Genomic DNA, 123751 nt, shown 5'->3' with positions numbered 1-123751 from the left:
TTTAGTTATCAGCCCTGTGGGCTTCCTGTCTGTTTGTAGGAGTTTCATACACTGAAATTGTATCCGTTTATAAGTCCCGTAAATATCTGCAATTGCAGTGATTCCATCAGCTGATCTCGCAAAACAAGGGAGAATAATTCACACTGTAAGATTTGAACATCGTTCAGTTTCCATTTGAATACAGTTTACCGAGAACACATATGTTTTGCTCTTGCTATATTCTTCTTGCCTTAATTGTTCCTTTCTTTAAAATAATTTGTCATTTAATGCTGAAATGTATGAACAATTCCAAGGATTAGAGTCGTAAAAAATATCTAATGCAATAGGCGTTCATGCCAGGCATGCGCGAAACACTATCATTCGTCTGCGAATTCTTTGCAAATATACTAAACCATTCTGATACTGGTGACGTTTCCTAATGAGTATTGGTATTTAAAAAGTCTTAATAAAATTTCTTACAACGGGAGATCCTTTGCAGGGTCAATCGCAACCAAAGAAACATATTTCTTCACGCATATACAACATATGTGGACACGTTGAGTTAATGGTACGTGAATTCTCAAAAGAGCACAATGTTTGCGAATTTACAAAAGAACCAAGTACAATAATGTCCAAACATGTCATTTTTTACACTCTGAAAAACACATTTTAAAACACTTCGTACTTTGATCCATAGGGCGCTTGTCACGAAATATTGTGACCATATATATGATTGCAGCTGTCTCCAAAGGACGAGAACAATGGGACAAAAGAAAAAGTTCCTCACACAAAATATCATGTCAGATGCTGGCCTTCCTCATAGAGAACGGGGGCGGTGATGTAGCCAAGTGGTGAAAGCGTTCGCTTGACACGTCGAAGGTCCGCATTCGTTTACCCACATGGGTACAATGTGTGAAGCCTACTTCTGGTGACCCTCGCCGTGGTATTGTTGGAATATTGCTGAAAGCAGGGTAAAAGTAAACTCACTCACTCGAGAACATGTGTGGAGTATTTTGAGATATGACATTTAGGCAAGAAGTAAACATCCCATTGCTGAACCGTTTCTTTAATGTTGGATTCTGGAATTTCTATCCGATTGCACAAACGAACCAAGCAAATTCGACCAAGAAGTTTTACTAATACGTCGGGTACACCGTTGATCTGATGACGCTTCAACCACTTAAGATTTCGGGTATACTGTTGATCTGATGACGCTTCAACCACTTAGGATTTCGGGTATACTGTTGATCTGATGACGCTTTAACCACTTAACATTTCGGGTATATTGTTTATCTGATGACGCTTTAAACACTTAGATTTCGGGTATATTGTTGATCTGACGACGTTTTAAACACTTAGGATTTCGGGTATACTGTTGATTTGATGACGCTTCAACCACTTAAGATTTCGGGTATACTGTTGATCTGATGACGCTTCAACCACTTAGGATTTCGAGTATACTGTTGATCTGATGACGCTTCAACCACTTAAGATTTCGGGTATACTGTTGATCTGATGACGCTTTACCCACTTAGGATTTCGAGTATACTGTTGATCAGATGACGCTTCAACCACTTGAGATTTCGGGTATATTGTTGATCTGATGACGCTTTAACAACTAGGCTACCTCCACCGCCCCACGGGAGATAAGACAGTGTCCAGTCCATTGTGGTGCATGATTTGGTCGTTGTATTTCGGAATGCCTGGTTTGATTAAAGTAGGCAAATCAATGACGCTTGGTGAAAGAAGAATTATAGATAATGATGCGATACCTTACACCTACGTGTCATGGGGTGATTTTCGTCACACAAGGGAGGTGAGGTAGCCTAAAGTACTGTTGGAAACAAAAACAACAACAACGACGACGACGACAAACAAACAAACAAAAACAACTGTTCTTAGGCTGTTACTCTGTACTGGTAAAATTTATACAACTGTAAATGGGATATGTGGAAATAACTCACTTTGGCCTGACTGGGCATTCAGTGGGATGCGTAGGAGGATATGCAGAGAAGTATGTTTACTCGTAAAATGGGGGAAAACTTAAAAAATACGAGTAGCTGCTGAAAACAAGAAAGATGCAAAAGAGTATGATAACCACAGAAAAACTTCAATCTGCCATCGTTTTAAATGTCTCGAAATATATAGGTGGATTGACCACCCGAAGATCGATAGGACTAAATATTATTTGTAAATTGTTAAGACATACCGTGCATTCCCCCAGTTTAATTCCCATGAAAGGTTTATCATACCTTACCTGAAACCTCACTCCCCCACACTTCACCTTTCATTAATGTAACTCGCGAAAATATAACGCATGAGTATGTGATATTACTGCCGCTACATGTATAACCGTGCGAATGTGGTACGGACCTTGCCAGCGAACAGCGGTCAGCCTCTCGACTCGGGTACGTGCTGCTCGAAGAGAATATCACACTTTCATTTATGGCTTCTTGTGTTTACGTGACTTTGTGGAGTCTGTTGACTTGGTGCACATTATGTGCAATTTGTTTAAAAACAACATTGCTAGAACATATTTGACTGTGATGTAAGTGTTGCTATCGATGATAATTATTGAACTGCTGCACCGTGCTAAGGGACATAACTCAATGGTCACGATGTAGGTTTGACTGGACTCCTTCTCTTGAGAGGCGGTAGGTAGCACAGTACTTTAAGCGCTCAATCGCCACCCAGTAGGCCCGGGTCCGATTCACCAAGCGGGTACACAATACAATATGTGAAGCCCATATCTGGTGTCCACCGCCGTGATATCGCTGGATTACGGGTGAAAGCCGTGTAAAACCCAACTCATCCACTCAGCATTCCTCACATGGGTATACAATGTGTGAGGCCCATTTCTGGTGTCACCGACATGATATTGCTGGAACAACGCTAGGTACATGTGTCCATAGGGATAGACTGAATGATCGTAAAGTAGTTATATTTTCAAATTCCATGACTGGAATTAAGGCTGTAGATGTTGGTGCAGAAATATCCGGACAGTACAGTGTTGTTAAATATTAAAACTATACGCTTTTAAACAAGACGCATATTGAATGCGATAATGTAACCCGGGTGTTGTGTTAAAAGTGTTTTAAGAATAAATTTTTGGACTTATCACTTCAAGTCATGTTACGTTCATTAGTTACTACTTAGTTGTATGAGCTTGGATTAATTAGGAAAGTAGTTGTTTATTACCGGGAAGACATTTGTCATGTTTGTAACAACAAATAGGGACGGTCTATTCATGGTGAACAGGCTGTGTAATTCCTCCCCCAACACTCTACCTTATAACACAATAGTCATCAACTTCCTGTTTGGTTAATATTATGTAACTACGGCTTTCCTCCATAACATCTGCACGCTTTTCTAATCACACTGCTTGCAACTCTATATTGGACAAGCCATTCAGCCTAGCTCAGGTTAGATTTTATTTACCAAAATAGAATTCTAACCTCGTGTACGTGCTGCTTGAAGAGAATATCACACTTTCATTTATGGCTTCTTGTGTTTACGTGACTTTGTGGAGTCTGTTGACTTGGTGCAAATTAAGTGCAATTTGTTTAAAAACAACATTGCTAGAACATATTTGACTGTGATGTAAGTGTTGCTATCGATGATAATTATTGAACTGCTGCACCGCACTAAGGGACATAACTCAATGGTCACGATGTAGGTTTGACTGGACTCCTTCTCTTGAGAGGCGGTAGGTAGCACAGTAGTTTAAGCGCTCAATCGCCACCCAGTAATATCATGCAAACATGGAAATATCATTTAAAGTTAGAGTAACCTTATGTATGTCACAAAATAGTGCTTCCTTACTTGAATGCTATCATTTGCTATGTATTAAATAGGAACAGTAAAACTGATACCAAAGCATGTCAAGAAGAAGGTAATAGTTCACGTTTGTTTCATGCGGTACATATGTCACAGTGAATAAATGTTAAAATTGAACTATGTTCTTCATGCTACTTATATTTTGGGGTGGTGATTGTCCTCGGTGGGAATTGCCCTAGGTGGGAATTGTCCGGGTGTTGTTTGTCCGGGTGGGAATTGTCCTAGACCCGTTTTGAATGTATGTACGCGTGAAAGCATGATTTGACTGGTAATTCGTATGTAGTGTTGAGTAAGACGCTGTTTTTTTTATAATGGAATGTCGCGAAAACAGTGTTTTCTTTTTATTATTTGTTTTAGGAAAGTACTGCTCAACTACTTAAAATGCGTATATAGACATTTCCCGGTGCTACTCACAACTCATATACTCTTTGTTTTCTGTCATGTATTTAATTATCTACTTGTGATTTAACTATCGCACCTGTGACCGTTTAGGGTGATCATTTATATATTAAATTCAAACAACTACGTAGTGTAATATGTATTAGTAATTTTGATAATACACACGCAGCTTGTCAATTCTTATTGACTCACCCCTGCAACAATATTGCTTGCGTTCCACGTACAGAACATGCGGATAACACGTGCGTACGTGTTTTCTACTGACACAAACAACTATATATCGTTTCACTGAAAAGCTAGATGAACAATTATGAAATGCTTTAGGGATTCTTTGTGATGATAGAGAGAACTGGTTAGCATATTTGCCACAAGCTTTCGAGCTGCAATTCCGACAAGCAATCTTGAATATCAAACTAAAGGTATAATGTTAGATATTTAGAGTTACATCCCTTTGAAGTATTGATTTATAGATGGCGCTGTAAACTGTAATGGCGGCTTTTGGGATTGATCGCAGGATTAAACAATCTTAGTTTGTCTCTTTAGCTCGGACAACATACATTTTAGTTCATTTTAAGATGTCATTGGAAGCTGACACTCATGCCAGTTCACGGCGGAAGGCAGTAAAGGTTGCTGTGGCAGCGCTTTGTTACGAAGTTGGATTTGGAGAAGCTGAAGACATGGCTGTCGAAACTCTGCGAGAGATGTTACAGAGTTGTATGTGTTTTTGTTTGAATCAGGCTTTTTATTTACAGAGTAAATTAAAAACTCTGGTTTCACTGATCTCGTGAGCCTCTTGAAGTCCCATATTTTATGCATTTGCTTATCAGTGGTACCTCTCTTGTTAATAATGAAGAGAGTAGGTTGAGAATAAGTCCCCAGCAGCATATGCTATATCTGAAAGAGCAACGAAATCAGTAAGTGTTCCTTATAACTATAACCACTTCTTCTTAACTTGATGGCTTTGTCTTGTGACCACTTGTCATATGAATAACAGACGATGTACATGAATTAGTTATAATGCCTGTGTCATATATTTTCCTGATTATCAACATTAGCATGATTAGATAAACACCTTTCTTTTTCAAAGTTTTGACAGAGCTTGGGCGCAGTGCAAGAGGATACACAGAACTGGCTGGGAGAACTGAGTCGATGCTCAGTGATGTCGTCATGGCCTTGGTTGATATGGGTAATTCTTTCATTTTTGATGGATTCATACTGTGTTCATTAACTGTGAAATCAGAGTCTGAAGCATATGATATCACATAGATTACTATTATGTACTAATATTATCTTTTTGAATAAATACAGTGGATAATAAAAATTATATTTATTGATCATAATCAGCTTTAGATTCGCTTTGATGTCTTCAGGTGTGAAAGTAGATGCAATTCCTGCCCATGCCAAGAGGTTCAACAAATCTATCTTCATTCCACGTAAGTATTTTTTGTAATCAAATTCCTATGTTGATAGTAAGAGTCCAGGAGCCCGTTTCACGAAACTCTCGTAAGCCTAAGATCTCGTAACTTTTCTCGTAGCATCCATAGCTCCTGTGTTACAGTATAGGAGGTACAATGGCTACGAGAAAACTTACGAGACCTCATTCTTATGAGAGTTTTGTGAAACGGGTCCCTGGTGGCCAAGTAGTGTGTGTCTCACAGTCCTTGAACCACATTAATTTCCCTTCAACCCAGCCCTTTCTGTAAGGCAAAAGCCCCAAATGAGATAAAGCTATAGTTACCCCATGTTCAGGATCTGTTATCATCTGCAAGAAAACTACTTTACTTCAGGGGTCAGACATTCTCTTCCCACAGAGGTTACTTGTCATATCTTCCTACGAACCTCTGTTCTAAAATGGCAATATTTGTTGGTTCTCTTAAAATCCCCTAGTAGCAAATAATCGCAACTCAAAGTATCTCCCTTCTTTCTATCCAATCAGAACGCATGGTACATGGTACAGTTGGCGACTTGTGTTGATATGACACATAAGTTTAATAGCTAGCTTGTTTGTTGTCAACGAGGGCGATAGAGACGCCATTGAATCGCCATTTAATGGATGTGCTGTGTCTGGAATAAACATTTGCTCCTTGTGTTGGGGAAGAGGTTCTAGTTTTCCTGATGCATAAGGAAATTACCGAGGCCTTATGCATGATTACTTTTGAAAGAACGTTGCTGATTGCACAACTAAATCAGATGGCAATCAGTCACGCATCTTGAACACTCGCACCATGAAACAGCCGTATTAAAATGGAGGTTCGTAGGAAGATATGACAAGTAACCTCTGTGGGTAGAGAATGGAGGTCAGACTACAGAGTAAACATTTCTAACTGTCATGGCGAACTGTACCAGCATCTTGACCAGCAGTCAGGGTGCTCTGCCCAAACTTTAATGATTGTTGGTATGTCACCTCCTTATTAATGAGTTTCACCAGAGTGGAAATCATCCTTGATCTGCATCACTTAGGGTTTTCCTCCTTCTTGAAGCTGACAGTTAATGACTAAACTGAAATACATGTATTGATAAAGTAATTATAGACATGACTCATCACGCTGTTTTGTCTTTTCAGCCACACCAAGTACCCCTAGTCCTACATTACCCACTCTGCAGACGGGAGAAAAGAAGGCACATCCATCTCACATTCCAGACTTTCTGCCTCCATTTCCTGATCCGCACACATATATCCGAACTCTGGTAAACACTGGAGTGTTTTGATTTTTTATCATCCACAAATTGTATATGACATTTTCTATTGTATCTTTGATATCAAAATTTAAATGAATTTATTTTGTTTTCTCCACTTTATTTATTTATTGGTAGGATCTGCAGAATTAGTAAAATGCCATGATGTTTAGTTTCCATTTTGCATGGATCATGAGAAGAATGTCCCTTAACCAAAAGTTCCTATTTTAAAATTTCCAGACACACAAACAGCCAAGCAATGAATACCAGCTGATCAGAGAAAAAGCTGCATCACAGAAGCGAGACGTGGAGAGAGCACTCACACGGTTTATTGCCAAGACAGGAGAGACACAGAGCTTATTTTCAGATGATATGACAGCCTACCCATGTAAGTCAGTTTCAAGAAAATTCTTAAAGAGAACTTGCCTTTTTATTGTGAGGAAAGATAGCTGCTTTATTGTATCATTCAAGACATGCCTTAGTTTTTTGGTAACGGTTATGAGAATGATCGCAATACTGTTATGCTTTGTTTCCAATGCTGCAATAGTGTTGATCTTGTGATTTTGTATGCTGTGTGGCTTGTTAATATTTAAAGACTGTTTTCTGGGTTACACGATTCAGTTTTGTATTTTTGTAGATCAGTAAATAACCACCTGCATACAAAGAACAATGTGTTACGTTACCTGTCAATTGGGTTTTTTAAATGATTCCTGTGTCTGTCTGTATTCCAGTGATTGCAGTGAAACCATCCCCCCGGGCATATCTAAATGCTCTCCTTCCCAAGGATCAGGATTTGGATGCTCAGGAGCCAGTGGAGACGCAACAAGCTGTATCTAAACGCCAGAGAGAGGCTAGGGACGGTCAGTCTGGCCCTGACACACAGACAGACACGCCAGTAGATTCCACGTCCTTCTCACAGCTACTTTCACAAGATTCAGTTGACTCAGACACTATAGATAATCCTTACCTTCGTCCTGTGAAGTTTCCTAAGAAGAGGCGGCGATGACCTCACACAGACAGTGTCATGCTGAGTGTCAAGTTGTGAGAATAATGGCTGGGTCACAGATTCTAGATTAGTGAATGAAGTGACAAAGGGCGGATTGGAGATTGGTCTTCAAGATTCTTGATGTCTTATAATCTGATAAAATTTCCAATCAAAGGCCTTGAATGTTTAGGACGTTTTCACCTCTTGTGAAAAACCTCTGTTCTTTATTATGGGTGAAGAAAAGGCCCTTGGAACATGTTTGACAAAATACTGGAGGTGCGATGTGTTCCACTACCAGTGCACATGGCAGAGAAAGTAGTCATGCATCCCAGCTGTTTGTGGTGTACATTACTGGCCGAGACAGTCTGAGGCTAGTACTTTGTTTTCAGCCATCTGCATTGTATGTTAGTCCTTTTGTGTGTATATTCACTCATCATGTGCTCGTCAACTTTTGACCACCATGGATTATAATCAATGTGATGGTGGTTTGGGTAGCACAATTAGGCCTGGCCTTGAGATAATGCACTTAGCAATGTTCGTCTCCTAGGCATGCCAACCCGTGAAGGTCCTGGTGGTAGAATATGCCTTCAGCAACACATGCTTGCCATGAAAGTTGACTGCTTGTTGTAAGAGGAGACTAACGAGATCAGGTAGTCAGACTCCCTGACTTCGTTGACACATGTCATTGATTCCCAATTTTGCAGACCGATGCTCATGTTGTTGGTCACTGGATTGTCTGGTCCAGACTTGATTATTTACAGACCCCCGCCATATGGCTGGAATATTGCCAAGTGCGGCGAAAAATTAAACTCACTCACAAGGCATGCCAGAAACCAACGAATGTGGGTTCGAGTACATGAAGCTATGTCTCAGTGCCCATGGATTTCAGGAAACTTGTAAATATTCTTCTCATTGGACAGGGTACTTGTCTGATATGGAAAACCAAACCAAAGTAACAGGAAATATATATACTAAGATATTTAAAATATAATGAGGTAAGTTGAAAACCCAACAAAGGCATGGTATTACAAGTCTTATATTTTTTATTTACATGCAAATTGTTTATATACAAACAAGATATTTACATCAAGTGTACAAAACATTTTGTACATAGCACAAACAACATTGATGGTGAGCAAAATGCAGATTTCTGGAGCTGCCATTTAAATACAGTATGATATACAATATATGTGTATGATCATAAAGTTTTGAAAATATTGTTGCTGTGTTGTGTTGCAGACTCTAGATAGTACAATGTAAGATTTTAAGGCAAGTTAATAAATGAATTGACATTCATACACACTGAACTTTCTCACTAGTCTCTAAATCAGCGTGAGTCTTTATAGTTTTAAGTCACACTTAGCAATATTCCAGCTGCATGTTGGTCATCATTGTGAACAGTCAGGACCAGATAATCCAGGGATCAAAAGCATGGGCACCAATCGGTGCAACTTGGATATGATGACATATGTAAACCAAGTGAACGAGCCTAACCACCAGATCCTGTCAGTTGTGTCTTTTGACAAGCATGGATCAGTTCGAACCCAGATTTTCATGGCAAGGTAAATGCATACAGTTGATTGCATACTTTCCAAGTAATTGATAGTATTCTAAGGTACACGTAAATACTTTTGTCCTAAAGTTTGAGGTGTTCCACATGTAAAGAGCTTGTACATTGTATTGTCATGAGTTTTTGCTGTCTTTTACGCAATATTCCAGCAATATCACATCTGGGGACACCCAAAATGGGCTTCACACAGTGTACCCAGGTGGGTCAGTGTGACGAAAAGACTTTGATGACTGTATCACAGTAAATTTCTCACCACTGATTGGGGAATTGAACCTGGGTCCTCAGCGTGACGAAAAGACTTTGATGACTGTATCACAGTAAATTTCTCACCACTGATTGGGGAATTGAACCTGGGTCCTCAGCGTGACGAAAAGACTTTGATGACTGTATCACAGTAAATTTCTCACCACTGATTAACGTCTCGTCACTCAACCCTTCTGTTTCTTCTTCCGTTTCTCTTCCTAAAGTTAAGATGAAGATGTATATAAATCATGATGTTGATAAGGAGATTTTCATTTGTAACAAATTTCAATCATTAATGTGCATTTTTGATAAACCATACCATTCTGCAAATGAAATGAGGAACCCAGATTTTCAGCAATATTTGATGTTATTTCTATAAAGATTGTCTTTAAGTATGTTAAAGTATCCATCCAAGGAAAAATTACAACACTGAATTCTTTCACATCCGTTAAAACATCTAATTCTAAGCACCATTCTTACCATAAGAAGGTGTGGCAGTTTCTTCAGTGCCCCCTGGAATTGTTTCACCAAGGGAGATAACGCCTCCTTGTCTATCTCCATTTCCTTGATGTTGGTCTTCCCTGCTTCCTGCACCATCTTCTTGAAGTGATACACCTGCAGACACACATCGAACTTTCATCATACCAATAATATGTTACCAAAAGTTTCTTCCTGTTTACATTTAGATATACCATCATATGAAATCAGTTTTCATTTTGTTTCACTCAGAGATTGAAATTTGGAAGAAACAATTTTCATGACCAAGAAATGTTTAAGGTGTTTATTTTCTTAAAGCAGGTAAAATCATGTTCTGCTGGTACATTCCACTGAGGTATAGGGTAGCTGAATTATTGAGTGAATTTAGTTTTAAGTCGCTTTTAGCAATATCATGTTGGGGACACCAGAAATAGGCTTCACACACTGTACCCATGTGGGGAATTGAACCCTGGGATCTTTAGATTGATGAGCGAACGCTTTAACCACTAGGCTACCCCACCACCCCACTGAATTTTCAGATTCAATGTTGATGATTACTTTAGGTGCATCTGAGTCTGGCCCTCCCAAGCCAGTGACAAACAGCAAGTACAACAATCCACATGACGCAGTCATACCGTTTAATCCAGTTTGGCTGATGGTTATAAATAGCATAGATTATTAAGCAACAGGGCCTAGATTTTCGAAGCTCTCCTAGCGCTAAGATAGCCATAAGTACCATACATTATCATTAACGTAAGACTATCTTAGCGCTAAGTGAGCTTTGAAAATATAGACCCAAATCTACCCTTGTGCCCTAATTAAGCAGTTCTGACCTCTTACCTCCTTGTTCTCCAGGAAGGTCAAGGCGGTTCCCACTTTGCCGGCCCGAGCAGTGCGACCAACTCGGTGTATGTACGTCTTGATGTGTGTTGTTGTGTCGTATGAGATGACATACTTGACATTTTCTACATCCATTCCCCGAGCCATTGCATCAGAGCAGATCAGCCTATCGGACACAAACATTCTCACATTGGAGATAGACTCAGCAGAAGTCATGTTATTGTTACATCCATCCAGCTCATTAAGACGAAGAAAGTATTGATAGGTAAACAGATAACACATCAAAAGCTTGTTGTATTACTGACACAAACCAGATTCCTTGGAGTGTTGTCATGATGGTCACCATTGTCCCTATCTGATTTTAAGCCATATTATGGATGATCTCTGCTTAGACCCAGGATATACTAAGTATAAACCACAAGCCATTCGGAGGACCAAACTACCGTTGTCAGATTTTAGAAAGTAAAAAGCGATGTGCATTCTAGATGCCTTAAACTTCAGAGCACAGATGTAACTTGGGTTTCTCAACAAAGCCAAACATATGTAACGAATATTGTACTGATAAGTCAAAATACATCAGTACTTAAGAAACTTGCCATATTATCAAGCATCATTGGAGTGAGTGAGGATGGTTCTAGGCCTCCAGAAATGGGCCACCAGGTATTGGCTTCATACAATGTACCATGTGGGAACTGAATCTGGGTCTTCAGTGTGGTGAGTGAATGCTTTAACCACTCCCCCTGCTTCAAAGGAAAGCGGTTTCATCATTCTTATTACTTAAATACTGATTTAGTGGAAAACTACTCCTGGAACTGTGAACATAAGCAGGTCTGATGACAGTCTAAGTACACTTATCCTCAGTACTTTTCGTTACACTCCACTACTGAGTCTAACAAAACCTTATGGGAGGAGGTCGCGTCAGGTAACCGTTGAGACTGACCAATCAGAACACAGCTAACCAAATTGCGAAAGTGGACATTTGCACATACCTTCTGAACTTTTTATCTCGAAAAGGTTTGTATCTGAACGATTCTGATTGCTATTTAGTGTACGCTAGCTTCTGGGTGATGCATACGTACAACCATTACAACGGAGTGTACACATTAGCTGAAAATAGTGTTTTTGGCAATATTTAAGGATGTTATCTTGCGGAAATATTAGCTAATGGTAACCATGTCAACAGAAACCCCAACGCGTATATACTGCACGTCAAATAACTGTGTTATATGTAGACTTTTGTTTGTGGAGAGATCTGTGTCAGTGACTTGAATATTTTGAAAGTCCCTACAATCCCTAAATAGTGGCCGTTGTCTGATTGGTTAAATCTATTAAACTGTCCTGTGTTTAATTGGACGGCCATTTGTCGCTCAATGGTTACCTGAGGCGACCTTCTACTAGGTTTTGTTAGACTCAGTGGTGGAGTGTAACGAAATACACAGAGACTAAGTTTACTTAGACTGGTCTGATGATGACTTACAGGTCCACCTTATTGGCAGAGAAGTCGTTGATGATCCTGTTCCTTTTGTTGGCCGAGAGACTGGAGGAGTATTCTTGAACACATATGCCACCAAACTCCTTCACCAGCAGGTATAACCTGATAGACATGATGTAACCATTTTTAGGACAAGCACCAGTATTTTGGTTGTAATAATGTTTTATATTTGTAGTTGGGTATTTTTCCAATACATGTATGTCCAAGCAATCATACAGACTGTCATATGTTTGCACTTACTTTATTTTCTGGCTATGGCTTATGTTGTTAGTGTGGTTAGTGGTGAGTGACTTGCGCTTATTGGTGTATTCAACAATATTCCAGACATGTGGTGGTGTGTGGTCAAAAATGGTGTGTTGCCAGACGAATATAGTAAATTACTCCACCTAATTTCTCAAATGATGTCATGAAAAGGGACACCCGAATGGGTTTTACTCATTGTACCCATGTGGGGATTTGAACTTCAGCCTTACAATTGGATCCTTTTACCATTAGACTACCCCACTGCCCCCCAAATTACTTGTGCTGTGAAGTTCATAAAAGACTGACCTGTGTGTGGCTTCACGTGAGTTGGTGAAACACAGCACATGGCGGAACTTAAGCTGGTGCAGGAAGTGGAGGATTACAAGAGGCTTCTCTGCCCCGGACACACGCAGGTAGTACTCCTGTAACACAAGGTCAAGGTCAGCAGAAAGTGAGGCTGTAGGTCTTTTATTGTCAGGTAGAGGGTTGAAAGAAACATATGCCAATTTTAAGAAATGATGAAAACATTGACAAAAACATTTCCATGCAGAGAAAAGTAAATGGATGACACAACCATCTGATTACCTCATCAAAAAATGACTCTCCAGTCAGTTGACAGCACAACCCATTCATTAAGACAACGCATTGGCCAGCCCTTTTGATAAGCTAGTCTTGGGTTATGCTCCACAGACTGATAATAGTGCTGTGAAGGTCATAATTATGTTTCAAGTTTGTGAACTACAGGTGTCTTATGCTTTGACTGGTTTGTGGAATGACATCCTAGACTACCGTGTCAGCTGAGGGTAATCCATCAGCCACACAGACTGTATTAAACTTGGCCTACCCCATCACAAAAAATAAAGGGCCAGTCAAGGCTAACCTATCCACTCAGAAATACCCATCAAGACCACATTAAATAATCAACATCAACACTAAATAATCAACATCAGACAAACCAATAAACCCATGGTAACAAATCACCAGGGACTACTGTGACCAATCCCCCAGCACAACCCATGAACCTAGGGCCACGACTCCGGGTAAGACAACCTTTGACTTACTCATAGCATCACATCAATCCAAGACTAATGGACAAAAGACTAGTAATATGCCGAATGTGGACGCTGTACCAAATGAACAGAAATTTTAGAACAAGCATTGGCTTTCATCTATATATTCAGACACTGATGTGTGTAACAATCTTACTGTCAATCCTGTTGGAGTGGTGAACTTTCCAATAAACTCTCCTCGACTGTCTGCCATGTCAGATGTTTTTTTCTCATCTGTTGAAGTAAAAATATTGGAGAATCCGTATCTGACATATTTAGTACTTCATCACAACAATATACAACAAACTTTCGATAGAAAGGACAATATTGTTTAAAACACACACATGGGCAGTATACTTTTACATAAGTTGTACATAATATGTACATTTTACAGTACATGTATCTACTGAACCCTCAGACGTGTCCTTCTTGATCTGGTGTCTGTTACCTCTGTCCTGTTCTTCAACTCCTGTGAGAGCTCGACCAATCCTCTTTTCCTCATCCAGTGTTACCTTGACAACTGAGGTAAACAATCGAGGCTGGAACAGTTTTAAGTGCTGCAGTTTCTCTGGGTTCTGAGACAGCGTCGCCGAAAACAACAACTTCTGCAGCTGGAACATTGACAACAGAGGGCACTTCAACAAGAGATCCTATGTCCTGTACCCATTCTAAGGCCTAAATGCTGTCTAGATGTTGCCATTGTTTTTGATTGCTGTTCAGTCACTCTAGTGGTGTACCTTATGTTTATTATAGGTTTTTGTCTCACGTGCTAATTATATTGGCCTGACAGAAGCAAACATCTGTCCTGTTCTAGAGGTTTTTAATCAAGTTTGCTATGGCTGATAATTAGCTTAACCTTTTACTTTCCCCTCTACCATCTTAAGAACAACTACTACATCTTGGAAGAATTAGCACAATGAAGGAGACATAACATGACAGGTCCAGATTTTGCCAGATCGATTATACAAAGTAGTAGTAGATATAAATTAAATACATAAATGAAAAAAAAACATTCAAGACTTCTGACAAAATGTTGAACTAGCAATGCTGTTATGTACTTACAGGAATCTGCAGTCTTGAACAACTGAAAAGAAATCAGAATGAAATTACTTTTTCAACTGATAGGTAGAAAAGGAAGTAAATGGACAGATTGTACATTGCAGTAGGACAGAAAATTATTTATTTAACATCAGGGGTTCTTTTCGAAAAGCAAACTTTAACAAGGTTGACCTTAACTCCCACTCTTTAACACTGCAGTAAGTTTAGCTTACAGCTTTGTGAAAGGAAGCCCTGGTCACAAACATAACATCCTTTTTTTTTGGTATCTAGTCTGTCTTGGCCAGTATTCCATGAAACAATCTTAGGGTCAAGATGATGAAGAATCCCTGTTTCACAGACTTATGATCACTGCAGTACGATGCCTGCTTTTTGTAACAGGGCCTGCTTGTAAAGCCATCTTAGTGCTCTGTGTCTGGCTTTTTGAAGTTCTCTTAGCGTTAATACAGTCTTATGTGCCACATATTAACACTGAGTTATGACTGTCTAAGCATTGAGACAGCTTTGAAATAATCTAAGCCCTGACTCTCTTCAGTCTGAGTACCACTAGGACATCTCTGTGCAAAGGGGCCCTTTGACTCTATAATGCAATGGTACCACAACTGTTATAACTCCCATACTTGTCTTTAGCACAGGCTTATAACACTATCAAATATACCGATCATACTGATATAAGGGAATATATAGAGATCACGTGTGTTTTGTTCAGACTGCTGCTGTGTCAGTTTGCTCTTTCCTACCATTCTTTTCAAGATCAGCATAAACTGAAACCTTTACCCAGTAACATCCATTGTATTAACTCATCTTGACATCCTTACTTTGCAACTGTCAATGGTCCTGGGACTTCCCTCAAGATGGACCCTTGTTGGTGGCCAGTTTGGTTGTAGACTGCACCTTCCAGTATGCTTAACCAGTCCTGCTTTATTTCATCCATCATACGATCAGCTTCATCGATCACCTGTACATGAGACATGTTTTCAAAACTGATATCGATTTGAATATGATCTTGTCTGCCATTCAGTTAATCAATCACAGAATGTGATAAAAAGCATATTTTAACTACCGGTATGGGGGTGATGATTTTGATCTGTTTTGATCACATTTTGATCACATTTTGATCTAGGGAGGTAGCAATTTGGGGCTGTCATTCCCATTGTACATGCTTCTCCATAAACATCATCACAACAAATAACAATAGATAATGAACGATCCCTAGCCAAAGATGATAAAACTCCATGACATGGTTCAAATTGTCCAGTGTATTGAGCTATGTCTCAAACTGAGACATTGTGTCTCAATTGTTGTTTACTTGTAGTCTCTTCATGACTGATCTAAATCTAAATATTTTCTTTCACAGATAACTGCAGTAATGCCAAGTTTGGCAAATAAAGCATATTCAGGTATCTCCGTCACTTCTTAATCACTCTAATTCCCTTGAAATATCTAAAATATAGTTCCTGAAATAATGTATTTCTATTTCTGTTAATGTTGCTCCATACCTTAAACCACACATCAGTATCTACTAATCTGCCAATTATGAAATCCACGTACATCAAGTTCTAAGGCTTCAGGAACACAATTTGCAGACAATGATTGGTTTGGTTTTTAGAAATCCAACCTACCAAAAATCTCAACTGAGACAGATCAAAGCCTTCCGTGTTTGTGATGTGGTCCACTAGTCGTCCAGGTGTTGCCACGACGATATCCACTAAGCTGATGTGACCACGCAATCTGGATGATAAAGCTGCATGTTATTGTGAGACACAAACATCTCTTCTGAACAAAACTCAGCCATGTAATGGCAGATCAATGGCATCTCCTTCCCCATCATTGACAATGGACAAGGTAGCCATTAAATGTCTTGTGTGTCACATCAACTAATTATGGCCTCGCATTAGTTTGCATAAGTCAAGTTGGATCTACGCTGATGTAACATGTGTTCTTGCTGGATAGAAAGAATTTGTACTGCTATTTTCTCACTAGGGGAGAAGCAGGAAATATGGGCACATTAGAACAGAGGTTCGTAGGAAGATACGACAGGTAAGCTCTGTGGGAAGTGAAAGGCCGATCGGTTGCTCATCAGAGAATACAATATACGAAGGGATACCCACTTTGTGATGTGGTCCACCACTTCTTCAACGAGAAACACAAAGCATTCTTTAAAAAAAATCAGAAACTAGGACACAACATGACTATGTATGCTGTGTTGGCATGTTTCATATATAATTACTCATGGATGTTGTGCTAATAACTTTGCCATCACTGTACTTACTTTTTCATGACAAGAGTCTGTTGTTCACTGACCAGAGTCTTCTGACCAACAGCCAGCCCCACCTGTCACAAACAACATGTAAATAAGCTGAAGGCTCAGATGTCATGCTTTAGATGGTTCAGGATGTAAGCATATCTGGAGTGTACATCTGAGCAATTACCAATGGATTCATCCACACCCTCCTTATGTCTTAGTGAGTGAATAAGTATGGGTTTACGCTGCCTTCAGCAATATTTCATCAACATGGTCCTGGTGGAGGACACACATTGTAGCCATGAGGGGAAACGAACCCGGGCCTTCAGCAGGACACACCAACGCTTGAACCATGGGGCTTACACACTTACCCATTTACAATCCACCAACAATCATTCAGTTGTTTTGGTATATCCCTCCATGTTTTGTACAGACTGCACCAATTATGGCCAACACTCTGTCTCTACAGCCTACCTTGAGATCTGTGCCTTGGACATAGGACTGGAACACCTTGTAAACCTGGACAGCCAGATCCTTGACTGGCAGCACCACCACAGCCCGTACTCTACGGACCACTCTTGGTTTCAGGGCCTTGGTAAAGTATTAATGATTGGAAGTTCAGTACTGGCACATTGGCCCAAGGGTCTCATGACATGTCTATCAACAATAATTAATTTGTATTGATACACAATTGACAATGATTGACAATGCAACATTCACAGTCAGTGAACTCTCTTGCCTTTGAAAGATGGACAATATGGGGGCCCTGTAAATCTGTTTGAAGAAACATTACAGACACCATAATCTGCAAGAGAATATTGGCTGAGGTCAGAGGGTTTTTTTTGACTTGAAGCATATCTACCCTCAAAGAATACAGATAAACAGTCCACAAAAGAGCACCATTTGTACATCATGTATATTGCTGAAGCATAACACAGCACCTACCTGAATAATAGGGAGCACAAAGGCCAGTGTCTTCCCGCTACCTGTTGGTGCTGACACACAGATGTCATTTGGTCTGTATCCACCTGACCCCACTAGCCAGCCATGTTTGATGACCTCAAGGACTTGCGGAATGACCTGCATCTGCACTGAGATACCAGAATAATTCTATAGTTAGTTAATGGACATTTACGGATTTAATCACTGCATTATGAGTAAGTGAGATTAGTTTTACGTTGCATTCAGTAATATTCCAGTCTGCAAATAACTGAGTCTGGACCAAATAATAATGTGATCAACAGTATGAGCATTGAAAAAATATATGAATATAGAAAATATAGAAAGTGTTGTTATGTCTCAGTTACCTGGGAAGAAATGTGATATTTTGTTCTCAGCTAGCCTCTCAACCAGGTGTGGATCAAGGCCATCCATCTCGTTGATTGGAAGACGCTTGTGTCGCAAGTCTGCACTAATGACATCAGGACTAGCCAGCCAGTCAGGCAATACTCTCAGTACCTGCAACCATTTTTAACAGATATGATATGTGTAACAAAACAAGCATGATCTTCAGCCATCTGTATCAATGCATGGCTAGACTAGAGGTGGAGACAGAGAACACTGTAGGTGTATGATGAATTTTCAACTTCTTATTGATGTTTAATACAGTGGAAGCTCTCTAAACTGGCACTCGTCGAAAATGAAGAAATAATCCAGTCTAGACAATGTGCCTGATTGTAGAGCTGATAATAAATGTACAAGCCACAAAAGGGACTGAGATTTTATGCTGGTATTGACAACTTGCCAGATTGGGCAGATGCTGGTTTAGACAGCTTCAACTGTATATGGTCATACTCATAATGCTTAAGGACTTCGTCTGACTTTGACCAGGATCTCAGTCTAACCAACCCACCCCAAATGAACCTACTTGTTCTTTCTGTTTCTTCTTGAAATCTCCAAGTACAGTGAATCCTCCAATTTCTTGCCCTCCTTCACCCAATGTTACCATGGTAACAGAATCAGCTTCTTTTGTCTCCTGTTTGTCCTCTTCACCATCTGTATCCTCATCCTGGTCTGTAGTCTTGTCCTTCTTTGTTACCATGGTCACAGCCTCCAGTTTACTCACTGACACATCAGAATCACTATCATTTTCTTCCTTACTCAATCTTTTCTTTTTCTTTTTGTGTTTCTTTGTTATTGTCAGCTTATTATCATCTTCCTCGTCAGATAATTCTTTCACTTTATTTTTCTTCTTTTTCTTTTTATGTTTTGTAACTGAGTCTGTTTCATCTACATCACTCTCAGAATTTTTCCTGACTTTGTCCTTTTTCTTCTTCTTCTTTTTCGTTACCACGTTGTCTTCTTCTTGTGTTTCACTAACTTTATGTTTCCGCTTTCCCTTTGCACTAACATCTTCATTCTCCAAGGTTTTACTCCTTCGTCTTGCCTCGGCCTGAGCCTGTAGTCGAGCTAGAATGTCCTGGGCTTTGCCTGAAGTCTCCTGGTATTCTTCATCTTCATCATCTCCCATAAACCTGAAACACCCAGCAAAGTAAAATAATAAAATTGTTGAATTAAAAGTGTTAAGCTGATATGACTTTGTTTTTATTATTAGATCTAATGGAAAATATAAAGTACAATTAAAATAAGGGGAAATGTAGCCGAGTTTTTGCGTGCCATGGCACAGTAAATATTAAAATACTGCTTTGGGCAAGGGTAGGTTTCTTTTTGCAGCAATGTACCTGGGCTGAGGTAAGGGGCATCCTATAGTACCCGTACTGACAACGATCGACCCATTCAGCGTAATTAAAACCGCAAAACGACAAGGGGCTCTGAAATCTTACCGATTGACAGCGAAGAGAGACATGGCGTGGCTTCTTATTTTGAGTATAAATTCACTCTAAACTCGAAATACGGATTGTAACGTGGCCAGTTGTCCTCTAGTTTTCTTGTTTTCTTGTTTTCCAATATTCCGCATGCCCTCATGGGCGCAGACATGTTGCATGACGGATTGTGGGAAATTGTCGTCCAATCATATTTCGACAAATTTCTTGGGAAGATCTAAAACTAAGATACGTATTTGGCATATTTCTTTTTTACTTTGTTCTCTAAATAAGTGATCTAATTCCTTTTTGCAAATAATATATATGGATACCTAAAGATGATATGAGGGTTGAAAATCATAGTATGCATACGCAAAAAATAATAATAAGAATTAAGTATATTTCATTTCCGTGGCTTTGTGCGATTGAGTCTTTTAGTGGCTGCTTGACGTATTGAATCACTTCCGGTTTCAACATGGCAGAATGGCTGTCAAGTTGCGCCGAGAAACAATTTTCCACCCATTATAAACATCTGAAGAAGATGTACTCATCTGGACTAATGTCAAAAACGTTTATTATATTTCTTCTACTGTCCGGAGTTGGTGTCGCTTACTTTGTGACAAATATACCCCGTCTGATGACGATCTTCGTTCTCATTAAAAACCAGCTGTCAACTTCTCAGATGCGATCACCCTCTATCTCCTTTATGCCACCTGAAACATCACTAGTTCTACGGCCGAAAAACAAACTGCCGATTAGCCCAGGTAACTTAGATGTGTTTTGATTGATCGGTTGATATTTGAAAGTGAAATTCCTTTTGTCATATATAAAGTGAAAGTAAAACGAGTTTCCAACGTTTGTATTTGTACCTGCGGTTGGCATGAAACAAGGGGATATTGGCAATGATAATTAATGATAGTTAGTCAGCTAACACTTGGCCATGTTTACAAGGGAAATGTTATCACAGTTACCGAGTATTGGTGTTGTATTATCTGCCGACAACGATATTAACATCAAACGCAACATACAACTTCATGAACACCAACTTCTTGTTTTTTGCCTAGGGGATGTCTGCCCGATCCTGTTAGTCGGCTCTTATGGCAAGCAGAGTCGCCTTTTATGCATGTATGAGTTGCTGAAGGCCTATTCCACCCCAACCTTTGCGGGTCTTATTGTCTGTAGAACTATGGCTCAGTTTTAAAGTGAATTTTGACTTAAATTCATATGTCTTTTTTCCAGAGGTTGAAAAAGAGGCTGTGGCAGCATTGACAGTAGCCTTGGATCTTCAGTCTCAAGGGAAAACTGAGAAGGCCATAAAAGTCTTCCAACATGCTCTAGCTCTTGACCCATTACACGCTGACATCCTAACGGCCTATGGTGAATTTGTGGAAAAGCATGAACATGACGTAGTCAAAGCTGACCATCTTTACAGAAAAGCTCTCCATGCTCATCCAGAACATGAAAAAGCACTGGAAAACAGACGCAGAACACAACCAGTTGTAGAAGAAATTGATCAAAGAACTTTCAACAGAATTGATCAGAAACGGGATAAACTATATCGTGTGCCTCCAAATCATCCTGGTTTAAGACGAGCTAAAAAAGAGTCCTATTTCTATCATATATATCATTCTAATGCTATAGAAGGAAATACTCTCACATTAGCACAGACTAGGTCAATTGTAGAGACCCGAATAGCTGTAGGAGGAAAGAGCTTGGCAGAGCAAAACGAGGTCTTGGGTCTTGATGCTGCTCTAAGTTTCATAAACAGTACTCTACTTGGTCGTGTAGGACAATTATGTTTAGAGGATATATTAGACATTCATCGTCGTGTCCTTGGATATGTTGATCCTACAGAAGCAGGGAGAATCCGAAAAACTCAAGTGTTTGTGGGAGATTTTCAACCCCCTTCACCCAAAGATGTGCCAATGTTAATGAACCAATTTGTAGATTGGTTGAATTCAGAGGATGCATTAGAGCTCCATCCAATAGAATTTGCCGCTCTTGCTCATTACAAACTTGTGATAATTCACCCTTTTTATGATGGCAATGGGAGGACTTCAAGGTTGTTGATGAATCTGATTCTGATGCAGGCAGGATTTCCGCCTGTGACAGTGAGGGTAGAGGACCGTCTGCGGTATTATGAGACAATTCAGATGGGGAACGAGGGTGATATTCATCCGTTTATTCGTTTTATGGCTGAAAGCACTGAGAGAACTTTGGATGAGTTTATCTTATCTGCAATAGAGAATCCTGTATATCATTCTCATCAAATAAATCAGACCAGCAATAAAGGTCGTGTCATTGACATGGATGAAGACGATGATGAAGATGATGACTATGATGATGATGAAGATAATGGAAATGATGGGCAGGACATGGAGGAGGAAAGTGAAGAGTGAAGATTACCAAGATATTTATTAGATTATGATGAGATGATGATTATTGTTATTGTTTGAAAAATGCCATATGTAAATCTGCAGTAAAAGTGATGTAAGACTATTAAGAGGAGAACAGTTAAAGTAGAGTGATTGTTTTCAGTTTTGATATTCAAATGTTTCAATATGGTGTGAGTAAACATCAGGAATATTTTTGGGATTTCACTAAGTGTTGTACAAATCATCCATGTCATTTGCACATCGCTGCAAATTTGAGTGACCGTAGTCAGGTTAACCTTTTTCATGGCAGTGGAATATTTTCAGTTTATTAATATTTACTCTAATGTTAGCTTGTTCTGCATGTGATAATACTTCAGCATTTTAGTGATCTGGTTAATGCATGAAGGGGTATTTGTCAAAATCCTAATATCAAAATCAAATGACAAATGACTCCTTGTGTTCAGTTAGTTGTACTGTAGAAGATTAAATTTCTAAATTTCCCAGTGTACACCATCATATTATATCTGTGACATGAAGGCTTGGTGTATTTTGTCTTTGTGAAAGTACCATGTTGAAAATTAAATTGTCTCAAGGCACATTTCCATGGAGGTCAACAATAATTAACATGGTTGCCGGTAAACATGAATTGACATAGCTGTCAACTTACATACAGCTGTGATGTTCTTCTTCCATTAATCTCTCATCAGAAAACCTATGCTTGTATTAAAAATATAAGGTTTGGTATACTTATCTGCTAGAAGTGGTACCATGCTTATCCAAAACTGAAATATTTAGTGTACTTTCCATCAGTCTTCTTATCTGCATGTTTTTGTACAGTAGTTTGGAAACATGATAGTTTCTACACTTGTTTTGACAAATGTGGGAAATGTTTTGTTGAAAACTTAGCATGATACAGTTTGTTGTCTTTGTGATATATATCAGAAGTAATGATATTGACACTATTTATGTATTTATCTGTCTTCAACAAGTGCTATTGTCCATTTGTGTGTCATGCTCCTCACTGAAATGTGGAAAGATTAGGATCATGATGAATGTGTGGTGGAACTTTGTAGGCATGATGTGATGCATCCATGCCTTCAGTAAATAACGGGATGAGGGGTCTAGTTTGCTTTCCTGGTTGACACAGTTTATTGATCCTAACGGCAGGTAATATAAAAGTCAACACTCAATCTTTTTGTCAGACAGTAATGTAGTCAATGGTCACTGTCAAGTAATTATTTTATCTGCTTTTAGCAATATTCCAGCAAAATCACTGAAGGGGAGACCAGAGATGGACTTCACGTATTTTACCTTGTAGAGAAATGAATCTAGGTCTTTAGCATGATCGGCAAATGCTGTAACCTCAAGACTACTCCATTGTCCTAGAAATGATAGCAATCTGGCATATTTGAAAACAACACAGTAACACATACTGGAACTAATGGAAGCTCATGCTTGTAATTGTGTTCCAGAACTTGCTGGCTGTCAGTAAGCATCTGGAAGAACTGAAGGTTTTTAAGAATATATTTTCTTCCAAATGCTGCCAGTAGAAAAACTAAACATGGTGAAGAAAATTATTTAGTAATTAGTTTTACCATATTTATAATAATAATAATCAAAATATGTCAAAGCTTGTGTATTTGACATGTATAGTGGCACAACTGTTTACTTCTGTGGTAGAATCTTTCACTGGTCCAATATCAGTTGTTTATAACCAATGATTGGGCCAAATGACTTTGCGAAAATGATATGTATTTTTGCCAGTCTGATTGAAATTACATGGCATGATTCACACCCCTGCAAGTTATTATTATTTTGTGTATGAAGAATGTGATGTTGAGGTTATTTGATGTGTGAACAAGGTTAACAATGAGTTGTTTAGTTGTCAAACATTATCAAACCAAACTTTTGTACATGTGCATATAAGGTAAAGGGTAGATCTGACATAGACATTTGGCTTTAGAATTTTAATGGTTACAATTGCTTAAAATATCTTTTTGCTTGGTTTTTGGTATTTGGAATGAACTATAGGAGCAAGATGTAGTGTGAGTGTTACTCTGCTTCCTGTTGTAATTTGTTTTCACATCATTGAAATGTCATTCAAAGGCCATGTTTACATTTTCAGATTTCTAAGATAAAATTCTTCTAGAGTATGTTTCACATGTTATTAATTCAGCTCTTTGTTCTTCAGCCACAGTGACTGTTTTGAGTCAGAATTCACTGTGCTGAGTTGCCTCCCTTAGATGTGTAAGGATCCAGTGATTGTATGTTTGAATTAAAATTCCTCGATTTCATCTATACTTTTTTGGCTCCACTGCACTCCTTATGTGACAGAAATGGCACTCACCCAGCAGTCGTATATGGTATAGCAGTTGGGGATAATTCACTGTTTTCTTTCAGACAGGTTGTGTTATTACCATGGTAAATGAAACATTGTTAAGACAGCTTATTTACATTGTTTATCGTGAGTATTGTTGCCACCCATGTAACGTGAACCTAAAATAATAATTCACTCTAATATGTCCAGATCCAATATGTGCCCAGGCTTGCCATGACTAACAGGATCAGGTGATCAGACTCCCTGACTTGGTTGACATGTGCCATCGTATCAGAGTTATGTTGATCCATGCTCATGCTTTTGATCACTGGATTGTCTGGTCATTACTGGTTTACTTACAAACTGCCATCACACAACTGGAAAATAGCTAAGTGATGTGTTAAACAACAAATTGTCAAAGAATTCAGATATGTCTCTATACTGATTCGAACAAGTTACATTCTCATGTTGCATTAGTTTCATGAATGACAGCATCTGACAGAATATTGGTGGCTGAACTGAGACCTTATGCTTGTGAACAGGGCCTATTGTGACTGTAGTATGGAATGTGTGCACGGTATGGTGTCTTATTTCTCAGTTTACGGTTCAAATGTCTATGTTGAATGATTGTAATGTTCCAACTGGAAATATATTACAAATAACTGACAGCTAAAACCAATCAGCAGCCAGTTACATCTATATACAAACAAATGTATGAAATCAATGTATCCATCATTTTGGAAATCCACAAAATCCAGTGCCATGTTTACGTTTGAAGAGATGTCATTTGCATATGTAAATGGGTTATTCTAATGATGTCTGATATGTGTTCTGATGGACGCTCATGTCTTACACAGAACTGGTTGTATGTGTAACATGATGAATATGTGTAATACAAGTGTACAGTGTAATACAAGAGTACAATTCAAGAATAATAAGACTCTTGTAAGATTATCGTCCCTGCCTGGACAACATGAGTGTTTCATCAGGCAAGACAACATGTGCTTGTGCTTTCCACTATCCCAACACTTTCGTTGCTTTCTAAACATTTGATCATGCCAGTGACTAGTTGTCAAGGAAACGGCATCCCTTCAAGAAATGCTAAATGAATACCTGTGAACAGAACAGCATTCACTTGCACAGCTGAGTGTGTTCAGTGCTTGTTTTAAGACATCCGGATATTTGTTTATCTGTCATATTAGTTTATCTGTCTCATCAGCTGGTATATCAGAGTATCTTGTTTACTCATGTGTCAATAAGGACACATTGAGTAGAAAGCTGCTGAAACATTAACAATTCAGGGTTCTTTTTGTTAACAGTAAATATAGTAGGATACATAGTAGGGCTGTAATACATCAAACTATCGATGCATTGTAATGATTGAGGCACCAACAGGAATTAATTGATTGTAGAAATGAAAAACTATTGATGCATTGATAGCGTGTGTTACTATTGATTGTTTAATAATTGACTCCCATTGATAAATGTGCAGTTCAAAATTCCAGATACGGTCACTTTGATTTAGGGTTTTCCGTCCCTGTTGCCTTTTAAAGAAACATTATCTAGGTTTCAAGTTTGTTTTCATTTACCAGAAGTGACTGAAACTACTTCAGTTTCTTTTAATTTTGTAGGAACTATACATTTGGGAAATGACATGAGATGAGACAACTGGAGGAGAAGAAATCGAAAAAATATTTGGCCACAATAGAATGTCTCAGTAGCATGTTGCAATAGGTTGCTATTTACAGGTGTTACCACTGCATATTAAATGTAATCATGTTTCTCTAGAACGATCTTGTTATCAGTCACCTCATATCTTTGTGGCTAAAACATGAAGTTTTCATTTGAAGTGAAAGTTAATGTATTTGTTTCTTGTAAGTGTTACCTTTTCAGTTATTTATTTCCCTTGAGATAAAACTTTTAAAAAGATAATTCAAAGTTACTTTACAAATTTTGTGTAGCAGAATGTGTTATTTTTCTTATTGTCCAAGTGTTTTCAAACTTCAGAAAGATATTTTTAAACATACAAAAAAAAAACTCAATAATTTGGCAGATGACAGCTGTATCTTTGCCTTGAGCGGTGGTATGTGGTACTACTTCTGAATACCTCTGTGAGGTATGTGTGTGTGTGTGTGTGTGTGTGTGTGTGTGTGTGTGTGTGTGTGTACAGTGTCTGTGATGAATGGATTGTGACTGCACACTGCTGCAGTTGGTCTGATATTCTGTGATCTACAAATGTTATTTATTTAATAAATATATTTTGTGGTTTACTTCTTCTTGTTGTTTGTGATTTCCCATGAGGATTTACCGACGGAATTAGTTCCTGGTTGATAAGAGCGGATTAGAATGAATAAGTATGTTTTATGTTCAGCTTGTCAGTATTACCCTGATGTGTGCAAGAAATGAGATTCATACATTTTACCCATTCTGGGAACTGAACCTGGATTTCCAGCATGACAAGCTAATGCTGTAACAATCAGGCTACTCTACCGTCCTGAATTTAGCTCAGCACCACAATTGGATGCTCATCATTTCAGTTACTGGATTTTACAGTTTGATTCTCAGTGGTTGTTGATGCTTGTCATATTTCCACTGTAAAGGTAGATGCTTATGATGTCAACCACAAGATTGTTGTGTCAGACAGAGAACTTGTTGATGCTTGTCAAATCTGAACTGCTCAGGTTGATGCTCATGTGAATTACTAGATTGTCATGTCAGACTGAGTTGGTTGAAGCATGTCAAATATCAGCTGCGCCTATCAATGCTCATGATATCATCCACTAGACTGTCATGTCAGAACAAAACCTGTTGTGTACAGGTTTAATCACTGTATTTTCTTGCCATGGGAGCAGTGTGATTAGATAATTGTTGTTTTTTTTCATTTTTTATCCCATTACACCTTTCACTGTTGTCATCAACCACTGACATGTCTGAAAAGATGATGAATTGCCAGCCACAATAAACCGGGAAACCGGGACATAAAACAAGATGCGCTCACTCACTGTATAGTCCAGATTCAATAAGACACATTATCCTCTAATTTCTACACATTATATAATTCACCCTCAAACAGTCTTACCTAGCTCCGTCTTAGCTGCCAAGGTGAATACACTTCTGTAAGCTCTTCAAGGCCGTGAAAGTGTACGTCCAGGAGTACACAGTAAGTTGACTGAGTGTCAACTGTGGTACTCACACTGACCATCTATTTTCAAGATCACATCTGGTGCCACTCTGGTCGATGCAGGGCCCTTACTCTCGAAACGTTCGTGGCCCTACGAATTCTTAACTTTGACCGTAGCCAATGTGTTAAGAATGGGCTAAGAAGTTCATTGGTCTAGGAATGCTTCGAGAATAGCTAACCAGGTATTTTACTGTGGAATGTCCCAAAATGTATCCATTATCCAAATTGCACAAAATAAATGTGGCATTTTTTATTTCATCTTCTGTAAGAAATGTATACATTTGAAATATATTTGTATGAAAAATGTGTACAAAAATAAATATTTATACATAGTGGACAAATATCACAGTCTAAAATTGCAGCAGGACAAAGAGACGATACACGTTACTGTGAAGTAAATCGACTGAAGAGTCGTAAAATCACACACAAGGCGACGACAAACGCGGACTGGCCACATAGTGAAGGGGTGGCTGTGAGGGAGGTGAGATTAGAAAACATGATCCCCACTAATCCCTCAAACAAGCTTAAAACACATGAATTCTGTTGTTGAGACATCATATGATTACAGTGGAAACGTCCCATTGAATCGACGGTCATAATATTACACGTTTCTTATGTCCTGTGGAAAATGAGCCTATGTCTCAGTATCAGGCCCCAATGTCTCGACACAAACTTAAGTCTGACTTTTGACTCAAGTTAGAGATTCTGATCAAGCAGAAACATGCGTTTTCCTGAAATCGATGTTTAACTCAGACATAGCCGACAATTTGAGTTTGGTGGATAGAATACTTAAGTTGTATTGTTGTTGTTTTTAAAAATGCAGTTGAGTTAAAAATCCCTTGTTTCAAATTAACAGACGCTGATTATGTAAAAACGTAAGTTTGTTTCGAGAAGTCTGGGCCAGAAGTTAGTCTCTGCATCTCTCCAGATCCACTGAACCTAAAGGCAGGGTAATTTCAGGAGAGCAATCCAGTTTTGAGCTATGCTACTGAACTATTTTTTTAAACAAAATGAATCACAATTTGTATATTATGCTTCTGGGACATGTTATTCGGTGTCTGATCCGTAAATGTCAAACCTTGTAACAGCAACGGTCACAGGTGCTCAAAACAGAGCACCCTTGTTTCCATGTGAACGCTGTTTGTGTCAACATATCTGTCACTTGTCACAAAGACGTCTTTGCTTGTCACAATAATGCCAAAATGATAAAATAGAAAACTGGGACAACTAATATACTCATCCTCCCAACCCTATCTTGTTAAAAAAATATGTTTTAAATTGAGACCATTAAAAAGCATTATTAACCGAAACACAACTAACAAACAAGTCTGTCAGAGATAATGTGCAGGCTTAGAAGCACGCGAGTTCGGCTGTGACGTTGCCGCACCATATATGCCGATTGTGAGACGTAGTACACCATGTTTCTCTACTCCTCTTGCAGTGGAGCTGACGTTTCCGACCCTGGAGGCCATTCCCCTAGAGGAGTTCCTCTCTGTAACAGAAAGCATATCTGCTGCAAAGCCAAAGAAAAAAATTGTTGCACAAAGACAGGTTAACAGTATATCATCAAACGGACAAGTGTCCGAATATTGCTAAAGGACGCATGTTATTACTCAAAACTAACAACAATCAAACATACACACGTCTATGATCCTGTGAATATCATAGACGGATCTAGAGGTTTGGGGGTTGGGGTGCAGTGTGCGCCCCCATTTCTCAAATATAGTATTTTTAGTGATAAAATGGCAGTCCTGTTAATGTTGATTCATTTCTCCATGACACCTCTCTTTTGTTTGTTTGTTTGCTAGTTAGTTAGTTAGTTAGTTAGTTTCCTTTCAAAATGCAATAACAGGTCCGTCAAGCACAAATGTTGCCATAATATGACCGTTGAAATGTTGCTATAATATGACCGTTCAAAATACATGTGTTAATGTATGGACCTAGTTGTTTATATGGACTTATGGACACCTTATTTGTTACAGCTTTTTAGCTTACTCCATGATGTCATTACCAAAGTCCTGTGGTGAAAAGTTTATAATCTACCGACCATATATGCATGTCAGCAATGTAACTTGTACCGCTAATAAGGGTGATGAATGGAAGTGGATTTCGGGTTCGCTAATTAGCATAATTAACGTTTTCAAATTAAAGCGGACACCTAATTTCCATGGGCATTTGCAGATATAGCCGAGAGCCGCGAAGCGGTCCTGAACAGTCACGACGCGACCCTGCCTATTCTGTTGAAGAGTGTGAGGGTACCGCTCAGTTATAACCGCACCAGTGGCATTTGCTACAGCGTCTTGAAGAGACTAACAATAGACTCCAGGCCATGAAGTATGCGGTCTGTGTGCATGCCAGCAAACTGACCTGTCCGTGAGCATCAAGCGTTCTGGCGTCGTAGAGTATCCATCTGATTTCCTCAGTGTCTCGCAGGTTCTTGTAGTCTACAGGGAACCTCCCATCCTGGAACACACGTCACGCAAGGTATTAACAGCACTCGTGGTATAACTGTCTTATTAGCCACCGCTCGGCCCCTTCCGCAACTACTTCTTTACGGAGTCTCCCGAGGGTCTCCGGAACGCCAGACTATGGATTTTGACTTTTCAGCTTGTTTACTAGTTATATAAATTAGAACAGGCTCCGGCACCCAAAAGAGTGTCGTAAGATTGGATTAGTTGGCCAGACTCAATGGCTAAGTTTATAACGTGTACACCGAATACGATACTAATATGAGTGCGCATGGGTCGTTCTTTCTCAACTCCCCGGGGAGTTCCGTGACAAGGTAAAGTGAGAGTGATACGATAGAAAGTTAACAGTCACTTTCAGGTACTCGTTTGCCTCGCCCGAACCTGAATATACACGTCACCCGAAAATAAATGTAATGATGGGTCAACGCTTCCACTCAACTACCAACTCTTAGCAAATATTGAGCATTATATATGTACCAATTTTTGCATATGTATTCAAGGACTTGCAGCGAATCTCTCTATTTTCATTATTTATCTGTCTTACCTTGTCAACCCGACATTCAATTTCCTCAGGATTTCTGTCCAACAAGATCCGTGCGAAGGTCATCAACTGGTCATCTGGCAGAGCGAATGCGTAGTGGAGCGGATACCGGTTACACTGGAAACAGGGTAAGTACAAGCTCACATCCAGCAACCAAAGTATCATCTTCATCATACGTGAAAAAGGTGCACAGGCCCGTGATACAGTGCATACTGACTTCATTCCATCAAATACCAGATTACCCTTAACACCTAAAGTACCCGTGAAGAGTCGGGCTAGAGTTGGTCTTCATCAACCTATTCTTGTCGTAATAGGCGACTAACGGGTGTCGTGTGCTTCCTTGACACACGTCAATGTGTCCCATCTGCGTAGATCGATGCTCATCGATCACTGTCTTGTCTGGTCCAGACTCTCTTTACAGATCGTCGCCATATGTACTATCCAAAAATTGAAACGCATAGAGGGAAAATCTGTTGTGAAAATGTTGTATTTTCAAACGTATAGCTTGTCCACCAACAGACTTTAGTACATGAAATTTTACACCAGTTTGAAGAAGGATATGTCTGTGGAACCAAGTGGATACTTTTAATAAGGGAAATGGTGAGCGCGATAGTGATGACGTAGCACGAAACGCCAGGTTTCCTGCAGCTGGCTCCCAAATCAGTCTCTTTCAGTCTGTTCCGCACAGTTATACCGGATATCCTCCGAAGTCCACGCACCCTGGCTGCTCTCAACCGTGGCAGTACGATCATGCAACCGTAGTACCCGGATGTACCGATCTTGGCCTGCAGTGGTAACTCGAGGTCTGCCTGTACGGGGATGGTCATTTGCTATACCTGTTTGGTTGCAACGAGCTGCAGGCCATGATATCTTGCTCAGACTAACATTCAGACGCCTGGAAACAGAAGATCTCGAGCATGCATTCTTTGAATGGTGATGTCAAGACTCAAGAGTCAAGACGTGAGGTAGTGATTTGACCTTGAAGCGCCTTCAAAACGAATGCCAATTTCTGAAAGTAAAGGATTTTTATTGCCAGACAACGAATGCTCTTTGCTGCACAATTTCAAGCGGAAGGTGATTTCTCTTTCGTTGTGGCGATGCCTTTCTAATCCTTGTAAGAAATCTCATAAAAATCAACATTTTCAGGTACAATCACTTGTCCAATTGTGTAAAATCATGTTATGCACATATTTTGACGATTGTTGGAACATAATAGGTTATTAATCGATTTTCAGAAATACAAATCACCTATGCGTTTCTTTTTTTGGGTAGTATATCTGGAATGTTGCTGAGTGCGGCGTAACACTTAAAGACAACGTAAAGATCCGGTCCTGTCTTCACGACGCACAGGCTTAAACTAGTTATTACAATGTCTACAAATAGACCACTTTTTACTACATCTATACCTTCTCTGGTTATCACTATGTCTGGGCCCAGAATAGTTTAACAACATCTAGACCTACACATGTAATCACGATGTCTGGAACGAAACTGGTTACCACATCGTGCAGTCCTGAATTGGTCTTAAAAAAGTGTTGATCTAAATCTCCCCTTATCAGCCGACAGTGAAATGCTATTTGTGATACATGCACGACCTCAGATTTGAAGGTTGTGGTTTACAGTGTTCGTTACAATGTCTTGTATTTCCTTCCAGTCTGAATTACTTCTAACATTGCATAGCATGGGATTTCAACTCATAGATTGTTCTTCTTCCATCACGAACACAATGTTTGCAGCATGTAAATCACAATCAAAACAATTTTCAACCGACAATTTCCGTTTTCCTAGAATGATTTAAAAGCTTTTGTACTTTAGTGTATATTATCGGAAGGTAATACAGTGCACATGTTTTGAAGAAAACAGGGTTGTAGGGGGTAGTCTACTGGATAAAGCGTTCGAACGTTCCGGGTTCGATTCCCCATATGATTACAACGTGTAATGTGTTTGGTGTCCCCGACCGTGATATTGCTAAAAACGGCGGCCCACACCATTCACTCACTTCAAGAAAACAAGAGATCTCACTAACATACGAAACAACTTTTCCAATCGAGGTAATGTCTGTGCAGATAACGAGTCAGTTTTCTTAAATATATGCGCCGTGAGTATTGCTTGGGACGGATGACCATTTATCTCTGATCAAGAGTACGACAGTACTGGCGCTGATACCCGATCGTTAAGGGTCATTTCCAAGCTAGGTCGAGACTGGAAATTAGTATTTGGTATTTCTGGCACAACATTGAGACAATATAATTAATGTAATCGTGTTTTAGCATAATAAAACCTGAGCAAGCAGACAGATTAACTGGCATTGGAATGACCGTGGAATTAAACTCGCAAGGATTGCAAATGGGCTCGAGACCATTCGCTCTTGAATCACAACTCTAAACTAGACAGCAGAACGCGCAGGAGACAGTTTTACCTCGCGTAAAGGGCACTTAGTTACACTGGATGAGTCTATTTCCTTCGAATGTACTGCAGTAGCTGAAAAATGCTGGAATGGAACCACTCACGTTGTCTGCAATACATTTTAGTTCCGGTCTGGAAGTGCAGAGATATTTCGTCACTTCCGGTTGGGCGAACACTATTGCTCTTGTTAATGCCGTGAAGCCATTCTGAAAACAAACGAAGAAAGATATTCATTTAAAAGGGGCGTCTGTATCCGTGTCACGTCTGTTCATTACGACATGTATTTCTATTTAATGTCTGTGGATACTGCATACCTTATGGAAACGCGTCAATGGAACAACTGCTGAGAAATGCAAGAGTGCTTCGAGTTGGCATGTTTGTCTGCAAGCTTAATGAAAGTCACTTATCAATGTATTCTCCTCAACGTTCTTCACGCATTAACTCCGGAGAGGTAGTGTAATAGTACGGAAGTGCTTTGCTCCATTGTCATCGGCAAGTTCGGCACAGTTCATGTAAAGGAAAGATTGAAAGGCATACGATGAACATAGAACATTTCACTTCAATACTAATTATCTTGAACTTTCAAGATACTATGTTGAATTTTCAAGGTACTAAGTTAAATGTTCAATATTCCTACTTGAAAATTCAACAAAGATAGGTTGAATTTTCAAGATGCTAAGATGAATCTTCAAGATACAGAGCTGAATATTCAAGATATCTACTTGAATTTTCAAGTTTTCATTATACTAATTTGAATTTTCAAGATAGTAAGTTGAACCTTCAAGCTACTGAGTTGAATATTTAAGATATTTTCTTGAATATTCAACAAAATTAAGTTGAATTTTCAAAATACTATTATGAATTTTCAAAATACTATGTTGAATTTTTAAGATATCAAATTGAATTTTCAAGATACAAGATGCCGAATAATAGCGAAGCGTGGCCCTAATAGGTTTCCGCAGAAAATAAGATAAGTAAAGAGATATCCTATCTGTCAGTAAAGAATGTCCCTTAAGATAACAGTTAGAAACTCCAAGAGAGCTATGAAGTCTCAAAGAAAGCATTCTTTTAACTCTTACCTTATCTTGATAATTAGCTTCATTAAGGTTTTGAACTTGTGCGAGGTCACCCCTGGCAACAGCTTCGAACATTGCTAACCCGCGGGCCTGTCAAGAGATAAAAAAGTTAGCATCTGTGATGGTATCCTTTAGTCCAAAAATGATTTTTAAATATTCAGTCTCTTTTGAAGGTGAAGTGGACCACCTGACCCATTTCAGGTTAATGCACGGCATCTACGACTATCTTAGCTACGAGAGCTTCGAAAATCTACTGATGATTCTGACGTGGTGCTGAAAAGTTCACATCAAAGGAAAAAAATATCACATCCATAACGTGAATATATATTGGTTTGATTGTTGTTTAACACCACACTAAGCAATATTCTAGCCAAATGGATGCTTTCTGTAAATTATCGAGTCTGGAACAGAAAATCCAGTGATCAACATCATGACCATCAATCTACACAAATGGGATACAATGACGAATGTCCACCAAGCCTGACCACCCTATCCCGTTAGTCGCCTTTACCAAGCATTGGCTGCTGAAAACCAATGCTAACCGGCATCTTCATTGGTCATCACATCTTTGAAAATTCGCTATGTCGAACAACATCTAGTTCAATCTGTCGATGTAGTTACCTCAACACTTTGAATGGCGTGTCTAATTCCGTTCTCTCCCGCTTCACATGCGAACTTACTGCTCTGCAAATATAGAAGATACCCAGTTCACTAACACAATAGGTGGGAAGGTAAATATTGATAAACCAGTCAACCCAGTCTCTCGTCGCTACACAAGGGCATGGGTTGCTGTATTCAGGAGTCGCTCTTCGAAGATGCACCTCGAGTCCAGGTCATGTCATCATGCCCGTGCTCGTACATACCACCAAAGTCGTTACAGTCTCTGGTTTACTTCGTGATTTCCTCCCAGGTCAAACAGACCGAAAGCTATAACCAAAATACTGTTCCAAGCGGCTTCAGACCAATTTCATTCTCATCGGTTACATTTACGCTTTGTCTGTTGTTTACTCAGTTGATGACGCTAATCTGTAATAATCCAATTTGGGGCAAACAAACCAGTGATTGACATCGCGAGCATCGATGCTCAACTGGGACACGTGGTCATGCATCAACCATGTGAGCCAGCTTGACCATCCGATCACTGGCCAATACGACAGGCATAGGTTATTGAAAACCAATTCTAACCAAGATCTTCAAGAACTGTATCATGTAGAATGCCATCAGGACACACTGCGTCGTCACAGAGAGACGCCCTTCTGCCAAGCATGTGTAAGCGATAATTCCTTGAAGCGTCTCAAAAATATTCTTTTCAAGATACATGTAGTACCAAAAAGTCTAAAGAAGTGAGGTGAAATGGGGATTATGGTCACGTACACGATTCTTTTTATACTTGTATCAGTCAGCTGTAGGAGCTGTGTCAGTCTTTGTCCAGGGGCTGTTGACTGAGTGAGGGAGATTAATTTTAGCAACATTCCAGCAATATGACGGCGAGGGGACAACAGAAGACTGGGACTGGGTTTCGCGTAATGCAGTGCGGTGGTTTAGATCCATTTTTGAAGTCAATCGTTGAAAGCATGAAATTTTGTAAAATGCTGGGTAATAGCATCGATATAACATACAGCATAGCCCGGGAGGACTGCAAGTCATCGGTCCGTCTTTGAGCCAATCGCATTATAGTGATCTTGGTTTTTGTTACAAAAGGCCTAGATCCGAGCCGTTTGGGAATTGACCGATCCTTGTTCGAGGCGGGTGCAGTTTCACTGGTAGTTGTTGCTATGCTTTAAATGATTGACCTACCAGTTGCGTTATATTGAGGTTGTCCTCGCCGTAGAAATGGACGGGCAGGAAAAGGAGGGAGAACCTCATACTCTGCTGCTCAACGAACTGAAACAGTAACAGAATCAGTGAGTGAATATTGTTTTATGCCACTATTGTCGATAGTGTTATATATATATATAGCTACGATGGCACAAAATTTGCTTCATTTGAAAATATGGTCCGCTGCAGCGTCTACAGTAGAACTGAATAAGACAGTTTATCACTGTGTCATGTGGTGGAAGTGCAGGCCTTTTAAAGAGGCGATAGAGTAGCCCATTATTAAAGTATTCGCTTTTCAAGCCTAAGGTCCGGGTTCGATTCCTCACGCCTTGCTGGAATATTGCAAAACGCAGCACTCAATCAGGCGTTTAAAATTTTGTATGAAACCCACGGGTATGTTGAAACGTAATCGGATCTGGCAGAGATTCGAACTCACGATTAAAGGTTTCTGGTTTGGCTAAAGAACTATACAAAACGATTTGGATGAATGTCTCGCTCGGCCTCTAAATACAGAGAGGCCTTATTATTTTCTGACAAGCATTGGGGTTTGAAGATCAATAGTGATGCTATCTCTCTTCGTTTCGATGACGCAACGTTTGACATTAGTAGGAATGATTCTTCCATGGCCAACTGGAGAGGAGCCTGTGTGAGTGAGTTTTGTTTTAACATTCCAGCTACATTGGAGAGAAGCATGACTACTTAAGGCATTAATGAGTCAATTAATCTGAGTCATGTCAATTGCCCAATTAAGACATTACACTGCATGAAGCCCTTATACTTGGCATTATAACCGGGGGAAAATATTCGAAAAAAGACCCTACATTGACAAATGGCATTATATTGAGTTTGGCATTATAACCATGGTACATTAATGGCAGGAATTCCGTTCTGGCAAAACATGGCGTTATATCCAGGGGGGCATTATACCGAGGGTGCACTGTGTTCGACCAGACAAACTAGTGACAGGCAACATGGACCCGGTGCACGGTGAGATCAATCAGAAACGTCACAGACACTGGCGATCAGATGAAATACTCGACGTTTAGCAGTCGGCCTAACCAAACCCAGTTATACACCGTGACGTTCGAACGTTCTGAGTGGACGTACCTTGTCTATCGTATACACGACATCAGTCCTCCCCTTCTGTGCGGCCAGCTCCCGGGGCGTCACTCCGTGCTGTAACAAACACACGTCCATATTGTACAACGGATCCTCTGGTCGCTTCATGGCCTAGAGTTTCGGGTTGTTTGGGTCTTGGGCTAAGATGGTTGTAAGTGCCATACATTAACATTAACTTACGACTAACACAGCGCTAAGAGAGCTTCGAAAATCTAGGCCCAGGGGGTTATTGTTTATCTGTCTTTGGCTATTCAAAGACTGTTATGGCACTGTGATTAATTATAGGTAGGCCGTTGCGTACTGTTGAGACTGGTACTCTTGTTATTTCTGGCCATTTTGCAGCCGCTTGACTTGACCCATGACTATTCCAAGGTTATTACGTAGCCTGGTCAATGGTACCGTTGTTATTGTTGCTTATTGTGTAGCCTTGAGACTGGTACCATAGCGACTTATAGGCCATTTAAGTTCCCATTGACAGGATCGGTATAAGTTTAGTTATGTGATTGGTACAGTGGTCGTTCCAAAGCAATTGTGTAGTCTTTGTTGCTGGTACCGTTACTATTTTGAACCTTATGTCCATCTTTAACTAAATTTAGTACCGCGCGTCTATGACATTTTGCAGCTAAAGGTAACCAACATTTCAAGACTGTCTCTTGCAGTATTTACTTTAATGATTATCGATCATGGGATTCCCCTTAGTGAAATTTCTGGAGTAAATGTTGCACAGGCAGGTCTAATTCTCCCCTCCATGCTAATCTGTTTATCACGCACATAAATCGGACTTTCTGCGTGGAATGGCAAAATCAAAACACGGATCTGGCCATGAAGTTTAAATTAAAGACGACGGATGACTTCATCTTTTGAATAATTAACGTTGCCTTCGCGTGGATCGATATTTCAGCAGCTCTATTATTTGCATTTCGCTATCTTTGTATAATTTAAGCATTCTCGTCTGTGTGGACTTTGGTGGTGAGGTTGTGTTGAGGTTAAAGCGTTAGCTTGTCTTGAAGTCCTGGGTTCGATTCCCCATACGGGTTCAATGTGTGAAGTCCATTTCTCTTGTCCCCGCCTTGATATTGACGGAATATTGCTAAAAGCAGCATAAAAGCCAACCCACTTACTGGCTTTAAACAGATCTCCAAACGACTCTCGCTTTGTATGATTAAATTTACAAGATTCTTATCCTTCATAAGTTTTTAACATCAAAAGTAGGCATGTGGGGACAATTTTCTTATTTGGTGTATCTCGAAAATTAAACATGTCGGAAGCAGTTGACTACTTTGACTACCAGCGTAGATTCCCGTATTTGACATAGCTCACCTGGTTCCTATGCATGAGACAGGTTCCTTCATGTGCCACTATCAGCCAGTGTATCAGGCTCTCCGATAGCCCCTTCTCTATTGCCTGGAGCAATGCAGTGTTACCATGCTGGAAAACAGAATCGAACATCTTTAATACAGCAAACAACGGCCATAAGGAACTCACAGGGACCACTAATTTCAGTTCGGTACAACCGTCTTTTTGAAAACATGTTCAGAAGACATAAAGTACCGGTATAAATCAACAGTTCGCAATAGCCGACATTTCGTTATAAGCGGGGTCGTTATGAGTGTAGTTAATTATCAGTTTTAACACTTGAGTTACAATGCTAATACATAACTTTAATCAGCATCGGGGGCTAAGGTTGTAGAACAAGACCCGGGATAATACATATGTAAATATCTTAACAAACATCGTCTCGCTTACTGTACCTCATAAGTAGGTGTGTATGTTTCGTTGTGGGTTTTGCGACATAAGGCTCACTTTGTGCAGCAAGTGGACAGGCGCAAACTAAAAGTCATCTTCATTCATTATTTAACGCAAAATACCATTTCAGACCTTTCATAAATATATACTAGTATTATCCAACCGACATGTCAATACCCAGTGTAGATACCATTAGAGCAAGAATTCTCCAGAGCACGCAGTGTGTGGCAGTAATACACGTAAAAAATAATTCATGTTTTGTTTCGTAAAATGGCATCGTGAGGAAAAATACTGATGTTTTCTTTTTGGCAGAACTTTGGTCCTTTTGGTTGACTCACACTATCTTTCTCCGTCCTTTCCGCATAATCTTGTACAGCAAAGATATACTTGGCCATTTCCGGACTGACACCATTCTGCAGAGCTTTATGGAACAATGGCACCGTTGTAGACACCTGGAAGACAGTATGGTAGCAGTCAGGGGCAGCAAAACAAAAAATCATAATATCTTTGTTGACACTTAAAAGGTGGTATGATGGACAAGTACTTTTGGATTAACACCGCTAGATTGAGGATGACGCGCAGATACTGTTACATGTTAGTATTCATCAGAGTGATCAAATTTAGTAAGTTTGTTGTTTAACGCAGCACTCAGCATGGCGGAATCATAAATAAATAAATAAATAAATAAATAAATAAATAAATAAATAAATAAATAGCGTCAGAATCGAAAAGATAAACATGAACTTGAGTTGGAAAAACATACGTTTTCGGTGTTACTGAGAAATAAACCGGTCTCTCTGTAGCGGGTATAGTCGGTATAAAATCGATCAGTCGAAGAACGACTTTGCAGAGAGAGGAGGCCCGTTTTTCTTTCTCTCACAGTAAGATGGGACGTCTTAAAAAGATTTGATGCGTTAATTTGAAAAACTCACAAACTTGGCATCGTGACTATGCGTTAAAATGGCAGGAGGACGTCACAGGGGGTCCTTCAGCCTTACTAATACCCATACTCTTATATCTCAAGTTGCAAGAAACGCAGGTTTTACATTAATCCACGAGTGCCCTAGCTGCATCACAAACAATTTGCTGATTATGTCTCAGTTGAAGAAATACCGGGAAAATAACCTTGATCTATTCAAGGTTATTGTTCCCGCACAACACCACTATAACGGAAAAGAAAGGATAGTCTTTGTACTGGGAGGTCACGGTTAGCCTCCGAGTTTCATGCCCCTAACGCACACGTACACGCACATGAACCAGCACTCACAAAGATGAAATCAGCAAACCTTCAAGATTTGTAATTGGTATCAGGAACCCATGCTTGTTGAAAGCATTTACTGCGATTCAACCTGGATTTCAACAACCCAGTCGTGCATTTTACCACAAGACTCACATGTGGCCTAATTGACATGTTGACGCATTTCATCGCTTTTAAAAAGCGTATTGCTGAGTGCGACGTTGAAAAACAAACAAACAAACAAACAAACAAACAAACAAACACTTCAGCAACTCACTGTGTCATGTTCTCGGAGTCGAACCCGGTTGACTCTGCTACCCGCTTCAACCAGCAACCGTGCTATTTCGAGATTACTACTCTCTACAGCGTGAGACAGAAGGCTTGGTCCGAGGCGATCCTGTCGAGAAAGACTAACATCGGTCATACATACCACTGCCATGATCGACCGTTGAACTCAATGTTATTTCAGCAATGTGTCTGCTGTTCAGTGGAAACATGTAGACATATTTGATTTATTCTCCGATTTTACTTACAATATCATCAGACGTGACGAGCAATATCCTTAAATGCTTACTCATGACATGACATACTGCTCCTCAAAGTGACGTACGATATTCCCAGTAGAATTGTCCCGTCCTTCATCAGTGACGTACTATCTTCCCAACAGAATTGTCCCGTCCTTCACCCATTACGTATTATATTCCCAGTAGAATTGTCCCGCCCTTCATCAGTGACGTACTATCTTCCCAGTTGAATTGTCCCGTCCTTCACCCATGACGTATTATATTCCCAGTAGAATTGTCTCGCCCTTCAATGAAGTACTATGTTCCGAATAGAATTGTCCCGCCTCTCTCCGTATCCATGACGTACCCTCCATCGTATGTTGACGGAACATCCTTTTCTTGTCGATAGCATCTCCCTTAAGAGGTCTACGTCCTCGCTCAATACCGCGTGGATCAGGTCCTGTGTGAGGTTCAGAAAGGAAACTAGACATAACTAAATACAAAAACATACCACGTTTCAGCCGTTCGACCCGAAACATTCCACGATTTTTTGAGCGAAGAACACCCAAGCACAAATCAGTATGATTTCACTCTAGAAAGCCTCCCATCCCTGTCCTCGCCTCAATGAGACGAGTAGATAAGCATTTCCGGTTAAATGATGTCACTTCCTGTATGAACACTGACGAGGACCTTATCTCCCTCGACTCCTAACCTTAGCCTCAAGCTGCTTCTAATACTTTAAAGAAATTGCCAAGAAGTACATAAGTGTTCGTTTTATAAACATGCAGGAATTCAACGAATACATTCATTTTATGACAAACTGTGCAAAATCGTATCATTTTCTTGACTGTCAATCAGTTCTCAACTAATAAATGTTATTGATTCTCCTCTATCTGGGCGCTGTGGGCGCAGCCACAGGTGTAATTTTGTGTCATTTGCAATTTTTCTTTGTCGTATGATTGTTTACCACCTGCCAGACATTCATCTCCGCCCATTGTGCTGTCTGGACGACATGTGATAGATTACCTGCTTTCTGACATATGGCAGCCTTTAAGTAAAGTCGGTACGAGCAGATCATAAGTAAAATGAAAGATTAAGACTAAAATTGCTGAACATTTGTGACAACCCCTTTAGAGGTAATGTAACTGTAGAAAATTACAGCACCGTGTATTTGCATATTTGTAACAGTCATTTAATACACTTTCAGGACAAAAGAGGAGTGCTCACCTCTACAAACACACACCTACTCTAGTGGACCGCCGCTGACACTCAGTCTCTGTAACACACACACACACGCACGCATGCACGCGCTCACACACACACACACGCACACACACGTCTATGCTGGATCGCCGATGCCACTCAGTCTCTCTAACACGTACGCAGGCACGCGCACGCACACATATACGTACGCGCCACTTTATAACTTACACTGGTAGGCTTGTATTCGTGCAGGATTCTACAACAGTTGATGGCCCTGGGATCGATCTCGGCTCGCGACATCGCCAGTTGTAGCAGAGTCTTGCCTTCCTGGTGACAACAAACCTTTCACAGTTATAATCTATGAGATCATACATAATATGGCCCTCTCTGTAAGCTAGATAGGCCCTCTCCTGTTTATATAGAACAATATACAGAAAACCTAACAGCCACCCTCTACAGAATCTATTTGGTTTACAATGAAACATAGGCGTGAACATAATAATAACATTAATAATAAATATTTAGGTAAAATCCATCCAGGAGATGCACTGTACATAGCGCTGAACAGGAGTGAGGGTTACTGACAGGCTTGTAGAAAGAGACACATTTTCTAAGGAATCCCAGAAGGGACTTGTCGCGTTGTCGCATTGTTCTGCTTTAAGGGGGATACCAGATTGTAAAGGTTCCATACAAAAATGCTCTTAAGTTTTCTGGTTTTCGTCGACGACAACAGCAGCAGCTGATGTCTACATTCTTAGATCGTGGAGACAATCACTGAACTCTCTTTGTGGGTCTTAGACATACCTGCTCCAGCAAATAGGAAGAATGTATTACAGTAAATCTTAGCCCAAAGCGCCAACACTCAAACTGTGTATATTAGGTTTCCGCATCCACTTGTCCTGGGTTCGAATCCTAGGGCCTTCCAGAACCTGCCAGTTCTGGTGATTGAAATACAGTTAAACTAGACTAAACACATACAGCCCCTCACAGATGCCAATTACTGGTGTTTTCTCAAATACATCTAGACGTATCGTGAATCAGCTCAAGTACAATAATTTAAACACACAAAAATCCTTGTCAAACATACAGCGACCATACAATTCTCCCAAGGAACGTGTTAGATACACAAGTCGCAGACATTCGGGTAAATACGGTATTGTAGAAAATCGAATTGGCACATGTCAGGACTGATGGAACGTGCGAGTACTCTAATTTTCCTGGGTGCCGTTTCTTTAGGCCCGGTTTCACCCAGCAAGCTATTCATGATCGACCGAAGAAACTCACTTAGCCTCAGCCAAAATAGGAACCTTATTTGGTAAGGTACACATACATCTTGGTTTAAATCCTGTTTACAAAATTACCTGATTTCTACACAATCGTCTTATTTTGAAAAAGGAACCCAGTTAGTTCAATCAAGAAGGGAAAAAAATGGCCGAGTCTTTTACGATTAAATTCTGTGTCTCAAGAGTCATAAAGAAACTGCCGGGTAATATTAAGGAACCCTCCTATGTATGTCGGTTGTTACTAGAGAAACAATGAAGAAATGGTCATTTGAATTGGAGATATTTGATATGGGTGTCACGGGTGTATCTCAGACCTTAATTTGCAGTGTTCTGGAGAGTCTTCAGCTTAGCAAGGTTGTAATTGTTTGGTGAAACTGTGTACCTTTTTGTCCAGTAGCTAAGGATCTGCGGAGAGGGAATTCTGTGGGAAGTGCTTTGCAGGAAGTCAGATTTTTTTATAATTGAACCCGTATGTGCAAATATTACTTTCTGAAATGTATTTCATCTATCCCAAACTTTTATTCACGTTAAGTTAAAAATACAACAGTGTTAGAAACCTTCATCACTTGAAGAATATGCTAACTTGAAACAGACAGGGATGCGAGGGTTTCGACTAGTAACATGTTGATTCAGTGGCTGGATGTCCATGATGTCAACCATTGGTTTGATTGTTTGAGATTTGATTACTCACAGACTCCTGGAGGGAATGCCAACATGTTGCATTAGTATCAATTAAAACGCAACCATTAGGACGTATTACGTTACCTTGACAACTGAACACGTTACCTTGACGACAGCTCCAACGCTGCACCACGTGTGTTTGCAGAGGCGATCTAGAGTCTGGGATTTCCCCTGCACCACTGCCTGGACAACACCTCCCTGTACATCAGTAATCATCACTACAATTTTCAGATTCGTGGTAGATTTTCAGATTCTCACACGTAGTAAAAACGCAACAAAGGGCAAAGAAATGTTGTCTTACATTTATATTATTATTGTTTTCAAAGTTCTCCTATCTATCTATCTGTCTACAGACAGTCTGTGTTTGTCACGTTTTTAAATAGAAGACATAAACATGAACGTCTTCTCTTAAGGTATTTCATTTTTAGAAACTTGCGTTTCTTTTGCTGTTCAGCATATATCAAATGGTGCCTGAAACTTCGAGTAAACGCTGTCTTAGTATCATTATTTAGCACATTCCATAAGGAATGAAACCACATGACCGCCATTAGCAGCATTCAGACAACACACAGACACACACACACAGACACACAGACACACAGACACACACACCACCCTCGAGCACCATTCTCAACTATAATCGCCTCTGCAAAAGAATAGATCAAGTTCTTGCTACTTGTGAACAAAAGTATGAGACATGCAATTACAGATCATGTTGCGAACTGTGGAAACAAAAAGTCGTTATTACCCAATCAGAAAGCAACTTTCTCGAGCTTCACGGTGTTACTTTCAAACTGTCGACTTCCATTCCAAACTAAGACGTTGAGAAATATCGATTCAAATTTGGAAAATAAACTACAGGATATTCTGGAATGTCAGATGGCTGAGACCACAATACAGTGATTACCATATGCTGTCTCCTCCGACTCAAATGTTTAATTTGGTGAAGCAAGAGATGGGCGATGCTTGCGACGGAATAATTCGTACCGCTCATAAGTGTCGTTCAGAATACACTGTGTTATCTTTTTCGGGGCTGCGCGATTAGAAACGCATTTGGGCTGTCAATTCTCCAATCTGTTAACCATGGCTGTTGTTGGTCTGATCGTTCTGACGTGAACGGTAATGGGATGTCAACGGATATCTGTTTTGCGGTAGCAAGAGCTTTGATCCGACTTTAATGAGATTGGTCGACAGTAGATTTCAGCATGGCCTTTGACTTTCGGAGAAATAATTGTGTAAGTTTTCCAAGAAATACTGAAAATAATGAACGTAACTGGCCAACTTCGCATCTTCAGTGAAAACCTCTAAAACACATGGAAGCTGATAACGACCATATTTATTTAGAAATCTGCAAAATATCGATCCTTCATAGTCCACCCAGATTGTTGAACACAAGCGCTCACCCACATTTCGCCATGTTCGTGACAACTCGCCATTTTTGTCACGTCTGTGGACCTTTAAAGCAAGACGTTCGATGGCCTATACACACGGCCAAGCACACAGGTATTTGACGGCGTGAATTCCAGAATTGGGGTTCACAATGGTAAATCCAGAAAGCAATTTATAATGTAATCTCAGCATAGAATATGGAGGAGTTGTTCACGAACCTGACTGAAGCAAGTATAGGCCTATAACATTCACAAACGTTTGCAGAGATTTACGACAATCGTAGCCAGCGCTGCGATCCCTTGATGGTTGCGCCCACTCCCGTTATGATTGTGGCCTTCTGTATCACTCGTTGCTATTGTCGGTTTTTTTTGTTTTCTTCATCTACTATCTCTGATTTACTGTCACATGGGCGGTTGGGCAGGGTTAAAGCGTTCTCTCGTCACGCCGAAAACCCGGGTTTGATTCCCCACATGGGTATAATGTGTGAAGCCCATTTCTGGTGTCCCCCACAGTGATAGTGTTGGAATGTTGCTGAAAGCGTACTCACTCCAGCAGCAGGTTTCGATATCAAATTAAAGTGGATACATTGAATTTTGAAGTATAGTATACAATAGTTGAAAACGGTGGGGACAAAGTCAATGGAATACATGGCAAAGCAAGGAACGTTTATTCTCATGACGTAAGAGAGTTAAATGTATGTTGTTTGCGCAATGGTCCACCAATATCATGACGCCCTTTACACGGGTGACTGATATGATCGGGTGGCTGAGGATGGATCGATGCATCCCAATAACGTGGATTCAAACCGAAAGTTGTTCTACAGTTATCAGACCACATCGCGTTGTATCTAACAGATGATAAAGTTATGGGATTCACAGGATACAGACTGAATAAGACTTGTATGTGCATCTCTCACAAGCAAAACTCCTATGTACAATCAAGCAGTTTAAAACGATCGTTAAACACGCGAAAGTCCGGGTTTGATTCCCAACATGGGTAAAATATTTGAAGCATATTCCTGGAGTCCTCCGTCGTGATATTGCTGGACTATTGGTCAAAACGGCGTAAAGCTCTTTTCACTCACTCACTAAACAATGGATGAATGTTGCGGTCATTACCTCTACCCGAAAGCAAAATATTTATAATATGCGAAAACGCCAGAAGGCATGAACGCGATAAATATCGATATTGGCAGATCTGTCACTTTTTGTAATGTGACTGGCTCGTCAAATTAGATCAAATCTAGGTCTAAATGACACAAAACCGTGGGACGTTGACATATATGGGTCACAGAATAGCTTAAGCGCTTACCTGGTATCTTAGCAACAGGTCTCTGATGGGCCCTTCTGCAATTTCCAGTGGTGTTTGACCCAGCTACAAAGACAAAGTCAAACGTTGTGGTCAGGTCAGTCAAATATCTGAATATGTACAGTAGGCACCGAGGGCCCGTTCCTCAAAACGATCGTAGCGCTACAAGAGTCGTAACTCTGCGTTAAAGAATGGAAGTTACGATCATCTGACCGCTGCGATGGCTTTGTGGAACGGGACACTTAACTTTATGTTGACTAAGAAATTTGAATATTTATTTCAGTTTCGAAATAATAAAAAAAACATTTGCTCAGATTTAATCAGTTTGAGCTTTACCGTTTTTTTCGTACACTGAATTCAAGTGTCATGTGACCTAATGTTTACCAAGAATACATTGAAATTGTTGCCAATGTAATAAAGCGTACGCAAAGTTAGACATTAGGAATGCACAAGTGAAGAAGCAAGGATATACCTGGGACGTTTATATGATTCTAAATTATTTGTATTATATTCTTCAGTATTATGACAAAAAGAGTAGTAGTGAAGTCATATTGTAGCTCACCTTATTTCTGCTTCCCAGATCAGCGCTGCACTGTAACAATGCTTGGGTCATGGCGTAGTTACCTGCCCTTACGGATATGTGTAATGCACTATCGCCATCCTGAAATTTTCAGTAGATGATGCTTACAGTAAGCCTACGTGTAAAGTGAGTAATTTTACGCCGTACGCAACAATATTTCAGCTACGAGACTGTTATCTATAAATAATGGAGTCTGGACCAGATAATCCAGAGATCAACGGCATGAACATCGATTTGCGCATTTGGGAACCGATGACATGTGGCAACGAAGTGGTGACCACCCAATTTTCATGGGTGACAGGGTATATGACGGCGATATGTAAATACATGCACTCGAGTGTGGCTATAATCCAGTGATCAACAGCAAACAATCCAATCAACAGCATGAGCATCTATGTCGGGTTACGGTGACATTTGTCAACCAAGACAGCGAGCTTGACCACCTGATCCCTTTAGTCGCCTCTTACGTCATGCAATAGCTGCTGAAGACCAGCTCTAACCCGGTTCTTCAAGGGTACGTTAAGTGTTAAAGGTAATCTCGTATTTGAAGGAATGAAATCAATGGGCAATGTACCACTGGCCTGTACACCTGTTTTTATGATGTAGATACTAACCCGGATTTTCACTGGTTTACCCCTTATATGCCCTAAATAGGGTTGATTGAATTCCAGGTCTCTGTAAGCCTCATGTTTGACGGACCAAGTATTGCTTGATTCAGTTAGTCAATTAAGATGTTATTCCGTTATTCGCAGCACGCAAAATCATTCGCTAATACGCCAATCAACTCAAAAGCAATGTTCTATGCAAAAACACGATGTTTCGTACACGTTAAATCATGAACTTTGGTGCACGGTTTGTCATATAAAATCAAAGTCACACGAACAAAAACTTGATTTGGTCGCCATGTGTCAATACTCCTCCTACTTTTATACCCAACCGAAAAATTAGAATATGCTATTACGCCATCCCACGTGCTTATACAACGTGTTAACAGCATTTCACACAGAACACTTTACATGCTACGAAGACAAACATCAACCAATGTCGTTTTCGTCAAAACGAGTGGATTTTATAGCACTCAACTTCACCTGAGACCAACTAAACAATCTCCCAAATGGTTACCCTTTTTATGAGGCGGGCAGTAAAATCTTTCAAGCACTTAAAATTCTGAAAAGCATTACGCAAGGCCGTTCAATCATTTAAGATTCAGCCTAAGTTTTCAACAAATTGAGCCGTCAATGTCACGAGGTAGCCAAATCTTTGTGTCACTGTATTTACCACTGAAACGAGAATGGCTTCCGTGTTGACGGTCCATGAAGCGCCGTTTGGCAATAATGGATTTAAACATTTCACAGCGCTACTGGCTTATGGATGAGGAGAGATCATTTTTATTGATTTGGGCATGCGCAGTGAAGTTACAAAAATGAAATATCGTTTTCGGGGTTTCATGAAATCAGAGTCAGGGAATAATTCGTTTCGAGCAACTGTCGAAAGCGATACAAAATATTGAAAGGAGTGTAAATTATATGAATGGGATGGATGAATAAGTGGACACAGTGAAGCCCATTTCTGGTGTCCCCAGAACCATACTCACACATGTGTGTCCTCAATGGTCAGTTTTTGTGTGACGTCTCACCTTTGGTCACCACTGTTTGACGTACACTTCTATTTATGTCTAATTTCTGTATTGACCAAACGTTATGGATAAAACTTCTTACATTTCGTGAGCTATCCATGAAGTTTGTTCAATATTGTACGTCCCAACGTCTAGAATGCCACGCAAAGACGGTATGTCTAATTTTGTCAAAGCACCTGTTTGTTGGTTATGGATTTCTTTGAAACATGTATCCAATCATATCGTTTCGTTTGAGACCAAAATAGAAGCAGCCAAAAGAAATTAGTACAAAAAAATAAATGCCAGACGTTGCTATGGTTCTCGGAACCAATTTACCGTTCCGATAAAACCATGGCGAAAACGTCACAACGTCTTAAGCTATAGACAAGAGAAATCTTAGATGTCTCTTTTCTAACATGAAACATGATACTGGTCTGTGCCCCTTGAAGAAAAACATTTAGTGAAATATCGAATAAATGTCTCGTTAAAATGAAAAACGTACATACTGACTAAAAGAGAAGCAGTTAGTTCCAACAAAATGCCATTTTGCAATCGATGGCTCTATAACGAGATGGCAGTGACTGAAACTAGCTACATGTTTTAAGCCATGATCAAACAGAATCCATCGTTATGAGCGGATTACAGTTTGCAAGTGCGTGAGGACCTGCGTAAGCAAATACCTCTGTTTTCCGAAGATGATATCTGTGCTTACTCACACTGTTCTGAACGTTGACAGGAACGCCGCCCCGAACCAACACGTATACGTATACCACAGGTCGGCTTAAACAGTGGTGGAGGAGAGTGGCTCCATTCTGTTGTGAAATAAAATAGAGCAATTTTAATAAAATACATTTTTTAGGAAAATATATCGCATTTAAGATTAGTGATTATAACAGTAATGGGTATGTTTTAATGCAGCAGGGGGGTAGTGAGGTAGCATACTGGTTAAAGCGTCCGCTCATCTCGCCGAAGATCCGGGTTCGATTTCCCGCATGGGTACAGTGTGTGAGGCCCATTTCTGGTCCATTAAAGTGGACACAGTGAATCATACTATACAATGAATGGACGTTATACACACGTACTCCTATGCAACTACACATAGCGACCTGTGGAGGTCCGGGCTAGAATAGGCCTTCAGCAACCTATGCTTGCCATAAAAGGCGGATATGTTTGTCGTAAGAGGTGACTAACGGGATCGGGTAGTCAGGCTCGCTGACTTGGTTGACACATGTCATCGGTTCCCAATTGCGCAGATCGATGCTCATGTTGTTGATCACTGGCTTGTCTGGTCCAGACTCGATTATTTACAGACCGCCTCCCTATAGCTGGAATGTTGCCGAGTGCGGTATTATGTAAACTCATGTACACAGTTGTCATAGAAAGATGCCGAATATGCTATAACCAAACCATACAACCGTTCAGTATTCATTAAGTTCACTGGCCATTACACGACTAACCTCCGTGGGTATATTGTCCACATAAATCAGCTATAAAGGGTTCGATGAAGAATTTATGCATTAACGTTCATTACGTATCGTAACATTAACGTTCTGGGTACGCAGACAGCTGCCAGACAACACTCCAATCCAGTAAATCTTGATGTATCACCCTGGATAGAAAAACCATTTCCATAATAATAAGGAATCGCTACTCAAAGAAGACCCAATGTACGATTCCGACGTAATAACCATGTGTTTACGACCAAAAACTGATGACAATGGGACTGCATCCTGAGTCATAGGTGAGGCCGTTACGAGCAAGAAATATTGTGTCGGTCATTCGTAATATTATCTGACTATGTTATCAATTTATCAATATACTTCACGAACTACCCAAATGGTATGGTTATATTTCGGAAATAGTGTCAGCCAAGCGAAACGTTCATACATTTTCAAACTATTCCATCCCGGGGAGGATAAAATTTAGATTTGTGAACTGAGAGTTGGAATAATTTGAAAGTGAGTAAGTGAGTTTAGTTTTACGCCGCAGTCAGCAATATTTCAGCTATAGGACGCCGTCTGTAAATAACCGAGTCTGGACCAGACTATCCAGTGATCAACAACATGAGCATCGATCTACGCAACTGGGAACTGATGACATATGTGAACCAAGTGAGCGAGCCTGACCACCCGATCCCATTAGTCGCCTGTTATAAGCAGCATTGGTTACTGACGATCAGTTGTAACCTGGTCCTGCAAGTGTCAGTCTGAAAGTAGATGAATCGGCGGAAAACGGCTAAAAAAGAGCCACACCATATATTTATAACGTCAAGGTTTGTGGAATCGGGTTATAAGATTGACAGGCGTGCATCACATCTTCCCTGTGGCGAAAACGAACCTTATAAAAGAACCTGGGTCCAAGCTTTTGAAGAAGTCTCCGCGCATGCTCAGCTCCACTACGTCGCTGCACGGGGATCATTTCCGGTGACTGAAATGAGACCCAAGGGTGTTACGAACGACTGAAACAAACATAAACCTCACAACTGCAGCATTGTTGGCTTCACAATAAATGATCTACAAGGAATCTTGAAGGACAACAAAACCTGGCACAACTGTCGATAGTTCTACATCGGAAAGGAACAGGAAGTTGTACGTTTCTGTTAACTTTCAGTCAGTCATGCTGAAACAAAATAGATCTTACTCTGCAGCTAAAGTGAAAAATGTGTAAACTGTATTCATTATATGTTAGACAGTGTCTGACCTTAACCCTCAAAAGATGCAGGACCCAGAATCATGAAAGTGTGCTTTGGGCCTGCTTTCACGAAGCAACCCTTACTAAGGTTAATCTTAACTCCCATTCTTTAACACTGCGCTAAGGTTACCTTAGTAACTTAGGATCACCTTAGTTGTTTGTAAAAGAAAGCCCTGATCAGAATTTGTAGGTCCTGTATTTCAGCTACAATACAGGTAATTCCCAGCAAACATGAAATGTGACAACTAGACAATTGAGTTAAAAAGTTCAGTTAAACTCTAGTGAATGACTTGTGCTCATCTGAAACTAGAAATTACCGAATGATATTTTCTGAAAGATAATAGTAAGTTATTGGGTATGAAATAGCTGTGGATCACAAGGACCTATAGAAAACGAAAGCTGTGGGTCGGAGTGACTTTCAATCGGCTTCGGTTTAATTTCGAATGCTGGAGTTAGGCATAATGCATTACTTACCTTACTCATTGAATGAATCAATCAATTTTAGGTCCACAAATATGGACTATAGAATAGAATATAGCAGTGCACTTTGAGCCCCCAAGAATTCAATATGGTAATAAAGGTATAAAGTAATATTTCATCTTGAGTCTTCATTTAAGTAACTTTTAGTCAAACACACTCAAGCAAAATGTTTACATAAATATTAGTGATCTTCTTTAGAAACTGATTCCGCATAGTGTCAGGGACAAGATTGCTGTGAAAATTATATGACTGGATTCCTGCAAAAAAGTCTCATGGTAATGATTAACTGCGAAATCGATGCTACGTAGTGTCCAACTTTTTCTGTTCACGTATTGTAATTACGATTATCTCGACAGTCCGAGCTTAATTTTCATCTAGTTTCAAAGCCATTCAATGTTTACCACAAACGTTTTGCTTGAGAAAAAGACAAATGTTTTGAATTGAAAACACCACGCCACTGACACGTTCGCTGTGTTTTAAAAAAGTAGTCGCACCAAATCAAAGTTCTGCTCAGAATTCTCTCAGAAACTGTCTGAAATCGATGATATTTCATCACTGATATGTCAACGGTTACTGCACAGTTAATTTCCATCGTCGAAAATATCACACACATTGAATACAATATCTAATGAAACATTTCGTCCTCAATAAAAAAATATGCTTCGGTAAATGTAGTTGAAAATGAGAATAATTAATTTTCTATGACCTTACTGCCATTTTCGTGATTATTATTACTGTTATCATCAACTTGCTGTCGACGATAATATAAGTGTATCCCCCCGTATCCCTGAATCTTTCGTGGATGTGACAGTAACAATAGTAACAATACTAGGCTACAATATTGCCCCAGCGCTCGTTATAATGATGATGATGATGATGATGATGATACTTACAGCATCCTGTGTTTGATGTTGAGACGGTGCTCCTCTGTCAACATTTTGAGTGATGTCTATGTTATTGTCCATACTGAGCGTTGTTGTAGTCGTCAAGGACGTCCACGGCGATGCCGATGGCACATAGACCTGTCCGCTCCTCGAGGCTTGACCTTTACCTGTAAAGGTGGGAGTAAATAGGGTTTGACGCCGTGGTCAAAGTCGCACATATACGGCGACATAATTGTTTATACTAACTGACTGAGACTAACCCCAATATGTGAACTGACCCATCGCCCCCAAGTAGATTTTGAATACCCCACTACAACATTCATGGTCTTCGCTTGTCCTAAGAGGCGACTAACGGGATCGGGTGGTCAGGCTGGCTGACGTGGTTGACACATGTCATCGGTTCCCGACTGCGCAGTTTGATGCTCATGCTGTTGATCACAGAATTGTCTGGTTCAGACTCGATTATCTACAGACCGCCGCCATATAGCTGGAATACTGCTGAGTGCGGCGTAAAACTAAACTCACTCACACCAAAGTCTTCCAGTCCATGTCTTATTCCGTTAATACAGACCCCCGGTCAAGAAGTGCCGTATTTAACGTCGTGGTATTTGGACCACAAACCGTCACAGGTACAGGTTTAGTCCATATCTGAACTGATTACACAATGCAATGTAGAAAGTGGTAGGGAAAATGTGTGAAAACTAAATTGTAACCAACAAAGGTGGAAAACTGTCACTTACTCCTTTGTGAAAACGGAGACCTAAGTTTACTCAGTCTTCCTTCCTCCGAGATGTCTTGTTGCAAGCCTAGCCCAAAGTATTGGTGGAAGCAAGTCATTATGATAAACGATGGGATGTTGGACACACATCTCTCTCCCTCTCTCTCTCCCTCCTCCCTTCCTCCCCCCCTCTCTCTCCCTCCCCCCTCCCTCTCTCTCCGTCTCTCATTCTCTGTTCATAATACCACAGAAGTGATACAACAAGGTGTCGTGAGTAAAGATAAATTTAAATGGGAGCTTCAACGTGCGGACAATCTGGAATATTTGTCCTCAGGGACATGCATTTGGGCATTTTAAAACAGGGAATGATAAGGGTTTGCGTGGGAATGACGGTAGTTTCTTTTCTGAAAAGCGTCGTGGGGTAGCCCAGTGGTTAAAGCGTTCGCTTGTGACGATTCCCTGCATAGGTATAGTGTGTCAAACCCATTTCTGGTGTCTCCCGCCGTGATACTGCTGCAGTATTGGAACAGCGGCGTAAAACCGAACTCACTGACTGTTTTCAGTTGTATATTTTGTTCCGGAAACACAACAAAAAAACAATTGTCTTCAGGTTTGACTGATTATCTGGTCGACTGACATATTTGATGACCAGAGGAAAGTGATAAGGAAAGATTTCTTGTTAGTAAACATTAGGTGTAGTTAACTGAGTATTGTTGTACGCCACTTTTTGCAATATTCCAAACATATAGAGGCGGGAAACACAAACAATGGGTTCCATACGATGTATCAATGTTGGGAATCGAACATGGGTCACTGGTGTGTTAGCTGGGCTACCTACACGCCATTAGGGTTTCAATATACAGAAGAAAAGATACACTTACGTGCACGTTTGCTTCATCCATAACGCACATTTAATATAATAATATCTGTTTAACCAGACAAATTGTTTTAACATATTGCATAAAATTTGCCACGGCTACCGTTTTTCTCGAACAAAATGTGTCTTCAACACGCATCAGTTGTATATTTTCGACTGGAACCGTCTTGTAAGCAAGACCTCCCCTAAGCAATGCTCATTTTAAGCGATATTGATCCACATTGCTCATACACTATTTAGTTGTTTAGCTACAACCTTTCGGGTAATTTCCAACGGGTTCGGGTGCACTATGTGCAATGCTTGATAAGAACGTGTTCGGTTTATGAGGAGCCTAAACTTGAACATAGCGTCTTGCTTTGATTGTTTTTTAACATCACGCAGAGAAATATTATCGTATTCCAGCCAAATGATGTCGGTCTTAAGATGAGTGAGTGAGTTTAGTTTTACTCAGCAATATTCCAGCTGTCCGGCGGTCTGTTTACAATCGAGTCTGGACCAGACAATACAGTGATCAACAACATGAGCATCGATCTACGCAACTGGGATACGATGACATGTGTCAACCAAGTCGGCGAGTCTGACCACTCCATACCGTTAGGCGCTTCTTACGAATCTGGACAGGACAATCCAGGGACTCATATCAGGAGCGGTGATCTAGCCGTTTTGAATACGTATTTGCCATGTAATCTATAAACAAACGGTATGAATAACAACTTCTTATATTCGTGAGAGCGACGTTTCGGTAGAGATTCCTGAACATGAGGAGGAGAGTTGATATATATATATATATGCTGAATGTAACAATACAACAAAGAAAACAACATAATAACATAAATGGTTAGGCAGTAAGCTAATGAGGCCATTGAGTTCCCATGACACCTGGTGTCTTGTTTGATAGCTTGTCAGCTAATCCCAGCGTTGTTCGCTACTGATAATATCAGTCACTGGATCAACTGGTCCACCCTGGATTTCATATAGGCCGATGTTCATGCAACAAGGAATGTTTGATGAGTACAGTATATTACAAAACGAAATGTGCAGTATGAACCCCGGTGAAGAATGTCTTTGCCCGACAACAGCAACAGCTAAAATAACCGTGTCTTATGATCGACTAATAACCAAACACCGATCGACAGTCTCTTAGAAACTGTATTCTATGCTCGCTTACAGCAAGTATGTTGCCTAAACAGTTAACAGCTTTACGATGTCGCAAGGCAGCCACGTTGCCCCTCATAAAACCGATTCCAGAATTCGTGCACTGAAAAGTTAGAAGTGGTAGAAAGTTAGAAGTGTGCACTCAAGTGTGCAAGACTGGTGGCGATCAATGAGGGCGTGAACGCAGTAAACCGGGCTCAGTCTTTTCATGTTACAATGTGAAGGTGAGAACGTGCCAGCCTAAGTAAACTTAGTCTCTGTACTTTTCGTTACAATCCACTACTGAGTCTAACAAACCCTAGTAAGAGGTCGCGTCAGGTAACCTTTGAGATGGCCCAATCATAACACAGCTTACCAAATCGTTAAAGTGGACATTCGCACATACCTTTTCAACTTTAACATCGAAAAGCTTTGTACCCGAAAGATCCCGAATGCTTTTTCCATACGATCTCTACTGGGTAATGCACATGAAACACACTACAATACTGTCAACAGTGAGTAAACAGTCGCTGAAAATAGCGGTTTTTATTCAATATTCAAGGATGTCAGCTTGCGGAAACAATATTAGCTAATGGTGACTATGTCATCAGAAAGCCCTAAGTACATATACTGCAGGTCAAATACCTGTGTTTTATGCGGATTTTCGTTTACTGGGGGATCAGTGTCAGTGACGAGCGATTTTTTAAAGTCCCGCCAAAACCTAAACAGGAGCCGTTGTCTGATTGGTTAACTCCGTTCGGCTTTCTCGCGTTTGACTGGACGGTCATAGGTTGGGCCAAAGAATACCTGACACGACCTCCTACGAGGTTTTGTTAGACTCAGTAGTGAAGTGTGACGAAAAGTACTGAGACTAAGTTTACTTAGACTAAGAACGTTCGGAACAAGTTTATTATTATTACTAGACTGATTCCACTGCTGGTTCGCGCAGAAAGCACAAGAAGTTTAGCACTCCTATAGGATCAGGTCGACAGGGGTCTATTCAACAACAACAGGAGTTGACGGAACTGGTCTCATGAGACGTGTCTGTTTCTTTACGAGCAGTGATTGAACTGAGCGACCCGGAAACATCTTGAGGAACTTGACAAGAGGAAAGCTTAACAGCTTTATCGGCTGTGCTGATAGATTACTGAGATCCCCGTTAACATGAAGTCAAGGGGCTGCTCGTTGTCACGATTGATGTGGTACCGCACTGAACCAGAAGTGGCGACGTGAGGTTAGATGGGGTTTACCCGGCTTCGTGTTTTAGATTACTGAGACGTGGATACATACTTAGGTGGTAGTAGCTACATACCCCATGTCGGTTTGGGGAGATCTGATAGGTCTGTTGTTAAGTGTTCTTTCGTCACACTGAAGACCCGGTTCGATTCCATACGTGGCTATATTGCGTGAAGCCCATTTCAGGTGCTATTTGACGGTGTAATTGTCTGCAAGAACACTAGTGTAACAGTAGTATGTTGTTTCTGTTATTTGTCAATAACATGGTTTGATAACATGGTGTTCCTACAAATATTAGTTGCTAGGAAACTAAACCTATCTAATGCGGGTACTGGAGGTCACCATATTTAGATGCTTAGGAGTTCTGCGTAGCTGCTGCTGTGCATTTGGGAATATTCGATAACAGACCTAGCCATTCTAGTAAAATTATAGGAGTAGTAGTGAGTAAATATGGTAAATACATTGCTTGAATATATCTGAAAGCGGCGTAAAACCATACTTACTCTAGTGTTATTTGTTTACACTGTCGTTGTAATTGTATTGCCATTGAACCTTGTCCCTATGCTATACTACCATTGTATTTCCTGTAATTTGTATTGATGTGGAATTTATTAGTTCATTGTATATTAGAATAGTTAATTGTATTAATCTTTATTGTTTCAACTTAGAAATGGTGGAGATATACGCAGATCGAAGGTATCGATGAATACAATATCAGAAAGTGTCTTACCTGTAATTAACACTGCGACGATTGTTTCCAATTCACGACCGAGGACAATAAACACCCATGTGACACCAACGCAGCCGGGGTCCGTATTTCAATAGCAGTGATCGATCTTCAACGTGAACGTTATTGACAAGGACCCGTGATCGCGAGGTGTAACAAAATAGGTGATTTGATTAAGCTTGACATTCAAATCACAGGCGAGAGCCGTGAGGTTATTGAGAATGACATATGCGTAGCGAAGCTAACAGCCCAGGGGCCGAGAGACTGAAGCAGAAAATGAGATTAAAGACCCCGCACTATCTAGCATGTGTGAGGGTTCACACCAAATTAGGCTTTCATTGACATACTTGAAATAAGAATCAATGCCGGGTTATCGACTGGTATTGACTATCAGTCAATCACTGGTGGCGAGCAGTGATTACAAGTCAGAGACAACGTTAAGCTTGCTGTTATTAAACTCATAGCTGTACCTCTCGATAAACTATATCCGGGCTCTTTGAACAAACGTATCAAAGGAGCGAGGTGCCATTTTATTGCACGGGGTATTAACGTTGATATTGCCTTGTTGCTGAATATGGTAAATAGTGTTGAATGTTGTAGGACACGAGTGCCTTTCCCGATAACACATTTATTGTACCGCCTTTCAGTCTTGAGCTTCCATGAGCGACAACAATCAGGTAACTAAACACTGTTATAAACGAGTAATCTTTAAACTCGTAGCAATAACATGACTGGTTGTATATATGTTTGAACAAGGACTGAAACGTTTGTCATATTTCACTACACTCAACCGCCTGGAGTGTGGAGCTACGTCGGCAAAGGTTCTGCAACTCGCGATGAAGAGTTACGCCCCCTGCATGTACCATAATCCACTGATCGTCTTTGAATCTAGACTTAGTGACGTGTTTACAATATTCCAGCAGTATCTCGGCTTGGGACACGGAAGGGTTTCATACATTGTACCCAGTGGGAATCGAACCAGGGTCAGTGTGACGAGCGAAAGCTTTCACCACTTGGCTAACCCAATTTACAATTTTTGTCACTGGTGATTTAAACGTAAATTATCACTCACGTGACTACCTTAACATGCTGCGGAAGCTTTACAGCAAGACGAGCATTGAACAATGGCCTCAAGACTGTCCTTCAAATCTTCGTAGAAACAACATGATCGATGTGCCACATGAGTTGTGAAACGTTCACAGTAGAAAACTGGGCTGCTGGAATATTGCTCAACATAATGGGTAACGTGACCACTTCAAAGGCGAAGGAATCTCTCATGTCCTGTTAGGTCATATTCTGCGGGAATATGTACATGCGAGTTAGACCGCGCCTGCCGATTCTGTGACCTGCATGGTATGTGTTTTTTTTAATGTTACGTTCTTGTTTGTTTCATGCCCCGCTTTGGGCGATATTAAATATATACAAAGGGTATCTGTAAGTAAAGGAGCCTAGACAAATCCAGGAATTGTACATACATGTACAATAGTCACTTGTACATACATGTCGAACGCTAGGACATCAATACAGACTTCGTCACTTGTACATACATGTCGAACGCTAGGGCATCAATACAGACTTCGTCACTTGTACATACATGTCAAACGCTAGGGCTCATCAATACAGACTTCGTCACTTGTACATACATATCGAACGCTAGGGCATCAATACAGACTTCGTCACTTGTACATACATGTCGAACGCTAGGACATTAATACAGACTTAGTCACTTGTACATACATGTCGAACACTAGGGCATCAACACAGATTTAGTCTCCCAGTTTATTTTTTAAAGAACAAAACTGATCCAGTTTTCTCTTAGAATATTGCTCTTCGGTTGTATTTTAAAGTATTCGAGATATGCACACGATACCTCTTCATTCCCCTACCCCCTCCTCTCCAGCACATAAAAGCATTTCGTCTTTTTTGAAAAAAAAATCAAGTCGCAATCGATCGATCTTCAACTCTTCATCGTGCGCAAAACTATTACGCGCAGTGTTCTGGTGTACGACTTGGTCTAACCTTTGACCGGTCCTCTGGAACGAGATTCCGACGTGACATGAGAGATCTTATCAAGATTCTACGTTAACAATGATCGTTTTGTTCCTTCTGCAACTGTAATCATCGATCCTAAGAACGCTTCATTCCATAGCTCTGACCACTGTGGTCACGCACACCGAGGTATTGTTCTCGCGCGTTGAAAACCTATTGGTTACATTCCATCAGAGACTTACAAAGCAATCTAAGGAATCAAATAAATGGTTTTCATATACTATATCATAAACCATGATTGGATACTAACCTGGCGCACTGAGCAAATTGGTTTTAAAGACGATGGACGGCGAGAGTCTCAGTGGGCAGTAATTTGTGCATTTAAATTCAATTGAATGGTTGGACCTCAATCCTAGATATGCTACAGGTTAACCTCTGCAGAACGGTGTGTTGTTTCGGAAAGGAATTTGGGAGATAGGTTTCACAGACTCTGGGGAGTTCAATGTGGTCAGATAGGCAATGTCGGATAGAATGGTGGGATGTGTTTATAATAGATTGTTTGTAGCGATGGTTTCCAAGAAAGATAACCGAATCCTGTTAGACGACACCCTCTGTATCCGTTGTCAGTTTTTCCGCACTTTTGTCAGAAAGGACTGGAGAGGGCCAAATTAGTTAAAATTCACGTCGGTTGTTTTTCAATCACAGTGTTACTTGAACCTTTGATAACTTCACATGATACATAAACATTTTACCACAGGACAGCAAACAAGCAGATGCACGTCACTGAAGTGTAATTTAAAGCCGGCTTTCATGGATTAGAACGTCTGTCCGGAGAGCGGAACGTCAATTGTCCAATCATGTACCGTGTGATACCACATACGCGTATCCAGAGGTGTGTGTGTGTGTCTGTGTGTGAGTGCGTGCGTGCGTGCGTGCGTGTGTGTGTGTGTGTGTGTGTGAAAATGGAGTGTGCAATCCTTCCCCCCCCCCCACAAAAAAAAACAAAACAAAAAAAAACTGTGCACCCCTCTTTCTGAAAAGCTGAATCCACCTCTGTACCATAAGGACGTTTGTAATATATTGTATCAGTTGTTATTTCTCGTCTTGACGCTGGATATAAAGAGGATATAAAGAGGAGAGAAAGAAACAAGTCTGAATATGGTTTCCTTGATCAGCTGCAGTGTGGCACATCCAACGTCACTGATCTCATTCCCAACATGCGCAGTGTTAGACACCCATTCGTTTCGAGCACAGCTTTCAACAAAATGTTGCAGGTGTGAGAAGTCCTGCCTTTTGCTATGTGAAGAGTTTTTGCAGTTGTATATTTCTCCGTTTAAATGGTAACGATTTGGAGGTACGAACCCTTCGTAAAGCAGATCTGCCGAGTGCCATATTGATGTCATGTTGTTCATCTAATTCTTTCTAATGACCTTAATGCCCTAACATAAACGTTTCGTAACCGACACCTTGGTGTCCGGCTGATATTCGTCTTGTAGCGGATAACAGGGATTAAAGTCAGATGGTTGTGTGGGCGTTGGTTTAGTCCACCGTAGCGGGTTTAGGCACCCCGCATGTACGCTTGTAACTTCATAAAGGAAACAGCATACTGAAGTTAGTTCTCATCAAACTTACACCAACAGAAATCTCTCAGAAATATCCCAACTACTTAGCGACTGTTTGAAAATTACAAAGAGTGAGTGAGTACAGTTTTACGCCGCACTCAGAAATATTCCAGTCATGTTGCGGCGGTCTGTACATAATTAAGTCTGGACCAGGCAATCCAGTGATCAACAATATGAGCATCGATCTACCCTAGAGTAAATTATTTACAGACCTCGGCCATATAACTGGAATATTGCTCAGTGCGGGGTTGAACATACCTCTGTCACTCAACTGTTAGTTCCAATCAGAGTTGTTATTTGTCTTTGCCCATTACATGTCAGTGCTTGATCGTCCAACATGGCTGTTTACGCCAGGATCCATCCCTAGCTTGTATTTGTTCAATACCACCACAATCAGAGCCAATTAACTCGTGGCTTCCCCTGTTAAGTGCCCGTCAATGTTATCTTACCGCTGTTGTTTCACATGTGCTCTCAGATAATGTTCCTCATTATGGTACAAGCGGGCCCATCACCCTTCTCCACAGAAACTAAGGTGTCCATTAATGGATTCCGCATGCAGGACACGTCAAACCCTTAAGAATAGCCTCTCTTTGAAATCTCCAATCAGTCCTAAAGCATTAGACGATCACGGCATGAGAAATGCCAATGGTTCAACAAGGTGCGAGAGTTGACAAGTGCTTCGGTATTTTTAGCACACATTGAAACCTGTATCAGACGCTTCGGTCACAGGGGTGAAATGAAATCTTTGATAGGTGGTCGTAAAGATTTCGCATAAATACTTAAATACAGAACTTTTCACCTGACAGTCTCACAGAGTACTTGGATTTGACATGAACATAATTTAGGGTAGCACTGAAGCCGATTTTGCAGACGAAGGGCGATTTTTGCGAAGGACAATATGCATGGGGTGAGTGGGTAAGTTTTACGTCTCTTTAAGCAACATTCGAGCAATATCACAGCTGGGGACACCAGAAATTGATTTCACACAGTGTACACATGTGGGGAATCGAACCTTGTCTTTATCACGAGTGGACGCTTTGGCCTCAAGGCTACCCACTCCCCCAACACGCACGGCGTTCATCATGTATATGCTGCAACAAATATATAAGCATTCATCCATTAATACATGAGAATGCTTCATTAGCGTTCAAAACGTCAGAACAAAATCCTCTGAGACGAAATAAGACTATTGTAGCGTATAAGGCTTCCCCAAACCGAGCTGTAGTACCCTGGATAATAAAAACATGGATCTTGACCAATCAGGATGACGTCATACAGTTACTATCCCTCCTCCGCTCTATTTCAAAATATTCTGGAGGAAGATATTTTTAAGAATTTTATACAACTGATACAGATCCTGACCATACAAAACTACACTCGACTGAACAAAACTTTGACGGGGTAAATATCTTTGGCTTCAGTGTGAAGTGTTTCTCTGCTCTTTTTATCATATAAAGAACGGTGTAACCAAAAGGATCTTAAAATATGCGCATTGAGGAGGCTCGTTTATCTAATGTCCCTCAAATTACAGATATAAATTGCAATCAGTTGTCTTTCTTCGTCTCTTCAGAGTTCAGAAAATGACTCTAGGCCTCTTATCCCGGGACCCCCCAAATCTCAAATTTGCAGTTAGTCTTCACGTTCTAATCCCAATGAGTTGGCAAAGAAACACAGGCTTCGATCTTCCTAAGGGGAAATGGACTGTTCCATACATGGATTCCGTCCCTGGATTACCAGTTTTAAAGCGAGCTCTGGGTCGAAATTTCAACTCAGCATCATCTATCAGCTTATCATACGGTGTTTGGTTAAAGCCCCTTCACGAATACATGGCCTGCTGATTCTTTAAAGTTGGTTTTCATCGAGCTAACAATCTAACCTAATAATTGATTTCGTTCGCAAGAGAAAACCTTTGCAATCTACAAAGATACTTGTTAATTTCAAGAGCAACTGAATACATCGGGCAATTGAACGTCTATAACACTTAAAGGGATGTCCAAACAGACTCAACAGCGATATCAGAACAATCCGGCTTTAAATTCAAAATGTCAGCGGTGGAGAACAATAGAACAATGCGCCACGATCGACATTGGGGTTGACGGTGTGTGGCCGATTTCCATTTTGAGTCAAGAGTTAGGGACCTATCATTTATCCAAAGTCAAGGACGACCCAAGGTCAAGGCCGTGAATTTCTCTTCTGAGGTCATGAATCAAGGTGACCCTGCAGCATGTTAACTACAACGTGTGATCGTCATCACATTCATTCTATCCATGGCCCCCATGGCCCTCAACCGCAAGCATGAAGGATTGACGGATTGACAATGATAGAATCACAATAATCATGTGACGGAGTTTAGTTTTACGCCGAACTCAGCAATTTTCCAGCTATATGGCGGCGGTGTGTCGATAATCGAGTCTGGACCAGACAATCCGGTGATTAATAACATAAGCACCGATCTACACAACTGGGAAGCGACATGTGGCAACCAAGTCAGCATGCCTGATCATCCCATCCCGTTAGTCGTCTCTTACGACTAGCAAAGGACCTTCAACCACCAGCCATGAAGACTGGAACAACAGAAACGAACTTCAAAACTGTATACATGCCAAAGATGGGATTCGAACCCGTGACTGTGTTTGACGAGGAAACACTTTCACTAAAACACCATTCACACGTCCTTGACGGGACTAAAACGTCGAAGAAACAAAGCATGTTAGTTGAGCTTAGTATAAATTTCATGATGAACAGGGAAATTGACTTTAATACATCTTCTAAAATACCCTTCGCATCCTGCTATCTCCAGATAAAAGGAGGTAGGGTTGGCTTCCTCCAAAAGAAACCACACCTATGTACTCTGGTATTCGCCTCACGTGAATCTTACTGTATTGAACAGGTAATCTCTCTATGAATAAAGTATTAACCCAGATTTGACTATTCAGTTTGATATACTGTGGAAATCAATACACCAGTAGATTTTTAAGCCGAAGTTTACACATCAACACAGCGTTATGTGAAACACGAAGAACGGAATGGTCATTACTATTGAATGTCCACACACCGTATATGTCTGGGTGCTACGTAATCTAACTACCGAACACACACTGCTCTTGTTGAAGGGCATAAATCGATAATTCAAATGGTTTTAATCAATGTTTACAACTCGCGACGTAGTCCTGGTCCCATAGAAATAAGAAAGGACAGGAAGGGATTACAAGGAGCTTACACAGAGCAGAGGACGTCAGGCTGACTTAATTATACACGTATCATACGTATTATGTGCAAGCTGTGGCGCATATCTGCAATGTACTTTATGTCAACAGAAAATAGCATTTTGAAAAGGGGCACTTGCAGAAGATTTGTAGAAAGGCAAATGTCTATTATTCATTCAATTCATGACTGACGTACGTGTATATACTTGATTCTACTCCATAAACTATTCAGTTTTTCACCTTTAGAAAGGTTGCAAGGTCATAACAGGGTCTGTGGTTCGACTATCGGACGCGTCAGACATAACTCGTAAAAGGTTGCATTTGTTGTTACACCGCCTTAAAAACGGCTCGTCGATGTGGCACCTCTCTTTCTTTCTCTCTCTCTCTCCCCATCTCTCTCTCTCTCTCTCTCTCTCTCACACACACACACTAATACACGCACGCATGCACATACACTGACCACATCTCCCCCACCCTCAGCCACACTTTTCATACCATTTATACTGACATTTATAGTGTGCACAAATTAGGGACGATTCAATATACGTTTTCTAAACACATTAGTAACCTAGCTGTAATAAAATATAATTTTCCCCTGCCTAATCATTTAAAAAAATAATAATACTTTCTTAAATATACACAATTAAGTTTTCAAGATATTTGTTGTCTAATGAAAGAAAACGAATGAGACTATCCAGTAACAGGTCTTGGGCTAAGTCAGGGTGACTCGCCTAGACTCCCCTTTATTGCAAATCCCCAACACTCCGTCATGAATAATAAATAACGGCTTTGTGTGCCGTTATACCTGACACATATATGGTAATAGCAGTCAAATGGAAGGTCATCAAGACGGGCAAATTCGACACCACTTGAATGGATGCATTATTAACAGGGTTGTAAAACATCCATTGTCGCGAGGGACCTAGCCCTGACTACCGTTAGATACCGACTTTAAGCTTTATTTGTTTGCTGTTATTTGATAAGTGGCATTTGTTCCAATAAATCATATCTGCTTTGATTTAATATCGACAGACCGAAATGCGAGCTGTCTTTGCTCTACGTTATTTGACAAGCAACGTAAGCTCGTATAAATCGTATCTATGTTTCCGGAACATGTTGTGTTAGAACCCAATTCAGTACAAGCATTATGGAAACATTTAAAAAAACCCATAGAACCATTTTCTCTTAATCATGCATATGTCAGTTGTCAGCTGTACCTCACAGGTAGAACTGTCAAAGGTCGCGGAAGATGTGATATTCAGCAACTTTGGACGTGGTGCTCAGTCTCGCACTAGTTGATACATGTATCGTATCCCATTTGCGTGCATCGATGTTCATGATATCAATCGCTTGTTTGTCTGTTCCAGACTCGATTAAATAAGATCGTTAAAGTATTGCTGAAAGCAGTGTTAAAGAACTACCAGCGAATGTGACTGAATGGGTTTAGTTTTAAGCTGCAGTCTGTAAGTCATTGAGTATGGGCCAGTGATCAACAGCATGAGCATCGATCTATGCAACTGGGACACGATGACATGAGTTGGGTTTCTGAAGATGAACTGTAACCTGAATATTCACAGGCGAAACAACTAGCAAACACACGCATCGGGTAATGGGCCGAGGATCTTGGTCTGAGCGAAGTAAAGTTTGTTAACTTCAGTTTGAAAAAGCCAAAGTAAAAACACCTTAGCTTTCAAAACTTTGAACACGTCTGTCATGTGAAGTTATGACAAAAGCCATCAAGAAAGACAAGAGCTGCAGGAAAATTGGATTCTCTGTGCCATCCATGATGAAATGTCAAGAAAAAGGCCATGAATTCATTATCTCGTAATGGACCCCGTAGAACTCACTTTCCATTATCGAGTCTTGTTGGGCCACGGAAATCAATAACACAAGAATGTCGTTCCTGACAAAGTGGTTTGTTCTTCCACAAAAAATGTGGTGACATGCAAACTGTTTGCGTTTTTCATCCTCTATCGGGATTCCGGTCGAAAACTGATGTAAACTTCAACCGGTAGTTAGCGTCGTTAAGCTCACACCAAACAAAAAATATTCAAAAGAATTTGTCAATTCATCACTGGCTTGTAAAGGTCATAAAAAGGCTTTGTTCAGAGAAGATGGCTTGCTGAGGTAGTTATGGTTTGGAGATCTCAGTGAGTGACACATACCTAAAACCTTAGTGAGCAATAATGAATTCCCTTTTGGTATGCTAATACTATGCGCTGTTCGTGGCATTATGAACGCCCCATTGCACTGCTCTGAGTGCCAGGGCATGTTGGTCTGATAAGAGGATGCCCCCATTCTAACTTTCAAATTTGTCCATAAAACATAGTGTTTCTGTTTTGATCCACTTTCAAATGTCTCCTACGGCAAAGTTACAGATGCACTGTGGTGTAGCTTAGTGGTTAAAGGGTTCGCTCGTCACGCCAAGGCTCCGGGTTCTATTGCCTACATGTGTACAATGTGTGAAACCCATAACTGGTGTCCCCCGTTGTGATATTACTGGAATATTGCTAGACGCGACATATAACAAAACTCAGTCACCAACCCAAAGTTAAATTAGGTCTAAACGTTGTCATGGCAGTTATGTATTGAGTACATCAAACACTTTTCAGTGCAGACTCAATGAATAATACACACAGCAAATCAACACACCGTGGGTTTTAGGTGCTCTACAAATTACTCGGGTGAGTCCAGACGGATTGTAACGTTGAGGAAATGGTCCGTGGTCAAAGCAATGATCAATTTTAGCAACTGTTTCTTCTCAACGAAATTCTCCCTTAAACTAGAAAATAACCTTCTGGATAAAACAAAGTGAGGTAAAGTAGGGTGCAACGTCGTACTTAAGAATATTTCTCTCATGTGACGACGTGCATGCGTGTACATGACTTAAGCTGGTTTCATATTGCCAGTTCCACTGAGATACGAGTAACATGCTGCAGTTAAGCATGAATGCCCCACTAAGACATATTATACTGACTTTGAGCCAGTACAGTCCCCGTTGTACTGGATAAAACAAAGAGTAGACCTTTTTTGATGATAGACAGAAATAAAACAAAGTGAATCTACCCGATGGCCATGTATTGGATGTAGAATCATAGTTTGCTTTGCATCTCAAGCTTGCAGCCGGTTGGCGTTCTCAGGCTAGCATCGATTGTAATTGTTTGAAAAAATCCAGTTTTCATGTGAACATCTTTTGCCCGTCCGTTTCGGATAATTATCCTTTGAGGATGATGTTGTTTTTCCAGTCCTTGTTCTTGTACATAAGGCTCTTCAGAACCACACCAGCACCTGTCTGGTTGCCAGGTGACCACTGATGCCGAGCGGAATATGCCTGACCTCCAATAATCTTGTGGTCATGTTTGGTTACTTTGTTAACTGTGTGTCAGAGTGTAACAGTTTACCCATCACTGGATTGCCTGGCTTAGATTAAATTTCCGCCGTAAGTTAATATATAGCTAGTGGCATGAAAATAATAGCGACATAAAACAACACCCAAACATTACACCGAGCAACCATATCTTGCCAAGCTGACTCTCGCTCTGCTTATCTCAAAACAGTCACGGCATATGCGTCCGTTATATTGTTTAGCCTTCTCAATCCAGACAGTGAGTGATGATGCTTCGACGTCTCTTTTCGCTATATTCAAACAATATCACGGAGGGGATCATCAGTGTTGGGAATGGAACCCGGCATTAAGCGTGACGAGCTTTAAACTTCAGACTATCCGAATTCCAGTATAAATGGCAGTTATGCCAAAAAACAATATGACCGAGGGGCCCTGCTTCCAGTGTTAAAGTCCAGATAACTGGGGTTTCGCTTTATGGGATCATATAGTAAATACCAGCTTCTAAACCAGGAAATCTGTAGTATTAATGTTCCATGATTCGTATTAACTTTACTCCGAGGTAGCGAATGATCCTGAAATATGACTTATGGTTCTAGTGAAACACAAAGTACTTGTTTCTAAGCATTGGTTTCCAAAACTCATTTAAAATGGGTTAGATTGCATGATGTCTTCATTAGGAGTGGGGTCCACCAAAAAATCGATTTCGGTATTTGAATTTTTAACTCGTTTGTCAGAAGAGGGACCACGCTCTAAGCTGGATGGCGTTGCCAGTTGGCGCAGGGCAATCCTGTCTGATCACAGACCTCTCCAATATCAAACCGGAGATTACGCTTTGGCGAGAAAATTATTTTTGCGAAAATGAGATTTTTTTATCAGGCTCAGTCATGAATACCAGAAACGGGAAACTGCATTATGGTCGATGGCGCTGAAAACATTTGGACCATTCATCATAGGAAATAAAGCATCTACTTGGACCATTAACACCGTAGGTCCTTGGCCGCGCACACTTCCTTGGCTCCATAAATGTGAAGAAATAGTTCTGGAAGTCCTGGGGAGATAAACCTCAAACGTCGCCTTAAATCACGGGCTATCCATCAGTGATATAACCGTGCGGGTCATAGAATGTTAGTACTGTTAAGATTTTGAGTAACTTGCGTTGTCTTAATGTTTGAGGTATTGATTTTTGGTTTTATTAAGTTTGCGCGTTTATTCATGTGGGTGTTAGTTTTCATTCTCGTAATGAAATTGAGACATGACATATTTTGTTGAAGTGACAAGGGCAGAGGTGTAAGCGAAGGTCATTGTTGTAGATGTGTGTGGAGCCACGTGGCGAAGCTGGACGAAACCATGCAGTGAAGCTGGACGAAACCATGCAGTGACGCTCTATGGAGCCATTTGGTGAAGTTCGATGAAGCCATGTGGTGAAGCTCTATGGAGTCAAATAGTAAAGTTCTATGGAGCCATGTGGTGAAGCTCTATGGAACCATGTGGTGAAGCTCCATGAAGCCATGTGGTGAAGCTCTATTGAGTCAAATAGTAAAGTTCTATGGAGCCATGTGGTGAAGCTCTATGGAACCATGTGGTGAAGCTCCATGAAGCCATGTGGTGAAGCTCTATGGAGTCAAATGGTAAAGATCTATGGCACTATGTGGTGAAGCACTATGGCACTACGAGGTGAAGTTCTATGGAGCCATGTGGTGAAACTCGATGAAGCCATGTGGTGAAGCTCTATGGAGTCAAATGGCAAAGCTCTATAGAGCCATGTGGTGAAGTTCTAAGGAGTCAAATGGTAAAGATCTATGGAGCTATGTGGTGAAGCACTATGACACCATGAGGTGAAGTTCTATGGAGCCATGTGGTGAAGCTCTATGGAACGATGTGGTGAAGTTCTATGTAGCTATGTGGTGAAGCACTGTGGAGCCATGTGGTGAAGCTCTATGGAACCGCGAGGTGAAGTTCTATGTTCTATGCTACTACTACTAATGCTATTACTACTACTTCTACTACTACTACTACTACCCCTTTTGTTGCTACTACTACTTCTACTAATGCTGCTGCCAGCACATATGTATCGTGTCTGCTGTTTCAACTAATTCTACCCTTACCCTTACTTTTCTACACTCCTGCCACTGAAACGAGGACCTCATAAGAGCCAGATACCAAGACATGCTTGTACGCATTACGTCATCATGAAGGGACAATGAAAATAAAAATAATCAGCTCTCGTACACGTAAAGACCGTGTCTATCAGATCCTAAACACGTCTTCCTGTAGACCTCGTAAAGGACGTTGTCCACCTGACTGTGAACTATCTATAGGTCACTGCTCTTCCTGTAAACCTCCTAAAGGACGTTGCCCATTTGACCGTGAACTCTTTAATTGAGATCCATGTTCTCCCCAAAGACCTCGAAAAGGACGTTATCCGCCTGGTCACCTGGACCTCCTGAAGGACATCTTAGTTATACTATAGAGACAAGCGTTCGTACCAAGTCGCATGCCTATAAATAAACGTAGCGTTTGTGACAAATCTCCATGTGGAACCGGTAAGGGATTACGTAATGGATTCAAATAACACTTCAGTAAACCCAGTCAGATAAAATATCTAAGATTACAAAACCCCCAAAACATTCGAAATTTCGTTGCTACTACTACTATACAAGAATAATGTGTTGCATGTTGCAATGTTGCATATCACAATTTGTGATGTGCTTCAATACACAAAGTCAGTACACATAGCGACCCATCAAACAATAGCTCTTGTGAGGGTTCACGGTCAGGCGGTCAGAATTCCACATACATATATACATGAAAATCTGTTCGAGAATGTCATCCTCTATCTACCTGTAGGCAAAAGAAAATACATGCAAGGAATGTCCAAAGTGTTTAATGCCTGAAAGTGACTAAGTGGGGGTTTTCGTCTCACCATTCGTGGGAAAATAAGAACTGTACCCATGTGGGGAATCGAACCTTAGTCTTCAGCGCGACCAACAAACGCATTAACCACTAAGCTACAGCTTATGTAAAACATTGTTGAAGTTTCCGGAAGTGGTCCAGGAATATTTCATGTCACGACGGGGGGCACAAGAAGTGTGCCAATGTGTGTGATCGAACCTTGGTCTTCTACGCGTCGAGTGAACTATTTAACCACTAGGCCACTCCCAAGCTCGGCGGCGCGTAAGTACAAACATTGTTGAAGTCAATTTCCAGGACAGTTCCAAGAATATTCCGGAACCTGTTCTAATGCATGTTGTGTCACCGTGAACCTGGCTTAAGTACATATCCGCATGACCACCCCGTCGTGCTGTGCATTATGGTATTTACTTAACACAGAAATCGCTTTATCATTGAGGTTTTCTAATGCGCTGGAGACCGGCCATTGCTAGTTCCGTAATATGTTCGGTCAACACACCGGGCGATCGACGTTGTTTGTTCTATAAAACATACGTGTCTCATTGCGAAGTTATCGTCTTACGCCTGCTCTGTCAGTGTGTGAGCAGGACTCGCAGCGAGCTGGGCTGTCATGTAAAGCCGTGTACATGAATACGTCAGGTAGAGATATAATGGCTTGTTGTCAATAATGGTCTGGGTGACCGGTAGCTTGGCATGTGGGGTCATCGTGTAGGCTGACCGACACAGACGGGCTGATGGAGGGAGAGAGAGAGAGAGAGAGAGAGAGAGAGAGAGAGGGGGGGGGGGGGGGTAAGAGGAGTTAGAATTAAAGAAAAGGAGAGGACGGGAATAAATAGGAAAGTAGAGGGGAGAAAGTTGTGGAGGGTAAGATAGAGGGAGAGAATGGGGTGAGAGAGAGATAAGTAGGAGGAATGTGACGGCGGACAGCTATAATGGCAAACAAAGACTGATAGCAAGATTGACAGGCAGATTTGAAACCAGTGGGAGAGATACCCTGGCATGGTCAAACACTGTAATCAGGGTATAGATATGGAGATCACAGCACAGCCAGATATGCAGATATGCGTGTGAGCGCAGCCAGACAAGGATACATGATAACATATATGCACACACACACGCACGCACGCACGCGCACACACACGCACACAGAGAGAGTAGAAAGTACAACGAATGTGAAAATAGGTGAATCTGGAGAGTCGCAGAGAAATTATAGACATGACTGAAGTAACTGACATTTTAGAGCCAGGTTGACAACCATACAACTATTCACACAAACTGAACCGTACTGACCACCCGATTGTTTTACATTACACAGGGAATCTGTCAGACCAGTATGAAAAAACCGATTGCGATATGAAATAACTGGGTTGCGCTTAACTTCATTTGAGTAACATAAACTATGCACCCAAATAAACATTACCCAGGCGCAAATAAATATTAGCTGTGCATTCCGCTGTTAGACTTCAACCAACAGGTGCTGGATACATGATACCGTTGTAATATGAAAACATGATTGACTGCCATCGACGACAGTTATCTACACGACAGGGCGATATATCTTACCTGAACAGCGACATAACGGTAATTGGGTTGACTTGACGACTTTGCAGGTGAGATAATCCACGAGTTCTTCCGACTGACCAGTCTGTACCAGGGCAGACTATACAATGACTGTAATCATTGGAAGATATACACCCGGTACGAACGCTCGGTTACATTGCCATAGCGCGATGTAAACAAACCACTGACCTCGATATACCGCTGCGCTGGGGGGACATCAACTATTGTATTGAGAATAATTATCTGTTGTGGAAGGCATTATCAAATAACTTATCGCTCTGAGGATCGCTTGGCGTGGGGCAAAGCACGTGCTCCCTACAGGGTTGAGCCTGTTGATCCTAACAGGAAATGTAGCGTCATTTCAGTGTGATTTATATCATTCATAACGTTTATATCTCGATGTATGCAGAAAATGAATGGTTGGTCACACTGAAAGCGTGTAGAAATGGATATCTCAAAGTCTGTACATTTCAACCACTCGAGTTGAAACGTATACGAGATATGTCAAACATTTTAACTTTGTAATCATATGAAGCAGACCGTTTTGTTGTAATGGTTAAAGCGCCCGCTCGCCACACTGAAGGCCTGCGTGCGATTCCCTTCAAGAGCACGATGGGTGAAGTCAAATTCTGGTGTCCTCCGCCGTGATATTGCTTGACTGAACTGACATATCCATCATCGTTGTGCATCAGAGAGAGAGAGAGAGAGAGAGAGAGATAGAGGGAGAAGAGAGGGAGAGAGAGAGGGAGGGAGAAGAGAGAGGGAGAGGGAGAGAGGGAGAGGAGAGAGGGAGAGGCAGAGAGGGAGAGAGGGAGAGAGGAGAGAGAGAGGAGAGAGAGGGGAGAGAAAGAGAGAGGGGAAAGAGTGTGTGCGTATGTGTGTGAGAGAGAGAGAGGGAGAGAGAGAGGAGAGAGAGGGAGAGAGAGGGGAGAGAAAGAGAGAGGGGAAAGAGTGTGTGCGTATGTGTGTGTGAGAGAGAGGGGGAGAGAAAGAGAGAGAGGGAGAGAGAGAGAAAGAGAGAGGGGAGAGAAAGAGGGGAGAGAGAGTGTGTACGTATGTGTGTGAGAGAGAGGGAGAGAAAGAGAGAGGGAGAGAGAGTGTGTGCGTATGTGTGTGTGTGAGAGAGAGAGGGAGAGAGAGAGAGGGAGAGAGAAAGACCCAAACAAACAAATACTAGTACGTCCCCATGCATATGTACCTGTATATACACACTGGACCTTCATGATAAAATGGTCAAACTAACCAACCGACTCTCAAGCCTGTGTGGAAGGAAACCATACGACTGAGTCAAGCTCAGTCAACCGACTTGTTGTGTTTCTAAGAACAGACTTCTCTGTGTGCAGTTCTTTGTAGTTACTTTAACCAAAGAAAGAGTTCACCCTGATACAATCGAAACCCTTCTGATTTCTACAGATTGTAGAAAGAAGTGTTTTCTTCCCATGCAGTACACATAAATCAAAAACGGGCATGTTTTGCGTCGGCAATACGAGATTGATATGCTTTTTCAATTCCATGACTACATTTGAATGGAACTGTATTTTATCTCTCACAACCATTCCGACAGACGAAATAATCATATTACTCATGAAATATGATAATCAATAGAGACGGAAAACCATGATCGATGTGTTGTTGTTCCATTTGAATTCTAAGTAGTTTTGGGATTGATTCCTCTTGCAAGTCTCTCGAGCACGTCATTTTTAGTTTTAAAACGTAATATAATACTTTACTTTAAATTTGATAATTATATTGGATAATACAGGGTCGACAGCAGGCTTATTGTATTTCAGTCAAATTTCCGTAATTTTCGACTCAGTCGCGATACTAAACCCTCGGGAAGTTCGGAAGCAATTATTTCATGAGCTGAAATGATTCAGATCTTTCCTATTGGTTGTATTCGGCTATTCGGTTATTCCTTTGGGTGTCAGTGTCACGTGCGAGTTGGAATTGGTCTGCAGCAGCCCATGCTTATTGTAAAATCGGCTGACGGGATCTACGTGGCGAGACTGCTAACTTGGACGATTGAGGTCATCGTGTCGCAGTTGGTAGACTGACGCTTGTGATGTCATGTGGCTGGAATATTGTTAACCAGTAAATAAGCAAAGATAATCATTGCCAGTAAAACTTCGTTAAAGTGATACCCATGAAACCATGGGAAATATGCTGAACAGCAAAAGAAACGCACATTTCGAAAAAATGAAGTCTCATAAAAGTAAGCGTTCATGTTTATGTTTTCTATTTAAAACACTTGACAAAAATCCAGAGTCGCGTTTCTTTTGCTGTTCAGTATATATCATTTTATCCGTAGTTCGGGACAGGCGGAGGGTCTGTATAGACACCAAAGTACCCACCAAAGATATTTTGGGGTTTTATTTTATCTATGTTAAACACACCCCTTTTGGTTAATTTTGCAAATGTGGGAACGGACTGATGTTGTCATTATCAATATTCAGGCAATATCAAGGCAAAGTGGAATGGGCTACTATTCGTGAAGATCCGGGGTAGAATAGGTCTTCTGCAACCCGTACTTGCCACGAAAGACGACAACGCTTGTAAGCGGCGACTAATGGGTTCGGGTGGTCAGGCTCGCCGTTTTGGTTGCCACGTGTCATCGTTCCCTATTGAGCAGACCGATGCTCATGCTATTGATCATTGGATTATCTGGTCCAGACTCGATTATTTACAGACCGCCGCCACAGTGCTGAGTAAACCTAAATTCACTTACTCACAGAATGGGCGACACTGATTAGAATCGGCTAGTTTGTCTTTGTTTATGGATTTAAGAAATATTTATTTCAGTCACAGTGTGCTATAAATTTCGTGCAAGCGTTGGTTACGATGTGCACATGGTCGTGGCAAATTTCTAAATTTTCGGTGAAACGAGTATGTATGTTCCTGTAGCGTAGACTCAATGAGCGTTTCCATGTGGTAACTGTAGACAGAACGGGGAAAATTTTGGGGGTGGCTCAGTCATGATGTTGGCTGCGATCACGGTGACTGTCAGAACTTCTTAACATGCTATACATGGACGTGTCACTGGGCAGTACTACCGTGACAACACGTAAACGGCATGGGCATCGTTTGTGAGTTGAATACTCCCCAGGGAGTTGAGTTGGTTAAAAAGAATGCTAGAAAAAAGACATCCGTTCGTCAAAGGAGCACTCAAGCGCCTTGAGCATGTACTTATTGCATGGACATGTGGGCTATATCTCCCATCATTATTGTCATTTCAGGAGAACAAAGCAAGAGGACACAGGGCTCGAACTGTTACTGAACGCCTCCAACAGAAGAACATAGCCACCTTCCCGTGGCCAGCACTCAGTCCAGACTTGTCACCCTTGTCGAATATGTCTAGAGTATTCTTGACCGGCGTACGTCACCGTCAACAAACACTCCGTCGACGAACTTGGCAATGCCCTGCGTGAAGAACTGGATGGAAACAACTGAGTTGACACTGGGGCTTTGATGAGGGGTATGCCTCGTCGACTCGGGAATTATCTTTAGAGCAGGGGCGGATTCACGCGATATCAGTTGCCATTTCATAGCAAATGACTTGATGGACTGTAGGGACCATTTGGTCAATCATATACAAATATCTGACGATTTGACAGTCAACGACTGATTCAAATCTCAGTCAATCAGATGTAGCATTAACGATATAAAATATCAATTATTTATTGAAGATCTCCAACCTTTTTGAATGATAATACAGAATGTATTCTTATGACCTTTCTTTTGACAAATGTATTGCCGTTCTATGTACATGCGTACGCATGTTTCATGTCACCTCACTTCTTTGGGTTGGGTTCCTTAACTGATACCAACTCCGCACATCGCTAGTACGAATCCTATGTTTACTTTGCCAGTGTTTATATGTTTTACCTAAATGACCGGAATTTACTTTGCCAGTGTTTATATGTTTTACCTAAATGACCGGAATGTGTGACATGCACAGTCCGACATTAATCAAAGAAGCCGTGATGCAGCTGAAATATTGTCCAGAATGGCCGTAAAGAACATTCCCACTCAGTTCAAGAAATGAGAGAACGCCTCATCGCCCATGACAGCTGTAGCCAAAACTAAATGGGCGGGTGGTCATTCTCAACTTTGAACTCACTAACTGCATATTCCCTGTTCTCATTCGTCGTTAGTAGAAAGAAAGCGTCAGTGGACGCGAGGTTAACACATGACTGAGCTAAAACAGGCACAAAGCACACACTTAATTATTTATGTCCATTTGAAGGCTGAAGAATGTTGTCCGTAAAGAGAAAAAGGAGCACGAATGTATTCGTTCAACTAGTTGTCTCTGGAAGAGGAAGGCGTCGTATAGGTACCACCGTGTAGCCATGTTACCGTTCACCACAGACCCTTGTTATTATCCCCTGTAGAACCTTGTTATCGTTCACCACAGACCCTTGTTATTATCCCCTGTAGAACCTTGTTATTGTTCACCACAGACCCTTGTTATTATCCCCTGTAGAACCTTGTTATCGTTCACCACAGACCCTTGTTATTGTCCCCTGTAGAACCTTGTTATCGTTCACCACAGACCCTTGTTATTGTCCCCTGTAGAACCTTGTTATCGTTCACCACAGACCCTTGTTATTGTCCCCTGTAGAACCTTGTTATCGTTCACCACAGACCCTTGTTATTATCCCCTGTAGAACCTTGTTATTGTTCACCACAGACCCTTGTTATTGTCCCCTGTAGAACCTTGTTATTGTTCACCACAGACCCTTGTTATTATCCCCTGTAGAACCTTGTTATTGTTCACCACAGACCCTTGTTATTATCCCCTGTAGAACCTTGTTATCGTTCACCACAGACCCTTGTTATTGTCCCCTGTAGAACCTTGTTATGGTTCACCACAGACCCTTGTTACTGTCCCATGTAGAACCTTGTTATTGTTCACCACAGACCCTTGTTATTGTCCCCTGTAGAACCTTGTTATCGTTCACCACAGACCCTTGTTATTATCCCCTGTAGAACCTTGTTATCGTTCACCACAGACCCTTGTTATTATCCCCTGTAGAACCTTGTTATCGTTCACCACAGACCCTTGTTATTATCCCCTGTAGAACCTTGTTATCGTTCACCACAGACCCTTGTTATTGTCCCCTGTAGAACCTTGTTATTGTTCACCACAGACCCTTGTTATTGTCCCCTGTAGAACCTTGTTATCGTTCACCACAGACCCTTGTTATTGTCCCCTGTAGAACCTTGTTATCGTTCACCACAGACCCTTGTTATTGTCCCCTGTAGAACCTTGTTATCGTTCACCACAGACCCTTGTTATTGTCCCCTGTAGAACCTTGTTATCGTTCACCACAGACCCTTGTTATTATCCCCCGTAGAACCTTGTTATTGTTCACCACAGACCCTTGTTATTGTCCCCTGTAGAACCTTGTTATTGTTCACCACAGACCCTTGTTATTATCCCCTGTAGAACCTTGTTATTGTTCACCACAGACCCTTGTTATTGTCCCCTGTAGAACCTTGTTATCGTTCACCACAGACCCTTGTTATTGTCCCCTGTAGAACCTTGTTATTGTTCACCACAGACCCTTGTTATTGTCCCCTGTAGAACCTTGTTATCGTTCACCACAGACCCTTGTTATTGTCCCCTGTAGAACCTTGTTATCGTTCACCACAGACCCTTGTTATTATCCCCTGTAGAACCTTGTTATCGTTCACCACAGACCCTTGTTATTATCCCCTGTAGAACCTTGTTATCGTTCACCACAGACCCTTGTTATTATCCCCTGTAGAACCTTGTTATCGTTCACCACAGACCCTTGTTATTGTCCCCTGTAGAACCTTGTTATTGTTCACCACAGACCCTTGTTATTATCCCCTGTAGAACCTTGTTATCGTTCACCACAGACCCTTGTTATTATCCCCTGTAGAACTTTGTTATCGTTCACCACAGACCCTTGTTATTATCCCCTGTAGAACCTTGTTATCGTTCACCACAGACCCTTGTTATTATCCCCTGTAGAACCTTGTTATCGTTCACCACAGACCCTTGTTATTATCCCCTGTAGAACCTTGTTATCGTTCACCACAGACCCTTGTTATTGTCCCCTGTAGAACCTTGTTATCGTTCACCACAGACCCTTGTTATTATCCCCTGTAGAACCTTGTTATCGTTCACCACAGACCCTTGTTATTATCCCCTGTAGAACTTTGTTATCGTTCACCACAGACCCTTGTTATTATCCCCTGTAGAACCTTGTTATCGTTCACCACAGACCCTTGTTATTATCCCCTGTAGAACCTTGTTATCGTTCACCACAGACCCTTGTTATTATCCCCTGTAGAACCTTGTTATCGTTCACCACAGACCCTTGTTATTGTCCCCTGTAGAACCTTGTTATCGTTCACCACAGACCCTTGTTATTGTCCCCTGTAGAACCTTGTTATTGTTCACCACAGACCCTTGTTATTATCCCCTGTAGAACCTTGTTATCGTTCACCACAGACCCTTGTTATTATCCCCTGTAGAACCTTGTTATCGTTCACCACAGACCCTTGCTATTGTCCCCTGTAGAACCTTGTTATCGTTCACCACAGACCCTTGTTATTATCCCCTGTAGAACCTTGTTATCGTTCACCACAGACCCTTGTTATTGTCCCCTGTAGAACCTTGTTATCGTTCACCACAGACCCTTGTTATTGTCCCCTGTAGAACCTTGTTATTGTTCACCACAGACCCTTGTTATTATCCCCTGTAGAACCTTGTTATTGTTCACCACAGACCCTTGTTATTATCCCCTGTAGAACCTTGTTATTGTTCACCACAGACCCTTGTTATTATCCCCTGTAGAACCTTGTTATTGTTCACCACAGACCCTTGTTATTGTCCCCTGTAGAACCTTGTTATCGTTCACCACAGACCCTTGTTATTATCCCCTGTAGAACCTTGTTATTGTTCACCACAGACCCTTGTTATTGTCCCCTGTAGAACCTTGTTATCGTTCACCACAGACCCTTGTTATTATCCCCTGTAGAACCTTGTCATCGTTCACCACAGACCCTTGTTATTGTCCCCTGTAGAACCTTGTTATTGTTCACCACAGACCCTTGTTACTATCCCCTGTAGAACCTTGTTATTGTTCACCACAGACCCTTGTTATTATCCCCTGTAGAACCTTGTTATCGTTCACCACAGACCCTTGTTATTTTCCCCTGTAGAACCTTGTTATCGTTCACCACAGACCCTTGTTATTGTCCCCTGTAGAACCTTGTTATTGTTCACCACAGACCCTTGTTATTATCCCCTGTAGAACCTTGTTATCGTTCACCACAGATCCTTGTTATTATCCCCTGTAGAACCTTGTTATCGTTCACCACAGACCCTTGTTATTATCCCCTGTAGAACCTTGTTATCGTTCACCACAGACCCTTGTTATTATCCCCTGTAGAACCTTGTTATTGTTCACCACAGACCCTTGTTATTATCCCCTGTAGAACCTTGTTATCGTTCACCACAGACCCTTGTTATTGTCCCCTGTAGAACCTTGTTGTCGTTCACCACAGACCCTTGTTATTGTCCCCTGTAGAACCTTGTTATCGTTCACCACAGACCCTTGTTATTATCCCCTGTAGAACCTTGTTATCGTTCACCACAGACCCTTGTTATTATCCCCTGTAGAACCTTGTTATCGTTCACCACAGACCCTTGTTATTATCCCCTGTAGAACCTTGTTATTGTTCACCACAGACCCTTGTTATTATCCCCTGTAGAACCTTGTTATTGTTCACCACAGACCCTTGTTATTATCCCCTGTAGAACCTTGTTATCGTTCACCACAGACCCTTGTTATTATCCCCTGTAGAGCCTTGTTATCGTTCACCACAGACCCTTGTTATTATCCCCTGTAGAACCTTGTTATCGTTCACCACAGACCCTTGTTATTGTCCCCTGTAGAACCTTGTTATTGTTCACCACAGACCCTTGTTATTATCCCCTGTAGAACCTTGTTATTGTTCACCACAGACCCTTGTTATTATCCCCTGTAGAACCTTGTTATTGTTCACCACAGACCCTTGTTATTGTCCCCTGTAGAACCTTGTTATTGTTCACCACAGACCCTTGTTATTGTCCCCTGTAGAACCTTGTTATCGTTCACCACAGACCCTTGTTATTATCCCCTGTAGAACCTTGTTATCGTTCACCACAGACCCTTGTTATTATCCCCTGTAGAACCTTGTTATTGTTCACCACAGACCCTTGTTATTATCCCCTGTAGAACCTTGTTATCGTTCACCACAGACCCTTGTTATTATCCCCTGTAGAACCTTGTTATCGTTCACCACAGACCCTTGTTATTGTCCCCTGTAGAACCTTGTTATCGTTCACCACAGACCCTTGTTATTGTCCCCTGTAGAACCTTGTTATTGTTCACCACAGACCCTTGTTATTGTCCCCTGTAGAACCTTGTTATCGTTCACCACAGACCCTTGTTATTGTCCCCTGTAGAACCTTGTTATTGTTCACCACAGACCCTTGTTATTATCCCCTGTAGAACCTTGTTATTGTTCACCACAGACCCTTGTTATTGTCCCCTGTAGAACCTTGTTATCGTTCACCACAGACCCTTGTTATTGTCCCCTGTAGAACCTTGTTATTGTTCACCACAGACCCTTGTTATTGTCCCCTGTAGAACCTTGTTATTGTTCACCACAGACCCTTGTTATTGTCCCCTGTAGAACCTTGTTATCGTTCACCACAGACCCTTGTTATTGTCCCCTGTAGAACCTTGTTATCGTTCACCACAGACCCTTGTTATTATCCCCTGTAGAACCTTGTTATCGTTCACCACAGACCCTTGTTATTATCCCCTGTAGAACCTTGTTATCGTTCACCACAGACCCTTGTTATTATCCCCTGTAGAACCTTGTTATCGTTCACCACAGACCCTTGTTATTATCCCCTGTAGAACCTTGTTATTGTTCACCACAGACCCTTGTTATTATCCCCTGTAGAACCTTGTTATTGTTCACCACAGACCCTTGTTGTTATCCCCCGTAGAACCTTGTTATTGTTCACCACAGACCCTTGTTATTGTCCCTGTAGACCCTTGTTATTGTCCCTGTAGAACCTTGTTATGGTTCACCACAGACCCTTGTTATTGTCCCCTGTAGAACCTTGTTATCGTTCACCACAGACCCTTGTTATTATCCCCTGTAGAACCTTGTTATCGTTCACCACAGACCCTTGTTATTATCCCCTGTAGAACCTTGTTATTGTTCACCACAGACCCTTGTTATTGTCCCCTGTAGAACCTTGTTATCGTTCACCACAGACCCTTGTTATTATCCCCTGTAGAACCTTGTTATTGTTCACCACAGACCCTTGTTATTGTCCCCTGTAGAACCTTGTTATTGTTCACCACAGACCCTTGTTATTGTCCCCTGTAGAACCTTGTTATCGTTCACCACAGACCCTTGTTATTATCCCCTGTAGAACCTTGTTATCGTTCACCACAGACCCTTGTTATTATCCCCTGTAGAACCTTGTTATTGTTCACCACAGACCCTTGTTATTGTCCCCTGTAGAACCTTGTTATCGTTCACCACAGACCCTTGTTATTGTCCCCTGTAGAACCTTGTTATCGTTCACCACAGACCCTTGTTATTGTCCCCTGTAGAACCTTGTTATCGTTCACCACAGACCCTTGTTATTATCCCCTGTAGAACCTTGTTATTGTTCACCACAGACCCTTGTTATTATCCCCTGTAGAACCTTGTTATCGTTCACCACAGACCCTTGTTATTGTCCCCTGTAGAACCTTGTTATTGTTCACCACAGACCCTTGTTATTATCCCCTGTAGAACCTTGTTGTTGTTCACCACAGACCCTTGTTATTATCCCCTGTAGAACCTTGTTATTGTTCACCACAGACCCTTGTTATTGTCCCTTGTAGAACCTTGTTATCGTTCACCACAGACCCTTGTTGTTGTCCCCTGTTGAACCTTGTTATCGTTCACCACAGACCCTTGTTATTATCCCCTGTAGAACCTTGTTATCGTTCACCACAGACCCTTGTTATTGTCCCCTGTAGAACCTTGTTATTGTTCACCACAGACCCTTGTTATTATCCCCTGTAGAACCTTGTTATCGTTCACCACAGACCCTTGTTATTGTCCCCTGTAGAACCTTGATATTGTTCACCACAGACCCTTGTTATTATCCCCTGTAGAACCTTGTTATTGTTCACCACAGACCCTTGGTATTGTCCCCTGTAGAACCTTGTTATCGTTCACCACAGACCCTTGTTATTTTCCCCTGTAGAACCTTGTTATCGCTCACCGTAGACTCTTGCTATTTCCCACAGTGGAGCCATGCTATCGTTTACTGTAGAGACTTGTTATGGTTCACTGTAGAGCCTTGTTATGTCTCACTCTAGAGCCTTGTTATCGTTCTCTGTAGAACCTTATTATCGCCCACTGTAGACCCATGTTATTTACACTATAGAGCCTTGTTATCGCCCATTGTAGAGCCTTGTTCTAGCCCACTGAAAAGGCTTTCTATCGTTTATTGTGGAACCGTTATTCTTCATCCTTGCTACGCACCGGTCGCCTATCCCGTCATTGTGCTTAGGTATTATGTGCATCCCCTTCTTAAAACTTCACCATCCGCTTATGACGCCTTATTTTATTTCTGAAATCTTATTTGTATCTAAGTCTTATGTAAACTTTATCTATGGCACACTGTAAGGGACATTCTCTAAACTGAACTACTCAGATCGGTAGCAGCGACAGCGATACTGATAAAGTATTAATTATACACAGTATACATACACAAAAACAACATCAGAGGATTGTTGACATCCTTTCCGAGTAGTCGGGTCAGGTAGGTACATAACACTTGTTAACAGCATATCAACTTCATCGTGATTCATTTCCATAAAATTTTGATCTTCCTAAACCCTGGTTAGTAAAATATATATTTGATTAAAAAATTTAATGTAATCGTGTTGTGGTTAATATGATAACGCGAGTGAGTTGTTCCCTGTTTCAAAACATCCTTTCATTTACCCATACCACGTACCTGATAAAGTGGAAAATTTAATGGGCGTAGCCATGTGGTTAAGGCGTTCTCACGTCGAAGACACTTTTTCGATTCCCCACATGGGTACAGTAAGTGAAGTCCATTTTTGGTGCCCCCGTCGTGACATTGCTGGAATATTGCTAAAAGCGGCTCAAACCTATACACAGTTAAAGGCAATTTGAGGTGATAAATAGTGATTTGATGTTCGGAACTTGTGTGTCTAAAAAATTGTTATTTTTGTATGAGTATGAATGATACAAAAATATTGACTATTGATGTTACCAGCGAGCTATTTTATGATATCGAATGTGTCATGAAAAGATGGCGTGGGTCACAGCGGCTGAACTTTTCAACAGCGGTAGTGGGTTAGATCCAGACACATTTGCAGAAAATTTGATTATAGATAAGAAAGAAAATACGTGGAAACTCGGAATTACATTTCAGTTTTTCTGTTTCTCACTCAGAATCTATGGCTTTAATTCCCCTGGGAAAGATAAACCACAATTCCTCGTAGCTCGATAGTTATTCTGCGGGTGCCAAGTATGGTCGCAGACATTGTCAGAACATTCTCGTTTTTATGTATATATCCAATTATAAGTACTTTAACTTCGGAAGCAGAACACTGTCTAAATCAGGTCCTGGTTGGTTGGCGAGACCTTTCGCTTCTGTTGAGTTAGTGCACATTACATTGATATATATATATATATATATATATATATATATATATATATATATATATATATATATATATATATATATATATATATATATATATATATATATATATATATATATATATAGTTCGAATTGTATAGATCAGCGTTGTGAGACGTGCAATGTCTAGACATAGCGGCTCTCTCACTGCAGGTTCACCTTGCGGAGATCTGGCCATCAAGTATAGATCTGTAGTGAGAGGGTCACTATGCATAGATGTGCAGTGAGAGGGCTACCATGGATAGATCTGCAGTGAGAGGGCTACCATGGATAGATCTGCAGTGAGAAGGCCACCACATACAGATCTGTTGTGAGATGGTCAACGCGTATAGATTGCAGTGAGAGGGCCAACATGTATAGATCTGCAGTGAGATGGCCACCATACATAGATCTGTAGTGAGATGGTCAACGTGTATTGATCTGTAGAGAGAGGGCCACACTGTATATCCTGGCGTAATGGGTTTTCGATCGGATAGCGATAAAATATTTCGTGAACGAAAAACAAATACAATCTTTTAATGTCGTACGGTCTACCTTCTGACAAGATGAAGTTTATTTCATAAACTGCTATATTTACATATACATACAGTGAGAGGACCACCGTATATAGACCTGCAGTGAGAGGACCACATTGTATACATCTGCAGTGAGAGGGCCACTATATATAGATCTGCAGAGATAGGGCCACCATGCATGGTTCTGCAGTGACAGGGCCACTATATATAGATCTGCAGAGAGAGGACCACACTGTATAGTTCTGCAGTGAGAGGACCACACTGTATAGATCTGCAGTGAGAATACCACCCTGCAGAGATCTGCAGTGAGAAGGCCACCATGTAAAGATCTGCAGTGAGAGGTCCACTATTTATAGACCTGCAGTGAGAGAGCCATACTCTGTAGATCTGCAGTGAGAGGACCACACTTTATATTTCTGCAGTGAGAGGGCAACCATGTATAGATCTGCAGTGAGAGGGCCACCATATATAGATCTGCAGTAAAAAGGCCACCATATATAGGTGTGCAGTGAGAGGACCACACTGTATAATTCTGCAGTGAGAATACCACCCTGTACAGACCTGCAGTGAGAGGTCCACGTTGTATACATCTGCAGTGAGAGGGCCACTATATATAGATCTGCAGAGATATGGCCACCATGTATAGTTCTGCAGTGACAGGGCCACTATATATAGATCTGCAAAGAGAGGACCACACTGTATAGTTCTGTAGTGAGAATACCACCCTGTACAGATCTGCAGTGAGAGGGCCACCATGTATAAATCTGCAGTGAGAGGGCCACTGTATGTAGATCTGCATTGACAGGGCCACACTGTATAGATCTGCAGTGAGAGGACCACACTGTATAGATCTGCAGTGAGAGGGCCACCATGTATAGATCTGCAGTGAGAGGGCCACTGTATGTAGATCTGCATTGACAGGGCCACATTGTATAGATCTGCAGTGAGAGAACCACCGTGTATAGATCTGCAGTGAGAGGGCTACTGTATGTAGATCTGCAGTGAGAGGACCACACTGTATAGTTCTGCAGTGAGAATACCACTCTGTACAGATCTGCAGTGAGAGGGCCACAGTGTATAGACCTGCAGTGAGAGGACCACATTGTATACATCTGCAGTGAGTGGGCCACACCCTATAGATCTGCAGTGAGAGGACCACATTGTATACATCTGCAGTGAGAGAGCCACACTCTATAGATCTGCAGTGAGAGGGCCACACTGTATAGTTCTGCAGTGAGAGGTCCACTATGTATAGATCTGCAGTGAAAGGAGCAACATGTATAGATCTCCAGTGAGAGAGCCTCTATGTATCTTTCTGCAGTGAACGCGAAATCATGTATAGATCTGTAGTGAGAGAGCCACCATGTATGGTTGTGCAGTGACAGGGCCACTATATATAGATCTGCAGAGAGAGGGCCACACTGTATAGTTCTGCAGTGAGAGGACCACCATATACAGACCTGCAGTGAGAGGACCACATTGTATACATCTGCAGTGAGAGGGCCACTATATATAGATCTGCAGAGATAGGGCCACCATGCATGGTTCTGCAGTGACAGGGCCACTATATATAGATCTGCAGAGAGAGGACCACACTGTATAGTTCTGCAGTGAGAGGACCACCCTGCAGAGATCTGCAGTGAGAGGGCCACCATGTAAGGATCTGCAGTGAGAGGTCCACTATTTATAGACCTGCAATGAGAGAGCCACACTCTATAGATCTGCAGTGAGAGGGCCACCGTGTATAGAACTGCAGTGAGAGGGCCACTGTATGTAGATCTGCATTGACTGGGCCACACTGTATAGATCTGCAGTGAGAGGACCACACTGTATAGTTCTGCAGTTAGAGGGCCACCATGTATAGATCTGCAGTGAGAGGACCACACTGTATAGTTCTGCAGTGGGAGGGACACAATGTATAGATCTGCAGTGAGCGATGTAACTATTTTGTAGCTAAGCAGCATGAAGTTCGTCGTTGAAAATCCTCACATAACGACATCAGCAACACATAAAACGCTGATTAATCCCTATCTTCTGACTTATTGCGAGGCCATTATGTAGAAACCTCTGGAGAAGCGGGCCGAAGTATGCTCCACCTCTGCTTCCTGCCATCCTCGTCAGAAGTATCAATATTCACCGAGCCCCTGGTGATATTACCCTGTCTCCTAAACACCATGCCTTCAAGAGCGCGAGAAATATCACATTCTGCCAAATGCATCTGTAGGGTCGTATAAGCACTCAAGTAAACCGAATTAACATTTCACAGAATTCCAAACTCCATATATTTGTCTGGCTCAAGACATTCGCCCGAGGCGGACACTACATCAAGTGGTCGCATCATAACCCAGCCGTATAAACTCATCTCCCGGGATCATATCACCGGTCTTGAGTGATGAGTGTTCTCTCACAGCGTCTAGAAGCCTAGTATTGGAGATCACTGGTGATTTCGCGTTCCTCCATATCATATTAAAATCTTACATACAAATGCGTCTTTTCTAACGTCAGTGATTCAACAGTTCGGAAACTTGTTTCCCCAGACCTTGACTGTGCTATACAAAATTTCAAATATGTAATGTTACACCTCAAATCATTCTTCAATAATTGAAATCTCTGGTTTAACTAATCCTATACCGTGCCATATACATGAAGGGTGTTTTTTGGCCTGTCATACAATAAACATTTGAATTTGAATATCTCATAAGGTGATCGGTTGGTAAAAATGAAGTTGGTAGCACTTAAATTGTGGAAGAAAATATTCTTAGATCGGAAGAGCAAGGCAAATAAAACTCAATGTTTATTATTTGATTTTTTGGTTAAGTACGAATAACGTACATGTAAAACATTTTCTGTTCAACTGACGGTTACACATTCAAACTGCATAAAATGTTTGACATAAGAAGAATATTTCCGAAACCACCAGTGTTCAAAAGACTTTCTGTCTTTCTGACTTCTCTTATTTGGACAAAATGTCTTTGAAGAGTCTTAAGCAAAACCAACGTCAGAGCTTAGACCACGAACGAAAACCCCGTCATCAAAATCCGGGCAGTAGGAACCCACATAAGATTGCAATTGTATCTTGTCAACAGGCTACGTTAGCTTAAAAAATGTACGAAGGAAATGTTTAAATGATTCGCAAATTCTCGAAATTTCCGTACACAAGTCTCCAATGATGAGCTCTCTTCTGTTACTTTCAATGTACCCTGCTTAGAAGTAATATTTTCTATGTTACCGGCTGGGAATACCGAAATGTGGGAATTCATGTTACTATGATTAGTACTTCTTATCTCGAATAAATGAGTCACGGATGTTGTACGAAAGTTACCGATGTTTTGAGAATGCAAATCGATGGAAGGGAGATAACTCTAAGTTTGCTTTTCTTATTTGCACGGTTCTACGCCATGTGAAAATCTAGCATTGGGTAATTGCCTAATTCTGGAACTGCTTATCATGATCCTATGTCCGTGCTTCAAACAGCTCAAAATTAACACCGAGGTGTTCGGTAAGAAAATTACGTTGTTCATTGGTCCATCGTGACTCATGGGTTGGTGCACCCACTATGTTTGTACATGAGAAGTAAATCAATCCATGTGCCCCTCAGTGAACAACTCATAATGTCTCTAAGAATTATATCCTGTGTAGCTGGCCACAGTATGAGAGGTCCCCTGTGTCAGATTCGGACACGCATCAGAAACACAACGTTGTAAATAATATGAAGAAACTTTAATTTCAGTAGGGATACTTGGCAGCCTCGGCAATCCCACATCTGTTGACCCCTCGTTGGATGTTAACGTACCCCTCCATACCCCAGTCCAGACCTACAACAAAACAATCAGTCAGTACCATCCATGTTTCTCACCAAGTATTCATCTGAATCACGTGAAGTTACAACTATTTTCATAAGCACTTTAATTCAGCCAGAATGTATATTTCATAATTTGCCGGTTCTCTCTCCCATACAACTTTCGAAAACAGAGGACCTCTTAGCTCCATTTTTAACGAATACAGCCAAATGTGATCTTGCGTGATCTTGCGTGATCTTGCGAGGATATAATACAAGGGAAGAAACTCTGTCTCGGAACGCATCGTAAAACAATACTCACTTACGGATCGGTATATATGTTTGATATTCTAGTATTCCTTTATTGGTAAATACACCATTTTTTTAAAGGCATAGTATCAGTCTCCCGAGCCGCTTACTGGGTTCTACATCAGAGCGGCAAATCATTTTTTCAGGCCCAAAGCGCCCAAGATATCGAGGTCGGCCTTCCTAACCGTACGTTGATAAGGACTATATTTCATATTTTGACTAGAAGTGAAACGTTGCTTGTGCAAATACGCCACAACTCATGTGGTCGGGACATGCATGACTTTCTATCGTGAAAGGCGTTGGAGTTGCCGAGTGGTCAAAGCAGTCGCTCGTCACGAAGAAGACCCGAGTTCGATTGCCAACGAGGGTACAATGTGTGCAGCTCATTTCAGGTGTCCCCCGAAACTGATATTGCTGGAATATTGCTAAAACCGTCGTAAAACCAAACTCACTCACTCACTCACTCACTCACTCACATTAATAATAATTTACTTTTTGAAAATAGATTATGAAAAAGGTCGGGATAATGAGCAATTTGGGATATTGTTTATAGTGAATAACTTGAACATTCATAAATAAAAATATTTTTAGAAAATTAAAAAGAATCATCCGCATATTTTGCTCGCTGTACGTGCAACAGATGTCCAAAGCTACCCCATACGCTGCTGCACTCACCCCAGCTGTTCTTGCAGATCCAGTAGGCGTTACCCTCCTCATCTGTGCCGTACCCCACAAGCTGCAACACGTGGTCCAGGTTGCGACCAGTGCATTGTGGGTCCGAGTATACTCCAGACTTATACAAGAGGAAGGACTGGGGACTGGCGTTGACCGTTACAAACACCGGGACTTTCAAGAGGGCTTCAAGAAGAGCTCCCTCATCGTTCTTGGGGACATACTTGGTACCCTGCGTCTGAAGAAAAATAGCATCATGTATTTCTACCACTCAGAGCAGTTTAACCCAATATCACTTGGAAGATTGGCTGAACAATAAGTCAACGTATTTGAAGGTGAAGGTGAGAGATCTGTGACCTTGTTACCTCCACTGGGTGAACATGGTATAAATTGTTGCGAGATCGAATCGCCGACAAGCGAAGCCGCACTGTCAGCAAGGTCATAGAGGTCAAGGTCCATATGGCTCGGTTTTCAGTCGCTGCGCTCATGCATTACTGAATCCTAGAAATGACGTTATTGTCGCATGTGGCGTTCCGATTAATTTTGACACTTTTAGTTCATTTTGATAAGGGAGAGAAAACGACGGTGTCCCTTCTAGGCCCCCATAATGCATGCTTACGCACATGCTGTATTAATACATGGGCAACAAAATATCAATATAGCAGAAGCTTTCACGTACTTCAGCGGCCCTAAAATGAGATTACGTCAGATTCACAGGATCCCTACGTCAGAGCATATGTGGACCCAGTAAATTAAAAAAAGATAAAATAATACTAGCAATCAATACAATGTTGTCTTCGTTGACTTCTCGATGTAATTATAATCATCTTCGCAACAGTCATAAGTCAGCTCATAACCTGAAAGTTGAAATATATATGAAATATTAGGGCGTGTGGTGTGTGGTGTTTGTCGTTAGACAGACTGACAATCCAGTGATTCACATCATGAACATCTAAAGTCCATTTGGCTCAAAAGCGGACCGATGAATAGCGATGTAACTCGAAAACGAATAAGCATAACATACTCAATGAAACGCTGATCATAATCAAAACATCCTAGCGACTCTGTGAGGTTTTTGCTGAATTTTTGTCCTGATAATATAAATAAGTTTTTTTAAACAAACTATCATTAAAATATCGACACAGTTCACAGCCAAGTGTTCGAGAAGCACGGACACAATTGCCGAGAAAGTTATTTATTCATTAACCTGTGCTGTGCTGTTTCCACGCTTTCTCACACACCTGGCTGTCTATTTCTCTGCACTCCTCCCTTGTAAGAAATAGTGAACTCTGTCAGTATTTTAAGGTTTAGTTTGTTAAACAGCATTGTTTATTTCAAAGAAAAATATTCTGCAAAAACCTGACAGAGTTGGTATGATGTTCTGATTATGATCAAAGTTTCATTGCGAATGTTATGCTTATTCGTTTTCAAATCCGCATCGGTCCGCTTTTGAGCCTAAAGGACTATACACATGTATTAATGCAGTGAGTGAGTGAGTTTAGTTTTACGCCGCACTCTGCAATATTCCAGCTATATGGCGGCGGTCTGTAAATAATCGAGTCTGGACCAGGCAATCCAATGATCAACAACATGAGCATCGATCTACGCAATTGGGAACCGATGACATGTGTCAACCTAGTAAGCCTTCACGGGTCCATGTATTTATGCAGACGGGATACAATGACGCATAAATCAATTCAAAGAAACTTCTGATCCCATCGTCGCCTCTTACGAAAACATGTTACTGAAGATTGATTGAATACGAGCCCGGGTTTAAACATATGAATAGTACATGTGAATGAACACTATTTAACGTCAAAGTGTTTCTATTTTACAGGATGGGTCAGACAAACTCGTAACTTCAGACATGACGAATGATTAATGAAATCAGTGAAAGACAGACATAATGATGGGGTCACTTTACTCTGTGAATTCTTACAGACCATAGAGTGAGTGCGTTTTACGCCGCTTTAAGCAATATTTCGGCGGGGACATCAGAAATGGGCTTCAAACATTGTACCCATGTTGGGAATCGAACCCGGGCCTTCAGCGTGTCTAGCGAAGACTTTAACCACTAGGCTATCCCACCCCCAGACTATAGAGATTTACAGTAAACTGTAGTTTTAACGAACTCAAAGTAGTCCATATGAGCATTGCGACTAATTAATACAAGAGGTTATAAACGTACTGTTGTAGTTGTAACTTAAACAGCCAGGACAAATAGCATGTCATGTATTATTATCACAGGACGGGGCTGGGCCATCAGGATTTGTGGTCGATAATGAACCCATCAATCAACGCTATCAGGAAACGAAATCGGCCATGTGAGAAGATGATTTCCTATTGTTGACTTAACGTTCCCGTTGACACCGCTTCTCCATTTGGATGGTCCCTAGGGACATGCATGTGTAACTTAGAACCAAACCTGTCTGTCCGATTAAACATGACAGGGAGCGTGGATGTATGTGGCCACTACTTACTTGTGCGACTGGTAAGCATGAGGCATTTGCACATTTGGATGATGGTATGTATGTAGCCACTGTGCAGAGGCCCCCAATTTTGTGGATGCATCCAAACACGTCATTCTCGATAGGCAGCTGCAGAAATTCCCTACAGCAAGCTTCAACTTCCTGTGCGCTGAGGTCAAACAACTCCCCTGCCTGGATAGCGTGTAGACTTTCTACACATTCTGCAAAACATGATATGGAAATATGATGTTAGGCGATTGAACCCTGGTCTACGGTGCGACGAGCGAACGCTTTAACCACTAGGCTACCCTGACATTTACGTACAGCATAGTGGAAAGAGTAAATGATAGATAAATGGATTTATGGATAGATGGTTGATTGGTGTTGGGTATTGGGTCATTGCAGTTAGGTAGGTGTACTTGTTTGCTGGTTGGTTGGGTAGCTGGTATGTTGGTTGACTGGGTATCTTGCGGGGTTTCTGGCTTGTTGGTTGGCGTGATGACCGATTGCTTGGTAGGCTGGTTAGTTGGCTCGTTGGTTGGTAGCATGACTGAATGGACAGACGTATAGAATGGATAGGTTGGTGTGCTTGCATGCTGGTTCCTGGCTTGTTGGTTGGCTAGATGGCTGATTGCTTCGTTGGCTGGTTGGTTGATATGACTGAATGGATAGATGGATGGGGTGATGGAAAACGCGATGAATAAATACACGAATGAAGAAGTAAATAAAGGAAGAGGCGAAGGACAGAAATATGAGAAACCCGGACCAGACAACCCAGTCGCCGATTAAACCTGTGACTGTGAGATTATAACGATAATCACAAAGCTTGAAATGATGCAGATCTCCGGCTCTGGCCACTCCAGTGGAGCTCATGACTCATGGAACATCCAAAACTAGAAACTTTTCCGGGAGACTAACTCTAAATCATTGGCTCTTGATTTGCAGGAACTCAGCACAACTAAAGCGATGCTTGAACCCTTAATGTTTGAAACCAAACTCGAAATCATTTGTCATTAAGTACAACATTACTGGACAGAATTGTAAAGAATTTTACAAAGACCCTGGTGGTAGGGTGTGATTACATGCCAGCAGCAACAAACGCCTCCGCATATCCAATCTGTCCCTGGTTTTTGACAGCGCCGACCACGCCCTTCTTCCTCCAGTCGAATGCTTTAGGGGCGGATTTATCGTTCACCACAATCTCCTCATGGACCTCCTCATGATCTGGGTATGAGATGGCTGGCGACAACTGCAGACAGAAACGTGGGCGTGTGAATACGCCTGCAGCATGGACGCAGTTAACGAGTATAAGATACAGATATTTATGTAGACTAAGAGGTCTGAGGTAATTGTGTGCGGTAATTTATTCCTCCACAACTTTCCACTTATGCCCAAGCATTAACATAATATATCCTTTTCTACTATCTCAAACTTATCAGTTTGTTAATTGTTTAACGCCTAACAACATTCCAGCTGTATGGCGGCAGTCTGTAAATAACCGGGTGCGGATCAGACAATCCAGTGATCAACACCATCGTTACGCGAAGTTATCAGTATCAGCATTTCGTTCTGTGATTGCGATGCTTCTAGTAACTTCTTCCTCAACTGTACGTGAACAATGACTGTCCACGAGCGGTAACACCGCAACCAGTCTTACCTCGTCGGCGAATTTATTGAGTTCCATCTTGTAGGTGACGTCGTTGCGGGCGTTGTGAGCAGTCACGTAGTCGTAGTTCTCCAGCCACACGTTCCGCCTGTCTTCATCCTCCTCATCCGTGGGGTAGCTCTTCCCATACCTTGCTTTCCATTCCTGCCATTCTTCCTCTTCAGTCGCGGGGTTAATACCGAGGGAGGACCTCAGGACGGCCAAAGTGACGCACAGTATCAACAGCTTCATTGTCCGTTGACTGTGTCGTATAAGATGTTGACTTTACCTCGGCAGTAAATAATTGATACCTTGTGCAATGAGCCACCGATCACGTGATAGAACACAATCACACCTGTCACCGACCGAAGATTAAAGGAACTTACGTTTCACAATGCTAATGAGACGTAGGTGCGTTCTTCGTATGGTTAAGTAGGTGTGAAGTATGGTACTGACAGGAACAAAACGATTGTATACAGTGTATATAACTGTACGTGTCTTTGTGACCCTGCTGACAAGCAGATACGACGTGGTGATATCATACAATCAGGAGATATCACGGATAACGCAGATGTCATTGTTGTTATCTCTGTGACAAACAGAGGTACTGAGGTGCATAGTTCACTAAATTCTCGTGGTTGGTGTGACATTTGGCGTGTGATGTGGATTTACCTACTTTTCTCGTGCCGCGATCCGCTTATCGTGGGTTTGTATTCAGGATCCCCGGTATCATGATCGCTGGTATGTCAGGACCATACTAGAGCCGATGCGCTTGTTTCAATAACATGAAACACAGATCTAAGGGGCTGTGGGGTAGACTAGCGGTTAAAGCGTTCGCTCGTCACGCCCAGAGACCTGGGTTCCATTCCCCACATGGGTACAATATGTGAACATGGGTACAATATGTGAACATGGGAACAATATGTGAACGTGGGTACAATATGTGAACGTGGGTACAATAGGCGACATCGCTGGAATACAGATAAAAACCACAATCGTTCACGCCATAGATCTGATACTGAGGCTGTTCCGTGGTTATGGTTTACGGGTCTTTATTCAACCAGTTATATCGATATTGTTACGTTTATTCCAAAGTTGAACCTAATACAACCGAAACTAATGCAGTAGAGAACTAACAACAAAGCAATGGGATATAATTAATAATTGTGTTATCAGAATAACTAAGTTTACAAATTAATTCAAATGACTTTAAAAGTATTACATCTGTAAAGCTAAGGGCAGTAGTCTTGGGTGAATCGGAAAGTATTTAGACGGTGTGGCATCTCCAAAGTACAAAGCAGAGCGGCAGAGTATTATTCAAAAGCAGTGACTGTAGCACTGTAGTTAACTCCCCTTACATACCTAAAAACGACTCAAAACGATTGTCGGAACTCCGAATATTGTATTTACACCCATAGAACTGTTGTACTCTGAAGTACAGTCCAGAACTGTCCAGATGTAGCACAAGTCTAAATAACAGCATGGCGTTAGTCAAAACTCCCCGGAGAAGATAGCAGAAGGGTTGAATTGGTAAGGGCCACTTGGTTGAGCGGGTGTCATCGTACCACAACAGGGACAGACTTTGCACTCTTAATCAATCAACCACTGGTCTGTCTAGTTATGGCTTGAATATTGGCAAGCCACCTCAAATCAGTTGCAACATTTATTTTGTTTACCAAGCCCCTTGTTTCGTGGTAAGTTTCAGTTATGTGTTGTATGTTACAATGAGTCTAAATTGGAGTTGTCTCCCTTGAATCAGCCGTAATAGCGTCTTTTTGTGTTTGAGCAAATCCTGGCTAACCGTATCCTGTTAACACATAAAAGTTTCCTCAAATCGAAAATAATTAGGCCACTACTGTTACTTGTTTGTGGACCAAACCACTTGTTTTTTCGTTAAATTACTGTTAACTGCTTTCAGTTATCCACTCAGCCGGTATGTTACAACGAGTTTATAAAGGAGTTGTCTCCCTGGAATCAGCCGTAATTGCGTCTTTTTGTGTTTGAGCTAACCCTGACTAAACGTGTCCTGTTAAAACATAACAGTTTCCTCAAACCGAAAATAACTAGGTCACAACTGTTACGTGAGTGGTTAATATAAACATGGACTGTGTTTTCTGTGTTGCATTATTGCTCTGAGCGATGTTCCGTATCGCTGTTTATTGTTATTAAATAAGCGGTCTTTGAAGTTATTGTCGTAGGGGTATTTATTTACGAGAATTGACTTCAGCGTTTTGGGCCTTTTAATAGAGTCATAAACTCAAAAATCGATCCGCGCGTTTTGCGTCAATCTGATACGCATATCGATTTTCACGTTTATAACTCCACACACGTAAAAACAGTATCAAGTCGTTTTTTAGAATGTCCCATGGGTTGTATGACGGACGGTTGGGTTATAAAATATTGGCGAGAAAACCAAAAATAGAAGACAACGATACTGGTTAAATGCAGTGTACCAAGGGTTAATCGTAAAGCATGAAATACAGGTTGCAGAATTTCAAAATGGAAACCACTGCAAATGTGTTTCCTAAGAAAATACGTAAAGCTTTTTCAAAATGACATTTTTACAAAGAGCTGTATATTAATAGGTAACTGGAGGTTTCCCGTGTATAAACAGCACAAAGACTTCACTGAAGATGTTTATGTGATAATTTTAGAAACAACCAGGACTACTGTCCTTTCCTTATAAGATGTAAATTTCCTCTTGAGAGTTGAAGTCAGTGACCAGAGGCCCAGGGTCCCGCTTTTCACAGCGATCTCATCGCTACGACTGTCGAAAATCTGGACCAAGTATAAAAGGTACGATAGGCGTAGTGCTGCGATAGTTTTGTGAAGATGCCCTAGAGACATGACTGTTGTTACGAGAGTGTATTTTCTGTAAGCTGTATCATTAATTAATCAATAATTATTATTGGGTCACAACGTTTAGTGTTTAAAGTGATAATTATTATGGGTCACATTTCGTATCATAAATGTTCACTAAGTTTAGTATTTTGGCAGCAGGCTTTCAGGAAGTGCTGTTGAGTTACTTCCTCTTGACTATGTTTTGATTAACTTTTGACTTCAGGGAGGCTGGTCGAGAAGATTCTACGTTAGTGGCGATGGTCGGAAGTGCTCGAAAGTTCTTGAATCAATGATAAGGCTATTATTATAAAGGCTAGTTGTCGTGTTGTCGACACGGATACAGATTAAATGGAGTATATATATCTCCCTGCCTCCGTCAACGTTTGACCTTCATAACTGTTGCTCACTCTCACATCAAGACTTCGGTGAGTTGACATTATATTGGGACACATTACTTTAGAATTGACTCAGTTGTATTGTACATGAAACCTTTATTGTGAATCTCTGTATTTTGCTTGTATCTTACCTTTGCTTTTGTGGAGTACAAAAATATTGAAAATCTTCGACTTGTCAGTGTATTTTTTTGCTGGTTCTGTGGGGATTTCTTACACCTTTTGTCACGGCAAAATGTTAACCGTAACACTTTATCAGTTTACACCCCATGTGGAGTTAGCTTTAGTCGTTAACATATGGTGTCCCGGTGTCGTCAGCAACCCGTAAATTAGACCAGTGAAAAGGTTCAAATTAATTTTTAAATTCTGTTATGATGCACGTCGGGGTTTTGTCGCCTCTGTTTGCTAGAGACCACTGCTAGCCCGCATCTTCACATGGCTTTAGTTGTGTACACAGCTGTGGTCGATTTATCAATGAATCAGGCAATTTATGTCGCCTGTATGTTTTCTTTATCTTTATTTATTGTCATAATAAATCAATTGCTTGTAACAGTGCTATTACCGAAACGTCTGTCCTCAATAAGTGATGACGATGTTAGTTAAATTGATGGAGAATGGAATATATTTTTGGGTAATCAAACCTAATGTGCAAAAACACCTGATCCACCGCGGTGTTTATGGAAAATTGAAAGGATGTGATGGCTGAAGACTTAATTGCTGAAACAAAGACAAGACTTGGAAGTACTAAAGATATCAAGATGGAAAATAAGACGGTCGATTCCAGGCTCACCTATCATCATTAATTCAAATGCTCATGATATAGTCACAATTGGTCAGTGGACACCTTATTTCTGATAAGCTCAATATGACTATGGGTTTAGAGCTTACACATCATGGTATTTACCGATCGCAGACATTGATTGGTCCATTCTTTAAGCTCGGTCAAAAAACTATTTACTCACTCATTCATCTTAAACCGTGTCAAGTTATGAAGGCTCAGCAAATGGCTTTCAAAAGAGACATTCAGTGATGACTGAGCGCCACTTGCCACTGAAGTTTTCAATAAAAAGAAGAAAGATTAGCTTAATGGTTTCTGCGTATGATCAGCCTGTGAGCTCATGTTCGCCATATTGGCGCTTTTATCCTTGTCAATTTGTAGGCTTTGAAGCCATGTCAACAGACAAATCTTTTATGTCATGGACGCTTCAGACGGATTAACGCTTTCTTCACAAGTGTAAAAGTCCCCATACATTGCCTTGAAACTGTCTCTGTATGGCAGGGAGCTTGAGTGCTGCTTTGAACGGTAAGTCCGTTATGTCATGGAGAATCTGCCTGGAGCTGGAGGAAACTGACGTGATACTTGCCAACAAACGTTTCTTAGCTAGATGAAGGTAGCCAGTATCGCATGATCTATTCCCGTAGGGAATCTGGGCACAATGGATTCCGAGTGTCTGCCCCTATTGGTCCTCTATCATTCTCTCTATGTGACGCGGGTATCCGACACCAGTCTCCATTTGGGTATTCCCGGAGAAAAACCTTTCATGTAGTATACCTGGGCATTGGAGAAGCCTGTTATACGCATCTCTCTGTGAGGGTGTCCCAAGATGCAACTAAACCACGGTACCTTATGATTCTTTCCACGTGGGTATCCCTGGACAGAAGAGATCCCAGGCATCCGATGTCTCTCTCTATGAGGGTATCCAAAGATAGAACAAAACCATGGTACCGTATGACACTTTCCATATGGGTATCACTGGGCATAAGTGAACCCTTCTACCTGATGCCTCTATTATGTGTATGCCAGGAACGAGCAGATTCCTGGTACCCTATGACTGGGAGATTATAGACAGAAGACGTTGGGGATCGATAGACTACAGAATAGGACAAGTGACCTATTCTGCACACAGACCATAAAGAAAATAACTGCATATATTCACTGGTTCTGGTTGATCCTCGTGTGGTTTGGTGTGAATGTGGTCGAAAATATTCAAGAGGCGGGCTGTGAGCAAAGAGCAAGTTGCTTCCATTATTTCTCATCCTCAGCCAAATTTCGCCTGGCATTCAGAAAATCAACACAGCAGACATACCGGTACCCACATTTTACTCAATAAAGTTTGATCCCAACAGACGATGTTCTAGAGCCCTCCTATCAACCCGACTCCCCAGCTTCTTTTCCTCTTCGTTCTTTGTTCTCCAGACACCTATTTCATTCCTGAAGTCTCCATTTTTATACTTTGATGTTTTCACCATTCCCCAATTGAGTTACCAAACTTTCTAAATCAATGGGATTGATTCTTATCTTTCTTGGTTCTCAACTTCCAAAACTAGTCCTTTCTTTCCACATTGCTGCTTATGTCTTGAACAGTTATTCTCCATCGACTGGTGACTGGCTTATTTCTCGGTCTTACTTTAGTCCGTATGAATTACTGTGTGGGAAGGTTTGGGACTCGTATATCTGCATTATAGCCTAATGAATTTCAAAATGGCAAATAGAATGCACCTAAGCAAACGAAATATATTGGAAAGAAACGTTTTGCAATTTAGATTAATGACCTTCCATGTTACCATTCATCAGACTAGTGTGGAATATTCATATTCTCTGTCAGCGGAGTGTTCTACCGAGTGCAAGGTTAAAGCCCTTGACCAAAGATCTTCCTGGAACTTGTTGTAAAGCGGCAATGACACTTAATCAAAGGCCGATCAATATTCTGCTGAGTGACTGGTATCTATGCTATCACAGTAGGATGATATTACTATGGACAGATTACTGGGAGCAGTCGTTATCGCTGGCTGCACCTGGGTGTTTCATTTGTAGCAGTGGTAGAATAGGGATTTGGTAAATACGGTAGAACATCATTTGACTGACGTGTGAGGAAATTCAAACCAGTATTCGATGAATCAGTGACCGTAAGTTGTTGGATGTCTGTCTGTCCGTACGGCCTTTCGGCACTATAAGTTGGGGGTCAATCCAACACATGGTATCCTGGATATGTATTGTAGAAATGTCAGTGACGCTAATGATGATGTACTGATTGCAGTAATACTTTGTTTTGTTTGTTGTTTATCCCTGCACTTGGCAATATTCCAGCGGTCTGTAAATAATTATGCAAGCATCGTTTCAGGATGAAGAAGAGCAAAGAATTATTGTCACCCTTGAAAATATTCCGTCTGGAATGTGAAGCTACTGCGTCACGTTACTGACCTTCATTACACCAGTAACAAATCTGTTTTAACGTGGTTGGTGTAATATTTCAGGATTAGACTCGATAACTAGTCTGTTAGGCCAAGACAGGTTATAATTTAAAAGGACTAACTGGTTTCTCTTAAAATCCCATTTATTCTTTACACGTTACACCTCGGGAAATCGAATCCGGGCCTTCAGCGTGATGAACGAACACCCTAACTATTAGGCTACCCCATCGCTCAGCAGGTCTTTGATGCTGACCACTTTGCAGACATCCGAGGTGTTGGGCTGACACATCAAGAAACAGCAGCAGGTGACTCTGAGGTTAGAAATTTCCAGCACGCCCAAACAATCCAACACTGTAGTGACGTCTTCGACAGTTGGGCCAGTCGAGGAAGAATCGTACCTATGGGTCGCAACACATCTGGCGGTATATACAAGGGGATAAGATCATATATGATGATACTTATGATGATGACTAAGATGATGGTGATGACGATGAAGATTAATGAAACCACAACAGCAAGCACAACAACATGTAGATATTTATAGAACGTAATCATAAAAGAACTAGTAAAACCTTTTTGCAATGTCCCTTCACTACCGGACCCGTCCCCAACAACTAACGTTAATGTCTTTTCATACAGGAAAGTCTCGAGTAACGTAGATATTTCAGTTGTCACTCTTGATAATAAGCCCATTTTCCGATCCAACAAGCACCTTCATTATCACACAGTGGATTCTGAGTGATATCCACTAACTTTCTCGTCTTCCTGACACATCCCACGCACTTGACCCTCAAAGTATCATCTTGAACCTGTGTCAACCAGTTTGGTTCAATTTTCCATTTGCGACTCAAATCCCTTCAGAAATGGGCAAAGTGTGCAATTAACAGATCCCTCTGGGCGCAATTACCCACAGACATTGGTGTTTCAGGATTAGATATATCATAGTGGGTACGTAGTACTGAGAAGCTTCTGATCATATTTTCAATACAACATGTAGGTCGCCACAGTTGCAAGGGATCTGGTAGATGCATCCTCTCGGGTTAGGGTGTTCACAGCTGGGTCCTTTACCGTTGGCTTTTAGGTAGGTCTTGATGGTCTTGCCACTGGAGAAGGTATACATTGGAGAAACGCTGAGACCAATCAACACCAGAATGAAGGAACATCAGACCTCAGTCAGGAAACTCGACCAGAAATCGGCCATCTCTGAACACATTCTCAAGAACCCTGAACACTCAATTCGATGGGAGGACACTAGGATACTATCTACCAACAACAACTGGCGCCAAAGGAAACTGCAAGAGGCCATCGAGATCCGGAGACAGAAACCAGCCATCAACCGCGACCAAGGAGTGTACCTACCAAGTGCCTGGGACTTATTGATAAATTAATCTCTTCTACCTGTGTACATTCTATCTATGTAATTCATGTATAGCCAATCTACCCGAGTACATCCTTACCTACTTGTGTTTGTACATCATCAACCCTCATGTAAACATGCTCACCCCCTATCGTGTGTTATGTACATCATCCTATCATGCGTAATGTATCACCATTGGCTTCCATCCTTATCCCCAATCATGTACATCGTCCTTACCCCGTATCTGTGTTATGTAAACATATCCAATCAACTGTAATGCATTACCATTGGCCTCCATCATTGTTATCTTAACTATCGGCTTCCTATCAGTGCTTGTTTATACTAGCTTTCGTTAACTCATTCCACTTGTTACTTTGTTATTGTTTTACCTGTACATATAAATACACCTCTGTATCCCTTTCTCAATCACCTGATGAAGGAGTAAGCATTAACTCCGAAACGTTGTGTTCTCTCATAAAGAAGTTGATATCCATAAAATCTTCATTCTTATGTATTTTCACTTCTAAATGACATTCAAAGACTTAATGTGTTATTATACTGTCAATTCTGACATTCTGAAAAAAACCCGATAAGTCAGTGCAGTCATGTGACGTCATACCATAGCACTGCTACATCATATTGCCATATACAGAACAGCCAACACCTTTCTATTGTCAGTAATTCTAATAAACCTTGACAAATTTACAGTTTGCACGGTTTTAGTTAAGAATGTTTGAAATCAGAACAAACTGCTTATGCGTAATCGGAACAAAAGGGTTACATTCGTATGCCAAATGTACCCCAAATTCAAACTGATTTCGTATCTCTTGACATCAAATATACGAAAAGTAACACATAATATTTATATAAAAAACCCGACAGTTTGTTTGTAACTGCCATGAAGACTGATTAACGGGCGGGCAATGAAGACATTACGAGGCTCCAGGTAATGTCAAACATGTTCATCCAAGTTTATTAGAAGACAAGGCCCGTTGATTAAGTCATTCTCACTGCAACGCATTCAATCCATCCATTGCTTTATCGAACCTGTTCCTTTGATTGTAGCCAAAGCCTGTCACGGCTGTCGGATGGAAGCAATGATCTGGTGACCTGCTGGGACAGTGGTATCCGACGATCATTGAGGGAGAGTAAAAACTACTGGCGCAGAAGCGATGGTTAAACAGTCGTGACTGCCACTGAGGGGACTTCAGCTACAATCTATGTCGACTGCCCTGTTTGCCATTTGGAGGCACGTCAGAATAAGCTAAACAGTAATCCCCATGGCTGTCGATCACATAACGTTGTTCAAGTGGGCCAGTAAACAGTATTCAGCCAGCACTATAAATGCATGCAATACAACCAATGCAATACAACCAATGCAATTTCCGTGTCTATCCGCGTTTCGTACATCGTATAATGTAAAAGTAAAAGTTGTAATCAACGTGAAAAACGTGATAGACATGTTTTGGCCAAAAAGATCAATGATAAAACGAAATCAAAGTCGATTTAATTGCTGTTTCCCGGATCTAATGTATCATAGAGCTTAGAAGACTTGTGATATTTATTTAAAGATAAGAGCACAAAATGCAACATAATTATCAAGGTTACATTGCGACGGAGATAAGATTGTTGAATATTCACAGCAGCAGGATAAATGCATGGTTACCCCAAAAGCATGAACTACTGCAATACCTCAGCAGGGTTACAACACAAATAGTAACAAGTGGAAATAAATTGAAGCAAGATGAAACCAAAAAATGAGTCAGGTCACAGAACGAAATACAGCGAGATTAACACATTAATTATAGCACAATTAGAGCTGAAACACAGCAAGACGAAAGAACGAACTGTATATAATCACAGCATTTCGTAAGAGACGAGCTATCATTATTTTGACTTCAATCATTTACTTAGATGTTCCCAATTTGCCTAAACAAGTTTTCCCTGGGAAGAAGTTTGCGTACAGTTTCTGTTTAAGAACCAAAATTGGAAAGTAGCGTCTGTTTGTATTCATGAAGCCCATTTGCTCCCGGTCAAGATCAAGGTATTTGTACACAATGGATGTCGATACGCAATTTGATTTCATTTCCAATTCTGACCAGGTTCAGAGAAGATTCTCGTGTCTACTCTGTGCAATCATTTATGTCCAATTATATTTGAAAGCAGCAGCCAATTTCGTCTGAAAGCTCCAGCTATTCTCAAAGTTTCATCAACAGATTATACAGGAATGTTGAAAGCTGTTTCGAATGAAACATTGATATTTCCAGTTTGTAACTGCATGACATCCTTTTCGTCTCTGCAGTACTTTTCCTTTACATTTCTTCAGGAATCAGCTTTCATGCAGTCCAGTATTTGGAATGCAGTGGAGCCAAATTGTATAAAAATGAACCCACTGTTTTCTTGCCAGTGATTTTGATGTCTTATTCATTACTTTACTGAAATGGGGCGTTTTTTATTTGCCAATCTCCAAATTCCATTCTGTAATAGTTGTTGGACACTGACATACAGATATATGAATCCGTAGTTCGTAGAAGATAATACTGCTGGTGTAAAAACTAAATACACGATTCTTTCAGCAAGGAGGGCATCAACGGAACTAAAGTCAACTCCCTTGTATCTTGAGAAATAACTAGCTCGGTGCCAGTTTCTAACACAACATTTTCGTTTTTTAGTGTGGAAAGAATTCAAATGGATCATTTTGTTTAGCTTAAGATGAAAGAAACCAAACCCTATCGACAAACAACACAACTATCTCAAAATAACAGATTCTCGCAACAGGAAATCTATTTTATGTCAGAGAATAAATCCAGAAGTTTTGATTCTACATAAATGATTGTGACATCTCTTTGGCTGGTTGTAATGGGAATTTGTTTCAACATTGAATCTGTTAATGGACATCTCTTTGTCTGGTTGTAATGGGAATTTGTTTCAACGCCGAATCTGTTAATGGACATCTCTTTGGCTGGTTGTAATGGGAATTTGTTTCAACATTGAATCTGTTAATGGTCAGGGGAATTCCATATTTATGATGCTTTGTCAATTGAAGACTTAACTGATATCACTTTTCATGACATTGATTAGGTTTGTCATGCAGATGTATTCGGATATTTGCGTTTTCCTGACGTTGCGTCTTATGAAGGTCGTTACATCGTTAGTTAAATACTAAGGAAGAATATTGAAGTTCATGGGTACTTGGACATTCGTTCTTGCATGTGATAAAACTTCATTTGATATTTGATCAGGGAAAAGGAGGAATGACTATGTTTCATACCTTCAGGTGAAACGTATTTGTACCATGAAAATAAGTTGTTGGAAATACTAGTGCCCTTATGAAAGAAATTGCTCATGACATATCATATCTGTTTTCCTTACAAATACTCAGCCCCACTATCTGCCCACACCAGATCGATATCAAATGGGCGGTCACTTGACGTTTCTCTCGCGTTTTTAGCAGTCTATCTTTCTTACTTTCTATGAGTACCCACACATAGTTTTTCTTTGCAGATCTGCGATAGGAGGTATTTGTTTTGAAAAAAGTCTGTTATGCTCATCATAGTTCACCCTTTCAATTACGGCGTCAAAAAAGAAAAATAAAAAAATAAAAAAATTACAGCGTCTTTCAGATCCATCCAGACAAGGCATGGGGACTCTATTTATCAGTCACTAAAGTATTTTCCATTATACTACTTTCCCATTGACATAGAATGGTAACTGAAAAGCGGTAGTACAAAAAAATGGGGGTTTATTAATTTTGTTTCTCTAAGATGTTTCAGTTTTAGCCAGGAGTGTTTCATCTTTGAAACTAAATCGAGCGGAATTTTAGCCAGTCAGTATATTACCGCATTCTATTTTCAGCTGAGAAAAAAAGGAATGCAGCTTGGGCTACAAGGACTATTTGGTTGAAGATGAAAGAGGCAAACCCACTTTAAACAAATAACCTAATTATCTCAAAATAGTCCAAATCGAATCTCGCTAATACTAAATGAATTTTATTTCATAGCTTGAATCGGTTCAACACTGAATCTGTTACTAGCCAGGGGTACTATCTTTGGTCAATTTGAAGACGTAATTGATGTAACATTTTGTGATACTGTTAAGTGTTATCATGTGGATGTATTTGGAGAGTATAATGTCATTATACATGCTCTCGCGGCAAGATTTGCCTGTTTTCCAACAGTTGCGTGAAATAAAGACAGTTATATATTCATGAAACTAAAAGCTTACTGAAGGATATCGAAATTTGCCTCCCTCTCACACTTACCCACTCAACCTTACATGGGATGCAGATCAAACATTTGAATCCTGGGAGGAAAGGGGAAGAAATATACGAAAGCATATTAGTACGAAAGCCCAGCGGGATCAAAATGCTTTTTTGAATTTATCTGTTTTAAGACTGGTAATAACCACTTTTTCTGGTCATTGCCACTTTCAAAACTGGTAATTACCAATTTTATAACTGGTAATTACCACATTTGAGTATCATAGAGTATTTAAGAGAATGCTTTAGAATTTGGTTGGAGAAGTTGCACCAGGTTCCAGTTTCAAAAGTGGTAATTACCAGTTTCAAAGGTTTAATTACCAGTTTTAAAAGTGGTAATTACCAGAAAAAAGTGGTTATTACCAGTTTTAAAACAGAAAATTCAACTTTTAATCCCGTAATTACGACTTTTCAAAACGCAAATTTCAGATACGGATTTGCCCGTAATAGGCTTTCGTATAAATATGTGTGAAAGGTAATTGCGTTTTGCAATACATACATTGTTGCAAGAGGGTGGGTCTTGTTTAAGGAGAAGGAAAAAACATGAATACTGACAAAACATATTCTCAGTTCTACCATCTGCCCACTATTCTCTGACTTTGTTTGGTAGCCTTGGGCCTTGTCTTCATCATGACCTTTCTTTGGCAACGTTTAGAAATATCTTGTGGATATTTTCTGTGCGAAGCAACCTGGTTAACCTCCGGAAAGCATATCGGATTTCTGAGTAAGAAGACATCACTTGCTTCCTCGATTTTTCGCTTTGCCAAATTCCATGTTAACCTCTATCGCTTTCTTTATTTCCTTTCCAGGAGGCTTTCATTCGTACAGGGCATAAATCTCCAATGAAATGTGAAAGCATGTGCAAAACTATATAAGAAGTAACTTGTCACATCCTGAACAGCACTCTACAGACGCATTTTATGAAATGGTAAATTCATGTTGTGAAATGTGTATCATAACTGTGGCTCAGTGTATAAGCTGCAACGTACTCCTGTTGTATAACAGACAGAGTTCGTTTCACGCTGCGCCAGAGCTGCCCACACCCATTTGTCCTCACAAACAATGTAACATATTTTAGGACTATGATTTCTCTCATTTGAGATAAAGATGTTTTCCAAATACATGCAGACAATATTACTTCACGAGTATCCAATAAATGGTTTCTAAGCAAATACAGGAATCACAGTGCAAAGGGCCTATCAATACAACGCCACAATATAAACGAGCAATCAATAGGACTGTCTGGGATAGGCTATAAAGTTTTATAACGCCCGACGTATGTCTGATGTGTAATACATACCACGTTCGTTTGAACTGAGCTTGCGTAATTTGTTTCCAATGGCGTGTGCTATTGATGTCACAGAACGAGTCCAGTCGAACACATGTTTCAATGGCAGTTAATTTCATCAAAATGTATTTTTATCTGGAAATCGCACCTGGTTCGACACCTGGAACCCACAGTTTCTCAGATTCAAAAGGAGAGAGACTGACGTTCTTCCCAGTGATGCTTTGTCCAGTGACATGAGTGGTCAGTGCGGGCAGGTAACATGTCTTTGTTCCAATGACATTGTGAACACCTGTTTTTGTTTTTTTTACTCGGATCGGTAGCAATGTATCACACCAGAATCATACGAAAGCCTAACGCTGTCACTTTTGTAGTATAAATTAACTTTTTCAAAGACATTTCTTGTTACTTCGATTATTTTCTCGTTGCTTCGAGTATTTTCCCGTTATTTCAAATATTTTTTCGTTGCTTCGAATAATTACTCGTTACTTCGAGAACTTCCTCGTTACTTCAAGTTTCGGTCAAAAACTTGAAATTTCGAGTATTTACTTAGATTTTTTTCTTAATTTTCAAGTTAGATGAATTTAGCATGTATAGTTTAGGAGATCTGCTCCGAGCAAGATAACATCCTCATAGTCACAGCCCAAGTCAGGTGTCCATGGATACAGCAACAACAAATATAATTCATATCTGGATATAACAATTAAATAGCACATCTATAGATCATGCTTGATATGGGTGCCAAATTTGATGAAGCTAGCATGTATAGTTTGAGGAAATCTGCTCCGAACAAGATGACGTCCTCATACCCACAGCCTAAGGCACATTTGGGTGGAAACCGCAAAAGATTCATGTCTGAGTTTAAACCCCAAATGGCAAACCTATCTATCATGCTTCATATGTGTACCAAGTCTGATGAAGTTATCAGGAATAGTTTAGGAAATATGCTTCGGAACACATGTTATGGTTGTAGCCCAGGAGGAGGCAACTGAAGAATCTGATGTCGTAGCCTCCCCAGCACTGATTTGGTTTGACACTATTTTCAGTTAGTATGATGTCTTGGGGCTCATGAAAAGGCCTGTAATAGTCGCAGATTGTGGCATCAGCTGTTTTTCACGGGCCATTTTATGTGGTGGGTGTCTGTGAGCAATTTCATGACATTTGGTTTGCTGCTCGACAACATCTCAGTTAATGATGGACAGTTTTGGTACTATCAAGCTGATCACTTTTATTTTGACTTTTGTGTATTGCTGACTTATTCTTGCTTTTGAACATAATCAAAATGACCGCCATTTTGAATTGTCGTGTGTTTTCTTCTTGGCAGTTACATTTACATGAAAAGGACACCGAATGTGTCCTTTTACATACAATGTTGATACTTTTAATGTTTCTTTACACTTGTCTCTTCTAGAGTGGTGGTTTGGACACAGAACAAGTAATTTTGTATGGTCATGTCGTGTCGTGGGAATGTGTGGTGGTGCTTTATTTATTGAAAGTTTACATTATTCTTGTAACTAGAATCAGTTGTTTTTTCCTGTTTACTTCTAGAGTGACAGCATGTTATATGAAATTATTTCATATTACCCAGAATTCAAAATGACTGGCCCTATGTTTTTACAGGTTACGTTTTATGCATAAAAGTATTGATATTACACTTTTGTAATGTTGATAATGTTCCCTTAATTGAGATATGATAACTTTGGCCCTGTTGTAGCTATAATTCAAATTGGTGTGTCAGATGACTCTCAATCAATTTTGATACATTCAGAAGCTTACAATTAACTCTCCTCCTCACTTTCTTCATATCATATTCATATTTCATATTATCCAGAATTCAAAATGGCAGCCAACATGGCCGCCATTGTAGTTTTACTACTTATACATGGCATAGGACTAAATTTGTACTGATATATAAAACAAACCATTTATTTGGTGTCACATGTTTAACACAGTGTAGACAAAAACTAAATTTCTATGTTATGGTTAAAAAAGCTTGATATTCCTAAAATATTTGATGAAATAACATTATCCAAACTATAGGAAAACTATGCTCTTGTTGCAGCTATTCAAATGGTCTGTCAGATAACTCTTAATCACTTTTGATACATTCAGAAGCTTACAATTAACTCTCCTCCCCACTTTCTTTCATATCATATGTCAGAATTGAAGTCCTCTACAAGCCAAAGCTGTTCGGGCAACGGTCACCTGCCATACAAAAAGACATGTCTCTGTGCACAATAAATCAGTCTACCTGCATTGACATAGATCTCTCTGCTGGCATACTGACTATTTCATTCACTCGACGTCAGTTCAAACAATCAACAGGGAGCAGAATCTCTCGACATCAGGACACCAGAAAAGGGATAAGCTGGCCATCACACATGTTTCAACCATGGTCAGCTGGTGAAGGAATATGATTGGCTGCAGGTACTGTTTTCAAACATGCACTGGGTAGTTTAGTTGCTCAATGTGATATTCTAGGCTGTTGGGTGTTGGTGGGAGCTTATCATTTAATGTCTTGTCTCATCTACAGACATCACTAGGTTGTTTGGCACATACATTGAACTAAAAGTCTGTGCGATGTGATCTGGTAATGTTGATAGACTTCTGGTTCTGGTTTGTAGATATTATAATACGCCCGTGTACTGATGTATTTTTGTTTTAATGTTGGACTTGTTTCTTGGTGTGTTTCTGTGTTGGTAGTGTATAGCAGTGTATGGCAAAACAAGCTCTCCTACACGGCGATAAAGTCGGACACATCCGATTTCCATGGACAAAAACAGTTCTTCTCGAGTTCACAACTTTCAAAAGCAAAACAACAAAACAAACAAGTACAATTGGACCAACTGTGCGGATTACGTTTTTTTAATGTCATCATTCCCAACATGGAACAATACGTATACCAAATCCTCGAAAATAAATCAATATTGTTGCCGCAGAATGTGCCTACATTGTATTGTTCAAAGGTAACTGAAGCCCGACACGTAAAACCAGAGATAAAATAACTTTTTCTTTGAGAAAAAAAAATTCTGGAACCGTGTTCCCTCAACTTATGCAACGCTACCTATCCTACTGGAGGGTTTACAGTAGTAGGGTTTACAGTAGTAGGGTTTACAGTAGTAGCCACGCATAGTCACATAGTGTACGACCCCCCACCCCCCACCCCCCACCCCCGGAAAATCTGTATCCTTTGAAAAACTGAAACTGATGTTGAATAGGTTGCCTCAGGTTACGTACAAAAATTACCATTTGTATAACTGGTTTAATTTATTTCTTTCAAAAAGGGAGTATTTTAAGTAATATCCCTTTATAAGGCCCCAATAATGAAAATTACGTCTGTTTGTATTCACGGACCCTTTTAGATCATCTCCTTTAAGATCACAGTATGTATACATATGCACAATGGATAATTATCGATTTAGTTGCATGTGGCTACAGGACACGGTGGTTGAGATAGAATGACGAATGATGTGCCAAGACCAGCTCTTCTGTGTATGGGCTATGAATAATGATTTTTTTCTATTACATGATTATGAAATAAAAAGTGTTATATGTATATATTGCTTTGTCATGTACGCAGTATCAACAGCGAACGACCATTTCAGTCAGTTAGTGTAACTCCAAGTGCCACAGTCTGACTGTAACATATCACAGTCTGACTGTAAAGCGTGCAATATACATATATATATATATCATATTTCAGCATTAAATCTGTTACAAAACAAATAAAATAATTTTGTGATGTACATCATCACTGTATAAAACGCCAAGACAATCACTTCCATTGAATGTTTTCACACCTAATAAAAAGTACAAAAAGACCAACTAAGCAAAACTTACTTTGAAAATCACCAAAATAATTCTTCGCACATAAGAAGGAAAACATGACCACAAAAAAATCGTTCTCAGTCCATCAAGTGTCATGGTGTCTCTGCTGGGATAACAACATGCTAGATTAATGTACACTATTCAAGTCGTCATCCTAAATAATAAGCCCAGTCAAACAAACACTTTCATTATCACATAGTAGAATCTGAGTCATATCCACTAACGTTGTTATCTTCCTGACATATCACATGCACTTCACCCTCAAAGTATCGTCTTGAACCTGTTTGGTTCAACTTTCCATTTGCAACTCGGATCCCTTCAGAAATTACCAAAGCGTGCAATTAACAGATCCATCTGGGCGTATTCACCGATTGACATGGGTGCTTTTGGATTAGATATATCACAATGAATAGTACTCAGGCGCTTCTGATAATATTTTCTCTTGTCCAAGAGAGGAGTGACTGGGGGTAAACGTTTTTGCATCTGCATCAAGCACTGATGTCTTTAGCTTCACTGCATTGCCCCCTTCCCCACTAGTCAGCAACGTTCTGGACCGCTGCAATAGTTGATGAACTCGTTCGCACAACAAACAGTGGGGTATGCTTGTGAGAAAGAACATATATTCAATGTGCAGTCCCCACCGATGAAACCCATATTTGAAAGTAACGAGGGCAGTGCGGCTGCACATGCATATCACAAGACTAAAAAGAGTTATAGTTTGAGGATGCACATGCGCCTGAAACATCAAGATAAATTCATTTCAATGAAACTGATTTATGATACCTACGAATAGTGAAAAATGAATTCATAGAATATGACTTAAATCTAACTTTTAGCATTATTCCATTGATACCAAATGATTGGACTAGCTCTTCCATCTGTGCCGGTGTGAAGAACCGAACCCAGGCATTGGGCTTGACAAGGAAATACTTTAACAACTAACAGATCTATCCTGATCTGTTCTGTTGAGTCTGAGATAATAATTGAAAGAGTTCCAGCAATAATCCAGAAATACTCCGTACATGTAGCTGGATAGAACTTTCTTGGAGAAATTCTTGAATTTGTTTCTCACATGATATTCTTTCCGTCAGAAAGTATCTACCTGGGAATATGCATAGCTGACACAGAAACACCAAATTCGTTAATCGAATGTAGGAATATGTTACGAAACTGTCATTTCTGACATTCTCACTTCTTATCGTTGAAACTTGTGCATTTAAGTGACGTCATAGCATAGCGATGCTACATCATATCGCCATACACAGAACAGTCAAGACCTTTCTACTGTCAGTAATTCTAAGTACGTCTGCACAAATTTACATACTTTCTACACATTTAGATCAGAAATTTTAAATTTAGAACATACTCATTACAGCAAAAGGATTTGATGTGTCCTTGACATTAAAGAATGCATCTTTTGAGATCAAATATACGCAAAGTAAGACGAACTATTATAACACAAACCAGCATGAATGTTTGCAATCACTAGACAGGCTACAGGCTCTCAGGAAGGATGATTAACGAGCGGGCAATGAAGTTATAACGGTGATCTCGCCAATGTCTAGCATGTTCATCCAAGTCTATTAGAAGACATGGTCCGTTGATAAAGACAGTGCGCTCAGTCCATCCTTTGCTTTATCGAACCTGTTCCCCTGATAGTGCCCAAAGCCTTTCACGGCCGTCGGATGGAACAATGACCTGGTGACCTGCTGGGACAATGGTGTCCGATGACCGGTGATCATGGAGGGAGAGTAGAAGTCCACTATGGGATCAGAAGCGATGGTTAAACAGTCGTGACTGACACCAAAGAGAGTTCAGCTGCAACCCATGTTGACTGCCCTGTCCCCAGTTGACGGAACATCAGAATGGGCTAAACAGTAATCCCGTGACTCAATCACATAACGTTGGCCGAAGTATTGAAGCAGGCTTGTATGCAGTATTCAGTCAGAAGCACTATAGATGCACCGTGTAATTTCCCTGTCATCGTATAATGTGAAAGCTCTATAATTCTTTAATGCCTTCGGTTGTAATCACAGTGAAAAAGTGAACGACCCGTTTGGCAAAAAATGAATGACAAACTGAACTTGAAGCCGAAACCCAGTAAGACCAGAGAATGACCTGCAATCACAATAATTCGTAGGAGACGAATATTCAGTCATTTACGTGGTTGTCCCTAAACAAGTTTTCCCGGAGAATAAGTTTGCGTACAGTTTTTGTTTAAGAACCAAAATGGAAAGTAGCGTCTACTGGTATTCATGATGCCCATTTGCTCTCTGTCCAGATCTGTCAAGATCTGTCAAGATAAGCAATTGGATTTCTTTTCTTTACTTTGTTAGGAACACGTAGGGTGTTTTTGAAAGAAATTGATATTGACAAAATCCCTGTTCTCTGTACAAATTCACATCCTTTCTATGTGTCCACCACAGGATATGAAATGGACGGTCACTTGACTTGTCTGTCACATTTGGGGGCAACCTATCGGACATGACCTTCGCTAATATCGATGTGTATCCACAATAAATCTCGCTTGACAATCTTTCGAAAAGAGCACTTATTTAATCACAATGTATAACGTTCTTATGCAAGTCATGTATCACCCTCTTTATTATGGCATCACCAGATTTCGTTTTTTGCCTTTTCTAATTCGGATCCACTACGTCAAGACCTGGGGACGCTTTTTATTTTTCGCTACATAAAGTATTTTCAGTTATGGCTGTTTTTTGTCTTTGACACATATTTTTTTTGCGGTAACTGAAAATTCATAGTCCTTGAAATTTACTTCATTTGCTGTTTTCAAAAAAATACATGATTCAACTTCAGCAAAGAGAGCAGCGTTTGGTCATTAGAAATGCATAAAGTCAAACTGTATCGTATGAAAACACAACCAGACTGGTGGCTACAAGTTTATATCATGGCATTTTATTTTCATTTCGGGGTAAAAATCCATGAAGGGAATATTTGGTTTAGCTGAATATGAAAGAAGCCAGCCAACTACTGGATAAATAGCCCAATTGTCTCAAAATAGTCAAAATCGAATCTGGTTAATACGAACTGAATTTTATGTCAAAACTTGTATCTGGAAATTTTCCCTTTCAATATATATTATATAAATGTCGTACTGTAACAAAGATTTGGCAGACTGGAATGAGGTGGAAATGGGTCCATTAATAAATCTGTTACTGGCCGAAAGAGTCCCATCTTTGTGATGCATGGTCTGTTTGAAGACGCAATTGCTATCACGTTTTGAGACATTGATAAGGGATATCATGCCGATGCACTTGGAGAGTATAATGTGATTATACACGCTCTCGTGACAACATTTGCCTCTTTTCCCAACGTTGCGTGAAATAATGACAACCATATTTTCATCAAGCTAAAAGCTTACTGATGGATATTGTAATTCAGCCTTCCTCACACACTTACCCGCTCAAACTTGCATGTGATGCAAATCAAACATCTGATACATTTGGGGAATGGGGAATAATTATGGGTAAGAGGTAATTGTTTTACAGGACAAATGAAAATTTATATTGTTTGAGAGGTTTGTTTAAAAAAAATATGTGTGTGCGTACGTACGTGCTTGTACGTGCTTGCGCGCGCGTGCTTAGACGTGTGTACTCCTCTTTTTGTTCTGAAAGTTTATTTAAACATAGTCGGGGCCATTTGGTCTCAGGTGAAAATTCACTGTGCTTTTCATGGGCTTCACATATTGTCCAGTGGGTTGAATGACCATACTGCAATCACAATTGTGCCACTGTGGAACTGTTCTAAAAGTCCATCTCTCCAAAATACACACAACCTATTGATTAAAACAATTAAAACTGGATATTCCAGGCAGAAAATTTAATGGTCATTCTCACTGACTGATTTCGGACACAGCACTTCACAGTTTCGTGTCACAAAATAAATGAAGGCTGACCGCAAACAACGGTGTACGTGCAATGTTTAACCGTTTACCCATAAATACAGCACCAATATATACGAGCAATCAATAGCAGTATCTGGGATAGGCTATAAAGTTTTACAACGCCCGGCGTATGTTTAATGTATCATAAATATCACATCCGTTTGAACTGAGCTTGCGTAATTTGTTTCCAATGGCGTGTGCTATTGATGTAATAGAACGACCTCAGTCAAGCACATTTTTCAACGGCAGTTAATTTGATCAATGTTTGAAATCTGGTATTCGTACCTGATTCACCACCTTGAACCCACATCTTATGGAAACGAAAATGAGAGTCACTAGCATTTTCAAGTGACGTGAGTGCTCATTTTGGTGAGGTATGTGTCATCGTTACACTTTTAGTAATCACTATCATCGGTTTCACAGTTTCACAGTTTCACAGAGAACCAGATAGCACGGTCCCGTCGGTACAACTTATACTGTATTGCAACAAATCACAACGATGCCAAGCGATAACAACCACACCCCTTTGACCCAAAAAGAACCCTCAAAATGGCTGTAATCAATCTGTGGTTCGCAATCACTTTGTAGCACCGGTTTGTCTTCCTGAAGGTTTCTGGTAGAGTGGGCTTGGGTTTATCGACCTGGAAGTAGCACATGGCGTACATATTTTGAGCACAGGTAGATTCCTAGATGCATAGGAAACACGGCTAAATGCTAATTTTGCAAACATGCTATCCTTATCACGTCGAAAGACAACAAGAATGGGCTTTTCCAACGGTACCTATGTGGAGAATGGAACAGTACTATTGGTACTGACGAATGCTTTAGCCATTAGGACGCCGACTAGCCCCTCAAAATGATAACAGGTACGTTAGTCGACTATGATATTTCAAGAAAGTGCTGGTTATAATCCAGTATTGTTCCTGGACAGTTGACACATCAAGAAATCATATATGTACACGGGTCTTATTTGTGACTTATTTTGCTGACTGGGATATTCTGAAATAACCTTGAAATCACCAATTTGTTCAGTTTTTAGTAATTTCCAGTAACTCAAGCCTAATTTCCGTTTTATACAGGAAAACTGACCAAGCATAAGACAATGTGTGTTAGTGGATTTAAACAGTCTCTGTCTATGAAATAGATACGAATTCTTTGGAATTTATGCACTTTTACATCCATGTCAAAATATTGATTACAGAACAGTCTCGTTTCCTGTTTACTTGGTTCTGTCCTATTGCGCAGCTTAATGCGATAACCATTCCAGTATTTTTACACTATGTCATTTAACTGGATGCATAAATATTAGTCAGTGTGATTTGATAAGCCTACGCAGTTGTATATTGTAACACTAAGCTCCTTCTAATCCTAGTAAATACGACGTACGGCGTGCTATGTCGTACAGCGAGCTCTGATAAACGGAAACCTGGAAATCGTGAAAATATCAAAATGAGGCTCTGCCGCTAGAAAAGTTTAGCGGTCTCTGACGGGACTGATATTACATCAACCTCATTGTGCGTTATAGACCTAAGCTCAATAAGCGCAAAACAACACGTAACAGGTTTAACCTGTGAGCCAGATGGATTGTAAATCGTTTTACGACCTCATCAGACAGGGGCAATCTGTGATTCCATAGTTAAGGTATGCTGCCTCAACCTCGACATAAACCTCGACATAAAATAGAGAATGACGGTGCAATTAAAGTTTAAAATTAAAATTCATTTGTAAATACCATTTTCTTATGAAACAAGGAACTGGAATTCAGTTTAACCAGAGTTGCTTGTGGTGTCAATTTACACTTTCACACGAGAAAATTCGGATCGTGTGAAAAGTAGGTCATTGTCTGAATAGGTTAATGAGACTTACGTTTCGGTATGGTACATCATTCATGTCTTACTTGCTAACTGTTTATCTAAATCCAAAAGGATTTCGGACAATACACAGCTTCACACTCAGTCTTTTAATATTCATCATTCCCAAAGATATCCAATAGATTCATATCACTTTACCTGTAATCACCAAACAAACATAAAGGCTGGTTACAGCGCAGGTACATAACGAAGCCATAATGATGCCCTCGGTAATGTCAAACACTTTTGATTTTCGTAAAAGTGTAGCGGGGAGACAAGTCCCGTTGACATTCTCAATGCAGAACGTTCACCCGAGTCAATAAGTCAACTCAGCAATGGCAACGCACTGATAAGTAAGGGACGTTTAACTACTAAAACGTTGTCAAACACTTGATCCTGACAGTAGCTACCGATTCAACCTGGCCAGTGCTTCATCAAACACGTTCCTCTGATTGTGTCCAGGACTGGTCCGTCTGGTGGAGACAACGACCTGGCGACGTAAGATGTCTGGCGAACACTGATCATTTTGGGACAGAAAATTACACATGCAGAAGTAATGTAGAAATAATCGTCACTGACAGAGAGGAGAGTTAAATTCCAGTCCAGGCTAACGGCCCAATCCCACATTGACTACACTTCAGAAATGGCTATATAGTAAACCGCCAGGGTGTTGATCACATAATAGTGTTAGCTTCTTATAGTTAGTACAACCCAGGGGCAGTTGCAATGCATAGAACAGACCTAATGTCAATCAAGCATCCTTCTGCGTGTCATACTTTGCATGGGTTTAAAATTTTTAGCGATTCCGGTGGTACCCTTCCAAGAAGTGAAAGAAAAGATTCAGAAAATTTGTATTATTTCAAAAACTGAAACTGAAGAATTCTTAGCCTCAGATGACGCACAAAACATGATCATTGGTATAGACGATTTAATTTATTTTATCATTTATCTCAATGAAAGAGAGGGGTATTCAAAAAGAGAGTATATCTCATGTAATGTTTCTTTGTAAGACCCCAAATATAAAATTAATGTCTGTATTCCAGGACCTTGGTTGCTCTCCTTTAAGGTCAAAGTATGCATACATATACACAATGGATATCGATTTAGCTTTCTTTCAAGTGAAGACTACCTTCAGAGAAGATAACCCTGTTTACTCTGAACTACCATTTGAGTCGCATTATGTATGAACGCGGCATCCAATTCAGTCCTCAATCCCCAGCTGTTTTCAAAGTTTCAGGAACAGAATATGCTAGAAATTTCAAAGCTGTTTCAAATTAGAGATGATATTTCCTATTTGTGAGAGCACCGTTTCTTTATTTCTCTTGAAGTAAGTCTCCTTTTTAAACAAGTCCCCTTCTCTTCCTTGGAAATCAGTACCTTCCATGAAGTTCAATATCAGCTTTTAAAGAACAGACTAGTCTAATGTGTTGGAAAAATTGCCTTGTTGTTATGCTCGTTGTAATGCCAGGCTATTTTTGTCTTTTTCGTTTCAAATCCCTCAGTCAAGATATAGGGACGCTTTGCATTTACAGTTTCTAAAGTATTGTCTACAATACTTTTTGTCCTTCGATGTAGCTTTAAATCCGTACTCCTAGCAGATATTGACAGCGTTTATGTTTCGGAGCAAGATCATGGAAAGGAATAGTTTGTTTAGCAGATGATTCCAGAAGCCGCCATGCTACTGGAGAAATGAAATAATTACCACAGAATAGCCCAAACCGATTGATGGTAGTAAGAAATGGATCTCATACGACAGACTAAATAGTGATATTATCTATTCCACATAAATACATAAGTAACTGTTAGAAAGTCCTAACTGGCTGTATTGAAATGGCTTCAGCATTAAATCTGTTACAAAACAAATAAAATACTTTGTCCATCAACACTGAAATAGTCAAAGCAATCCCATCCACAGAATATTTCTAAAAATAACACATAAATAACTGAGTAAAAATTTTTAATAAATCGCTAAAATAATTCTTCATATCCGCACATACCGGTAGAGATGGGATAAAAGACCACAAAACATCATTCTATGAGTCTCCTCTGGGTGGATCACATGCTAGACATTCAAGACTTTTCGTACAGGAGAGTCTCGAGGAACGTCTTCCACTAGTCACTCTAGATAATAATGTCACTTCCGGTCTAACGAGCACCTTCATTATCACACAGTGGATTCTAAGTGATATCCACTAACTTTCTGATCTTCGACACATCACACCTACTTGACCCTCAACTTGGACCTGTGTCAACCAATTTTGTTCAATTTTCCATTTACGACCCAAACTCCTTCAGAAATGACCATAGCGTCCAATTAACAGATCCATCTGGGCACGATTACCGATTGACATTGGTTCTTCTGGATTAGATATATCATAATGGATAGTACTAAGACGCGTATAATTTTCTATTGAACATGTCCCAGAGAGGAGTGACTGAGACTAAACACTTTTTTGTCTGTATCAAGCACTGATGTCTTTTACTTCACTGCATCGCCTCCTTCCCCACCAGTCAGCAACGTTCTCGACCACGGCAATGGTTGATGAACTCGATTGTGTAACAGACAGTGGTGAAAGGTTGCGGTTCGATAATATGATAAGAATCCTTCCACTTGAGATAGGACATATATTCGTCTGCATTTAGAGCCCGATACTGAAGGTGTTTAGCGGACTGCGTCGTGGATGTGTAGTCTCCACTGACGAAAGCCATCTTTGGAAGCAACAAATGTAGTAGCTGCACACGAAGATCACATGACCAGGAGTTATAGTTCATAGAATTAGTTGACGTTTTCAGTTGCCAATCCCCCAAACGCCTGAAACATTAAGATGAAGTCATTTAAATGTAAAGTATTTATGGCACCCACGAATAATGAAAAGGAAATTCAATGAATATGACCTAAACCTACTTTTAGCATTACCCCATTGATATTACGCCAAGGCTCACCAAGAATGGAGACTGTTCCAACTGTACCATTGTGGAAAATTGAACCTAGGTATTGGACTTGATGAGGGAGCCTTTAACTCCTCAGGCAAACTGTTGCTTCTTCTGTCCAGTCGATACCAGGCACTTGAGTCCGACATAAAACTCTGAAAACGTTTTAGCAGTAACCCAGAAATATGCCATAGACGTAGTTGGGTAGTTGTTTTCTAACGTATCTCCACAAGATTCCTAAAATAGTTTCTCACATGAATATAGAAAGTATTTCACCTAGCAGCATACATAATTGGCCAAGAATTCATTAATCGAACCCCAGGGTGACTGAGTGAGTGATTGAGTTGAGGTTTACGCTGCACTCAGCAATATTCAAACTACAGGGCAGCGGTCTGGACCAGAGAATCCAGCGATCAACAGCATGAGCATCGATCTGTGCAATTGGGAACCGATGACATGCGTCAACCAAGTCAGCGACCCTGACCATCCGAAAAACAAAACCAAAAAAAACCCCAAACATATAAAACCGGACAAACAATAACATGAAGACTGATTAACGAGCGGGCAACGATAATGTCAAACATGTTCATTCATGTCTATTAGAAGACCTTGCCCGTTGATTGAGACAGCGCGCTCGCTCCAGCCTTTGCTTTATCGAACCTGTTCCTCTGGTTGTAGCCAAAGTCTTTCACGGCCGTCGGATGGAAGCAATGACCTGGTCACCTGCTGGGACAATAGTGTCCGATGAGCAGTGATCACTGAGGGAGAGTGAAAGTCAACTTTGGGCGCAGAAGCGATGGTTAAACAGTCGTGACTGACATCAAGGAGAGTTCAGCTGCAATCCATGTTGACTGTCCTGTCCCCATTTGACGGAACATCAAAAACAGTAATCCCCATGACCGTCGATCACATAACGTTGGTCTAAGTACTGAAGTAGGCTTGAACGCAGTATTCAGCCAGAAGCACTATAAATGCATGGAACAGAAACAGTGTCACTTCCTTGTCGTCATATAATGTAAAAGCTCTATTCTATACTTGTTAATGATTTGGGTTGTAATCAAAGTGAAAAAGGTGAAAATGACAAACTGAAATCGAAGTCGAATTAATTTCCCATTCCCAGGATCTGTTGGGTTGCATGGTGAATGTATCGCAAAACGTAGAAGACTTGATATATAGGATGGAGTAGATTGATAAGGATAAGAAAACACAATTATTCACATTACAACAAAGCGAGTAGCAAAATTAAAGGAAACAACCTCAGTAAGACCAGATAATAAACTACAATTACAATAGTTCATAAGAGACGAATTATCATTATTTTGACATCACTCATTTACGTAGATGTTCTTAATTTACTAAACAAGTTCTCCCTGAGAAACGTTTGTGTACAGTTTCTGTTTAAGAACCAACATTGGAAAGTGGCGTCTGTTTGAAATCATGAATTCAATTTGCTCTCCGTCAAGGTCAAGGTATTTGTATACAATGGATGTCGATACGCAATTTGATTTCCTTTCCAGTTCTAGAAAGCTTCAGAGAAGGTTCTCGTGTTTACTCTGTACAACCATTTACATCTAGTTACATTTGAAAACAGCATCCGATTTCGTCTGAAAGCTCCAGCTATTCTCAAAGTTTCATCAACAGATTGTACAGGGATGTTGACAGCTGTTGGAATGAAACGTTGATATTTCCAATCTGTGGCTTTATACGTCTCAATCGTTATTTGATGAGGGCATTTTTTATTTACCAATCCCTAAACACTTTCTATGATAGTTTTGGCCACTGGCATACAGATATGACTGAAATCTGTAATTCTTAGAAGACATTACTGCTGGTCTAAAAACTTACATGATTCAACTTTCAGCAAGGAGGGAGTGATATATTATAGGAACTAAGCCGAATCGCTGGTATTCTGAGACATAACTTGCTCGCTACTAGTTTATAACACATCATTTTTTTCATTTCGGTGTGAAAAGAATTGGAACGGATTATTTTTTTAGATGAAAGAAGCCAAGCTCTACTGGGCAAATATAATAATTATCTCAAAATAGCTTCAGTGAATTAACATAACAGGAAATGGAGTTTATGTCACAGCATAAATCTGGAGAATGTGACGACTTTCTGATTGATTGTCATGAGGTGGAATTTGTTTAACGTTGAATCTGTTCATGGCCAGGGGAATCCATTGTGATGATGCTTGGTTATTTGAAGACGTAATTGATATCATTTTTAGGGTTGAACTAATTGAATAGGGTTGTCGTGCAGATGTATTTGACGAATTTATGATTATATATGCTCTGAAAGAAGATATGTTTGTATTCTTTCTGGTGTCGCGTGTTTTGAAGACAATTACAATCACAATTTTTCAAACTAAACGGAAAGATATTGAACATCAGCATTTCCCGGACACTCACCCTTGCATGTAAGAAACCTCTATTTGGACATACGGGCGGAATAACTATGTTTCAGACCTTTAGGTGAAACGTGTTTGTGTCATTGTTAATGCATCGTTGGAAATACTTTGGGGGTTTCTCAAAGAAGTTGACATTGACAAAATCTCTGTTCTCTGTACAAATTCTCATCCCTACAATCACCACATCATATGAAATGGTAGATCACTTGACTTTTCTGTTCCCTTTTTCGGACATGGTCTTCACTAATGTCTGTGTGTATCCACATTTAGCGTTCCTTGATAAACTTTCGAAATGAGGCTCGCTTTAAAGTATATGTTATGCACGTCACATTTCACCCCTTTAATTAAACTGAAAATCCGAAGTATTGGAAAGTTTATGTGATTTGCTCTTGTAAGAAAACTAATTCAACTTTCAGCAAAGAGGGCAGTGTTTAGTCATTGGAAACTGCATCACACGAAAAGAAAAACAGGCTGGTGGCTAAGAGTTTGTATCATTGGCATTTTATTTTCCTTTCAGAGCAAGTACCCTTGAATGATTATTTGGTTTAGCTGAAGATGAAAGAGGCCAACCCACTTCTGGACAAATAGTCCCAATCGAATCTGGCTAGTAGGAACTGAATTTTATGTCATAGCTTGAGTCGGGAAATTTATATCCCAATATAAATGTATCATTGTAAGAATGTTTGGGCTAGTTGTAATGAGGTGGAAATGAGTTCAACAGTGAATCTGTTACTTGTCAGGGGAGTCTTATCTTTGTGGTACGGTTTGAAGAAGTTATAGATATCACGTTATCATGTTATCATGTTATCATGTTATCATGCAGAAGTATTTGGAGAGTATAATGTGATTATACATGCTCTAAAAGCAAGATCTGAATCTTTTCTTAACGTTCCGTGAAATATAGACAACTATATTTTCATCAAACTCAAAGCTTACTGAAGGATACTGAAAGTTAGCTTCCCTCACACTTAGCCACATCTGCATGTGATGCGGATCAAACATTTGATACATTGGAGGAATGGAGAATAATGATGAGTAAAAGGTAAAAACACGCATGTGTGTGTGTGTCTGCGTGCTTAGGCGTGCGCACCCTCCACACACACACACACACACACACACACACACACACACACACACACACACACACACATACACACACACACACACACACACACACACACCACCACCACCACCACCACCACCTTTGTTCTGAAAATCACAGGCGAATCATTTGGTGTCAGGTGAACATTCACTGTGCGCACCCCACACCCACCTTTTCTAAATAAACTGCTGCATTTCATGGGCTTCACACAGTGTGTTGAATGGCCATACTGCAATCACATTAGTACTCTTGTGGAAATTTCCTAAAAGTTTGATTGAAGAAATTAATATTGTATATTGCAGGCAAACGTTCAATGGTCATCAACGTACACAGCACTGCACAGCTTCCAGTCACAAAATGAAGGATGACCGCAACCAAGGTTGTACATGCAATTTTAACCCGTTTACCCATTAATACAATACAACAATATAAACGTGCAATCAATAGGAGTGTCTGGGATAGGCTATAAAGTTTTACAACGCCCGGCATATGTCAAATGTATCATAAATGCCTCGTACGTTTGAACTGAGCTTGCTTAATTTGTTTCCAATGGCGTGTGCTATTGATGTGATGGAACGAACTCAGTCAAGCACATTTTTCAACGGCAGTTAATCTGATCAATGTTTTTAATCGAGTATTAGCACCAGATTCGCCATGGAACCGCCACTTATTGAAAACCAAACTGACAGCGATTAGTATCGTCAAACGACGTGAGTGGTCACTTTGATCAGGTATTACACTTCATGGTTACACTTTTCGCCATCGCTTTCATCAGTTTCCCAGTACGAGGACTGCACAGCATGATCCCTTTGGTACAGCCTATATCGCATTGCATCAAATCACAACGAGGCCAAGCGATAATAACAACCACCACCACCACAACAACAAAACAACAACATCAACATCAACATCAACAAAACCTGGTCGCGATCGTGTGTGGTCATTCTTGTATGGACAAAATGTTGCATTGGCCCCATAAGAACCAACACTGCCCTCAAAATGGCTGTCATTAATCTGTAAGTTCGTAATCACTTTGTAGGACCGGTTTGGCTCCTGGAGGCCTTGTGGTAGAGTGGGCTTTGGTTTGTCGACCTGGAAGCAGCACATGGTGTACATATTTGAACACAGGTAGATTCCTAGATGCGTCGGAAACATGACTAAA

General features: G+C 40.6%; 5 protein-coding genes across 5 annotated transcripts; 2 read left to right on the top strand and 3 right to left on the bottom strand.

Moving 5' to 3' along the window:
- The first annotated feature begins 4658 nt into the window (after window positions 1-4658).
- Window positions 4659-9556, top strand: LOC137261278 (transcription initiation factor TFIID subunit 8-like). Its single transcript, XM_067798998.1, has 6 exons — window positions 4659-4929; window positions 5303-5401; window positions 5586-5648; window positions 6779-6903; window positions 7132-7279; window positions 7623-9556. Exons 1-6 carry the CDS (start codon window positions 4791-4793, stop codon window positions 7895-7897), a joined length of 849 nt encoding a protein of 282 aa, XP_067655099.1. The 5' UTR covers window positions 4659-4790; the 3' UTR covers window positions 7898-9556.
- Window positions 8902-20061, bottom strand: LOC137261277 (ATP-dependent RNA helicase DDX51-like). The gene is made up of 16 exons (XM_067798997.1): window positions 19875-20061; window positions 18959-19565; window positions 18399-18549; window positions 18037-18182; window positions 17566-17682; window positions 17119-17180; window positions 16469-16577; window positions 15665-15804; window positions 14853-14874; window positions 14239-14401; window positions 13948-14024; window positions 13048-13163; window positions 12484-12600; window positions 11007-11172; window positions 10170-10304; window positions 8902-9907 (listed from the first exon to the last, which is right to left on the bottom strand). Exons 1-16 carry the CDS (start codon window positions 19895-19897, stop codon window positions 9875-9877), a joined length of 2184 nt encoding a protein of 727 aa, XP_067655098.1. The 5' UTR covers window positions 19898-20061; the 3' UTR covers window positions 8902-9874.
- A 258-nt stretch (window positions 20062-20319) lies between these two features.
- Window positions 20320-26815, top strand: LOC137261884 (protein adenylyltransferase FICD-like). The gene is made up of 2 exons (XM_067799690.1): window positions 20320-20617; window positions 21093-26815. Exons 1-2 carry the CDS (start codon window positions 20329-20331, stop codon window positions 22250-22252), a joined length of 1449 nt encoding a protein of 482 aa, XP_067655791.1. The 5' UTR covers window positions 20320-20328; the 3' UTR covers window positions 22253-26815.
- Window positions 26816-27961: 1146 nt separating this feature from the next.
- Window positions 27962-72329, bottom strand: LOC137261323 (putative ankyrin repeat protein RF_0381). The gene is made up of 20 exons (XM_067799058.1): window positions 72083-72329; window positions 52764-52921; window positions 51037-51126; window positions 49416-49511; window positions 47067-47165; window positions 46508-46570; window positions 43913-44005; window positions 42072-42170; window positions 41008-41100; window positions 40415-40534; window positions 39239-39352; window positions 38475-38582; window positions 37143-37211; window positions 36015-36101; window positions 34839-34901; window positions 34221-34307; window positions 33246-33347; window positions 30739-30852; window positions 30094-30189; window positions 27962-29218 (listed from the first exon to the last, which is right to left on the bottom strand). The coding sequence occupies exons 2-20, from the start codon at window positions 52833-52835 to the stop codon at window positions 29153-29155; spliced, it is 1731 nt and encodes a 576-aa protein (XP_067655159.1). The 5' UTR covers window positions 52836-52921; window positions 72083-72329; the 3' UTR covers window positions 27962-29152.
- A 15740-nt stretch (window positions 72330-88069) lies between these two features.
- LOC137261191 (procathepsin L-like) lies at window positions 88070-93783 on the bottom strand. The gene is made up of 5 exons (XM_067798894.1): window positions 93249-93783; window positions 92678-92840; window positions 91604-91812; window positions 89127-89361; window positions 88070-88179 (listed from the first exon to the last, which is right to left on the bottom strand). The coding sequence occupies exons 1-5, from the start codon at window positions 93486-93488 to the stop codon at window positions 88091-88093; spliced, it is 936 nt and encodes a 311-aa protein (XP_067654995.1). The 5' UTR covers window positions 93489-93783; the 3' UTR covers window positions 88070-88090.
- Between the last annotated feature and the right edge of the window lie 29968 nt (window positions 93784-123751).

The sequence above is a fragment of the Haliotis asinina genome, chromosome 14, assembly GCF_037392515.1.
Source record: "Haliotis asinina isolate JCU_RB_2024 chromosome 14, JCU_Hal_asi_v2, whole genome shotgun sequence".
NCBI classification, from domain to species: Eukaryota; Metazoa; Mollusca; class Gastropoda; order Lepetellida; family Haliotidae; genus Haliotis; species Haliotis asinina.
Note: the sequence above shows the minus strand (reverse complement) of the source record. Positions and strands in the feature narration are given on the sequence as shown.

Excerpts from the sequence above, each read along its gene's own strand:
- LOC137261884 (XM_067799690.1), top strand. The coding sequence starts at position 20,329 with ATGGCAGAATGGCTGTCAAGTTGCGCCGAGAAACAATTTTCCACCCAT. Across the intron at positions 20,618-21,092 it reads CAAACTGCCGATTAGCCCAG|AGGTTGAAAAAGAGGCTGTG; the intron begins GTAACTTAGATG and ends TCTTTTTTCCAG.
- LOC137261191 (XM_067798894.1), bottom strand. The coding sequence starts at position 93,488 with ATGAAGCTGTTGATACTGTGCGTCACTTTGGCCGTCCTGAGGTCCTCC. Across the intron at positions 89,362-91,603 it reads CATGCTTACCAGTCGCACAA|ACGCAGGGTACCAAGTATGT; the intron begins GTAAGTAGTGGC and ends ATTTTTCTTCAG. Across the intron at positions 88,180-89,126 it reads GATCTGCAAGAACAGCTGGG|GTCTGGACTGGGGTATGGAG; the intron begins GTGAGTGCAGCA and ends GTTTTGTTGTAG.
- LOC137261323 (XM_067799058.1), bottom strand. The coding sequence starts at position 52,835 with ATGGACAATAACATAGACATCACTCAAAATGTTGACAGAGGAGCACCG. Across the intron at positions 34,902-36,014 it reads ACCTCAATATAACGCAACTG|AGCAGTAAGTTCGCATGTGA; the intron begins GTAGGTCAATCA and ends CTATATTTGCAG. Across the intron at positions 30,853-33,245 it reads TAAAATGTATTGCAGACAAC|TGTAACCGGTATCCGCTCCA; the intron begins GTGAGTGGTTCC and ends CCCTGTTTCCAG.
- LOC137261277 (XM_067798997.1), bottom strand. The coding sequence starts at position 19,897 with ATGTCTCTCTTCGCTGTCAATCG. Across the intron at positions 19,566-19,874 it reads TCTCTCTTCGCTGTCAATCG|GTTTATGGGAGATGATGAAG; the intron begins GTAAGATTTCAG and ends TGGGTGTTTCAG. Across the intron at positions 14,875-15,664 it reads GGACCATTGACAGTTGCAAA|TTGTTCAAGACTGCAGATTC; the intron begins GTAAGGATGTCA and ends ATTTCTTTTCAG.
- LOC137261278 (XM_067798998.1), top strand. The coding sequence starts at position 4,791 with ATGTCATTGGAAGCTGACACTCATGCCAGTTCACGGCGGAAGGCAGTA. Across the intron at positions 4,930-5,302 it reads GCGAGAGATGTTACAGAGTT|TTTTGACAGAGCTTGGGCGC; the intron begins GTATGTGTTTTT and ends TCTTTTTCAAAG. Across the intron at positions 7,280-7,622 it reads TGATATGACAGCCTACCCAT|TGATTGCAGTGAAACCATCC; the intron begins GTAAGTCAGTTT and ends TCTGTATTCCAG.